This window comes from Chiloscyllium punctatum, chromosome 45 (genome assembly GCF_047496795.1).
Source record: "Chiloscyllium punctatum isolate Juve2018m chromosome 45, sChiPun1.3, whole genome shotgun sequence".
In the NCBI taxonomy this organism is placed as follows: domain Eukaryota; kingdom Metazoa; phylum Chordata; class Chondrichthyes; order Orectolobiformes; family Hemiscylliidae; genus Chiloscyllium; species Chiloscyllium punctatum.
This window is the reverse complement of record NC_092783.1, coordinates 44,647,573-44,761,548: the sequence shown is the minus strand read 5'-3', so window position 1 is coordinate 44,761,548 and position 113,976 is coordinate 44,647,573. Positions and strand designations below refer to the sequence as shown.

General features: G+C 40.7%; 1 protein-coding gene and 1 long non-coding RNA gene across 4 annotated transcripts; one reads left to right on the top strand and one right to left on the bottom strand.

Moving 5' to 3' along the window:
• Positions 1–18,373: 18,373 nt before the first annotated feature.
• LOC140467330 (uncharacterized) lies at positions 18,374–65,545 on the bottom strand. The gene is made up of 3 exons (XR_011955419.1): positions 65,424–65,545; positions 52,250–52,346; positions 18,374–19,687 (listed from the first exon to the last, which is right to left on the bottom strand). It is a non-coding gene; the product is annotated as an uncharacterized lncRNA (long non-coding RNA).
• LOC140467329 (complement component receptor 1-like protein) lies at positions 63,868–112,694 on the top strand. Of its 3 annotated transcripts, XM_072563607.1 has the most exons (9): positions 63,868–64,277; positions 77,792–77,983; positions 79,020–79,116; positions 87,437–87,510; positions 94,108–94,242; positions 102,322–102,468; positions 105,392–105,431; positions 107,910–107,973; positions 110,587–112,694. In XM_072563607.1, exons 1-8 carry the CDS (start codon positions 64,214–64,216, stop codon positions 107,956–107,958), a joined length of 798 nt encoding a protein of 265 aa, XP_072419708.1. In that variant the 5' UTR covers positions 63,868–64,213; the 3' UTR covers positions 107,959–107,973; positions 110,587–112,694. The 3 variants fall into 3 exon arrangements, with proteins under 3 accessions (XP_072419708.1, XP_072419709.1, XP_072419707.1); XM_072563606.1 differs by lacking the exon at positions 105,392–105,431 and having other exon boundaries at positions 63,870–64,277; XM_072563608.1 differs by lacking the exons at positions 105,392–105,431; positions 107,910–107,973 and having other exon boundaries at positions 63,869–64,277.
• Positions 112,695–113,976: the final 1,282 nt, after the last annotated feature.

Genomic DNA, 113,976 nt, shown 5'->3' with positions numbered 1-113,976 from the left:
AGGACTGGTGAGTGACAGAACAGTGTCAGGTTGTAGAGTCACACAGCATGGAAAAAGACCCCTTGATCCAACTCATCTATGCTGACTATGTATCCTAAACTGATCCAGTCCCATTTGCCTGCTTTTGGCCCTTTCCTGTTCATGCATCTGTCTAAATATCTGTTAAATGTTACAATTGTACCCACCTCTACCACTTCCTCTGGAAGCACGTTCGGTACACATACCATGTTCGGCGTGAAAAAGCTGCTTCTAAGGTCCCATTTAAATTTTTCCCTCTCACCTTAAGTCTATGCCCTCTAGATTTAGACTCCCCGACCATTGGAAAAAGCCTTTCTCTATGCCTCTTATGATTTTATAAATCTCTACAAGATCAGCTCTCAGTTTTCGATGCTCCAGGGGAAAAAAAAGAGTCCCAGCTCATCCAGCCTTCCCTCTTTAATCAAATCCTCTAGTCCCAGCAACATCGTTGTAATTTTTTTGTACCCTTTCTAATTTAACAACATCTTTCCTGTAGCAGAGCAACCAGAATTGTACACAGTTCTCTAAAAGTGGTCTTACCAATTGTGGGAAAAGTTCTGCCACCCTGCTAACACAATAGACCCACAAAAGCAAAATTGGCCAATGGTACTAATAAATACCCAGAATGCCTCAGCAGGGACCAAGCAGGCTGACAAGCCAAACCAGACAGCACACGCAGACAAGGGAATACACTTCAAGCTCCCACTAACAATGTCAGAGCAACACAGCTATCCCAAAGCCCCGAGGGCAGTTTCACAACCCAGCAATACCAAAGCCACACAAAGAGCAGGTCAGACAGAAAGGCATCAGCAAGAGCACTATTCCCAGGACAAGACAATGGAAGCACCTGAGCACTTCAGAGGAGACATTAACACCTACCTGTGAAGAGGAATGGAACCATCAATACTGTCAGGATGTTGCATTGTGTGAAGGAACAGGACGTTCATCCGATAACTGTTTTCCAATTAGCATCCTTGTAACTAGATTACTCCATTTCCAGATACTTTGTGCTTTCCCCATTCTTAATCAGCCTTATTGTACAGCATTATTATAAAAACTGGTCGAAACCTCAGCTCTGGGAGGAGAATTCTAGACTGCCTGTGCAGACTATCTGTACTGTTTCAGCTTAGTCAGTTTCTGTTCTGCGATATCGCTGTACTAATAAACTGTTTGTCATTTCACTTTGAACTGTGCTTTGTGATTTTCTCTAACTTATTGGCCTAATTTCTCCGACAGTTTGGCGTTAGTCAGCAGGCCCTTTTTTTTTGCTCTCTCAACATGGTAAGTGAACCCCATATTTTAAATTTAACCCAATTCGTACCTAGCAGTGAGTCCTGCCCAGTGGGTCAGACCAGAGAAAGGCTGGATGACTGTGGAGGGTGACCACAATTCTGATCTGCGGCAAATTGGCTTAAGCTGCCAAGGCTTGGTCGGTGGACGTAGTCTGGGAGGCAAGTAAGTTAATCACCAAATTTAATTATTTGTCAGCCGGCTGCTGCTGCAATTTGGAAATTGGGTGGTGGCTTGGCCTGTGGAAGTAGTCACTTGGCTCCTATATTGTTAGCTGAATTTTAAGCTGCCATGACTTGGCCTGTGGAGGTAGTCTGGTGAGAAAGTACGTTAATTGGCAGCCAGTAATTCAGTTTTGAGCAGCCGTAGACTGGCCCTGTGGAGGTTGTCAGTTGTGCTAAATTCATTTCCTAAATTTTTGCAAGAAACATTAATTTGGCCCACCTTGAGCCAGAACTTCTGTCACGAACCTGAGCGAGCCTGGAGAAATGGTCAGGCAGAGAAAGTGGGGCAAAAATACATGGAGAGACCGCTCATCAAATTCTCGCTGATAGATCCACAGATCGAACAAAATAGACTGGGGCCCCAGCTTTTGTTTCTTGTCCTGTGATGTCTAAGTGTTTGTTTTGGGTGTGTCTGCTTGTTCTGTGATTACTGAGTGCTTGCTTTGTTAACGCCAGGTGTCTCATCTGGCTGTATTTGTTCAGCACTTAAGAGTTTGTTTACTTTGCAGTCAGCGATTATACGCTTGAGCAACTTTTAATGCCTAATCTGTCAATCACCACGGCCTGTGTGTTCCGTTAGCTCTCTATCTCTGTTTTTTTCTTGAAACCTACATACAGCACTTACAAATCATCCCAAGCCGCCCAGGATGCCATGGGGGCAAGGACATCTACCCTCTGCCAGGAGATGCCAGCTGTGGGAGCTGGGCAAACCCAACCACGTGATGAGAATGGCCTGGAGCCGAAAATGAGCAAGAGTACCCTGAAAAGGTATGGTGGCATGGCGGCATGGTGGCACAGTGGTTAGCACTGCTGCCTCACAGTGTCAGAGACCTGGGTTCAATTCCCGCCTCAGGCAACTGTCTGTGTGGAGTTTGCACATTCTCCCCGTGTCTGCGTGGATTTCCTTCAGGTGCTCCGGTTTCCTCCCACAGTCCAAAAATGTGCAGTATGGTGAATTGGCCATAGTGTTAGGTGAAGGGGTAAATGTAGGGGAATGGGTCTGGATAGGTTGCTCTTTAGAGGGTTGGTGTGGACTTGTTAGGCCGAAGGGCCTGTTTCCACACTGTAAGTGATATATATATATCCTGAAGAAGGGCTTATGCCCGAAACATCGATTCTCCTGTTCCTTGGATGCTGCCTGACCTGCTACGCTTTTCCAGCAACACATTTTCAGCTCTGATCTCCAGCATCTGCAGTCCTCACTTTCTCCCTATATATATATATATATATGCCCATGTATACAAACTTATAACTTAACCTGACAAGCAACGTCCCAGGGGGACACCTTGACCCTGACCACACTCACTAACCTGGATAGGAATGGACTGTTCACCACACCAAGGCAGACGGGGGCATTCCCCTGAATTGGACAACCAGACTGCCTTAGGAACACAGCCAGGTCAGAACAGGGACCTATGGGATTCCTTAAAGGACCATGTTGGAACAGTGGCAAAGCATGACACTTGGCTAAACACTGCTGGTTACCCCCAAGCAGGGATGGTCAGGCCCGCCCTCCCCACCCCCACCACTCCCCCTTGCCAAGCTGCCTATAGTATGATTGATCCTTTCCCCATTCCCCGAAACAAACTAGGGCTGCTGCATGAGGGAGCTTTTGCAAGGAGTCATGATATAATCACGAGAAAAAGATTCTGTCTCCCCTAGGTGGGAAGGCCCGTAGCTGATCTTGATGATGACCCGGACAGCTGTGAAACTGGAAGGCCGGCCCGAATGGATATATGCCACCCGTTGCAAGAGTGCTCCACAACCTATGAACAGGGATCACACAGAGGAAGCCACCACTCTGACCACTGAGGATGGATACAGCTGCTCACTGCAGCCATCACCATCAGCAGCCTCAGCCTGATCTGTCTGACCATCACACTGTGGCTTGCTAGTAAACAAGGACAAGGGGCAGCACATTTCATAAACTACTGTGATTTGTGGGCCAATGCCTTGTACAACCGCAACATGACATCTCAACTCTTTTACTCAATACTCTGGCTAATGAAGGCAAGGCACTTTCAATTCTATTTGTTTGTTTTTCTGGAACCATATCATAAACTGTACTGAAACCTTTGTATTTATTTCAAACATCTTCCTAGGTAAACAGGTGAACCTTTAGCCTAGGATGTGGCTTGTTGAACAATGTGGTATTGTGAGACGAGACCTCATAATATTGGTCAGGAATATTGGATTGAGCATTGAAATCAAAGAACAGATGAGTACATTCATTTTACCATCTATTTAACAGAGAGGTCTCATTCAAAATGGGCAGTTGATGATTAGAACTAATTAGAAACTGTGCTGCCATGATTTTTATTCAGTTCCCTGGGGAAATAAGCAGGAATAATTGTAATTGTTTTCAGGGTAAACAGAAATGAATTGACAAATGGCCTTATGGTAAATTGAGAGAGACTGTTTCCTAGAGAATGTATAGAGACAGGATAAGATGGGGGGACCATTTCATGGCCCTGTAAGATAAAATGAGGGACACCATTTTAGATTAGATTCCCTACAGTGTGGAAACAGGCCCTTTGGCCCAACCAGTCCATGCTGACCCTCCGAAGAGTAACCCACCCAGACCCATTTCCCTCTGACTAATGCTCCTAACACTATGGGCAATTTGCCATTGCTAATTCACCTGACCTGCACATATTTGGATTGTGGGATTGTGGGAGGAAACCCACACAGACATGGGCAGAAGGTGCACACCCCACACAGACAGCTGCCCAAGGCTGGAATCGAACCTGGGACCCTGGTGCTGTGAGGTAACCACTGTGCCACCATGTTACCTATTTTCTACAGATACATCTGGTTGAATTAAATGGAAAGACCAATTCCTGGACAGAAAACCATTACAGTATTGACAGAACATCAATCATGGCAGATATAATTTTATGCTGTGGATCAGAAAGCTCACTTAATGATTTCTTGGCAGATTAAAATAGAAAGGTGCCAGGTAACATAACTAAGGAAAACTGGGATCCATCATGGACTTGGACTCCTGACAACTATGCATAATATAAATGGATGGAAGGGAAAGAAATCGTTATTTGTGCAAATGTTACCTAAACAGTCAGGGAAGTTAAAGGTTGAAAAGGAATTTAGAAAAAACATTACAATAGAAGGGTTAGGAGATAGATTGTTTAAAGAAGCAAGTTCATTCTTTCCAACTAGGATTAGAATGCAATACCATAATGCAATAGCAGAGTACTCTTATTGAGTACAGGAGCTTAGACCGGGGTTCTCAGAAGGCAAAAAGAAAAAATGACAGTCTGATCGCAAAAAACAATATTCTATGTGTAAAAACTCAAAAAAGGCAATCATCTGTAGCTAATAAAGGAACTCAAGGGTACACTGCATGAGTAAAACTAAGATTAAAAATGGCTAGAGGCAGTAATATATCTGAAGACTGAGATTTCTTTTGGAATACAACAAAGGAGGACCAAGAAAGCTGACATGGAAAGAGAGAATACATTATTAATGCAACCAAGCAAAATGGAGTGCAAATACTACCACAGATAGATAAAAAGGAAATGTTTGACTGAGATGAATGCGGGTCCATTGAAAACCGAGTCAGGAGAATTTACAAAGTGCAATAGTGAAATGCAGGAGAAGCTGAATGATTACTTTTGTCTTTTTCCATTGAAGAAGATACAAGAAATCCCCTGGAATTTAGATCTGATTGGCAATGGATAATGAAGAGGTAATGGAATTTAGGATTAGTAAGATGCTGTTTGGAGCAATTAATGGGGCTGAAAGTTAATAAATCCCCAGGACTTGATCGTCTATGGCACAGTGTTGACAGAAGTGATTTTCAATGCATTAGTAATAATCTCCAAAATTCCATAGATTCCTGTGCATTGGCAGCTTTCAAATGAAAAGGAGCAAAGGGTAAAACTGGGAAGTACAGACTCATCACCCTTAGATCAGTAGTAGGAAATGTTACTAGAATCTATCATTAAGGGCATGATGAAAGATATTTGGATAAAAATGATCTGACTGGGATAGTCAGCAGGATTTGAGAATTGAAAATCATGTTTGTCGCAGTGTTGGTGTTTTTTGAGTATGTTTTTAACAAAATTGTTAAAAGGGAGCCAACTGATGTAGACTAGATTTTCAGAAGGTTTTTGATTACATCCCCAACACGAGATTAGTCACAATGCTTTTCTGGTACAAGGTTACTTTGCCCTTGTTTTTTTTCAGAGAGGAGTAGTTGGTCAGGCTCCATTATGCCTGAAGTTTGAATGGTTCATTGGGGCCTTGTTGCTTACCCTAACAGATAGTGCTTCAGGCCAAAAGCTTGAAAGGTCTTTTGAAAAGCTGGTATAGTCAAAATTTGGAGATGCTGGTGTTGGACTGAGGTGTACAAAGTTAAAAATCACACAACACCAGATTATAATCCAACAGGTTAATTGGAAGCACAATAGCTTTCGGAGTGCCGCTCCTTCATCAGGAGCACCACTCCTACATCCACTATCACCCGATGAAGGAGTGGCACTCCAAAAGCTAGTGTACTTCCAATTAAACCTGTTGGACTATAACCTGGTGTTGTGTGATTTTTAACTTGGTATAGTCAAGGGGGCGTGGCTAGCTCTCAAACTGTGCAGTGCAATTCAGTTTGGGATTAAGTTTAGTGAGAGATACAGGGGAAACCATAATTCTTCTCTCTGTCCTTCTGCCCTTATGATTTCAAACTGTAAGTTGCCTGTGTCATGGTTTACTGTGTGTGCTAAGGGATGTGTGTATTGAGAATGTTGCAAGTATTTTTGGAACACTGTCATTAAGTTGGATTTGGAAAGTATAAGTTTCTGCTTTCTGTTCTTTGTGTTTCATTCCGTAACTTTGTAAATAAATTTTTTTTGTTTAAAACTTGGCAGTCGACCAAGCTAATTTACTCTGGGAATATCCACTATACACTTAGTTAAACAAAAAAACAAAGTTATAGTCTGGGCTACCTGCTTAAAAATGCTTTGAGGAGTCTGGCCTCAACCATATAACAGATTCATTAATAAAATTAACATTTTTGCCACCTGAGATAAAGTACTAGCATGGATGATGATTTGACTAATAGGCAGAAAACAGAATAAATGAGCCTTCTCATGTTGGCTAAGTATGATTGTTGGGTAATGTGAAGATTATTAATGGGGCCTCAGTTGTACCTGATATTTATCAATGAGGTGGACATTGGAACCCAATGTAATATTTCCTTCTTGCTGGCCTTACAAAGCTAAGTGGGAATGTATGTTGTGAGACAGATGTAAGATGTTTCAATGAGAACAGGCATAGTGATTGGACATGACATGACAAATTGGCTATCATGTGGAATAATGTGGGGTTATTCACTTTGGAAGGAAGAATGGATATCCAAAGTTTTTCTAGAATTGTGAAAGGTTGGAAATTTTAAATACGCAAAGGGATTTGAGTGTCAATAAGTCACAAGACTGGCACATCAGTGCAACAAGTTATTAGGAACATTAATGGAATGTTAGCCTTTATCACAAGATGACTTGAGTACAGGAGTAGTGACATCTTGCTTCAGTTGCAAAGGACCTTATCTGTTTCAACTCTTGTAATATATCAACTTCATGAAGCCAATGGCTGGAGGTAGCATTACAAAATGTCCAACACGGTGGTCAGGAGAAAGAGTCTACTATGCTTAAAGGGGCTTACGTGTAAGCATAAGAAAAAACAGGTTTCAGCCTAAGATTAGGATACAGGTTGTGCCATCAGAGGTACGAAGTTAAAACTCACGAGTTCAAAGTTCAGGAATGTCCCAAATAATCCCTAGACACCTGTTGGGTACAGTATCCAGGTGCATGGTCTTCCTGTCTGAGAGGATTGGGGCAGGACCAACAAGAGGGATTAAAGTAGGGACAGGAGCATTAATGTCAATAGGTTAAAAATTAAAGTGCACGATAGTCTCAGGGATGGTTATGTTACTTTTCAGTTACAAAAGGTTTCCATTGTTATGAAGACCAATGAGACAAGGATGAGCTGAAGATTGAGTCACCACAGAAACCAGCAGATCCAAGGCTGAGAGTGAGATTCCGTACTAAGTTAAGAATTATAAACTGTGTTAAAATCATTTTATTTTGTCTCAAGTCATCCCAGACAACCAAGGAAAATGTGCCCCAGAATATTTTTGAATAAATCTTTGCTTGCTGAAGTCAAAGTGGTGGTTTAGACCACTATGCAGCAGTATCTCAGTGGCCATTCCTTCTTCTCTGTAACAGCATGTGGCTGAGAAGAAAGCAGATCTTCCAGCTGCAGTTGGACCATATTGCTGTGCTGAGCCTTTGCATTAATACTTCAGGGAAGGACACTTCCCTGCATTGCATATTTCACTCCCATGTTGTTGGGAACACTGGCAGCAGGGAAGTACAGCTGGAAGTAGGTGAAGTGATGCTCAAGTGAAGTCTCTTGCAACTAGCTACAATTATTTATCCCACAATTCGTAGAATTAGAGAATTATACAGTAAAGAGGTCCTTCAGCTAATTGTGTCTGCACTGATAAAAACTGATCGAAGTCTACTCTTGCCCACTTTCCAGCACTGGGCCAATAGCTTTGAATCTTATGATGTTTGAAATGCTCATCCAAGTACTTTTTAAAAGTTATGAGCTTCGTACTTCAACCGTCCTCGGAGGTAGTGTATTCCAGATTTCTGTCACGACCTGAGTGAAAAACTCTTTGTCAAATCCCTTCTAAACCTCCTGCCTTTCATCTTAAAATTATGCCCCCTTCTTGTTGACCCTTCAACAAAGGGGAAAAGATGATTTAATTTGTTTTGATTTGATTTAATTTATAGTCATGTGTACCTAAATACAGTGAAAAGTGTTGTTTGTGAATAGTACAGGCAGATCATAGGAAGCAAAGACATACAGATCTAAGGTTGAAAAAAACTTAGACAGAGTAAGGCATACAGGTTATACTGTACTGGACATATGTGAGGCAAGACAAACATTAACAAGATCAGCATTATTCGAAGTTAGAGAGTCCCTTCATCAGTCAAATAATGGCAGGGAAGAAACTGTTTCTGAATCTGCTGCTGCTGTGTGTTCAGGCTTCTGTATCTACTGCCTGATGGAAGAGGTTGTAGGTGAGCATTACCGGGGTGTGATGTGTCTTTGATAATGGCAGCCTTTCTCCAGCAACAAGGTGTGTAAATGGAGTCCATGGATGGGAGGTTGGCTTCAGTGATGGACTGGGCTGTGCGCACAACTTTCTGTAGTTTCCTCTGGTCCTGAGCAGAGAAGGTGCTGTAACAGGCTGTTACACACCCGGATGTAATGCTTTCTATGATGCATTTGTGAAAGTGAGTGAGTATCCTTATGGACATGTAAAATTTCCTGTCTTAAATGTTTCCCTTATATATTTTCATAGAAAGTGCTTCATGAAGTAAGGCAATAATGTTACTCTGTCATTCTCAAGTTTCTTGGGTGTTGTACAACTAACTGCAACAGAGCAATGTGTTAGTCTTTGCCTGAAAACTGCTTGCAGTGAGGAATGCCATTGTTACTTCAGGAGAAAATATTATTTCTCTGTTTATTATTTTCTGACTTGATGTAATTTGTTTTTCGAAAATTTACTTTTTCAGCAAATCAGCAGAATTTGCCCTGATTTCAACTGCAAACATCATGCTGTCCTCATGCTGTCAGAATCCCCCCATACTCGGGATCATCCTAGTGAACCTTCTCTAAACTGCTGCCAATAAAATAATGTCTTTCCTGAAATAACGTGATTAAAACTGCTTGTGATGTGTCTCACCTGGACCTTATACAAAGTCTTCCCTACTGTTATACTCCAATCTTTGATATAAGGATCAGCCTTCTGTTAGCCTTTCAGCTTACCTGCTCCACGTGCATGTCAGCTTTCTACCATCATTTCTACTACATCACTTCCTCCCCCTTCCCAACTCCAAGCTGTTATGGCTTGTCACACTCACCTGTCATGGACAACTACTCACAAAGCCCCTTGGTGTTGTTAACTTTTGCAGCTTGTATCTATTTAAATAATATTCTACTATGCTTGCATTCTTCCTCCCAAAATGAACAACTTCATATTATCCCACAATATACTGCATTTCCGATCTTTATGCACAAACACTTAACCTTCAAACTCTGTGTGCCCCCATCTCTAAGATGAAGGACTAGGCTATTTAGATGTATCACCAAAGATGAACTTTTAAAGAATTAGATATATTTCATTATCATAGCGAGGAACTTATTGACTTAAAATGAAAGAAGAACTTTGCTCACTCAGCATAACTAAGGATCAAGTCAAAAAATAATGGTTCAACACAAAAACAGACCATTGATCATATTTGATTTTTAGTAGTTCTTTTAGGATGGAATTTAGTCAATTCCTCATGCTTTCTCTTTCTCCTGCTGCATGCACCCAGCCTCACAAGGAGATTTATTTTAGTTTCTTTCATGGTATATCAGCATCGTAGTCTAGGCCAGCGTTTATTACCCATCTCTAATTTTCCACAAGGCGATTAAGAGATTCCCACATTGTTATGGTCTGGAGTGACATGTAGGCCATGATAAGGATGGCAGATTTTCCCTACGGAAAGAACATGATGAACCTTTGGAGTTTTTTACAACAACAACAGTGGTTTCTGTTCTAGATGTTTATTGAATTCAAATGTCACCATCCACGTGTGGGATGGAAAACCATTTGCTCTGAACACTAGCCTGAAGCTCTGGATTCCTCATCTAATGTTATTTCTGCTGTACCACTTTCTCCCCTTCCCACATACTAGCTGTGATGGTGTGTGACACTCACCTATCTTGCATTATCTTCACACAATTCTGTAACTAATCCACAATATCCATTCTTTTCCTTTATTGAATGTGTTTCCATCAGGCTTTTAAGCAGTTGTTAGTCAATATTATTTTCCTGCTGGTTGACTAATAAGCAAAATGCAGTTTTCAGTATTTTTGGAAGGTGTATAGAATCAGTGTATAGAATCATCTTGCTTCTCACCTATCCACTCCACCCTCCCTACACACCTATCACAATTACCTCCAATATGCGTCCACCTATCAGCTTCCTGCCTACTTTCCCCCAGCCCCATCCCTATCATCATAACTCTCAGCCTCCTACCCCCTTCATGTTCCAGATGAAGAGCTATGTCTGAAACATAAACCCTCCTGCTCCTTGAATGCTGCCTAACCTGCCGTGCTTTTCCAGCACCACACCTTTTGGCTCTGACTCTCCAGTATCTGCAGTCCTCACTTTCTCATGATCCCATTCTTGTCAATCCGATCACAGCAAGGCTAGCATTAGCCATGGTTTCTAATCAAACATTTGCAGCATTACCTCTTGTCTTGTCTCAATATCTACCCCTAGCTCCCCCCTTCATTTCATCTGTGTGCTGCTCTTCAGTGACATCATTGGAAAATACCTAATTTCTATGTACGATGGTGACATCTGGGCTCAACCTCATCACCACCCCTCATGACTGCTCCCCATATTGTCAGACTGTCTGTTCAAAATCTAGTGCAGGAAGTTCTTACAAATATGAGCAGGAAGTTCTTACAAACAGAATTAATTGTCTTCAAACGCCCTCTGCAAACTCTGTTCCTTTGTGACTTCCTCCTCCATGTAACTGCCTGAGGCTGAACCACAAAGCTGCTCATAATTTTGGTGTCGACTGCCCCACCTCTATTCATGTGTTGCTAAAATCTTCATCCAGCACCTTTATGACCTATAAACTTGGCTATATGTATTCCTGGCTAATAAAGAGAAAAAAAATGAATTATGGTAATTCTGAAAACCCGGAGTGGAACTCAAACGCCGGAGCACTGGAAGACCAGGAGCAGAATAACTGGCAGACTGGAAAGCTGGAGTGGGACGTGTTGGCCGGCACACAGACTCATAAACTTTAATCTGTTATCTGTGAAGAACTAAGGTTGACTTTTACATGAGATATATGGAAACTTCCAGGTTATTTGGCCAAAATTAGGGGTTCAATTTTTACATGAGATCAACTATTACTCGAGTATATATGGTATACTCCTGACCTCTTGAGCATCTGCAATTTTAGTGGGGCGGCACGGTGGCTCAGTGGTTAGCACTGTTGCCTCACAGCGCCAGGGTGCAAGGTTCAATTCCAGCCTTGGGTGACTGTCTGTGTGGAGTTTGTACATTCTCCCTGTGTCTGTGTGGGTTTCCTCCGGGTGTTCTGGTTTCCTCCCACAGTCCAAAGATGTGCAGGTCAGGTGAGTTGGCCATGGTAAATTGCCCATAGTGTTAGGTACATTAATCAGAGGGAAATGGGTCTGGGTGGGTTACTCTTCAGAAGGTCAATATGGACTTGTTAGGCCAAAGGGCCTGTTTCCATACTGTAGAGAATCTAATCTTTATTTGCTGCTCAATTTGTGGTTTCACCTGCCTAAGTCTATAGTTCCCTCCTTAAATCTCTCATTTCCACTTGTCTTTCATCCTTTTAAATGCCCCTCTAAACTAGTTCCTTTTTCCAAGTTTTTGATCATATCCCCTACTCTCACTGGATGTATTTTGGGATCTACTTTGATCCAGTTTCGAATGTTTTGACATTATATTAGTGGTATTACATTAACAAATGTTATTTTTGTTAAACATATCTCCACCCATGCAAAAGTGAAACTTAAAATGCTAAGTGTTGCTGTGGTTTTATGACTTACAATCAAATGTTATTTATGCAACAAATGAGCAAGTTAGAAAGTGACAAAGGATCAGTTCCATGTTTAACTTCTTCTTCAAGGCACATTGAGGACTCAAGGGTTAAACATTCCATTGCCAAAAAGACTCACTGCAGTGTCAATTGGAAGTCTGTCCTCTTACAATTTAGACAGAACATCTCAGTCGGGGGGAGGCTGACTGTATCCCAGAAGAGGAGCCTAGTGGAGCTACACATGTGGATTCTCCTGTGGCCTCAGACAGAGGTATTTGTCCTTCCCAGACAAGACTGATAGCCTTGGCCACATCCGCGTTAAACTGCCTCCTGCTCCCATTGTCTTACTTCCCATACTTACTTAGCATAGGTATTTGAATCCTCCTTTTAGAGCAGGCAAAACCTATCTGTCTTAATCTCTTCCCATCAACAAATAATCATGAAGATTATGATAATCAGCTCCTGTAATCCATTCACACATTATTATAGGACATCGACATTCATCGGACTTTGTAAATTCATAATTACCTATTATAAACTAAGTAATCACAATCGTCTATGTGACCAAAAAGCCTTTTGTTTAATCCCTATAAAAAATGCTGTCTTTATGAGTAGGGCAGAGATTCCTGGAGAAGTGTCCCCACAAGTCCACACACGACCACTTCTGGGGACGTTGAGAATTTCTCGCCAGCTGTCCAATAATAAAGCATCTGCTGTTGTACTGAAACTTGTGTCGTCCTGATTTGTGGAACAAAGCAGACATCAACAAAACAATACAGAGAAAAGAACAATCAGAAAATGTTCAAAGGTGTGACGGCATCTGTGAAAATAGAGGAGAAAGTGAGGACTGCAGATGCTGGAGTTCAGAGCTTACCTGCTGTGCTTTTCCAGCAACATATTTTCAGTTCTGTGAAAATAGATGCAACTAACATTTAAGATTTGTTGCCTTACTATATTTCTGATCTTTTCTAACCATTTGTTAATGCAGTTATTGTTTCATCATCTTACATGTATCCAAGTTTGACCTCCCAGTCATACTTTTGACATACTTTTGACATACTTTTAAAATTAGATGCATGGGTGTACTTTCCAGTGAACAACTTGAAGATGAGGTCATTCATTGTAAAATTAACTTCCATTGAAAAGTTAGTTGTGCATTACTTCATACCTCGAAAACATCAAACTTTAAGATAAATCAAACTATTTTAATCTGATAATAGTTTTGTTGAACTTTGCACACTGTTCAGGTTTTGATCTGATTAGCCTTTTACAGCATTTTGTTGTGAAGATGATCCATTCATTTAAGCATCTGCTCTCATGTCTGAAATATTTTGTCTGTATGTTGAAGGCATTTCTTACTCCCGTATCCTGCATGAGTTACTTATCACAATTTAGAACGAAATTCCGTTTCAATTCCATTACTAAAGGAATAATTCAGAGCCATCAAAAGTATCACATTCAAAAATAGCGCATTGCCTGTACTATGCCTTGCACACCAGTTATTATAGAGCAAAAAAACAGTGTAAAGTTAAGGGCAAATTATCAGAAATGAATGCAATGGTAAAGTGTGCAATTGAATTCAATAAATTTGGTGATTCATACCCTTTAATTAGTGTATAACCATGTTCTTCAAAAATAATAACTGGCTTGCTAATGTCATTCAGGAAAGGGAATCTGCCATTCTACTTGGGCTAGCTTATTCATGAATCCCAAACAATATACTTCATTCTTAATGCATTCTGAAGTAAACTGTTAGACCATCGCCATAATTTGGTAGTGTTCTTTTACTTGCGTGTAGATGATAAATATTGTATTATTACTGTCATCCATATACTAATAACAAATACATTTTAAAAGCACTCGAGGTCAAACTTTGCTCAGTTAAGAAGGAATTAATTTGTCCTGTTGTAATCAATCGCGACTTTTATATTAGGGAATGTAATCAGTTTCAAAATGGCTGACCTGAAATTGGAAAGTTATGGAATATTAATCATAACAATGTTGGTACTTAATTTTATCTTTATCTAAAATGCCAAAAAATGCTAATAATTCTAATCTAAATAATTCTAAAAACATAGTTGATGTAACTCCAGAGTTTTTGATTTAACTCATTAATGCTTTAGTCCCAAAGAGAAAAAGAACACAAGATTTTTGTGATTAAAGATGCAGATCCAACTTTAATTTTTATATTTTGAGTCTGTTCAAAATGATATACATAGTGAACAGCAGAGATCATGTTTGTTTTGTTTTCCTTTTGTATAAATGGTTCAGTTTAGTTTTCAATTGCTATTGCCACTGATGAAATCAAATTAACCATGCATATCATCTGTGTATATATGTGATCATCTGAGTTCTGGAGAAGGGTCACTGAACACTAAACATTGACTCTGACTCTGGTTTCTCTCCAAAGATGCTGCCAGACCTGCTGAATTTTTCTAGCAATTTATGATGTTGCTTCTGATTTCCAGCATCCGCAATTTTTTGGTTATTTGATCTATGCATCTATTTTTGCTTATAGAAATTGAAGTATCTTGGAACATATTACATGTGGAAGCAAATAAAAACAAAATAATGTAGATGCTGGAAATCTAAAATAAAAATAGGAAAGCGGCAGAACATAGTAGACGCAACGGCATCTGTAGTGAAAGAAACAGAGTTAATGTTTCAAGTCCAAAGTCTCTAATTTGAATCTGCATGATCAGCTGAGTTCTGAAGAAGGGTCACTCGACCCGAAGCATTAACTCTGATTTCTCTCTGCAGATGCTGCCAGACCTGCTGAGCTATTCCGGTAATTTCTATTCTTGTCTCTGCTGAATTTCTCCGGCATTTTCTGTTTTTATTTTCTGTAATAAGCGCAAGTTGTTATGATGTATTTAGTTTTTTTTAAAAATAAAGATTTTGGGACTGAAATCTTTGTACAAAATGCAGTAATTTAGATTTGGTTCGAGCTGAAGACAAAGAAAGGTGATGTTGAATATTATCCAATGTGTACTCTGTGAATACTATCCCACAGTATGCAAAGTCAGACCACAGTTAGAGTACTGTCAGCAATTTTGGGCCCCATACCTCAGGAAGGATGTGCTGGCCCTGGAGTGGGTCCAGAGGAGGTTCATGAGAATGATCCCAAGAATTAAATTCTTAAAATATGTGGAGAATTTGAGGACTCAGGGACTCTACTCATTGTAGTTTAGAAGGTGGGAGGGGTGGGATCTGATTGAAACTTACAGAGTGCTGAATGGCCTGAACAGAATGGATGTTGGGAAGATGTTTCTATTGGCAGGAGAGATGATGACCCGAGGGCACAGCCTTCGAGTAAAGGGAAGACCTTTTTAGAACAGAAAGAGAAACTTCTTCAGCCAGAGAGTGGCGAAGCTGCAGAGGCCAGGTCATTGAGTATATTTAAAACAAAGATAGATAAATTCTTGAATGCCATGGGGGTTATGCTTATGGGAAGAAAATGGGAAAATGGGGTTGAAAAACCTATGATTGAATGACAGAGCAGACTCAATGTGCCGAATTTCTGCTCTTATGGTCTTATGGTCTAGTACTGAATTATGATAAGCTTCCAATATAATTCTGAAATAATCATAATCTTTTAGAAATATGATATACATATGATCTTAAGAACAATATGAATACAGTTTTGACTATATTTACTATTCTGGATATCAAATAATTATCATTCTCACTGCTCTCATGTAGCATTATTTAATAACTGTAGTCTGCAGTTCTGAAACCCTTGGCCAACTATTGCATGCTAGAAGGTGTATATAGGAAAGGTAATTTTGTTTTATGGCATTCTATGAAAGAATTATCACAAGGTACACAGCGTATAGGGAACCTACATTACCTCAGTTGTTTACAAACTTTCAAGATTAAGCTCACAAATTGAAGAACACTCACTTTTAGTGTACTGAATTTAATGTTTCCTAAAGCTTTTTGGCAGATCACTTAGAAAAAGGTATTGTGGATTTTAATGTCAGAAAAAAGATTGGTTGTATTAAACAGTGTGATTAGGAGGGGTTTAGTGATTATGTAGGAGAAAGTGAGGACTGCAGATGCTGGAGATCAGAGCTGAAAATGTGTTGCTGGAAAAGCGCAGCAGGTCAGGCAGCATCCAAGGAGCAGGAGAATCGATGTTTCGGGCAAGAGCCCTTCTTCAGGATTTAGTGATTATGGTCTGTTTTAGACATGAGATTGGCAATAAGTTTAGGAGATACATGATAAACTGATCACTGACTTTAGGACTTCTGGGATTTATCACTGACATCATATTTAAAACCTGGTTTACACTCAGTGAAATGTTGTCAGACCAGAATAGACCTTCACAGTAGATGTTCCTCCAGTGGGTGGGGGGAAAACAAAAAAGAAAAGCTTCTGAACGTCCACAGGTAGAACAGGTGATATTTCATTGGAAATAGAATCTCACAATCATAAATTGCCTCTATAGAATCACTTATTTGATCAACTGTTAAAGTAGACGCAACTGCAAGAAATGGCTTGCTGCACCGAATTCTACACCACTCTGTCATGCTGAATGTGATGTTTTGCTTACTCAACGCTTTCATCTTCTTTCTAAAAAGACTGCTGTTGCTTTCCCAGCTCTTCAGGATTGACCATATATCCCCTTTACTTTTGCCAGTTGGGCAGAGCACATTGTAGAAAGATACTTTGGCACACTGGAATATACTGTTAAACCACCTCCCCCTCTCCAACCCCGCCCCCCACCCAGTAAACCACCCCCCAACCCCACCCCACCGGCTGTTCTATGCACTGGCACCTCATCTCTACTTGTCTGCTCCATGACGGGTTTGGTGAAAGAATGAGCTACATTTTATCTTCCCTTACCAAAAGTGCCCCACTAAATATTCACATTCCCTTGTCCTCAGTCAGTTGTTATAACCATGGTTGTAAAGGTTAGAAACAAAAACAGAAATTGCTGGAAAAGCTCAGCAGATCTGGTGATATCTATGGAGAAATCAGTTAATGTTTTGAGTCGAGACATTCTTCCTCAGAACTAGTTTGGGACTTGTAGAGGTTAGGACTTGCCTCCAAGCAGCCATCATTGTAAAGTGTCTGGCTATTGGAATGAAGCAGCAACCTGAGAGTTATCAATGATGTAGGTGTCATGGCGTCTTCAGGCAGCTGAGGACAGACCTTTAAGCTGTGGTAGCAATGACCATGGATGACTAGTATGTTTACTGAATGGATGTATTTCTGTTGATGAATCTGCTCTGTTATGGTGACCTTAATGCAATGTACATAGTTTATAACACATGCATCTAGTGGAGTCCAATTATGATGGTCAAGACTTTTGCTATACACTTTCCCAATGAGTAAGATTAATTTCTGTTTCAAGATTTGTTGCTTAAGGGCATGCTTGTTGTTCTCTTAGCATGTCATTGTATCAGTCTATGCCAGTTCTAATACTTATTTTTCATATGTGGGCTCATTTGTAATTACATAAGGTTCCTAAGTTAAGCCAAGATTTCATTTCAATTTTGTTTGGTCAAAGGTAGAAATTCACCAATATTTCAATTTGATACATGTCAGTTCAATTCGTAGAATTATTGTTTTAAGTTTTTTATGTAACATTTTTGCTGAGTGCCATTTTGAGCCAAGATTTCTAGTGCCATAGTGCCCACTCTAATAATGTTCATCCCTTACAATCCAGGAAATAAAGTAGGATTAGCTGTAATCCGACATTAAAGGACTTATTTTGATCTGCTACATCACTGGGATGTGTAGGGCCATGATTTCTAACTAACAATTATTGAATTAGACCCAGAGTTAACAATGACTGTTGCATTTAAACATCCCAGAGGTTTAACAGATCCAAGTATCAAATCCAAGTCTGGATGGTGACAAAGGTTGTAGTTTGGAAAATCAAAGGCAATGGGTGAATTTAATAACTTTACTGTAACATGGTTTTTTTTAAAAAAAGATCTATTTTCCATATCACATCGAAAAGAGATTTCAATTGCTGTTACGAGGCAGTGAAATTGTTTCAATGTTTTGTCAAGAACAGATACAACAGTGCCATCATGTGGTTAATGCCTGTAATTGGGCAGTGGCATGGCAGAAATGCGAAAGTAAATGCAAAACCACAACTAGATATGAAGTTTTCTGAACACCAAAAGTATTTATTCAAAATACTTAATTTTGTCAGATAGTCTCTTTACAAGTTAATGAAGACACTCAATCTTGTGAACAGAAATAAAATGCTTTAAGGATATTCTGAAGAGCTAATTGAAAAGGGGGAGAATTGACATTATAACAAACTGTATATGTGTGGCATTATTCTTTCCAACTAACTGCAACACATGTCCTCTGCCCAAAAGTGCGGTTTCAAGATTGGCCTGCTGAGTCATTTGAGCACACACAAATCATAAAGCCTAGCAGATATCATCATCATTTCAGAAAGTGAGAATGACACTTCAATGTTTTATTTTTAACTGTGATAGACTTGTGACTTTGCTGTCTGGACAGTTATCTGATACAGCCAGCCATCTGCTTGTTCAGGAACTCCATTGATTCCAAATAAATGAAAATTGGGCAAGTTCTTATTTGTATATAATCCATTTCACCAAATTTCCAAACAAGCAGTGAGGATGCAACTCTGTCCTGATCCCCACCTCAATTTATTTTTTTTTAAGGTGAAGAAAAATTTAGTCCATTTTTTGCATTTTTTAAAAATGGTTTTTATGTTCCAATCTCCAAGCAGCCATCCAAAGACTAAAGGGTTTTTGAGAAGTTACTTTCAAGCTAATACCTCTTTTCAACTCTTTTGTTCTATTATAGCCATCCACCTGGATAGACATTCTGCATGTGTGTTAGGCTTGTTTTCATCAAAACTCTACCAACAGCCTTGGATCATTACTAAATTGCCTTTGTTTTTGTCAGGCTTTGTTCTAGCAGCTTGGCATAAGCCTAAATGCAGATCACAAATTTGTCTTCCACCGTATTGCAGCCACTGTCAGTGAATTAAAGCCAAAGGGAGTAACAATTTTCAAAAGATCAACTTTTCTGAAATGAAATTGAAGCATTAGAAACATATACAAAATTTTATTTATGGAAAAGCAAAACACTCTTGATGTGCATTCCTCACTTTTGTTAAATCCATACTAACTATTCCACGTTGACCATACAGAAAAATGCAAATATTTCAAATAACAAATTCTGATATTATAATTAATTAGAACAGTTTAAATTCACAAACTTATAATTTGAGTTGTTTAATATGATTATGGTTTTGATATACAACATGGGATTAGTAACTGAAACAGGTATGATATTGGTTAATGTTTCAGAAAGTTTACAGATTATTTTCATCCACATACTGCTCCATCTTTTTAAGAAGGTTTTCCTTCAACTTAAGAATTTCACGTTCACTTTCAAGCAGCTGGTATTTTGCCTTGATCATATTTTCTTCCTTGATGACGACTTGACAGACCACTGCAATCATTTCTTTTAAAATGTTGATTGGAGGAAATTCTGCGTAAAGAATTAAAACCTATTACTTGCAGTTGCAGTTCAAGTACACAAACATGGATTTTGCCACTAACAAACTTTCCAAGTGAATATTATGCCTTTGCATTTTCAGTATTTATTGCAGTCTGAAAATTTAAAATCATGAATTACTTGACGATTTAATAATAAAGAAAGTCTACTTGTAACAATCTCTTACTTCATATTGAACTAACTCTACACATGGCTACAACACTTATTTACAGTTGCCACTCCTATGCTGCTGGCTCATACCAGGAGTGCTCAAGCTGAAAATAGCCACTGTTGTGATTTTTCTATTTATTTATTTTAAAGGTGGAGGTGAAGAATTTAACTTCTAGTTTTGCTGGGAGTAAGTCTCCAGCATTACCAAGACATTATAGGGAGATGACGGCCTACTGGTACAGGCATTATCACTGGATTGTTAGCCCAGAGACCTATGCAAAGTTTTGGGGACATGGATTCAAGTCTTGCCATAACAGATGGTGGATTTTGAATTTAATCAAAATCTTGAATTAAGACTCTAATGATGACCATGAATGCCATCTTTACCTCCACTGGCCTAAATGTGACTCCACACCCACAGTAATGTGGTTGGTTTAACTGCCCTCTGGGCAATAAATGCTGGCCTAGCCAGAGACGCCCACATCCTGTGCATGAATTTAAAAAATTGAATTATTTTCTAAACAGAACTAGATCAATCCAGCTCCATAATTTCCCCCAGAAATGATTACAATACACAATGAAGCCTTGTAGAGGCATGTATAATTCCTAATTACTGTCTCACCTTTGGTTCTTTGGCCAATCACCTGTAATGTGTTCTATCAACCTTCAATCATTCAATCTCTAGAATTGAAATACCTTTAGCAAATCTATTTCAGCCTTTTCTGCTCTGGATCCCAAATTATTTAGATTAGATTCCCTATAGTATGGAAACAGGCCCATCGGCCCAACAAATCCACACCAGCCCTCCAAAGAGTAACCCATCCAGACCCATTCCCCTACCCTGCATTTGCCCCTCACACTATAAGCAATTTAGCATGGCCAATTCACCTGAACTGCCCATTTTTAGATTGTGGGAAGAAACTGGAGCACCCAGAGGAAACCCACACAGACACAGGGAGAATGTGCAAACTCCACATAGACAGTCACCCGAGGCTGGAATCCAACCCGGCCTGGTGCTGTGAGGCAGCAATGCTAACCACAGAGGCACCATGCTGCCTTTAGTCCAAGTAAATGCAATCTTTCATTCTAAAACTATTCTAACAAATATCTTCTGCACTTCTCAGCAGCTTTCTTGTCCCTAAAGGGTGATCACCAAAAATAAAATGGACACAAATCTCCAGAGAGAGTTGAATTAGTGTTTAGCATTTTTTCCCTCATCTTTGCATTGTACTATTTATAACATCCATAATCCCAAATACATTATTGATTGCTGTCATTATTAATGGGCATTACAATCTTCAAAGATTTGTGCCCAAACACAGATTGGTGTCATTTAACATGTATTGCTTCTATATTTTTTCTGCCAAAATACATAACTTCACACATCCACCATATAACCATATGGTCCATGGAACTCTTTATGTCCTCTTCGTATCTATCACTATCATCCTCACTGTTTCCAACAATTCCAAGTTGCATGCGATCAGCAAGTTTAACAATTGTTCCAAATGCCATTAATGTATATCAAAACAACATTGTGTGCTGAACTTTGGGGAACTCACTGTAACCATACCCCTGCATTTTGTATAAAAAAACAGCCATTTACAATAGCATGCTGGTTTCCACCCTTCATGCTACTGCTGTCCCTTTTTATCTCATAAGCTTAATAACAAAATTGTAACCAATGATAAAAAAACGCTATCAACTGACTGCACTAATCTACCTCATTGAAGTTTTCAAGCAAATGTTTGAAACACAATTTTCCATTAGCAGTAAGTAATCAGTATAGAATCTAATGGTTGCAGTTGAGGACTTGTACTCAAATTGGAACTTTCTCAACTGCTTTGATATCAAGAGTGAACAGGTTGAATGTAGAATTAATTCATAGTGGAGTAGAGCAGCTTTATTTGTCATTTCTAACATATACAGCTGGCACAATAAAAACAAGACAGTGTTCCTCCAGGACCAAGGTGTTATATGAACACAGACTACACGAGAGTACAGTCATACACAAGGCAGCATAAAGTGCAAAAGATGCAAGGCAGCACAGTGAATCCTGACAAGGCAATAGGCATAGTGGTAGACAATTTACAATGTAACAATGAATGATCATTAATAAAATATTATTTTAGCGATAATTCAAAAAGTTGTCTGAAAATTGCAAATGGAATAGAGTGTGATCATATGGTGTTAAGAAGCCTGATGGCTTGAGGGAAGAAATTATTGCACAGTCTGGCCGTAAGATACCGAATGCTCCAGTATCTTCTGCCAAATGGCAGAAGGGAGAAGAATTTGAATGAAGGATGTGTGGGGTCATGTACAATGCTGTTAGCTTTGCAGATGCAGCATGTGGTGTAAATGCCTGTAATAGAGGGCAGAGAGACCCCGATGATCTTTTCAGCTGTCCTCACTTTCCGTTGTAGGGTCTTATTATCCAAGACGGTGCAATTCCCGAACCAGGCAGTGATGCAGCTGCTCAGGGTACTCTCTGTAGAATGTGGTGAGGATGGGGTGGGGGCTGGGGGAGGGGGGAAAGGGGGGGTGGGGGTGGAGAAATGGGCTTTCCTCAACCTGCGCAGAAAGTAGCTGCTTGGTTTTCTTTCCTATGGAGCTGGTGTTGAGGCACCAGAGAACGTTGCAGCAAAAACAAAATTGTTTTAATGGGATATTTTATATGGGATAGATCAAGTCAGAGAGGTGGAGCATTTTTTTGAGTGCATTCAAGATAGTTTGCTGGAGCAATAGTTGTCTGACAATCAACAAGGAGGCACAGGCTAGACTTGAACAAATGTTCCCTTGTTGCAGTATTATTAATTTCAATGGTACAGTTATGAAAATTTTGCTGAGGCAAACTTTTACACAATTAGTTAGAGACCAAAGACAGCAAACTAGGGACTAACTGCAGATGAACAGTGTGAGGTGTTCACACATTTACTATAGTGCAGGGCCAGTATATACCCAAAAAGCGAAAACTTTACTTACCAAATGAAACTTTAAAAGTTGATTTAAAAAAGATGAGAGGTTGCATAAAACTAAGAGAACATGAAATTAAATGCAAATCATAATGGAAACCAAGTTGACTGGGAGAGGCATAAAGAGAAAGAAAAAAGACAAAGTCAAAATATTTGCCAAAAGAATTAAAGACACCATTGAAGGCTATCAAGCTTAAAGAAAAAGAAATCTAAAATTAAAGTTAACAAGGAAACAACATTTAAATCTAATGGCATTAAGAAATGAGCCTAGCCCTTAATTTTATTTCCATCTAAAAAAAATATTAATTGGTTTGGAGGTGGAAGACATGGAGGGAAGCAACAATAATTTGCAGTCAGAACACTCCATGCATTTTCTTCTTATGTCTTTCCACCCCAGCTCCACTTTCAAATGAAAGGTCAATCTTTAATGCAGTTGCCATATCCGAGAATATAGCAACACTAAACAGCTGATTGCGACAATATAGCTACAATTACGTACTCGCAATGTTCACGTTCCAAGAACAAATTTAAAAATTGGATCTGGTCTACCTAATAGTGTCCTAACTGTTTACCTTTGCAACTCTTACAGAAACCTATTAGTGCCAACATAGGCTAGGAACAATTTATTACATAGTTTTGCAAACTTATCTGGATTGAAATTTGGATGAGCCCTGGATTGGTTTTATTCTGGGAGAACCCAAACTGAGCAGGCTATGGGTGAGAAAGGGCCAAATTCAATCCACAAACAGGATTGGAAATAATATGTCTTACAATCAGGATGATTATAATGACACTAAAAAAACCACAACAGTCAAAGTACATGGAGATTGGCAATGGCAAGGTTAGTAGCACTCCTAATTGAAAAAGTTTTGTCCTCTCAATTCTGCTGTTTTCTGGGTTTTCTTGGCAAGAATGCTTTCCCAGTGCAGAGCATCACAGAATAAATTCTTTAAAGAATCTTTAGCCTGCAGATATCAGTGTGAACAAGGTTCTCACTAGAACTATTATTACACATTTCGATTAATTTTCTCAAATAAGAGCTGGACAAACATCTGGTTTAAAATATGTCCAGAAGGAGAAAATTAAATTGAAAGCTCAAAAATAGGTGCAGAATTAATTCATTTGACCCATTATTGCACTGAGCTTGCTCAATTAATGATCTCTCAGAGTGTCAGATTTAGACCAAGGAGATGCTATCCACAGAAAACAAAAGACCAAAGACATCTTAGAAATGTGAGGGCAGGTATCAAAAAACAGTACAGGACAAGAAGAGGACAGTTGGCCCACCAATACTGTGCTGACATGATGCCTTTTTAAACTATCTCTTTATTACCTGCCTATAAACATATCTGTCAAGATGCCTCTTAAACATTATTACTGCACCTAACTCCAACACTATTCTGGCACTTATCACCCTCTCAGTGCTCCAGGAGATATTCACACATTTATTCCTGATGAAAGCCCTTCATTAGGTATCCACACTGATTTTCCTGCTCCTCAATTGCTGCCTGACTTGCTGTGATTTTCTAGCACCACTCTAATCTTGACTCTAATCTCCAGCATCTGCAGTACCCACCTTCGCCCTGTATAGTGCAGGGCCAGTGTATACCCAAAAAGCGAGAGCTTTACTTACCAAATAAAAACATTAAAAGTTGATTTAAAAAAGATGAGAGGTCACATAAGACTAAGAGAACATGAAAATAAATGCAAATCATTATGTGGATATTGTAATGAAACTTGCATCTCACATCTCCTTAAAACTTTCCTCCTTTTATAATAAACCTATGTCCCCTAGTTAATGGCATTTCTACGCTGGGAATAAAAAAATAGTCTGACTATCTATTCCATCCATGTCTCTCATAATTTTGTCAGGTTGCCCTCTTTCTTCGAAGCTCAAATGAAAACAAACCAAGTTTACCCAATCTCCCCTCAGTTTCCAAATCAGGGAACATCCTGGTAAACTGTTTCTGTACCCTCTCCAAAGCTTCCACATCCTTCTGGTAGAATGGTGACCAGAATGGTACACATTATTCCAAATGTGGCCTAACTGAAGTTCTATACAGCTTCAACTTGACTTACCAATTTTTATACTCTTAAGCTCAAACAATGAAAGCAAGCAATCTATATGCCTTCTTGACCACCCTATCCACTTATCTTGCCACTTTCAGGTAAGTACAGAGCTATATGCCTAGATCCATCAGTATGTTGACACAACTAAAGAGTTCTGCCATTTACTATAAAATTCTCTCCTGCATTAGATCTTCTGAAATGTATCACCTTGCATTTACCCGGATTAAACTCCACCTATGATTTCTCTGCCCAAGTCTCCACCCTGCTGTATCTAATCTGAAGTTTTGTCTTCAGTGGTCAGAGAAGTTAAATAAAAGAAAGACAAATCTGTGGACGATTGGAAGAAATTTGATTGGTCGATGGTCATTTCTTATTCTAAACTTCACTTTCTAAATAGAGAAATTTGAAGCGAAATACTGAACAAGAATTATCTTCTCACTCTGAAAATTTTCTGACAGCCATCAAAATACTGTAGACATTCTGAATAGTTCAGTCAACACTTCATCTCTTGAAATGCTTTATGATTAAAAGTGAAGAAAATCCAGTCGGTCATTTTACAAAATCTAGAACCCTAAACTTATTTTTACATGTTGGGACCTCACCGCTCCAACCAGTGGCTGTGCACAACCTACTATCATTACCAATTAGTTTGTACCTAGAAAAGTAAATCAAACTATTGTAGAAAATCAAGAGAAATCACTACTGTGAGAAAAATAAGTTAAAATGTTACAATGAAATTACTATGGCATACTGATCAGGAAATTAAACCACTAATTAATTTCAATAAGCAAACTGCTATATAATTCAAATATTACTGACCCAGTGGCATGCAGGGATGCAAACTCTGGTGTTTTCTTGCTAGCTTCCAGAGCTCTCAGCATCTGACTGAATAACCCAAACATCAGGAAGGGAAAACTCTCCAACAACTACCTCTGCCCTTGTTGCCAAGGCCCTTGCCCACAACCTTTCATCCTTGCAATCTTCATCCTGCATGCCCCCTTCATGGTGTCTCTCACCTATGAGTTGTTCCTTCCCGGATCAGAGGACTCAGGTGAATCAAGTACAGAAGGGCTATGGGTGTTTGTTTGGCCAGAAGCTCTTACAGGTGGGACATCTGACCCCAGGCTCCTTGCTCCTGTGGTTCATCATCTGACCCTTAAATACTTCAGTGGGACAATATGATGAAGGCATTTTTGAAAGGGGTGATGTGAGGTAACGTCAGCTTTCTACACTCTGATTTGATCAATATTTTGTCCACTGATTCTATTTTCTGGCAAGATCTGGTGCTGTTTCTATTGCTTGGACTTTAGAAGATGTCCATAGTGATGCTAATATGATGCAAGTAGAGTTAAAGGAAGCTGAGTCACTACACAGCAAATATAAGTGGTAGATTTGAAAGAACCTGAAGAGGGAGACAACATCTGTCAATGCCGTTGCAGCAGCATGAATAATAAATCTGAAATTTACTGGGAAACTGTTTCATGTAACCTTTGAAACACCCCACCACATTTCCAATGAAGCAAAACTTTACACAGACACCTTCCTCACTCACAACACAACATATATTATCCTGTCTGCAAAAAAACATTCTTCTTACTATCTGAGCACTTGTTAAAAACAAATTTGGAATCAGAACATAAGACCATAAGACATAGGAGTGGAAGTAAGGCCATTCGGCCCATCGAGTCCACTCCGCCATTCAATCATGGCTGATGCGCATTTCAGCTCCACTTGCCAGCGTTCTCCCCGTAGCCCTTAATTCCTCTAGACAACAAGAACCTATCAATCTCGGCCTTGAAGACATTTAGCGTCCCGGCTTCCACTGCACTCCGTGGCAATGAATTCCACAGGCCCACCACTCTCTGGCTGAAGAAATGTCTCCGCATTTCCGTTCTGAAATGACCCCCTCTAATTCTAAGGCTGTGTCCACGGGTCCTAGTCTCCTCGCCTAACAGAAACAATTTTCTAGCATCCACCTTTTCAAAGCCATGTATTATTTTGTACATCTCTATTAGATCTCCCCTTAATCTTCTAAACTCCAACGAATACAATCCCAGTATCCTCAGCCGTTCCTCATATGCTAGACCTGTCATTCCAGGGATCATCCGTGTGAATCTCCGCTGGACACGTTCCAGTGCCAGTATGTCCTTCCTGAGGTGTGGGGACCAAAACTGGACACAGTACTCCAAATGGGGCCTAACCAGAGCTTTATAAAGTCTTAGTAGTACATCTCTGCTTTTATATTCCAACCCTCTTGAGATAAGAGACAACATTGCATTCGCTTTCTTAATCACAGACTCAACCTGCATGTTTACCTTTAGAGAATCCTCGACTAGCACTCCCAGATCCCTTTGTGCTTTGGCTTTATTAAGTTTCTCACCATTTAGAAAGTAGTCCATTCCTATATTCTTTTTGCCAAAGTGCAAGACCTCGCACTTGCTCACGTTAAATTCCATCAGCCATTTCCTGGACCACTCTCCCAACCTGTCTAGATCCTTCTGTAGCCTCCCCACTTCCTCAGTACTACCTGCCTGTCTACCTAACTTTGTATAAGGAGTCACTGTGACAATCCCCAAAAGCACAATCGCTTCAAAAATATAATCCTTCAGCAAAACAATTCAGCAATTTGCAAAACAGAATACTTACCCTTCATTGCAATGATATATAACTTTACTTCCCAAATTATAATTTGCTTCATAATATCCATTCAAAATCTCTTCTGGATCACCACAGTTTACTGCTATACAGAAAAAAAGTTAGAAAACCACAAAATCACAAAATGATATTTTAATATAATTAATGGGGGTTATAACAACAAAGGTAACTAAACTGTTGCACTGTTCCAGAGTGCCTAGTTAGTCCTCATTATTGAATGTAATTTCAAATATTTTGGCAAAACATAGACCCAATTCACTCCATTGATTAAAAACCTCACAATAGTGGTCTGAACATTCTGTATTCAGTCCAAACTTAAGAAACCACAACAGATTTTACATGAGTGTAGGAACATCTTCAGCAGCCATTAGAAACTCAGCGGTGTGTAATGGAAGACCCTTCTCTGCAAAGCACCTATTTGTTATGTCACAGGATAGTGATGTTCAGTTATGACAACCCCAGCTGTATCAGTTACTGAAAGCTTCTCCCTTTGTGTTCCATTAATCTCAGTTCATATAGGATCCTTTGCCTTATTCAATTCAGTATTGTTTTGATGTTGAAAGCAGCTGTTGTCACATTTGAATGAAGACTTGTTGCACCAATCTTTCATGGTTAGGCTATAAGATCATTAGATATAGAAGCAGAATTAGGCTATTTGGCCCACTGAGTCTGCTCTGCCATTCAGTCATGGCTGATGTGTTTCTCAATGCCACTCTCCTGCTTTCTCCCTATAACTTTTGATGCCCTTACTAACCAACCTATCTATCTATCTCTGCCACAGCCTTCCGTGGCAATTAGTTGTCAAATTCCTCCTCATCTCAGTTCTAAAGGGTCATCACTTCAGTCTGAGGCTGTAGCTTTGGGTCCTAGTCTCTCCTACCTGTGAAAACATCTTCTCCACATCCACTCTATCCAGTCGTCTCAGTATTCTGCAAGTTTCAATGAGATCCTCCACTCACCCTTCTGAACTCCTATTAAGTACAGACCCAAAATTCTCAACTTCTCCTCAAATGACCAAGGCCTTCAACTTTATGATGATTCTTGCAAACCTCCGCTAGAGGTCAGCACATTCATTTTTAGTCATGGGGCCCAAAACTGCTCACAATATTCCAAATGCAGTCTGACCAGAGCCTTTTAGAGCCTCAGTAGTACATCCCTGATCTTGTATTCTAACCTTGTCAAATTGAATGCTAACATGGCATTTGCTTTCCTAACTACCAACTGAACTTGCATATTGACTATAAGAAAATCTTGAACTAGAACACCTATGTCCCTTTGTTCTTCAGATTTCTAAAACCTTTCCCCATTTAGAAAATAGTCAATGCTTCTATTCTTCTGAGCAAAGTGCATATCCTCACTTTCCCACAATTATTTCATCTGCTAATTCTTTGCCCATTCTCCTCATCTGTCCAAGCCCTTCTGCAGCCTCCCCACCTCCTCAAAACTACCTGTTCTTCCATCTACCTTTGTGTCATCTGCAAACTAACAAGAATGACTTCAATTTTTTCATCCAGATTGTTAATGTATAACATGAATAATTGTAGTCCCAATAATGATCCTACAGAACTTCACTTGTCATGACTGCCATCTGAATAAGACTCCTTTATCCTCACTCTCTGCCTTCTGGCAGTCAGCCAATCCTCTATCCATACCAGTACACTGCCTCTAACATTATAGGCTCTCATCTTATTTAGGAGCTTCCTGAGTGGCACCATGTTGAAGGCCTTCTGGAATTCCAAACAGATCATATTTAGTGGCTCTGGACTGAGGAACAAAGGAATATTGGTGTCCAAGTTCATAGATCCCTGAAGGTGTCAGCACAGGTAGATAGGGTAGTGAAGAAGGCATACAAGATGCTTCCCTTTATTAGTCAGGGTGTAGTCAAAGACAGCCTTATTACAACTTTATACAACATTGGTTAGACCACAGATTTGGGACCTTGGGTCTGTACTCAAATGGGTGAGTGGAGGATCTCATTGAAACTTACAGAATACTGAGAGGTCTGGATAGAGTGGACTTGGAGAAGATGTTTTCACACAGTGTGCATTTCTGGTCACCACAGTATTGGAAGCACTTGATTACACTGGAAAGTGTGGAGAGGAGATTCACCAGGATGTTGCCCAGGATTGAAAGGTCTCAGTTCTGAGGAGAGACAGAATAGGCTGGGTTTGTCTTCCTTTTAGCAGGGGAGACTGAGGGGGCATTTAATTGAAGTATACAAAATTATGAGAGGAATAGTCAGTGTCCGTCACAATAATCTCTTCCCCATGATGGGTGTGTCTAAGATCAGAGAACATAAGTTTAAGATGAAGGGAAGGTGGTTGAGAAGAGATCTGAGAAAAAAAAATCACCAAGGGTGGCAGAAATAGGGTACATGCTGCCTGAGAGGGTAGTGGAGGGAGATCTTGCAACATTTAAGAAGCATCCAGATAAGTACTTAAAATGCCAGGCCATAGCACGCTATGGGCCAAGTGTAGATAAATGGGATTAGTATGGTATGGTATTTATAGGTCAGCGTAGACATGATGGACCAATGGGCCCATTGCTAATGTTTTTTGTATTGTTCCAGTTTTAGTCTAAGGGCGTATTTCTATGCTGTACGATTGTATTGTTTGCAACAAAGACAACTAGTTGCATTTGCATCCCGGATGTTAATAGCAATTACATGAAGTTATGTAGAGATTGAGAAAAAGAGTGTGCTTAGCTAATATCTTAGCTTGTGAGCATTTAAATTAATATCTGTTTGGGAGAGACAAAGTGAGAGTAGAATCTTACTGAAGCCATTTCCAAGCACCTTTCTCAAAGCACTATCATTTACTCCAATGTATCTGTAAAGTATGCTGTTCCTTTTGCAAAAATACCATTTGAAAGTGACATACAAACAAAGGAAGCAGGCATGTTGTCCACAGCAGCATTGTATATGAGGACAATTTAGGATGCTGAGGTACGTGTGAAATTTTCCAGGTTCAACAAGAAGCAACAGCTCATCCTGGAAGTCATCATGCCAGCTGAGGTATTTAATTGAAAGACAAGCATCATGCTCACATAACTACATCATACACAACTCTCCAAAAGCTGCAGGAAGTTTTGATGCAAGGATAACCTGAAATAATCAAGGATACCTTGGTTCCTGAAGTACAATACTTGGCACAAAGAAACGAAGCAATAGCCAGGCTTGGCATTTTATACAAAGAAATACAATAATTAACCCAAGACAAAGAGAAAAGAGATGCTGAAGCAATTCCATGCAAGTCAGCAGGATTTCAGTCTATACGGAGGAAATCATGAAACATGCTCTACTGGCCAAAAACGAGCAAGCAGATTAATGACCATATTAGTCACTGCTGTGATTGCAGTAGCAAATACCAAGTTCAGCATGACTCATGAGCTCCCAGCGAGACTATGGATGAAATGGAATAAACCCTTCCATTCTCATATTCTTCATTCTGACTACCTAGTCACTGTCAACTACTGTTCTAACTATACGTCATCAATGACTCATAAGACATTTGGAAATGGAATGCCTGGAAATGCACTTCAATCAATATAACATTCCTGACACCATGGTGAGCCACGATGCACCTCAATTCACAAATGAAGAATTCAGCCGCTTCATAAATGATTTGGCAATTCAACATCATTTTGTCATCTCCATAGTATGCCCAGTCAAATGAAAGGGTTATATAATCCTAGCAAGAAAAAGCACAAGTAGAGAAATACACATTCTCAAGCAAAATGATATGCCACAACCAAATTGCTCTTCCACTAGCTAAAAATATAACTAAAGCCAAACGTAGGAACAAGAGTGAGGTATAACATCAAAGGAAAACAACAGAAAGCCAAATTTCACTGTCATTGCCACAGCTGAGCTTTGAAGGGCCAGTCAGAAGGTAAGCATTCAACAATTTTGCCAAAATTCAGCTCACACTGCACTTTGGGACCTGGGTAGAGCCATTATTACCTTGAACGCATGTAGTAGACATGAAAAGCTAATCATATTATCACAACTGCAGATGTCTCTGCACAACTAGAGAAGCTGCTCCTTCACTATAGACAGCTGATGAGGAAAATAGGACCAATTACACAAGACTACGGAACAGTTGTCATTCCTAGAGGTCCACCATTCCACATTTACAGCAATGTGTCAGCAACAGCCAACACAGCAACAGCACTCAGATCAGGAAGAATATTTCCCAGAGATGGAACGTCACCCCAGGAATCATCATATAACATATGACAATGATAAAATGCACATGTACATTAATTGGTTATGAATGCAGTACATATGGATAGAGCAAAAAAAAACTAGCATTCACAGTTTTATGAACAAGAATTCTCAGTATTGTATCACCAAATATATTAGGTGATTTGTAATTGCATAGATAGTGAATGCAATGATTTTGGCTTTTGCTAAAGGGGGGATTTTGGAGAAATGTATCCGGACATTTTTTTCTAAGATTTCATTCAATAGATGTGGACATTGCTGGCTAGGCCAGCATTCATTGCCTGTCCATAATTGCCTTGGAGAAGGCAGTGGTGAGCTTCCTTCTTGAACTGTAGCTGTCCATGCTGTGTCATTAGGAGACAGTGAGGTCTGCAGATGCTGGAGATCAGTGTGTTGCTGGAAAAGCACAGCAGGTCAGGTAGCATCCAAGGATCATGAAAATCGAGGTTTCAGGCCAAAGCCCTTCATCAGGAACAAGAATGTGTCATTACCCCTGCTATGCCTTTATGAAGAGAGTTCCAGGATTTTGACAGAACAGTAATAAAACTGGAGCAATATAGTTCCAAGCCTTGAGGTGTGTGGCTGAGAGGAGGACGAGCAAGTGGTGATGTGCTCATGCATCTGCTGCCCTTGTCCTTCTAGATGGCAGAGATCAAGAGTTTGGAAGATGCTGTAGGAAGAGCCTTGGTTAGTTACTGCACTGCATATCGTAATAGTGAAGACTACTGCCACACTGCATCAATGGTGAGGGAAACAAATGTTGAATGTGGTGGATTAGGTGATAAATTGCCCTGGGAAATGTCAAGTTTCTTGAGCGTTGCAGTCACAGCACTCATCCAGGCAAGTGAACAACATTCCAACACACTTCTAACTTGCAGCTTGTGTTTGGTATACAATCACTGGAGAGACAAGAGGTCATGAAAGTACATTACCTAAAACAATTTATACTCTCCCTTGCTCTTCCCTATCCCTTTTTTTCTTTCCTGACAACCTCCTTATCAATGACATAGAATCCATCACATTTCTACCCTCCTTCCATTCTGAAGGCATCATGTCTGACTGAAAATAATACCATTCTTTCCAGCTCTACAAATTGTACCAGACTTACTGAGTATTTACATCGCTACTTGTTTTTAGTTCAAGTCTGGATGGGATGCATCCAAAGCTATTGAAGTAAGCAAGAGTGGAAAATGCAGAAAGGTTAACCATAATCCTTTACTCTTCTCTAGACTCAGGATCATGCCAGAGGACTAATGTAATTGTTGAAAAGAAGAATCCAGCAACTAAAGATCACCCAGCTTGATTTTGGTGGTGGAGAAACTTCTAGAAACAAATTACAACATATAGGATGAATAGTCAAACAGAAAAATATGGGTTAATTTAAAAGAACAAGCATGGATTTGTTGAGGGAGAATAGAGTTTTTTGAACAGATAACAAAGAGGGCTGATGAAGGGAATGCTGTTGATGCAATGTACATGGACTTCCGAAGGCAATGATACAGCGCCACATAGCAGACATATAAAGAAGCTATAGTTCATGGAAGAAAAAGGATGCGAGCAATGTGGAGACAAAATTGGCTGGGTTACTGAAATCAGAGTTAAAGAACTCTGGTTAATGGTATGTTTTGGGCTGTTGGGAGATTTGTAATGAGCTCCCCAGGGGTCAGGTTTGGGAATCTGATTTTTTTCTGATATACATATGCATTGTCTTAGAGGGCAAGGGATAATTTTCAAATTGTGCAGTTGATATAAACATAGGAGAAATATGAACTGTGAGAAAGACATTGTAGAATTTCAAAAATATACTGACAAGTTGGTGGAGTATATGGGTGATGAGTCCATATAGGGAAGCATGAGGTGGTACAATGAATGGAAAGAAAGTGTAAAATAAAGCATATTGCTCTACAGCCAATGCAGGAACAGTGAGACCTTGGTGTAAATTTGTGTAAGTCATTAAAGGCAGCAGGACAGATGCAAAAGTATTTGATAAAGCATACAATATTCTAGATTTCATTAATGGGCACAGAGAACATGAGCCAGGAGGATATGCTGAACTTAATATGGGATGTGAGTTAGACCTCTCCTGGAGAACTGTGTCTAGTTCTGGATGCCACACTTTAGGAGGATGCAAACACATTGGAGAGAGCGCAGACGATAATTAAGAGAAAGGTTTCACAACTGAGAAACTTTAGTTATGAGGAAACTTTGGAGAATCTCGGATCATCTTCTGTGGAGAGAAGGCGGCTAAGTGGAGAATTGATAGGAGTTTTCAAAATCATGAAGAAAAATTGGAAGAAACTGTTACTGCTCGAAACAGGATGGAGAAGCAGTTGACACAGTTTTAAGATGTTTTGGAAAAGGAACAAATGCAAGATGAAGAAAAACATTTCATACAGTGTGAAGCTTGGGTGTGGACATTCATTGCCCAGAAGGGTGGAGGAGACAGAGTCAACTGAGGCAATCAAGAGAGTATTAAATACTTACTTAAGTAGAACCAATGTATAGGGTTAGGGGGAAAAAGAATCAGAAAACTGACACAAACACAAAATACTCCGTGCACCACAGACATGATAGACTAAACAGTCTCCTTCTGCACTTTAACAATTCTGTTATTCTGTGAAGTCCAAATAAGTGTGTGCTGGACTAATTCAGGGTCTACACATGTGAATCTGAGTTAAGCTGTATGCTGAAGTGCTCCTGGATAACAGGTAACAATAATCATGCAATGCCTAGTGAAATGATGTCATGTACAGTTACAGCCAGGCAAAAATATATCACCGGCCTACAATATTGATCAGTAGTGGTGAAACTGCACTGGCAGGTCATCTTCAATCAAGAATTAAATCAAACAGACTCTATTCCAACTATACAAAAAGCTTTAACCCCCATAACCAACACCCCACTGCCCTGCACACCACCACTATCCCTGAGCGAGAGCTAATTTTGAGAATCTGAGAGATATCTTATTGAATAAATGCTGTTGTAGATTTGCTTCATTGCTGATCTAAAACAAGCCCAAAACAGCAATAAAGTGCTGCTTATTAGCAGCTAATAAGCGCTGCCTCTCCATGAAATCCCCAATGGCCATTCGAACAAGGTTCAAGTTCTCCGACATTTCCAGCAACCTGCAAAAGGACTGCATAGATGAGAGACAGATCTAAGTTAAGTGGATGGAATGCTGACATTGTAAGCACATTAATCCTTAATTGCAAATGCATATAGTGGTAAAAGGCATCTGCCGAATTCCACATGTGTACTGATTATGGGGATATGTTACACCATGATAATTATAAAGTCAAAACAGTCTGTGCATGTATCAAATGAAAGGCCATCTATTACACAGGCTCATAAGAATCAAAGGAATGTCTCTTTAACTTCCAGCATTCTTTGAAGCTCAGAATTACATGGAACATGTTCAAGTTTTTGAGTGATCACTATCTTCTCAGGTCATATGGAAATGGATCTCTTTCTTATTTGCTAACTTGGTCTGTTCTGTATTATTATGAAAGTGCCAAAGTTTAAATTTGGGAGAATATTAAAATGTCACTTGCTTGAGTTGGAACATTTTCCTCTTAATGCCATAGCCTGCCAGTGCCACATCCAGCCAAATGATTCTTGGTGCAGAGCACTTGCATAATCCATTGATAACATCCGATATGTCTGCAGTTGTTCGATAGATGGCTTGCTTTGGATGATCATGCTGCTGTAAACCATTTAGCTGTTTCACAGATGCTTCATAGAATCCCTACAGTATGGAAACAGACCATTTAACCGACCTGAGGGTACTATGTTATGTTGAGGGAAGTTAGACCTAACAGAATTGCTTGGATGACAGGTTACTGAGCAGTATATAGGTGAAAAATATATACACTTGCACAAATGTTATATTCACTCATTGGGCATTTTAGTGGCAATTCTGTCAACTATCAAGCTGTGATCAGTAGACTTTCTTCTTGGAGATAGTCATTGCTTGCTTCATATCCACATAAGCACAATATGATGTACGCTTAACTTATTGATGATGTTGAGAATCCATTCTGTACCTTGTTAAACCCCTCTGCTTAACCAGCTGTCTATGCATTTAGAGCTCTTTTAAAAATCCCAGGACCAAGTTGTTGGCCATCCATACAAATAGCATCTTCTTTGACTCAGCTCATTCTCTATGAGCAAATGAACAGAAACAGACCATCCAGAACACTGTTCCATCATTCTGTAATGTTATAGATCCTCTGTACTCCAGCTTCCAAAATCAATAGTTTTCTAGGAACAGAGCATTCTAAAATCCATGCAAACTATCATTAACTCTTTCTGTGACATTTAGAACTAATGAGGTTTGACTAACTTGCAGATCTCAAATTAGCTACATTTATTAATCTATCGTTGTTTTCCCTATCATGTCTTTTACCATATTTGTTCTGAGTGGCTGGTACAACACAGACCAACATGATGGTTCCTGACAGATCTGACAGTGACATGGTGGCTCAGTGGTTAGTATTCTGGCTTACATTGCCAGGGACCTGGGTTTGATTCCACCCTCAGGTGAGTGCCTGAGTGGAGTTTGCACATTCTCCCAGTGTCTGCACGGGCTTCCTCTGGTGGCTCTGATTTCCTCTCACAATCCAAAGATGTGCTGGTTTGGTGAATTTGCCATGCTAAGTTGTCCATAGAGGTCAGATGTATAGATTAGGCGCATTAGTCAGGGGTAAATATAGAGTAATGCATGGGTCTGGGCGAGTTACTCTACAGAGGATTGGTGTGGACTTGTTGGGCCAAATTGCCTGTTTCCACACTGAAGAGACTCTATGATCTCCTCATAGGATTAGCCACAAGCAGTCTTATAGTACTTGTGGAATTATTTCTACAATGTTTTCCTGATGTTCCAATAAGTAGAAGCAATATACCATGTGAGGCCCAAGAAAGATTTGTATAACATCGCACCTTTACATCCTCAGGACAGCCTCAGGGCTGTGATTTACTTTTATTGTTACTGTTATCAGCCACACAGTCATTACGGTATTCAAACAAATCTCTAGGTTTATTCAAGCAGCAATAGAACAGGTGACTCATTAATGAGCCCCGTCAGTAAAGGGACAACTGTCATTCAGAATTCCAGACATTTCATCAGAAAAGGACTTCAGATCTTTTACATCTCAACTAAGAGGCGGATAGGACCTCAACATAATGTTAAAACCAAAACATGGCACACCCACAAATACAGTCCAGTCGCAGTGCTACACTGAACTGTCAGTTTACATGAGCAAAGTTAAATGCTTGCTCAATATTATCTAACTGATGTCAGTGAGAGAGGAATGTGCATGTTCCAGTAAGTTAGGCAGCCCTCAAATGACCTGGGCAAGGGCAACCATAACATCACTCAAAACTTTATGCACACATATACAGATATCAGACGCAGCCCAATTAAATTGCTTTTAAAGTTTACTTTCTGGGTTTACACTTGATGAGCTGGCAAGTTACTAGAGCACTGCATCTGAGTCAACAGCAGGAAGAAGCAAAGAAAAGCTGCAAACTTCTGAATCCTTATGATTATTTAAGTCATAGCTTTAATATAAAAACATTGCAGAGGGCATTAATAATTTTAACAATAAGAGAACATACGCTTCCAAAACCTTTAGAAATATTCAATTGCTGAATAAGATCAGTTCATTTTTGAATATATAACAATCGGAAAATTTGAATGAATTTCACTAAATAAAATCTTGTCCAGCCAATTACTGAAGGGTCTGTTTCCGTGCTGTACATGTCTATGCCTCTATGACTCAGTTAGCTGCAGGAGTAAATTGAATGGAAACTATTTGTACACGACCCCATCAGCTGTGGGATAGTGGAACAACTCAATTCAGACTGTTAAACAAATTTGAGTTCATTAATGTGTCATTAAAAAAAAAGTGAACTGGTACACAAGGACTTTCAATGGAATGTGCAATATGCCCTGAGAAAATAATATTACAAAAGCTGCTCCAATGCCTCCTCATTGTCATTTAGCTGGAACTGCAGTTGCCTAGTTCCATTCTTATTTCTAATGCTCAAAGCCAGAGTGGCGTTTATAATCATCATTCTTGCAACTCATGCACTGCTGCCCAGGTCAAGAAATCATTCTTGACTCCCTAATTCTCATCAGGATACCATCCCTGAATGAAATCATCCAAACAACAGTGCCAGTTTTCACAGGCATAGTCCAACTCTACCATTACATGTCAGATTTTTGACTGATATTTATTCCTGAGAGTTCACACAACTGGAAAAAAGTAAGATTCAAGCATTGCAGCTAGGGAGACATTGCTGTACTCAAAATAAAGATTCAAATCAAGGTATTTGATAGAAGAATACTATATACAGAGGAAAACAACTTACATTTCCAAACAAAAACACTTATTCTTCACTGAATAATATTGCAAAATAGATTTTATTGGCTTAAATCAGTAATAATTGAGGAACAAAGTAGCAGATGCCATATCCCAACCCTGCACTCATCTCTGGAACATCTGGACAACAAGGACATCTGCGTTAGGCTTGTGCTCATTGACTATAGCTCAGCCTTTAACACCATTATCCCCTTCTCACTGATATCAAAACTTTGTGATCTTGGTCTTGGCTCCAACCTCTGCAACTGAATCCTCAGTTTTCTGACCCACAGACTGTAATCAGTGAAGGTTGGTAACTGCATCACCTCGGTAAAAACAATGACTGCAAATGCTGGAAACCAGAGTCTAGATTAGAGTGGTGCTGGAAAAGCACAGAAGTTGAGGCAGCATCCAAGGAGCAGTAAAATCGACATTTCGGCAAAAGCCCTTCATCAGGAATAGAGGCAGGGTGCCTGTATTCCTGATGAGGGGCTTTTGCTCGAAACGTCGATTTTACTGCTCCTCGGATGCTGCCTCAACTGCATCTCCTCCACAACAATGTGCAAGACTGCAGCCCCCCCAAGGATGCATCCTCAGCCCCTTACTGCACTCCCTGTACACCCACGGCTGTGTTGCCAAATTCCAAATAAATGCTATCTATACATTCGCTGATGACACCACAGTTGGACAGGTATCTAACAACAATGAGTCAAAATACAGAAGGGAGATAGAGGGCTTGGTGACATGCTGCAGTAAGAACAACCTCTCCTTCAACATCAGCAAAAATAAAGAACTGATAATTGACTTCAGAAAGAAAGGAGGGGTAAACACATCTCCCCACCCAAACATCTACCTCAATGGAATGGAAGTTGTCAGGGGAGACGGCGGCAAGTTGCGAGGAGTGGCAGTAACAGACAACGTGTCCTGAACCTCCCATGTAGATGCGATGGTCACAAGGCACACCAATGCCTCTTCTTCCACAGGCGTCTCAGGAAATCTGGGATGTCCATAAGGACCCTCACCAACTTCTAAAGATGCACCACTGAAAGCATACTGTCCGGGTACATAATGGTCTGCTATGGCAATCACTGCGCCGGATCATATGAAACTACAGAAGAAGGTGTTTGCACAGCCCAGATCATCACCTTCCATCCATGGACTCCATTTTCATGACTCAATGCCAGAGAGTGACTGTCAACATCATGCTGAGCCATTCGCATCCCAATAATGATCTCCAACAACCTCTTCCATCAGGCAGAAGATACAGAAGCCTGAACAGACTCAGCAGATTCAGAAACAGCTTCTTCCCAGCTGTTATTAGACTGATGGATGGATTCTCTAGCCTCAAATAATGCTGACCTTGCTCTCGCCTAGTGCACACACTATGCAACATAACCTGTATGCCTTTGTGTAAGTCTTTCTTATCTCTACATCCTTGCTTAACTATGATCTGCTCAAAAACAAAGTTTTTTCGCTGTACCTCAATACATGTAACAATAAATAAATAAAATCAATAGTTAAAGTTAATATCAACTTGAGATACAAATAAAAATGTTTGCCTAGCCCCAGCCAAACATCAAAATTCCTTTGGCAATTTAACAGGTACAAAAATTTTGTGAAATGTACCACCTCCTTATATTCCTGAGCCTGGAACTTGGAACAGAACAGCTAATTTGGCCTCTGTCTACATTAGAATTTCAGAGGTGTTAACCCATTTTCTTGTGAGGCTGTAAGCAATGGGGCTATGAGTTGCTCTCAAATCTTTGTCAATTTGGTAACAAATTGAGGGACTAAAGTTAGATAATTTAATTAAACTATGTTCCAACTTGGTGGTGCATGCCCATAATTTCTGCCTTGATGCTGAACAAACAGTATTCAGATTAAAGAAGGTCTTCAAATGATTCCACACTTTGGAATTGTTGCTACAATACTCCTAACTAACTGTTATAACAATAGTTAAAAATCACTTTGTTGAACAATAAGAATAAACTAGTTGTTACATTACAAAAGTAAAGTGTAAATATTAAGAGTCATTGTCAATAATAGCACTGAAGTTGGGTATTTGGCACATTGAATCCACGGTGACACTCTGCTGAGCAACCCAGTCAGTTCTACTTCTCCTCTGGATCCTTGGACAAAGTCAGAAGTCACACAAAACCAGGTTACAGTCCAATAGGTTTATTTGAAATCACAAGCTTTCGGAGCACAGCCCGTTCATTAGGTGAAACGAGAGAAGCACACAGACACAGAATTTATAGGCAGAGAGATGAAAGTCAGAGAGCTCCAAAGATTATACAAATGGTGTGAATGGCGTGTCAAATAATAAGTCGCTTCAAGTGATCAAAAGTGTCAGATGGAGTGAGTAAAGTGTCAACGGCTGAATAACATGTGAAGAGATGACCTTCTATCCAATTAAATGAGGCAGAGAGATAATTCCAAAATATTATCAGAACACAGAAACTGGATACGACTAATACAATACTCTTCATCAGCCAGTACTTCACCAAAGTGGAGAGACTATGCCATGTTATTCACATCCTTCAACATGTCATCAAAGACATTGAGCATCTCACCAAGATCATCCCTATGTCTCCACTTCTTACCTTCAAACAATCACCAAAACTTAAACAGACCATCCTTCACAGAAAACCACTCAGCCTTCAGGACAGCATCAACCACAATACCATACAACCTCGCCATTGTAACCTATACAAAACATACCAGATTATTGACATGGATATAAGTTTCACACATTAGAGTGTGGTGCTGGAAAAGCACAGCTGGTCAGGCAGCATCCGAGGACCAGAAGAGTAGACATTTCGAGCATAAGTACTTCATCAGAAATGTGGGGGATAAATGGGAGGGCATGGAGCAGGGGTGTTGGGGAATGTATCTGGGAATGCGACAGGTAGATTAAGGTGGGGGGTGATGGTGATAGGTCAGAGTGGTGGGTGGAGTGGACAGGTGGGAAGGAAGATGGACAGATAGGACAGTTCAAGAGGATAGTGCCGAGTTGGAGATTTGGATCTGGGATAAGGGGGGAGAGGGAACAGGAGGGAACTGGTGAAGATTGACATTGATCCCCCTGCTCTTGTAGCAGCAGATACTGAAAACAGAATGAGAAAGAAACAACAGTTGATAGTGCTTCCATAGAATGGGTTTAAAACATATAAAAAGGAAAGGGCAATTTAAGTACACAATTAATTCTGTTTAATACACTAACTTGCCATAGAACCTGCTGTTCCTATACATTGGATGAAAATAAAATGATAAAGCAGTGTTGCTATAATGCAATGTTTCTGAATTAATGTAGTGTTCATAAAGCAAAAGTACACATTCTGGAGTATGCCATTCAGTTGACTTAATGTTTTCATGCTCAAGTAATCTACTGTTACTTCACAAAATTGGTTCTCTGAGATAAGCATTAGTGGATTCACAGATGATAGAATCCACATCTAATGGGATGCAAGAATAAAACCTTTCAATGGTCGTTCTGAAACAATTATTATTATTAAGCCTGATCAAGTACTTGATACATAAACCTGCTTGTGTTTCCAGTTGATGACCTTTCAGTTATACCTGAGTGAATACATTGTACTGTGTTAAAGAGGTTTCAAACAACAATGTGGTGGCACAAAAATTGGAATCCTCACCCCTTTGTGATTGCCGAATCTGGGAGTCAGCACACAGTGCAACCTGTGGCACAGCCCTGAGCATAAGACTGTAATTTTAGCAATTTTCCACTAACTTGTGTGTACTCAAAATCTCAGAGGGTCACTGATAGCAAATACTGAAACAGTTCACTGTCAAACCACCTTCCATTCCCAAAAAGCTGACCCATGATTTCACTGTTCAATTCAGTTTTCATTCCGACAGTAACAAACTATTTCCAGTTGAAGAGACAGTTACTCACGTAATCTACAAATAGGTGGCGATGGCACAAAGATGTTATTCTCACTGCATTTAATGACACTCGCACCAATCATTTCAAAACCTTCATTGCAACGGAAGACTATCTCCTGCTGATACTTGTACTTGCGTCCAAATCCTCTTTCAACGTAGGCATGTGCAGGTGTGACAGGACGGGGACTTTCAACAACTGGGAAAAGGACAACTTTTATTTAAAGTGTATTGTGTTGTCCATTTTTCAAAAGATCAACAAAACTGCACTCATTCTAAAATCTATAAGAATAGGGTGGTATGCTGGCTCAGTGGTCAGCACTGCTGTCTCACAGCGCCAGGGACCCAGGTTCAATTCCAGCCTTGGGCGACTCTCTGTGTGGAATTTGCACATTCTCCCCATGTCTGTGTCTGTGTGGGTGTCCTCTCAGTGCTCTGGTTTCCTCCCACAGTCCAAAGATGTGCAGGTCAGGTGAATTAGCCATTCTTCTTTTTTCTTTTTCTTTTTCTTTTTTTCTTCTTCTTTTTTTCATGCAGGTGTGACACACAGTGAAGGACACAAGGTGCAAGAATCTTTATTCAAATTTCCACCACCAGGAAGATAGGAAAACACCTGAGTGGCCAGTGACAAGCACTGCCCTTAATATGCCTGTTCATTTTTTAAAATTTATTTAATTTTTTTTAAGATTTAACCCCCACACTACCGCCTAAGTGCGGTAGTGCTTATTTTCCCCAGCACCCATGGTGTGTGTGTGTGCAGCGTGAGACACAGTGAAGGACACAGAGTGCACGAATCTTTATTCAATTTCCACCACCAGGAAGATATGAAAAACACCCAAGTGGCCAGTGACAAGCACTGCCCTTCAAACCAAAGGGCAATGCTGTGTGATCAAAACAGTGAAGGGGAGGGTAGGGACTAAATCAAAATAGAGTTGGACGGGGAAATAATACACTCCACTCCCTGCGGCGCCCACCTCTCCCTGAACGACTCCAGGGTGTTGGTGGACACCGCGTGCTTCTTCTCCAAGGACACCCGGGCGAATTAGCCATTCTAAATTGCCCATAGTGTTTAGTGCAATAGTCAGAGGGAAATAGGGCTGAGTGGGTTACTCTTCAGAGGGTCAGTGTGGACTTGTTGGGCCGAAGGGCCTGGTTCCACACTACAGGGAAGCAAAAATCAAAAACTATGCAGGAAGTATACCAACAAATGTCTAATTTCAATAAAACACAAAGAAGTAGGGCTAAATCTTAGGTTTACTGGCCGAGTATGCATTGTCAGGTTATTTTGGGAGGGATTCTTGCCACAGGATTTCAAGCCATATCTTACCAAATGCACCTTAACCACTTATCTCACTCATATGACGTTCCTCATTTCCAACTCTAGCCCCATTTTATAATGAAAAGATTTAGGACAATAATTAGGTCATTCAGCCCATTGAGTCTGTTCTGCCATTTGATCATGGCTGGTGTGTTTCTCAACTCCATTCTCCTGCTTTCTCCCCATAACCCTTGATCCCTTTACTAATCAAGTATCTATCTATCTATCTATCTATCTAAAGTACTTCCTGGGTACCCAAAACTGCTCACAGTATTCCAAATATGGTTTGATAGATTGCACCCCACTCAGAAAAACTCACCACCCAAAGACCAGCAATCCCTCCTGCCTGTGCAACTTTGAAATGTTTACGTGTAACCGACAAGTGTTGGTATTCCCTGGTTGTCCCTTACCAGTAGTGTAATGGGGTAGCAGCCTCAAAGCAACACTGCTCACAGCACAGGCAATAGCAGGACATGGCTTACACTCCTTTGTACATGACGCCATTCTCTCACCCTTGCCACTGCTTAACCATAATGCCACACAGTTTATCTTCTGTTGCTACGTCCAATCTAAATGGGACCACCACTCTGCTACCAATGCCCAGTGCAGAACTGCGTCTGATCAATGCCCAGTACATGAACATAACAAAGAGGGAAGTAATTGGATAATTCCAAAAGGAGCATTTATTACAGCCACCAACAGGGAACACAAAAAAGCCAAAACAGGTTGCAGTTCACCCCCACAACACAAAACAAATACTGGCATCAAGACCAATGATGAGTTGATAGTCCACAACGGCTTTCTAGACCCAACTCTTGTCTACTGGAGCCAGATTTCAATCAGGTCTTGTTGAACCTGTAGAGACCAATAACGCTGTCTCTGTTATGGACAAGGTCTTCATTTCCAACATTCTCATCCTCTTCAAAAGACTGCTTCCATTCCCAAAGTTGTCAGCATCCAGTGCAACAACACTCAGTGCCTGCTTCAATTGTGGCAACCTATTTTTAAAGCAAATTTAACAAAGGCAAGCAACAAATACAACAGAGCAAAACTTTTAATGTGTTAATTTTAGTTTGCATGTAACTCCTCTCTCATTTCCTATCAATAATGCAAAGACAGTGGACTACAAACAATAATAAAACACTCAAACATAAATATCAACTTTCTCAACTCCAGCTGTAACATTCAGTTAAAGTAGATTCTGATCTTGTACTTCAGTACCTTTGTACAAAGGTGGACTCTTGTCCCATCTTCCAGGCAGGTGAGGATTGCGGTGCCAATCAATGAGTAGCCATCATTACATGAATATTCTGCTACCATCCCATATGTCCATGAGTCGCTCAACAGTATTGGAGCTTTTCTATTACTGATAGGTGCAAGACCACCACATGTGACAGCTAGGGAAACATAATTTGATGGACAATCAATTTTAATTTTCTAGTTGCTTACTGTGGAAATCAGTTACTGAACAGATTCAGTGTGTAATGGTACTGTCACTTTAACAAGGTTATTTTGACCTTGGGTTTTTTTGAAAAGAGAGGCCCTAATGGCAAAGGTGCCAAGGTGTCGAGAAAGAGCTTGGTTTAACAAATGGCAGGGGAGTTGTCAATTCTCCCAGTTCAAGTTTCTTTTATATTGGTTTCTCTGTGGCAGTCACAAGATGATGGAGTCCAAGAAAGGTTGCAGCTTTAGTAGATGATTCCTGTCCTGATTTTCTCCCTGAAACTCCTTTGGATGTTGTTCCCTCTTGCCTGTAAAAATCTGTGTTTCAATTTAACTTTTTTGTCAAGGGGTGTGATTGTGGGATGTTACTGAATTAGTTCCTTAGTTAATGTGCTGTATCCGATTGGTTAGATTTTCCAATAGTTAAGTGATTCTAAATTCCATTTTCTTTTGTCTGTGTTTCAATTGTAGTCTATAAATAAATTCTATTTTACTTAAAGCCAAGCGGTTTGACCAGCTGCATCACACCTGGAATATCCACTTCATATCTGCATTTAAAATGAGAAAAAGTTTGGGTCCAGGCTAACTTCTTCATGTTTTTGGGAGGGTCGGGCCTGGTTCATAACAACACAAAGGTCCCAATGTTATTTTAATTGAATAAGTGGGTGGGGAGAACGAGCTGCTAATATCAAAGTTGTGCATTAATTCTTCACAGATTATCTAAAGCTTTCTTAGAAGACTCTTCCCACATGATGAGTTAAGGTGCTTTGCTTGGCTAGCTTTAAACTTGCAAAAGTGCCAAGCCCTCCTTTGCTTCTCAGCTTTTCAAGTAGTAGGTGCTTTGATTTCATTTGACTTTCCATTGTTCTCCATCCTGCTCAAAATAAATTGCAGTGTGCAGTGCTATTCCTGATCAGAGGAAGTGTTAAAGCCCTTCACAGCCAATGAGGAAGTTTGTATATTCATTGCTGTAATACAGGAGCTGCAGCAAAGGTCAATTTACATACAGATTATCCATTTTAATAATGCTCTGTGAGGGCTAAATATCAAACAAATAACTCAATGGTTCTTCAAAGCAGGCCTTCGGGATACATAAAAAAAATCTGACATGTCAGCAAGGGCTCAGTGTAATAGCTGATCTAAAATATGGCATCGAAGACAATGTGATGTTCCATCAGAACAATGTCAAAGTGTCAGCCTCAGATTTTGTGTTATTTCTTGCCTACTGCTTCCTCACCCTGATGGCCACCTTTGTGTGTGGCTGCATCAAGCTGTGCGTGGATCCCCGGTACGCAAACACCAAGTGTCACTACGTACTGAGGTTCTACCTGTCCCCGGTGTTGCGAAGGATGGGCCTGGCCTCGCTGCCGCGGAACGCTCCGAGTAGTTGGACCGTTCCGTATCACCTGTCCTTCGTGGAGAAATTTATGAGGAAAAACACCTTTGACCACAAGTCCATCAGGAAGTGGTCAGCACGTAGCGTCCTTGAGACCCTTCGGGAAAAGGAGAGGGCGGATCCTGTCGAGCGGTTCCCTGAGCAGACTGTCAAAGCCATTTGGCAGAATGCCTCATCGCCAGAACTTTCCAACAAGCACCAAGACGTGGCTTGGCTGGTGGTGAGAAGGGCTCTGCCTGTGAGATCCTTTATGCACGCCCGGACTCTCTGCCGCACCGCACGCTGCCCTCGAAGTGGCTGCGGGGGGGACGAGACTGTCACACACCTCCTTCTGGAATGTGCCTATGCAGAGGAAGTCTGGAGAGGAATGCAGTGGTGCTTGTCGAGGTTCGTCCCGAGCAGCGCCGTGACGCGGGACTCCGTGCTCTACGGCCTGTTCCCCGGGACTCACACCGAGACGAACATTAACTGCGCCTGGAGGATCATCAACTCGGTGAAGGACGCTCTCTGGGCGGTCCGAAACCTGTTGATCTTCCAGCTGAAGGAGTTGACCCCGACCGAGTGTTGCAGACTGGCACATTCCAAGGTCCAAGACTACGTGTTGAGGGACGCGCTGAAGCTTGGGGCAGCTGCCGCCAAGGCGCGGTGGGGAAAGACCACTGTGTAAGATCGGCCTGCCGAAAGAAGAACAGGGGGCCCATACAGACGTTTTTTTGGGCTCTGCTGATGCCTCAGCCAAATATATGTATATATACAAGATTGAAAAAATGCACAGGATTGTAAAGGACAAGAATAAAGTCGAATCTGTGTTTGTAAATATGGACATATGTATGGCATGATCCAATGTACAGACCATCAAATCATTTATGAATAAAGTATATTTTTGAAATAAAAAAAAAAAAAAATTTCTTGCCTACTGCTTTCCCACTCCAAGCACCTGTGCCTTACTGGACCTCCCCTCCTCCACATTCCACCCACCACACTGCCTGTGACGTTAAACCCTTCTTGCAACATTGACCTTCCTCAACCTGTGGCCAAAACAAAAGCAACTACAGCATGTTGGGATGTTCTCAGCTAAGTATGTCCCAATACCACTATAAATGTACTACCTAATAAGCTACACTGAAAAATGGAGACCATGCGTTCAAAAAAATTGAGGGACACAAACTTAAACCACATGAGGTGACCTAAAGAAAGTTCATGAATGCACTTAATAGACTCCAATGATGGCATGGCATCAAAATAAGCCAAATGTAAAACACAGAGCTGACACTTACTTTCACATGTTGGGACCTGGCCATCCCAACCATCTGCTGTGCACAAGTGGTAGTCTCTACCAATAAGCCAATAACTGAAAGATTGAAAACTGAAATCACTCACCGTGCATCATGTGAATGCAAGTGGTACAGCAAAGTGCTTTGTGATATCATCCTCATTTGGAATATATAGGTGTTCCTTCTCTATTAGCATGTCAGGATTCGTGACCTCCCTTCTTAATAACAGTGTGGATGTGTCTACACCGCACAGACTGCAATGTTCATGAAGTGGCCAATTGTCACCACCTTCTTTAGGGAAGGTAGCAATGGGTGATTATATGAGCAGTGCCAGTGAAACCCACCTTCTAGAAGTGAATTTAAGAAAACACTGCTTAGTAAAGTAATTTAGCCTGAAGGATTTCATTGCTTAGATGTAGACAAATCAGAAATGATTCATTTCAGGCAATGAACACAAAATGAGCTGATTGAATCACCAATTTTATTCGAACAATGAATCATGAGCCAGCAATAAAGATAAAATGAACCATTCAGATTTTAAACTAAGTTTCTTCAAACTGTTTTTCCATGCTATTTTTTCTTCACTGAGGTCTGTATGAATGCTGAACAGAAACAATGAAATGCTATTTGACTTTTTGAAAAGTCCACAAATGTATGCTTGAAATTGATAATTACATGTAAAAAATACTGGAAAGAGAAATCTTTCATTGTGTGAGGATGTTGAGAAACTTGAAAGAGTTCAGAAAAAAAATTACAAGGATGTTGCCAGGGTTGGAGGATTTCAGCTTCAGGAAGAGGCTGGGGCTGTTTTCTCTGGAGCGTCAGTGGCTGAGGAGAGACTTTATAGAGGTTTATAAAGTCATGAGGGGTGTGGATAGGGTAAATAGACAAGGTCTTTTCCCTGGGGTGGGGGACTCCAAAACTAGAGGGTATAGGTTTAGGGTGAGAGGGAAAAAATTTAAAATGGACCTACAAGCCAACTTTTTCAAGCAGAGGGAGGTTGGTGTATGGGATTACCTGCCAGAGAAAGTGGTGGAAGCTGGTATAATTACAACATTTAAAAAGGTGTCTGGATGAGTATATGAATAGGAAGGGTTCAGAGGGATATGGGCCAAGTGCTGGCAAATGGGACTAGATTAATTTAGGATGTCTGGTCGATATGGGTGAGTTGGATCAAAGAGTCTGTTTCAGTGCTGTATGACTCTCTGGCTCTTCCTAACTTATTCAGTGCACAGGATTCAGGAAATCAGGAAACAACGTATTAGCAGAAATTCTGGTTACATCGATAAATGAATTTCTATTTTGCATGGGAAAGGTCTGACTTTATAAAGCTCTGGTTAGGCCCCATTTGGAGTACTGTGTCCAGTTTTGGTCCCCACACCTCAGGAAGGACATACTGGCACTGGAACATGTCCAGCGGAGATTCACACGGATGATCCCTGGAATGGTAGGTCTAACATATGAGGAACGGCTGAGGATCTTGGGATTGTATTCATTGGAGTTTAGAAGATTAAGGGGAGACTTAATAGAGACGTACAAGATAATACATGGCTTGGAAAGGGTGGATGCTAGGAAATTGTTTCCGTTAGGTGAGGAGACTAGGACCCGTGGACACAGCCTTAGAATTAGAGGGGGTAAATTCAGAACAGAAATGCGGAGACATTTCTTCAGCCAGAGAGTGGTGAGCCTGTGGAATTCATTGCCGCAGAGTGCAGTGGACGTCGGGACGCTAAATGTCTTCAAGGCAGAGATTGATAGATTCTTGTTGTCTCGGGGAATTAAGGGCTATGGGGAGAATGCGGGTAAGTGGAGTTGAAGTGCCCAGCAGCCATGATTGAATGGCGGAGTGGACTCGATGGGCCGAATGGCCTTACTTCCACTCCTATGTCTTATGGTCTTATGGTCTTAACAGTAGTTCTCATATTACAACAAAATTCCTACAGAATCAGCAGACATAGTCAGAGATCACATGACACAGCAGGTTTTTTTTAAGCTTCCTCTTAAACCCTTGCAACCCACCCTCACCCCTCCATTCCCTTTGGAAAAGGCATAAACCGTTCCTAGTAACCAGGGATTGAGATAAAACAATAATAGTGCCCTAAAAGAAAGATATTTTCAAGAAAGGTTGCACACAGGCCACAAGACACATTCGTTAAAATTGAAAGCGTGGAGTCTTTTGCCACTTTGTTTCCTCTTTCACCCATTGGGCAGAATTTAAAAATTGGCAGCCAACATTAAATAGGTTGAAAGATGATGTTTGTTTTATCTCACCCAGCCAACAGCCAAGTCATTGACACAGATAAACTTCTTGACCTTTCAAGAAAGCACATTAATAGTGTTTGGTATGCAAGTGGGCAGTCTTCCTCTGGCAAGAGACAATGGGAAACAAATTCCTGACACTTCAATTAACTCAGGAAGATAAAGGGAGGAATGAACTTAACAGACAAGGGCTTGCCACCCCCATCTGCAGGAATCCACTCCCGTCTTTCTTAAGAATTTGTAAATCCACTCCCCCCAATCACAAGCTGATTCAGTTCATTTATTTTATACTTCATATTTAAACTGTACATTATTAATAAACTATTTTAAAATCACGAAGGAGCTCAACTTCTTTTTGGGGGTTAATGTGTGACTGCCAAATCTAAACCTTACATTTTGTTAGCTTTAAATCCTAGATTTATTTAATGGACTGAATTTAAAACCACCCAGTTGCCATGGTGGAATTGTAACTCATCTCCAGAGCATTAATCCAGGTTGCTAGACAGTAGGACAGTATTATTACCTCTAGGTTATTACTCCTACAGATACTGATATAATTTGTACATGGTGCTGGCATAGTATAAATGCAGCAATTTGAATAATTGATTATGAATCTTGTGATTAACTAGAAATTAAATGTTGTCTCTTCATTGAACATATTCTGAATCTCTTAAAATGACAATTTGCAAGTTCACAGTTGGAACTAACCAGAATTCAGCACTTAGTAGGCAACCAATGTATTGAGCTGAAAATGTGTTGCTGGAAAAGTGCAGCAGGTCAGGCAGCATCCAAGGAGCAGGAGAATCGACGTTTCGGGCATCAGCCCTTCTTCAGGAATGAGGAAAGTGTGTCCAGCAGGCTAAGATAAAAGGTAGGGAGGAGGGACTTGGGGGAGGGGCGTTGGAAATGCGATAGGTGGAAGGAGGTAAAGGTGAGGGTGATAGGCTGGTGTGGGGGTGGGGGCGGAGAAGTCAGGAAGAAGATTGCAGGTTAGGAAGGCGGTGCTGAGTTCGAGGGATTTGACTGAGACAAGGTGGGGGGAGGAGAAATGAGGAAACTGGAGAAATCGGAGTTCATCCCTTGTGGTTGGAGGGTTCCTAGGCGGAAGATGAGGCACACTTCCTCCAACCGTCGTGTTGCTATGGTCCGGCGATGGAGGAGTCCAAAGACCTGCATGTCCTTGGTGGAGTGGGAGGGGTGTTGAAGTGTTGAGCCACGGGGTGGTTGGTTGGTTGGTTGGTCCGGGTGTCCCAGAGGTGTTCTCTGAAACTTTCCGCAAGTAGGCGGCCTGTCTCCCCGATATAGAGGAGGCCACATCGGGTGCAGCGGATGCAATAAATGATGTGTGTGGAGGTGCAGGTGAATTTGTGGCGGATATGGAAGGATTCCATTGGGGCCTTGGAGGGAAGTAAGGGGGGAGGTATGGGCGCAAATTTTGCATTTCTTGCGGTTGCAGGGGAAGGTGCCGGGAGTGGAGGTTGGGTTGGTGGGGGGGTGTGGACCTGACGAGGGAGTCACGGAGTGAGTGGTCTTTTTGGAACGCTGATAGGGGAGGGAAAGGAAATATATCCCTGGTGGTGGGGTCCGTTTGGAGTGGCAGAAATGACGGCGGATGATATGCTGTATATGGAGGTTGGTGGGATGGTAGGTGAGGACCAGTGGGGTTCTGTCCTGGTGGTGATTGGAGGGGCGGGGCTCAAAGGCGGAGGAGCGGGAAGTGGAGGAGATGCGGTGGAGGGCATCGTCGATCACATCTGGGGGGAAATTGTGGTCTTTGAAGAAGGAGACCATTTGGGTTGTACGGTATTGGAACTGGTCCTCGTGTGAGCAGATGCAGTGGAGACGAAGGAATTGGGAATATGGGATGGCATTTTTACAGGGGGTAGGGTGGGAGGAGGTGTAGTCTAGGTAGCTGTGGGAGTCGCGGCCGGAGCAGTCAGGTTTATGGATTTTGGGCAGGAGGTAGAAACGGGCGGTGCGGGGTTGTGGGACTATGATGTTGGAGGCGGTGGATGGGAGATCCCCTGAGGTGATGAGGTTATGGATGGTCTGGGAGATGATGGTTTGGTGATGGGAGGTGGGGTAATGGTCAAGGGGGCAGTAGGAGGAATGTATTGAGTTCAGAAAGCTGCTCGGAGTTTGATACTGAATTTGAAACTCATCCAAACAAGCTATTGTAGCCTTGAAAGCGAAAAAAATCACCTTGGAATATGGTGGCTTTTGGACTAGACTGCAGAGATATCTTGATGTCAGGCACAGGACAGAAAATATAATCTTTCAAATGTGTTAACTGACATTCATTCATGAACCCTTGGATCCACTACTCACATCTTAAATTTTAAAAACAAATGATTTAAAGAGCTAGTTTTTACCTTCTTAGACTGGTGTTAAGTTGCACTGTAGTAACATGAATATTCTGTAACCCCACCTTCAGGACGAAATTAAAGGTACACACACCATTAATAAAAATCAAATAAGCTCCTTTCAGCTATTTGTGGACTGAATACTCACCCTTGGTCACAATAAAATGTAGTTTTACTCCCCAGAGTAGTAGCATCTGCCATATAATACCCATTCAGAATCTCTCCTGGACTACCACAGTCTCTTGCTACACAGGGAAAGAAGATAGGAAAAACATAGATATCACGAATAAGCCTTTTCTGTGCAAATTTAATTTCTGTTGATGCACAATTTTCCACAAACTCATGCTGCCCTAATGATCAAATTTATTTTCAATGCTTGGCCAAGCAAATGAACAAGATAAAAATTCTAAAATACTTAGCTCCAGCCAAATCATCCAATGGTCTCCTTAATCATTACTTGTGTTCTCTTATTTTCCTCCCTTTCCTGAACATCCTGTGCAGAAATGTTTAATGCCCCATTCTGCCCTTCTGTGAGCCCTGCCTTTATGCCTTTACTATTAACACAGCATCATAACTTCCATGTTTTTCTTTTCCTCATCGTCCTTTGACACTGTATTACTTCATTCATGGTGCAATCCAAAACCGGGGAGATGGGTGGATCGAGTTAGAGACAGAGCTCTGAGCAGTGCAATAGTTTGGGGGGTGGTCTACTTGAGATGTGTGCTGTATGGGGTCAGTTTAACAGTTACTCAGGAGTTAGATTATTCTGTTCTTGAAAAACTATTTTATTTGATCTTATCAATACCCTCTGAAATCTCTGGTTTTTATGGAAACTTTCAGAGGGTTCCAAGATTAGAAATTGCCAAGCAGGAAATTCAATTTCCTGTGCAAATTCTATTAGTCTGCTATGACAGGGATTCCCATTAACAATTCCTATCTGCAGTGAAATAACAACTCTCTGGCCATTGGAAAATCTGAACAATTGATTTAAAAATTCACATTCTAGTTTTGCCGTGTGAACTCTAATATCTCTTCTCAAGACTCACAGTGACGCCAATTATTTGTGTGAAATGCTTTCCAAAGAAAGCTGGTCCTGTGTTTGTTGGTTCAACCCTCTGCCATTCTGCCCCTTCTGGGCACCGTGCTGTTTGTTCATGGAGGTCTCCAAGAAAAGGTCTTTCGGCCAATCGAGGCTGCGCCTTTGAGAAACGGTCACCCAAATGTTGCAAAGACATTTCCCAGCATTCAGCCCATTGCCTTGGCATTCTGTACACACACTTGAATACTTCTTAAATGTTATGAGTGTTTCTGCCCTAATACCCTGACAGGCAGTATGTTTTGCCACTTTACCTGATTTTCCAATTTTAAAATGCTCGTTAAAAATGAGCCCTTTGATCCTCTGTCCTAGAATATCCTGCGGTGGCTTAGTGTCATGTTTTGCTTTAGAGATACTCAGCGCCTCAGGAATGTTTAATTACAGACGCTACACAGGCCTGAAACAGCAACGAGGAGCCGGGGCTCTGTTTACCCGTTACCCAGTCCACCCCGATCACAATGAGACAGAGGATCAATCTCTCCAACATTTCACAATCCTCTCTTAATAGTCGGGGAGATTCCGAAATCTGGAAAACAAACTCCAAGAGGTTCCCTCCTGAAAACGATTTCAGTCCTGTTGTTCTGTCTTTTCCGAAAACTCCAACTGCTGTTTATGATAAACCCAGCTCAATTTCTAAATCTGGAGGCCAATTCTTCTTGTTCAAGTAGAAAACACTCGGGCATATCCAACGCTTGTAAGGACCTAAATGTAAACATAATGGTATGAAAATATTCTGTAAATGCACTTGTAATTAGTGTTTAGATTTAAACTTATTGCATCCTGCTCAGTTGGAACCAATCTGAGAGAAGGCCAGGCAGTGGGCTCACTGGGTTGCTTTTCTCAAGCAACATTTTCAACACAGAATCAGATTTCAAAATCACTCACACGACCCGGCCTCAACCGGGAAAATATTTCATGGAGTTTCTTTAAATTACCAGCTCTGTATAACACGATGTGTTCAGGTACCAAGCAGGCAAAAGAATGTGCAATATAGATACACTGGAATTGAAGTCACACCCAGAGAAAGTGGCAAAGCGAACACAGACGACAATACACTTAAGCTGAAGGGCAAAGGGATCTTGTGTCCTGGTGTGTGAATCTCAAAATGTTAATATGCAGGTACATCATGTAATTTGGAAAGTTAATAGAATGATGTCATTTAACATGATGGGAATAGAATACAAAATCCCACACAGTATTGCTTACATTATTTAAGAAAGATGTGAATGTGTTGGAAGTATTTCAGAGAAGGTTTACTAGGCCAATACCTGGAATATGGGAGTGGGTTGTTTTATGAGGAATTTTGAACAGGATTGGCTTGTATCCTTTGGAATTACGAGATTAAAGAAGTGACTTAATTATGACATAAAAACTCTGGAGAGTTCTTGACAAGGTAGATGTGGAGAAGATTTTTCCTCTTATGAAGAATCCAGAATTAGCAGTCACTGTTACTTCCTGATGAAGGGCTTTTGCCCGAAACATCAATTCTCCTGCTCCTCAGATGCTGCCTGACCTGCTGTGGTTTTCCAGCACCCGACTCTCCACTGTTAGAACATAGGTAAATCATAGACAATAGGTAAATTTATTTTTCTCTCAGCAGTCTTTGCTTCCATCACCTCTTCAGGAAGATAATTCCAAAGACTGCTGAGAGAAAAACTAAATTTACTTATTCTCTATGATTCACCTATGTTCAAATAGTGGAGAGTGGGTGCTGGAACAGCACAGCAAGTCAAGCAGCATCAAAGGAGCAGAAGGTTTGATGTTTCAGGCATAAGCCCTTCATCAGGAATGATGCCCAAAGTGTTGATTCTCCTGCTCCTCAGATGCTGCCTGACTAGCACCACACTCTCAACTCTGATCTCCAGCATCTGCAGTCCTCACTTTCTCAGAGTTTGACTCAAGTGCCTCTTTCTGTGCTAGACACCTATTTGAACTTAATTGTTAGAGTAGAAGGCACAGTTTCAAGATGTATGGATGATATGAAACTTGAAAGTATTGTGAGCCATGAGGAGGATAGTGTAGAACTTCATAAGGATGTATGAAAGTTGGCAAAATGGATCAGCAAGCAGCAGTTGAAATTTAAAAGGGAGAGATGTGCATTGATTCAGTTTGGGAGGAACAGTGCAGAGATAAAATAACTGGCACACTTCTAAAGGGGTGCAGAGCTGGTGAACGTTTTTGGTTCTGGATACAAGTAGTCTATGGTGACAGGAAATTTAAGTGTTCAATAATGCAAAATGTGTGAATATACAAATTAGAAGCAAAAATAGGAAATTCACCCCCTCAAACATACTCCACCATTCAATAAAATTACAACTGATCTAATTATGATCTCAAATCCATATTCACAACTATCTTTGACTTTTCAAACCCCCTACCTTAACAACAATCCATCGGCCTCTGTCTGCCTCTGCCATAAAAATATTCAAAGACCCTGGAATTATCTACCAATTATAAAGTTTTATAAAGCTGCAACATTACTTGACAATTTTTATACTGAAGGTAAAGATGCTGTATGCCTTCTTTGCCACATTATTCACTTATATTGCCACTTCCATCTCTTTATCAGTGCTCTTAAGGGTCTTGCCATTTATTGTGTACTTTCCACCTCCCTAAACCTTTTCAGTTTAACAACTTGAAAATTTCTATCCAAACTCTCCTGTCTTGGAAGCTTCACAAACTAAAACACTTTTGCTATAATGACTGGTTTGATTATCCTGCCAGGGTGGAACTAAAATTCACTTTGATCAATATAAATATTACTGCATTGAAAGAGGCAATTCAGCCCATCATGTCGATGATGGCTGTATAAATCAACTGTTTTCATCCCACATTTTGGCACCTGATCTGTCGTATTGCAGATTGCAGTGCTTCAAGTGCAGATTTGCGTTTCTTTTAAATGAGTTGAGGTTTCTGCGTCAATCTGGGTAGTTAATTCTAGATAACTACCACGCTTTGTGTGAAATAGTTTTTCCCCATAATATTATGCTACTCTTTCCACCTGTGACTGGAAACAAGTGATCAACAAGCCAGAGGAAGACAGCAGGATTGAAGTCTGGTTATATACATTTAGCCAAAGTTAATTTAATAGCAGCCAGAAAAAGAAATGTACTGTAATTGCCAGAACTCTGATCTGGAAACAAGGCTTCAAATTCACAGTGGGGTGGAGACCAATTTACAGCTGTGCATTTCCAATATTTTCCATCTTTAGTGACATAATGTATTGGATACATGCACCACATTGAGAGGCTTAGGGTGGTGCACAGACGAATGCAGCTGAGTCATAACCTTACATTGTTCTATTCAAAACATCTGGATTGACAGTCAGACAGAAAAAGAGAGGTATGTCTTTTTTTAAAATATTAAAGTGTGAAAAAAATAATACAAAGAAAAATCAAGCAGGACTATCGGCAAAAGTTGTTTCCATTGGCTTGATGCGCAAGTGCAATTGTAGGGTTGGTCGATACATTTCCCCTTATCACTGTATACATGAGCCAAAATATATTGTAATGTCTGGTCAGTGTATAATCATTTTATATGTGTAGAATCATTGAGTTGTACAATATGGAAACAGACCTTCGGTCCAACTCATCTGTGTCGACCAGATATCCTAGCCAGGCAGCATCAGGAGTTGGAGAAGCCAGTGTTGCCTGGCTTGCTGTGTTCCTACAGCCTGTTCCTTATGTACTTTAGATTCCAGCATCTGCAGTTTTTCTGTCTCTGAGCAAACATCCTGATCCCGTTTGCCAGCATTTAACTCACATCCCTCTAAACCCTTCATATTCACATACCATCCAGGTGCCTTCTAAATGTTTTAGACAATAGACAATAGGTGCAAGAGTAGGCCATTCTGCCCTTCGAGCCTGCACCACCATTCAATATGATCATGGCTGATCATCCTTAATCAGTATCCTGTTCCTGCCTTATCTCCATAACCCTTGATTCCACAATCCTTGAGAGCTCTATCCAACTCTTTCTTAAATGAATCCAGAGACTGGGCCTCCACTGCGCTCTGGGGCAGAGCATTTCACACAGCCACAACTCTCTGGGTGAAGAAGTTTCTCCTCATCTCTGTCCTAAATGGTTTACCCCGTATTTTTAAGCTGTGTCCTCTGGTTCGGCACTCACCCATCAGCGGAAACATGTTTCCTGCCTCCAAAGTGTCCAATCCTTTAATAATCTTATATGTCTCAATCAGATCCCCTCTCAGTCTTCTAAACTCAAGGGTATACAAGCCCAGTCGCTTCAGTCTTTCAGTGTAAGGTAATCCCGCCATTGCAGGAATTGACCTCGTGAACCTACGCTGCACTCCCTCAATAGCCAGAATGTCTTTCCTCAAATTTGGAGACCAGAACTGCACACAATACTCCAGGTGTGGTCTCACCAGGGCCCTGTACAGCTGCAGAAGAACCTCTTTGCTTCTATACTCAATCCCTTTTGCTATGAAGGCCAGCATGTTATTAGCCTTCTTCACTAACTGCTGTACCTGCATGCTTACCTTCATTGACTGGTGTACAAGAACACCCAGACTTCTCTGTACTGCCCCTTTACCTAAATTGATTCCATTTAGATAGTAATCTGCCTTCCTGTTCTTTCCACCAAAGTGGATAACCAGACATTTATCCACATTAAACTGCATCTGCCATGCATCTGACTACTCACCTAACTTGTCCAGGTCACCCTGTAATCTCCTAACATCCTCATCACATTTCACCCTGCCACCCAGCTTAGTATCATCAGCACATTTGCTAATGTTATTGCTAATACCATCTTCTATATCATTAACATATATTGTAAAAAGCTGCAGTCCCAGTACTGATCCCTGCGGTACCCCATTGGTCATGGATGCCACTCTTTGTTTCCTATCAGCCAACCAACTTTCAATCCAAGTTAGTACTTTTCCCCCAATACCATGCGCCCTAATTTTGCTCACTAACCTCCTATGTGGGACTTTATCAAAAGCTTTCTGAAAGTCCAGGTACACCACATCTACTGGATCTCCCTCATCCATCTTCAGAGTTATATCCTCAAAAAATTCCAGAAGATTAGTCAAGCATGATTTCCCCTTCATAACTCCATGCTGACTCTGACCTATCCTGTTACTACTATCCAGATGTGTCGTAATTTCATCCTTTATAATAGACTCCTGCATCTTTCCCACCACTGAGGTCAGACTAACTGGTCTATAATTTCCTGTTTTCTCTCTCCCACCTTTCTTAAAAAGTGGTACAACATTAGCCACCCTCCAATCCGCAGGAACTGATCCCGAATCTATCGAACTCTGGAAAATAATGACCAACGCATCCACGATTTCTCAAGCCACCTCCTTCTGTACCCTGGGATGTAGACGATCAGACCCCGGGGACTTATTAACCTTCAGACCTAACAGTCTCTCCAACACCAATTCTTGGCAAATATAAATTCCCTTAAGTTCAGGTCCTTCAGCCACTGTTACCTCAGGGAGATTGCTTGTGTCTTCCCCAGTGAACAGAGATCTGAAGTACCAATTCAATTCTTCTGCCATTTCTTTGTTCCCCGTAATATATTCCCGTGTTTCTGTCTTCAAGGGCCCAATTTTAGTCTTAACCATTTTTTTGCCTTTCACATACCTAAAAAAACTTTTACTAACCTCCTTTATATTCTTGGCCAGTTTACCTCCGTACCTCATTTTTTCTCTGCGTATTTCCTTCTTCGTAATCCTCTGTTGTTCTTTAAAAGCTTCCCAGTCCTCCTTTTATCTTTGCTGTTATACTTTTTCTCTTTTAACTTTGTATGTTTCTTAACTTCCCTCATCAGCCACGGCCACCCATGCCTCCCCCTAGAATCTTTCTTCCTTTTTGGAATGAACTGATCCTGCAACTTCTGCATTATACACAGAAATATCTGCCATTGTTCCTCCACTGTCATCCCTGCTAAGGTATTGCACCATTGAACTTTGGCCAGCTCCTCCCTCATAGCTCCATAGTTCCCTTTATTCAACAGAAATATTGTCACTTCCGATTGTACCCTCTCCCTCTCAAATTGCAGATTGAAGCTTATTGTATTACGGTCACTGCTTCCCAATGGCTCCTTCACTTCGAGGTTCCTCACCAATTCTGGTTCATTGCACAATACCAGATCCAGAATTGCCTTTGCCCTGGTTGGCTCCAGCACCAGCTGTTCTAAGAATCCATCTCTGAAGCACTCCACAAAGTCTCTTTCTTGAGGTCCAATACCATCCTGATTCTCCCAGTCTACCTGCATGTTGAAATCCCCCATAACAACTGTAGTAACATCTTTGTGACAGGCCAATTTCAGCTCCTGATTTAACTTACATCCGACATTCAGACTACTGTTTGGTAGCCTGTAGATAACTCCCAAGAGGGTCTTTTTACCCTTAGTATTTCTCAGCTCTATCTACACTGACTCTATATTCCCTGATTCTAGGTCCCCCCGTGCAAGGGACTGAATATCATCCCTTACCAACATGGCTACCCACCCCCTCTGCCCGTCAGTCTGTCCTTACGATAGCACGTGTAGCCTTGAATATTCATTTCCCAGGCCCTGTCCACTTGAAGCTACGTCTCAGTTATCCCCACAATATCGTAGCTGCCAATTTCCAAAAGAGCCTCAAGCTCATCCATCTTATTTCTAATGCTTCGTGCATTCATGTATAGTATTTTTAATTTGTTACTGCCCTCACCCTTCCCATCAACTCCTATTTCATTCAACCTTACAGCATGATCCCTGTCTGAGTTTTCTGCCTCATTGATACAGTTGTCTTTCTTGACTTCCCTTGTTCTAACTTTCCCTCCAATTTCCTTCTTAAACATCCAGTTTGTCCCCACCCTCCCACCCACCACCCCCCCCCACCCCCCCCACTACTTAGTTTAAACGTAGCTGTGTTGCAGTCGCAAACCTGCCTGCCAGAATGCTGGTCCCTAACCTATTAAGGTGCAAACCATCTCTCTTGTAGAATTTATGCTTACCACAAAACATACCCCAGTGATCCAAGAATTTAAATCCTTGCTTCCTGCACCAGTTCCCCAGCCACACGTTCAAGTCCATTATCTCCCTGTTTCTGGCCACACCAGCCCGAGGAACTGGAAGCAAACTGGAGATAACCACCTTGGACATCTTGCCTTTCAGCCTTCTTCCTAGTTCTCTGAAGTCCCGCTGTAGTATGTTCCTCCTCTTCTTCCTGACATCATTTGTGCCGACATGTACCACCACCTCTGGCCTTCACCTTTGCCCTTGAGGATTTCCTGCACTCTGTCTGTGATGTCTTTAACCCTGGCACCAAGGAAGGCAACACACCATCCTTAAGCCCCATCTGCTGCCACAAAAACCCTGGTCAGTTCATCTCACTATGGAGTCCCCTATTACCACAGCTCTGTGCGATGCCCGACTCTTAAGCTCTGTCTCCATGCCAACTTTTCATTGACAGACCTGGCCGTCTTGCGGACTGGCAGTGTCATCTGTCTCTACTGTTTCCAAAAGATTCAACTTGTTCCTGACAGGTACTTCCCCTGGGGTCTCTTGCACCTGTCTCCTCTCTGCCTTCCTCATCGTCTGCTCTCTTCTGGTACAGTCGGTGTAGTAACCTCACTGAAGGTCTTGCCCAGAAAGATCTCGTTCTCTCGGATGAGCCTAAGGTCCTCGAGTTCTTTCATCAGGGCTGCGATATGCTCTGTCAGTAGCTGAACGTGCACACACTTTCCACACTTAGACGAGCCAGACACACCAGAGTCGTTGACCTCCCACATCAAGCACGTAGCACACTGAACCAGCTTGGCAGTCATGTCTTCACCCTCTTCAACTGTGGCGTATACACTTCACTCAACCCCCTTGTCAAAGACTCCTGAGCTAAAGCCTCACTCTTCAATCCAAAGGAACTTCCTTGGACTCTCTTTTTGGGGCAAGTCTGTGGACTTTTAATTTAGGTTAGAGGAGGAGGGAGGGAGGGAGGACCTACTTTGTAGGACCTGGGGTCTAGAACACACCCACTCAAATAACAATCACTTACCTTTGTAATTATATCTGCCTCCACCACTTCCCTCTGGCAGCTCATTACATACATGTACCACCCTCTACATGAAAATGTTGCCCCTTATGTCCCTTTTAAATTTTGCCCTTTCATCGAAAACTTATACCTGCTAGTTTTGGACTCCTCTATCCTGAGAAAAATACCTGGGCAATTCACCCTATCCATGCCCCACATGATTTTATAAACATCTGTAAGGTCACCCTTCAGCCTCCAATGGTCCAGGGAGAATAATCCCAACCTATTCAGCCTCTCCTTATAGCTCAAACCCTCCAACCCTGGCAACATCCTTGTAAATCTTTTCGGAATCCTTTCAAGTTTAACAAATCTTTCTGATATCATAGAGACCAAAATTGAATGCAGTATTCCAAAAATTTCCTAACCAATGTCCTGTACAACTGCAATATGACATCACAACTCTTGTAGTCAATGCACTGGCCAGTAAAGGCAAGTGTATCAAATGCCTTCTTCACTATCTTGTGTGCCTGTGACTCCACCTTTAAGGAACTATGAATGTGCACTCCAAGATGGGTCTGTTCAGCAACACTCCCCAGGACTCTACAATTAAGTGTATAAGTCCTGCCTGATTTGCCTTACCAAAATGCAACACTTCATATCTATCTAAACTAAACTCCATCTGCCACTCTTCAGCCCATTGTCCCACCTGATCAAGATTCCATTGTACTCTGAATAACCTTCTTCACTGTCCACTGCACCAATTTTGGTGCCATCTGCAAACTTATTAACCAGTCCTCCTATATTCATATCCAAATCATTTTTATAAATGACAAAAAGCAGTGGGCCCAGCACCGATCCTTGCAGCACACTGTTGGTTGCAAACTAAATAGTCAATCACAGAACATGCAGATCTGTAGATATTATGAACTAATATTACAGAAATGCCAGTACTGTAAAGCATTATTCTTGATTTTTCTAGGTAGTGTATGCTTATCTATCTTACACATCTGAGTAGTGTGCAGTAAGTAATATTATAAATCTATATAGGTTATGTGGAACAATGACAGATCTGTAGGTAGTGTATAGACGTTTTACAAAACTGTACATAATATATTTGTTAGGGCGAGGTGAGCAGGAACGAACTTGCTCTCTTTCAATCTCCCCAGTTGGTCACAACAAAGATTTAAATTTTGCTTTCGCACAAGCTTTCTCCAATTAAAATGCTGTTAATTACATTTTAAGATCAAAGTAAGGAGCCAATCACATGGTTTTTATTAAGTTAAAAGGCGAAGATTTATTAACTGCTTACCTCGAGGAAAATAGTAAAGATGCAAATACAAGCACATAGTTTTCAGGCAGTATCGCACACCCAGGTATAAAGTTAGAAAGGGAGACCTCCTTCGACAAAAGGAAGCTAAAGGAATAGGTATTTGAGAGTTCTTTGGGTGTCCTTAAGATGTAAGGCTTCAGCCTGACAGTCTGGTTCATTACATTCTTAAACAATGTTGCAGTCTTATTTAATTCTTTGTTGCCTGATATTCCTTTCCAGTCAGTGCTGTTGCCAGGTTTTCTTCTTGAGAGATCAAGAAAAAGAGAACACTTTCGAGTCTATTTCAGTTCCAAAGTCAAAGATCCAACTCTTCTGCTTCTGCCACAAAGTTTCTTGAAATAGCAACTTGTTTATACATTCTGCCTGTAGCTAATGTTTTATCTTCCACATGTGAAGATTCTCATGATGGTGCAAATCAGATTGGAGATGAGGACCTTTCCCCACTTCCCAGAAAGGGCTTTTTAACCTTCTTTCATTACTATTAGGGAAAACGTTATTTTCAGCTCACGCTTTCTTTTGTTTCATGAAATTTAAAATGCCACCCTCCTCCCCCATAAACAATAAATTTGATAGCTGGTAAAATTATGACCTCACCTGGATTATCACTGAAACACTCAGTCACAAAAACCGCAACAATTCAGGGAATTTCCTGCCACATTTTCTGATGAACCTGGAGTCAGTGCTGTGTCTTCAGAATCTGCTGCTAGTAACAATAAACCACTGGAAGATTATGGGTTTCTCCTTTTTTCCGGCGGTAATACTAATGTCAGGAGAGTCCCGGCATGTAAAGTCTAAGTTTCACGAAACCTGGCCAACCCGTATGGTAAGGTGATGATTATAGACATTTCAGCCAATGTTTTGGTTTCCTTTTTTTAAAAAAAAAAATCACCGTCCTGAAAGTTCCAAGCATTAAATCAAACAATGGGATTCAAAATCAATGGTCCATGTTTTATACCATCGTGACTGTCGTTGAATTACAGATGTGTAGATAGTGCCTAGTTATACTGCAGATGTGTGGTTATATTACAGAGCAGTAGGCATTGTTATGTTACAGAACTGTAGATCCTGTTCAGTAGTGTCACACATCTATGGTTGTGGATAATAATATTATAGAATTGCAGGCACTGTATACTGTAGTAATATGATAAATCTGTAGGTAGTGCATAAGGAATATTAAAGGGCTGTTTGTCTTGCTCTATGATATTGGATTCCATATAACCCTGATTTTGGCCAGGGTGAAATGTTAAAATTAAACTGACACCCTTGGCTTCAACAGATGACTCAAGTGCAAATTATTTCCCAAGTGTGTCATTTCTTTATTTATCTCTGCTTCCAGGAACCAATGAGCGCTGGTGTGCACAATGAACATGCAATCATTTTAACTTTTGGCAGCGAGTATAGGTCGGGAACCAGCTGAGTTTTCAGGGAGGGGGAAAGCGATGGTACGCTAACTACAAGCAGCTTGCCGGCAGCTGACAACTGTGCTGGAAAACTAGACCCAGATACAAGGAAATCCCACGCGCACACACACAAAACCAAATTTCGTCCGAGGAATTACCGCATGAAATGAAGCTTCGGATGCGGAGACAAGTCTGACAATAGTATTACCGTCAGAAAGAAGTGGAGAAACACATGTCGTTCCAGTGGTTTATTGTTCCAGACTGATTCTGAAGAAACGCACTGATTGCAGGTTATCAGACCGAAAATGTGGCAGGAAGTTCCCCTAATTGTTGCAGTTTTTGTGACTGTGTGCTCCACTAACAATCCAGGTAAGGTCAGAATTTCACCAGCTGTCAATTTTGAGATTTTTTTTCCTCTCGGAAAATTAAAACGATGGCTTTTGCTTTGCAAATGAACATACCTCCAGGATAGGTGGGATTTGAAACCACATTAGATCCTCTCCTATTACGTCCTATCACCAACCTGACTTGCTCCAACTGTTACTATCGCTAGGAATGCCATCCCCAAGCGTTTAAATGGTTAAAGCGCCCATCCCTGAACGCGTTCTCACATTATCAAGTTCCTGCAAATCTCATTATTACCTCCTGAACGTAAAATGGCTGGAGGCCAACTAGGTGACTAAGATTAAGTGATTGTACTCTTTTCCCCTCTTGGTTTGAGGGAAACAGATTATAATTGTAAATAGTAGGCTGTGTGTAATGTCTAAGAATTCAGAAGGATGTTGCAAAACTTGAAAGGGTTCAGAAAAGATTTACAAGGATTGGAAGATTTGAGGTGTAGGGAGAGGTTGAAGAGGCTGGGGCTGTTTTCCCTGGAGTGTCGGACTCTGAGGGGTGACCTTCATAAACCCATGAGGGGCATGGATAGGGTAAATAGACACAGTCTTTTCTGAGGGGTGGGGGAGTCCAGAACTAGAGGGCATAGGTTTAGGGTGAGAGGGGAAAGATATAAAAGAGACCTAAGGTGCAACTTTTTCATGTAGAGGGTGGTACGTGTGTGGAATGGGCTGCCAGAGGAAGTGATGGAGGCTTATACAGTTGCAACATTTAAAAGGCATCTTGATGGGTATATGAATAGGAAGAATTAGAGGGAAATGGTCCGTGCACTGGCAGGTGGGTCTAGATTGGGTTGGGATATCTGGTCAGCATGGACAGGTTGGACCGAAGGGTCTGTTTCCATGCTGTACATCTCTGACTCTATAATTAAGCCAGACAGGTAGGTAGACATTCTTAACTTATACAGCATAAGAATTAATTTGATTATGCTAATACCCACCCAGGTAGAATATGTTAGAATTTGTAAAATATACACGTTTTACTTTCCACCAACATACACCGTCAGGCTCTAGCATACAGCTTTCAGAATATAGGAAGTTAAACATGTTTAAATTCAAAAATGATGATTTTGAAGAAAAGTCTGAAAGAACTCTATATCTGCAGGTGCTGTTTCTTTACCTGAAGCAAGTGGTTTGAAGTTGTAGCTTGTACATCCCTTTCCTCCTGTAAAGTACTTGCAGCTCCAGGGGCTTCATATGTTTTTCTTAGTAAAACAGACTTCACTGCTTAGATGGGCTATTGTGAAGCCAGGAAGAATATGAGAGGGCTGCAACTTGCAATAACTGCGTCTGCTCAAGACGCAACTCACGTTTTCACACGTGACAGCTCTCCAGGTTTGTTGTACGTTCTAAAAGCCAGACTATCAACTCATGTCTGTCACGGGTTGTTTATTAACTCCTCTGGCCATTGCAGTGGCTAAGTTTTTAATCATGATGTGGACTGTGGTGAACAAAGTTAAAATCACACTTCATCAGGTTATACTCCACCAGGAGCAGTGCTCCGAAAGCTAGTGCTTCCGAATGATTACCTATTAGACTATAACTTGGTGTTGTGTGATTATTCTGTTCAGAATTTAACATTTCAAAATATTTTAACAAGGTATTTAGGATGCAGGAAGTTATATTTATTTATTTTTTGTTGAGCTTCTTTTGGAAGTGTATTTCATTTAGTAACAGCACGGTGGCTCACTGGTTAGCACTGCTATCTCATAGCATCAGGGTCCCAGATTCAATTCCAGACTTGGGCAACTGTCTGTGTGGAGTTTGTATGTTCTACCCATGTCTGTGTGGGTTTCCTCCGAGTACCTGGTTTCCTTACACAGTCCAAAGATGTGTAGGTCAGGTGAATTGGCCAGGCCAAATTGGCCATCGTGTTAGGTGCATTAGTCAGAGGGAAATAGCTCTGGGTGGGTTAATCTTCGGAGGGTCGGTGTGGACTAGTTGGGCTGAAGGGCCTGTTTCCACACTGTAGGGAATCTAATCTAAACTTTGTTTACCACAGTCCAAATCAGGTTTATTTGGAAGCACTGGCTTTCGGAGTGCCGCTACCTGATGAGGGAGCAGTGCTCCAAAAGCTAGTGCTTCCACATAAACCTGTTGCACTATAACCTGGTGTTGTGTGATTTTTTTTCTAACTAAGTTTTTAATATTCTTGATATTGACTGCTCACTGATACAGGTCATTCTGCTGTAATGTGTGTTTCGTTAATACGAATTTGCTATAGCACAATCGACTAATTGGGAACGCTGCTTCTCTAGTACAAGCTATAGTGCATGAATTGGTTATAACGTGATTCTGGCCCCATTAGTTTAAATGGTGCTTCTTTTAGGTGATTTTCTTACAACGGGATTGCATGGGGATGGAACTAGCTCGAAATAGCGGAACTGACTGTACATCCTTTATCTTGTTGAGTGAGGGAAGACTTGTTTACATCCCCAGAGGTGCCTTTGACTGCATTCGCACCTCTTTTCTGTACTTTTCCATGACATGGAATACAGCCTCAAAATTAGTTTCAGCCATCTTAAATTTCAGCTCTTTGCTTTGGTTAAAACTACCTCTTACATGTCCAACTGCAGACTAAATTACAACTAATGTTTCATAGCACATCATAATAACATGGGAGGCAGTACCATAGTAGTTTTGTCATTAGTATCTAGAAACCCAGGCTAATACTCTGGGGGACTTAGGGACACTCTTCCAGCACAGTAGTAATGTACCTAACCCAGACTGGGAGTCCTAAACTCAATCCCACTTGCTCCAGTGGTGTGATAACATCTCTGAATAGGTTAATTAGAAAAAAATAGGTTAATTTCTTTTTTAAAAATTGATTTGAAACCCACTCAGCAGACGGTGAAATTTGAATTCAATTTATAAATCCGGAATTAAAAGCTAGACTAATGGTGACCATGAAAAAGTTCATCCAGTTCACTAATGTCCTTCAGGGAAGGAAAATATGGCATTCTCATCTGGTCTGGACTATATGTGACTCCAAATCCACATCACTGTGGGTAGCTGTGTGAATGCCTTCCAAAATTGGCCTAACAAGTCAAATCATGGCGTAATTTGGTAAAACGAATGAAACTTGGCCAAACAGCTTGTATTGATCAAAGCATTGGAAATGATAACTGTACACAGAGCCTCAAAGACCCTACCATACCTTACAATCTCCTTGGCTCAGCCATCACCCATAGATATGTCCTATCCCACCAATGGCATAAACCCACAAAAGGTCATGGATATACAGTGGACAGTGATTCCCAATAAGGTCCTCAACATTGACTCTGGCCCCCATGAAATCACATACAAGAAGATCAAACATGGACAAGAAAACCTCCTGCTAATTGCTACCTCCCCTCTCCCACTGCAAATGAATCAACTCACTTCCATGTTGAACACGACTTGAAGAATGCATTGAATGTGGCAGACCCACAAAATGTATTCAGGATAAAGGACGTCCATGTCCATTACCAAACGTGGCTCAATAGCACGCCTACTATCCGAGCTGACTAAAGGTGATATGCTGAGCCTGTGACAAATAGTGAGGGAACCAATATAATGGCTTCCTACTCACCAGTCGGTTTGCTATAGATATAAGTGTCCAGGACAGCATTAGTTGGAGTCTTGTGGAGATAAAATCCTGTCTTCACATTGAAGATACCCTTCATTGTGGTGTGAGATGCTATCATTGTGCTGAATGGGATAAATGATAAAATCACAGAATTGTTATGGTGCAGAAGAAAGCTTGCAGCCAACATGCCTACACCAGTTTTATCACTGAGTGCCAATGTCCTGCCTTCTCCCCATATCCCTGCACACCATTTATTTTCAAATAATCATCCAATGTGCTCTTGAATGCCTCAATTGTATCTGCATCCACCGCATTTTAAATTATTATTAATTACTAACTATTATGAATGATTAATTCTATACAGATCTAACAACTCAAGATTTGGCAACCATTTGGAAGTTATCAACTGCAGTAGTTTGGTATTCTGCCATAATGTGTGGCTCATGGCCTGGCATATCCCCAATCTATTATTACCATCAAACTAGGCATTACCCTGGGTTCAATGAAGATTTCAGGAAGAAGGTATTCTAGTAGCAGTACCAAGCACACCTAAAGGTGAGGTGTCAAGTGGTGAAGCTAAATTAGGGGACTACTTGCATGCCAAGTAGGAGTAGGCAGGATATGATAGATAGAGCTAACCAATCCCAAAACCAGTGGATCATATCTAAGCTATGCAGCCCTGCTTTTACAAGTGCCTTCAGTCATTTCATGATATCATGTAGAGTCAATCAAATCAATGAAGCCTCATATCTGTGATGTTGGAGACCTCAGCAAGAGGCTGAGATTAATCATCGACTCAGCACTAAAGATGGATGCAAATATTTTAGTTTTGTCTTTTGTATTGTCTCCCCATCATTGAGGATGAGATGTCCAATCATGAATGGTGGCAATCAATTAAACAAACTAAGAGGAGATGGAGTGTCCACAAATAGTCCATCCCCCAGTGATGAAGGAGCTAAAAACATTTAACTAAGTGTCTTGGAATAACGATTCATTTGGTGAAAGGGATTGGTGAATGATTGGAAATTGTTACATGTGCAACTGAAATACCAAATTTACCCAATTTTTCTATTAAAAAAAAATTCACAGGATTAGTGCATTGCTGGATAGGCCAGCATTTATTGCCCAGAGGGCAGGTAGGAGTCAATCACATTGCTGTGGGTCTGGAGTCACATGTAGGCTAGACCAGGTAAGAATGATAACTTCCTTCTCTAAAGACCATTAGTGAGCCAGATGGGTTTTCCTGACAATCAACAATGGATTCATGGGCACCTTTAGGTTCGTAATTCCAGACATTTGTTGAATTCAAATTCTGCCACCTGCTGTGGCAGAATGTGAACACACCTCCCCAGATTACTACCTGGGTCTCTAGGTTTACAGTACTATGATAACAACAATAGACCATTGCCTCCCTTGCTAGCTAGTTGATCTGAACACCAGTTATGCACAACTCTGTCTGTAAATATGTAAGACATTCAAGGCTGAATTGGGTTTTCAAATAATTTCAGGTTTAAAATGTATAGAGAGTAATCTTTATTGCTGTGGATAGCAACATTGTTGCTCTAATTAACATTGAAAAAATAAGTTTAAAATTGATTGTTCTTGTAACAACATGTATACATTGATAGGATCTAGAGTCAAGAGTGTGGTGGTGGAAAAGCACAGCAGGTCAGGCAGCATCTGAGAAGCAGGAGAATCAACGTTTCGGGCATAAGCCCTTCATCAGGAATGATTCTCTTGCTCTTAAGTTCTTTTTTTTCTGAGCTCCTTACACACTTGATGCAACTTCAAGTATCAACTTCTATGAATAACAAGCAAATTTATTCAACACAGAACAGTACTAGCTTTGTGGAGGAACCTTTTGCACACACCTTGCAGGGCTTATGGGGTCACGGCTATAGGTCTCTCTGAACAAAGGAACCAGTCCTTCATTTATACAAAATCTTTGTATCACAATTAGTAATGCCCATAAGACAACTCCCATTCATCCCCCTCACAGTCACATCCCATTCAAGACAAACCCCAGCCATTCCGTCACAGTCACATGCAGTAACCACCTCACCTCCAGAAACAATGTAATGCAAATCATCCTTTAATGGACAGATCTGGTGTGAACTGTATTTTCTTGAAACTATAAGGTGCAGTCGGAATTTTAGTTGCACTGTTCTTATTGATTATGAAGAGGTGATGATGATGATGCAAATGGCTCTGAATGGCAAGGGAAATGGCCATGTAAATTTACTTAGATACCTGCAGAACAGAGGCATCCCACCCTGCCCTGAGGCATTCAAGTTCTTGCAGGTCAGCAGACCACATTAACTTTTTGGTATCACATTCCTTCCTTTAGTCATTCCATGATAACCACCAAGATGGGGATTAGAAAGTCACTACCAATTTATTCATAATAAGAATCTTACAGCCTGTACTTAAGCAAGTTATTGACACAAAACATACAATGATTATAACAACAAGAATTACTAGCCCATGCAGTAAATAGGAACCCAGGATCCTCATGCATGGAGAAAAGGTATTCACCAGGAAAGTTCTTAAATCCACAATCCTTCGTGACCATGCCACTCCCTCCAAATCGATTGGAAATGAGCCAATTATCCAAAATCTCCTTCAGTAAAGTCCAAACTGAAAACAAACCTCAGTGTGTCCTTGCACACCACTCCACGGAGAAATCTGAATTCTTGGATAAGGGCAGTTAAATACTTAACAAAACTGACGAGACTTCCATCCTTCCGGTGATGTTTCAGATGGAGGACACCAGCGCACCTGAATGTGAACTACAGCGGCTGCAGCTGCAGTAGCAGGCTCGATGTACATAGCATTCTTTTGCTGCTTCTGCTCCTGCTCTGCTGTCAAATTTAACAAAACCAACTGGCTGTTGTGATGTTAGCTTGATCAGTGAACCTTCATCTCCCTTAAATGATCAAAAGGCAGGGTAAAGCTCATGTGGTTTGATGTCCATTGGAAGGCCACTGACAAAAAGCGTACAGACCTCCTCTTCACTGTTGTTGGCTTCTTCACCTTTCATGCTCATGACTGGGGAGCTGATTGAATCCATTGGATCAAGTTGTGGAGGGGCAGGTGGTGGTCCGAAGGCGTGCTTTACCTGTGAATGGAGAAACTCTAGAGACAATGTTAGCTGCTGCAAGTATTTTTGCATTTTCTCTCTCATTCCTTCCTTGCCAAAGTGGGTGTCAGTATGAAAACAGTCGCATATTTAACTACACTAAATTGTGTCTGCCTATTTCAACATTCTCAGTCATCTTGAAGTCTGTTACTATGTTCACTATTGATGACATCATCAAATTTTATACAATCTGTAAACAGCTGCCAGGGAGCAAATGGAGCCAATGGCTAAAGGATGGAATTTATGGTGGAGACTAAAGATGATGCGAAATTTTGAGAAATTGTTTTGAAAATTACACAAAATGCTTCATAGGTTGAGAATCATTTGTTTTGTTAACACATTCTACTATCTTTCATTATTATTAGATTAATATTGCAGGTAGATCATTTGAAGTAATAACATTTGACCCAGCCTTAACAAAGTCAATTTCATTTGCAATAGAAATACATCTTTTTGATATAATATGCTAGTTAGTGTGAAGAGGTTTAAAGCTGTCTCTTATTTATGAATGCTGACATAATTATTGGGTTCTTCAAGGAGACCAAACCATCATGATTCCACTTCCAATGTGGTCTAGATTTCATTCCTATTTCCACTGGAATTTGCTCATCACTGTTATGTAATTGCACTGCAGACTATACGCATTCTTTGGAAGCAGAAAAAGGTTGATGATCAACACAATATTAAAACTTACTAAAACTGTTCAATTATACGATGGATATTGTGACATTCATAAAAATCTAAACCTGTAACATGTTGTACCATACAACACATTTGAAGTTTTGATTTTGCAGGGAAGTTATTATTAATTGAATTTTATTGTATGGAGGCGTAGTGGTGGCATTGACTGGCGTGCTGAAACTATAGTTGAATGCCTTTAATGGGCTTTGCACATAAATCATTCAAGTCAAAACATGGGTGATTTATTGGTGCCTGTAGCAGATTGGAAAAATGTACCACTGTGATTTGTTGATGGGGAAATTTAAACCATTTGGTGGCTCAGTGGTTAGCATTGCTGCCTCGCAGTGCCAGGGACCCGGGTTCAATTCCTGCCTCCGGCAACTATCTGTGTGGAGTTTGCACATTCTCCCCGTGTCTGTGTAGGTTTCCTCCCACAGTCCAAAGATGTGCAGGTTAGGTGAATTGGCCATTCTAAATTGCCCCTATTGTTAGGTGGATTAGTCACGGATAAGTGTAGGGGAATGGGTTGCTCTTTGGAGGGTCGCTGTGGACTTGTTGGGCCGAAGGGCCTGTTTCTACACTGTAAGTAATCTAATTCAGTTGTGTGTAGCACTTCTGGATAGAAGAAGAAAAAAGAAACTGATTGGATCAACTGGGCCAAATATTTCGGAGTCCCGGTTGCTCTGTGGGAGTTGGATTCCTTGCTATCGGAGTTATGGAAAGTACCACCCATCTTCCCAATTTGGCTCTACCTCAGCCTGGCTGGGAAGTCCTGGCCAGCGAATTGACAGAAACTGGAGGTCAAAGTCTCAGCTCACCTAGGGTACTGAACAGGACTGCTCCAAGTGCGATTTTACAGGAGCCGAGTGCTGCTCATAAAACAGCTGGTGGCTTCCAAGCTGTGGTAGTGATTGGTTCCTTTAACCCCGCCCCCTGGTTTTCTCACAAAAAATCAGAAGATGCTGGCTCACTTCCTCTGCAACAAGAAGATGACTGGGTCATTGCAGAGGCGCTGAGTCTACCCAGTGAAGAAGGTGGTTTATCGCCTAGAAATAGTGGTGCTTGGACCCAACATCGTGCACCAGCTGGAGGATGCTCAGGTGTGAGTTGGATTCCTGTCTGGATGTACCCCTGCTTGGACAGAATTTCACATTGGCTCCAGGATCCTGAATCTCTCTCAGGAGCCTATGCCCCACAACCTGAGCCACCTCTTGAGAATGCCCTATGAATGTTTCCACCTGCCACAAAGGTACTTTTGGTAACAGTTTCCACTGCAGCAACACCATCCACTTTAGTTCCTTCATTTGCTGCCCGTACACACTTTGATTTGCTTATTTACCACTGGGCAGCAGGGGATCCCCAGTGGAGGGATCTGTGGAGGGATTCCTGCCATTTTCCATCAGGGACATGGGGCGCAGGGGGTTTTCACATAGCAGTCCCAAATAACTGTAGATTGTAACAGTTCACAGATTCCCAGTCCTACTGTTTATTTTGCAGAGCAGTGCTGTGGAGTCCATGGATTGTGTATATATTGGTTGTGGGCGATTGCACCTCCTTTTTAATTATGTAAAAATCCTTTTGTTGCTTTTTGGTTGCACTTCACCCTGTAATCCTGATCTTTGTGTATCAGGTGCAGAGGGGTGTGGGCAAATCGGAATACCTCTTCGTGGGTCTGCATCTCAGCTTAGCCAGGCTGGCTATAAAAGGTCCAGGCAGTGGGCAATGGAGAGGGTCATATCTGATGAGTGTCTGCCCCTTTTCCACAGTTACGTTCATGTCTAGGTATCCTTGGAGAGGAGGCACATGGTATCCACTAATACTCTGATACCTTCAGAGAGAGGTGGGCACCACAATGGGTATAATGCTTTATATTTCTTTCCAATTCCATTTTGGTTTAGTCCACTCCCTTTCTCTCTCAACTTTGATGGTCTGCAATGTCTTAACAGGCTTTGCATGTAAATTATTCAGGTGATTATTCAGGAAATACAGGTGATTTATTGTGGTGGTTAATAGTTGAAAGAAAACCACATCTGGTTTGTTGAAGGGAAATATAAACATTTAGTTTTCTCTAAACGCCCTTCCAGATATGAAAAAAGTAAGAAATTGTGGTGGTTGAAGTAGAAAGGCCATGTTACTAATATGCATCTCTGAAAATAAAAGCTTATAAAATGTGAACAGAATAGGCTTCATTTCTACCTTCCTCTGCCTGTGTTTCTGTTATAGAGTCATTGAGTCATAGAGATGTACAGCACGGAAACAGACCCTTCGGTCCAACCCGTCCATGCCAACCAGATATCCCAACCCAATCTAGTCCCACCTGCCAGCACCTGCCCATATCCCTCCAAACCCTTCCTATTCATATACCCATGCAAATGCCTCTTAAATGTTGCAATTGTACAAGCCTCCACCACTTCCTCTGGCAGTTCATTCCATACACGTACCACCCTCTGCGTGAAAGAGTTGCCCCTTAGGTCTGTTTTATATCTTTCCCCTCTGACCCTAAACCTATGACCTCTAGTTCTGGACTCCCCGACCCCATGGAAAAGACTTTGTCTATTTATCCTATCCATGCCCTTCATAATTTTGTAAACCTCTATAAGGTCACCCCTCAGCCTCCGCGCTCCAGGGAAAACAGCCCCAGCCTGTTTAGCCTCTCCCTATAGCTCGGATCCTCCAACCCTGGCAACATCCTTGTAAATCTTTTCTGAACCCTTTCAAGTTTCACAACATCCTTCCAATAGGAAGGAGACCAGAATTGCACGCAATATTCCAACAGTGGCCTAATCAATGTCTTGTACAGCCGCAACATGACCTCCCAACTCCTGTACTCAATACTCTGACCAATAAAGGAAAGCATACCAAACACCTTCTTCACTATCCTATCTAACTGTGCCTCCACTTTCAAGGAGCTATGCACCTGCACTCCAAGGTCTCTTTGTTCAGCAACACTCCCTAGGACCTTAGGTGTATAAGTCCTGCTAAGATTTGCTTTTCCAAAATGCAGCACCTCACATTTATCTGAATTAAACTCCATCTGCCACTTCTCAGCCCATTGGCCCATCTGGTTCAGATCCTGTTGTAATCTGAGGTAACTCTCTTCGCTGTCCACTACACCTCCAATTTTGGTGTCATCTGCAAACTTACTAACTGTACCTCTTATGCTTGCATCCAAATCATTTATGTAAATGACAAAAAGTAGAGGACCCAGCACCGATCCTCGTGGCACTCCACTGGTCACAGGCTTCCAGTCTGAAAAACAACCCTCCACCACCTTCTGTCTTCTACCTTTGATCAAGTTCTGTATCCAAATGGCTAGGTCTCCCTGTATTCCATGAGATCTAACCTTGTTAATCAGTCTCCCATGAGCAACCTTGTCGAATGCCTTACTGAAGTCCATATAGATCACATCTACTGCTCTGCCCTCATCAATCCTCTTTGTTACTTCTTCGAAAAACTCAATCAAGTTTGTGAGACATGATTTCCCACGCCCAAAGCCATGTTAACTATCCCAAATCAGTCCTTGCCTTTCCAAATGTACATCCTGTCCCTCAGGATTCCCTCCAACAACTTGCCCACCACCATATCAGGCTCATTGGTCTATAGTTCCCTGGCTTGTCCTTACTTCCTTTCTTAAACAATGGCACCACGTTAGCCAACATCCAGTCTTCCAGAACTTCAAATGTGACTATCGATGATACAAATATCTCAGCAAAAGGCCCAGCAATCACTTCTCTAGCTTCCCACAGAGTTCTCGGGTACACCTGATCAGGTCCTAGGGATTTATCCACCTTTACCCGTTTCAAGACATCCAGCATTTCCTCCTCTGTAATATGGACATTTTGCAAGATGTCGCCATCTATTTCCCTACAATCTATATCTTCCATATCCTTTTCCACAGTAAATACTGATGCAAAATATTCATTTAGTATCTCCCCCATTTTCTGCGGCTCCACACAAAGGCCGCTTGCTGATCTTTGAGCAGCCCTATTCTCTCCTAGTTACCCTTTTGTCCATAATGTAATTGTAAAAACCCTTTGGATTCTCCTTAATTCTATTTGCCAAAGCTATCTCATGTCCCCTTTTTGCCCTCCTGATTTCCCTCTTAAGTATACTCCTACTTCCTTTATACTCTTCTAAGGATTCACTCAATCTATCCTGTATATACCTTAGATATGCTTCCTTCTTTTTCTTAACCGAACCCTCAATTTGTTTAGTCATCCAGCATTCCCTATACCGACCAGACTTTCCTTTCACCCTGACAGGAATATACTTTCTTTGGATTCTTGTTATCTCATTTCTGAAGGCTTCCCATTTTCCAGCCGTCCCTTTACCTGCAAACATCTGCCTCTAATCAGCTTTCAAATGTTCTTGCCTAATACTGTCAAAAGTGGCCTTTCTCCAATTTAGAACTTCAACTTTTAGATCTGGTCCATCCTTTTCCATTATTATTTCAAAACTAATAGAATTATGATCACTGGCCCCAAAGTGCTCCCCCACTGACACCTCAGTCACCTGCCCTGCCTTATTTCCTAAGAGTAGGTCAAGTTTTGCACCTTCTCTAGCAGGTACATCCACATACTGAATCAAAAAATTGTCTTGTACGCGTTTGACAAATTCCTCTCCATCTAAACCCTTAACACTATGGCAGACCCAGTCTATGTTTGGAAAGTTAAAATGCCCTACCATAACCACCCAATTATTCTTACAGATAGCTGAGATCTCCTTACACGTTTGCTTCTCAATTTCCCTCTGACTATTAGGGGGTCAATAACACAATCCCAATAAGATGATCAATGATCAATGATTAATAAAGCTTGGAGCTGAATAAGTTTCTGATGTTGCTGAAATGTTATTCATTATTGCAGTTAAATGTATTTTGCTTCCACAACTGGGCTGAAGGTAATTTCATTGGTATTACTTTGGGTGAAGGTCAGAGGAAGTGCAAGATAGAGATTTTGGATATTTCCCCTTTGTAATTCCTGTTTATTTCAAATGCAGGTCTTCTTAGTTAGTGGCAAAAGAGAGACATTGGCCATCATTGTTCTTAAATCATGTTTTTACACTTACAATTATGATTAATCTTGGAAAGTTTCTGCATCTATCCAGATCCCTTCCGGTAATGTCATTTCTGCGAAAATTGCATTGGATTATCAGGAATTGGGAGTAAAACAAAAATACTGAGATTGAAAGTCTAATACAATGGTTGAAGTTTATGCTCTGCCTGTATGAATTTGATGATGGGGGAGCTGCAATTACTCAGATGATTAGGAACTTTGCCACCTTTCCACCCCTATCCCGATTATGTCAATGACAGGAAAGCATGTGGGAAAACTTTCCACCCTAATACCAATTAGGGCTCAAATAAGGGTATCCTACTGCCATTGCTGGTTTCTCCCAATAGAGGCATCATCAAATCAGAAACATGATGTGCAAATCTGTGTGGGTTGTATGCAGTTTCTCAGAGGGTATCTGAGTTTTTATACTGAGTTGTTGTCTCTTATCCTCAGCAACAGCAAAATTTATAGAACCCTTGATTTTGTGGGAAATTGTTGTTATTTCTCTGATCTTACATTTGAGGAGTTCAGAAGAATATATGGAGAGAGAAAGAGCAAGCCCTCCAAACGATGCTGTTTGAAATTCATATTCTTTCTCTGCTCTGTCTAAAACCTGTTTTCTTGAAATACAGTTTACTTGTGGATCCCCATGTTTGGTGTCTTTTTTCAAGCAGAATAATCTGCAGGCAAATTTCATCATAATATCTGAACCTTTTAGAAAAATGTCAATCAAAAACAGAAGACAAGGGTTTCTTCAGACTTGATGGAGTTTCAGTACGATTTGAGAAAATGTTAATTTCTGCCCAACCTGTCTTTCTTTGTTTCTTTGCTTTCAAGAGCTTCATGCAACTTCATTCGGTGATCATTGCTCTGGTATTCAGTCAATGCTTTCTTCTTTCTGTTTAAAAACAATTTTGGTCCCTTTCAGTCGATGAAAGTCTCATATATTAAAATCAAGTGACGAAAGTTGAAAATTTATAAGCCATACTTTTGTACTATCATGTTAATTCATAACATAAATAGTAAAACAATTGTGATCTTTGCAGGTCAATGCCACAAACCTCCACTTGTTAAATTTGCCATCCCATTGGACCAGTATCTCATTCAGCAAGGTTTCTCCGTGAGTCAAGTTGTTTACTATAGATGTTTGCCAGGTTATAAGTGGAATGACAGCACCCCAGATTTTGTCATTTGTCAAGCCAATTTAACTTGGTCAGAGCCATTGATGAGTTGCATGCGTAAGTATACATGTCAATATAACTTTTCACTGCTTTTCTTTTAAGTTTTCTTATGAAATATATAAACAAAAGACTTACATTTATATAAACAGTTTTTAGTGACCAGGCATCTCAAAGCACTTTATGGGCAATGATGTATTTTTGAAGTAAGGTTATTTTTGTGAATTTTGGAAAAATGATCCTAGATTTTGAAGCAAGTATTACATGTCTGAACATATAAAGCAGCTCAAAGGCTAGTTCCTTTGCATTTTAATGCAATCATAACCTGTGGTGCATATATCCTTTGTTAATTCAAGACCACTTATACATCTTCCCAGATTTAAGTATTAGTCCTGCGGTCAGCTGTGGCTCTGAGTTCTCATTTCCCAATCAGAAGATTCGACATTCAAGCTGCAATCAGAGACCTGAGTGCATGGTATTAACCTGATATTTCTGTGTGGTTCAGTGGAGGTGCTGCACTATTGGAGGTGTTGTCATTTAAATGAGACCTTAACCCCAAGCCGCATTAGCCCTATCAGTTAATTGTAAAAAGTGCTATGGCAAAGTGTTCCCTGGTGTCTTGACCAACACTTTTCCATTAACCAACATCACAAAGGAAAACAAATGATCTGTTATTTATTGCAAGGTTATTTTTTGTAATTGTACTGGTTTATTTCTCCACATCAGAATAATAAATATGCTTCATCATATTTAACTTATTTTGAAACATCCAGAAACATCCTGTAGTCATATAAACTGCTATATAAATACAAGGTTCTTCTTCTTAAGGATAGCATGAATTAACTGAGTCATGTGTAAAATCATCAAAAATTGTTATTTAGCAAATACATGTAAAATATGGTCAATTTTTGTTGTGATATTTAATTATTGAGTCCATTCTTTAGTGATTTCTATTTATATTATAAATTAATGTTTCAACATATGTAAAGAAATTTAGTTACATAGGTCTGAGAGATGAGAGATACTTGATATTATTGGGGTCAGTGTAAACATTGAAGTGATGTTTAAAATGTCTCTTTGTCTATGTTTTACACAGCTAAACTTTGTGGTCCTCCAAATGATTTACAAAATGGTTACTACACTATTAGTGGTCAAACATTTGGGAGCTCAGCAACTTACCACTGCAATAAAGGGTAAGCATTAACTCACAGTATCACAAATTCACAGAACTGATCAGGGATGGCTACATTGTAATTACTGAGACTGTATGTGGTGGCCTGCTCAGGTTAGTGGATGTATATATGGGTCACATGTTCACGACAGAATATAATACTATGTATGGATCATGGGAATAAAGTTGGGGTGTAGCAGAAACTGGATGACCCTACAGACAGGCAGCAGGCCTTAACAGTGAAGTAGCTTCTTTCTGTACCATAAGGACTCTATGACTGATGTTTTGTTGCATTGACAGGGTCTCATCTACTACTGGCTTTGACCATTCTGTGGGGGAACCTCCAATGGTATTTAGTGGTAATTGAGCACTAATTGAGCACTCTGATGAGCGTCTTGCATAATTGAAGTCTCTGGTAGCATAGACTGTGCCTTTGAGAGTGTCAACAAATCAGAGCCCAACTGCTCCTCATGTTGAAACTTAGGTGGGAGCTGTGTCTGCTGGACGGCATACCATCATTCGCATCAAAGGAAGATCCAAAGCCAGAGATGAGTGAGGCCAGAATGAGGCTCAGCAAAATTTGGCAAATACACATAAAATTCATTCAATTTGTCATGATATTTAATTATTGAGTTCCACTTAGAGGTAGCAGTTTATATTTATATTATGGAATAACATGTCAAATTCTGTAAGGATATTTTAATTGTGTGAGTTGAGTACTGGTGAGAAATGGGCAGGAGGAGGGTCATCTGATGGGGATCATGGGCTGGAAGGAAGGATAACAGTAGGGACATGAGTGGCCTTGACCTATCCCATGCCGGCACCCTTGATTGGGCAGTGAGTGCCAGACAACAAGGGACCACCTCCTGCAGGAAGCTGTCATCAAACCCAACAAGGTCATGTTGAGTAGCTTTTGGGAGAGATGTGGAATCACTGCAGTACCCCTGTGTATCCTGAGTTACCACTGAATTGCAATGGGTTCTTAGCTGTCAATTGGCCTGTTTATTGGACATAATTGATCCCATCTCCAGTGACTGTGAAGCCCGCATCATTGATTCTGGAATCCAGCTTAATTACGGAAGTTTTGCCTCCATCAGGAAGCTGACATGGGTCCTCTCCCTCAATTAGTTGGGCCTGTTTCTCTTAACTGTTTCCCAGTGTACCTGGCTGCATTTAATTCTGCCCCATGACTCCAGAAGAAGATAATGAACTCACTGGCTAACATCTCCTCCTACTGCCTCCTTGGCCACGACCTCTGCTCCCTTCACCAAACTGTCATCTTTGAGACCATCCACAGTCGCATATCTCAGGTGATCTTCCACCCTTAGCCTCCAACCTCATAGTCCCCCAACCCCACACAGCCCAGTTCTATCTCTTTCCAAAAATTCCCAAATGACCTGATTGTCTCCGCCTTCTCCTGCCCCACTGAACTTAACTTTGCTTATCTCAATTGTGTCCTGGCCTCCTTGGTCCAAATATTCCCTACATACATCCTCCATGACTTCTGACTCCCCGGCCTCAACATCTCATCCTCACCATGCACATCCAGTCACTCTATACCAGCATCCCCCGTAAGGAAGGCCAAAAAGCTCTCTGTTTCTTCCTCTCCTACTGACCCACTCAGTTCCTCTCCACCGACACCATTGTTTGATTGGCAGAACTGGTCCTTACCTTCAACAACTTCTTCTTTCAATCCTCCCGCTTCCTACAAAAGAGAGGGGTGGCGATGGGTACTTGCATGGGTCCCAGCTATGCCTGCCATTTCATAGGTTACACCCTCTTGTCCAGCTACACTGGCACCTCACCTTTTCCTCTGCTACATCAATCACTATATCGGTGCTGCCTTGTGCTCCCAGATGCAACTTGAACAGTTCATTCATCACACTAACACCTTCCACTCAGACTTCAAATTGATCTGGTCCATTTCTTAAATCTCCCTCCCCATCATGCACCACTTCTCCGTCTCAATCTCCGGTGACTGACTAAACACCCAAACGCACTGACTCTGACAGCTACCTTGGCTACACCTCCTCCCACCATACCCCCAGCCCCCGCTTTCCCACACCCCCCGGAAGACAGTGAATGTCACGCCGCTGTTTGAAAATGGTGTAGGCAAACTATAGATTAGTTAGCTTAATATCTGTAGTTGGGAATATGCTGGAGGCTATCATTAAAGAAGAAATAGTGAGACATTTGGATGGAAAGGTTTCCATCAGACAGATGTAGCATGGATTCAGGAAGGGAAGCTCATGTTTGACAAACTTACTGGAGTTCTTTGTGGATGTAGTAAGCATGGCAGATGGAGGGGAACGGGTGGGCTTTGGAAACTTGGATTTCCAGAAAGTGTCGGTAAGGTGCCACATAAAAGACTCATCCGTAAGATAAGAATGTATGGAGTTGTGGGGAATGTACTAGTCTGGATAGAGAACTGGATAACCAATAGAAAGCAGAAGGTCGGGATAAATGGATGTTTCCCCGTTTGGAGATCAGTGGTGAGTGTGGTGATGTGGTGGGCATGGACAGGTTGGACCGAAGGGTCTGCTTCCATGCTATACATCTCTATGATTCTGGGGTTGGTGTTGGGTCTGGTGTTGATGTATATAAATGATTTGGAAGAGGAGACTGGGTGTAATGTATCCAAGTTTGCTGATGACATTAAATCGAGTGGAAAGACAAAATGTGTAGAGGATGTGGAGGGTCTGCAGAAAGATTTAGATATGTTAAGTAATTGGGCATGTGTCTGATAGATGGAGTACAATGTTGGTAAATGTGAGGTTATCCACTTCGGAAGTAAAAATAGGAGGTCAGGGTATTTTTTATTGGTGAAAGATTGCGGCATGCTGTTGTGCAGAGGGACTTAGGAGTGCTCATATGTGAATTGCTAAAAGTTGATTTGCAGGCGCAATAGGTAAGCAGGAAGGCAAATGGGATATTGGCTTTCATTGCTAGAGGGATTAAATGTAAGAGCAGGGAGGTTCTGCTGCAATTCTATAAGATGTTGGGTGAGGCCACACCTGGAATACTATGTGCATTTCTGGTGTCCTTACTTGAGGAAGGATATACTGACTTTGCAGGCTCAGCAGGTGGATTTCAGCGATGCGGGGCTTACCTTATGAGGCGAGGTTGGGCTCCCTGTGACTGTACTTTCAAGAATTTAGAAGATTGAGTAGGGATCTTATAGAAACATATAAAACTATGAAAGGGACAGATAAGATAAAGGTGGGCAAGTTGTTTCTGCAGGTGCGTGAAACCAAGTGAGGGGACATAGTCTCAAGATTAGGAAGAAGGATTCTGGGTAATCCAAGATGGAGGATGGTAAAAATTTCTGACTGTAACAGCTGTTCCTTTTTTGAGCTATTTTAGGGGTTGGAGGTGATTTCCTTGAATTCCTGAAGCAGCAATTACTGTTTCATATGCTGTTGCATTGTTTTGGAACTTTGGAAAAAGAAAGTCAAAACAACAGCAGTTTTAGGAAGGGAGAGGTACAGACAAAGGAAGCACGTGGTGAGGTCAGAGCAGGAGAGAGAGAGAGAGAAAATTGGAAGAGGACTAATATACTGGCAAGGAGATTTGCTAGAGCTGCTCAGGAGGATTTAAATCAGTAAGGTGGAGTAGTGGGTGGGGGGGGAACCCAGGGAGATAGTGAGGAAAGAGATCAATCTGAGACTGGTACAGTTGAGAACAGAAGCGAGTCAAACAGTTAGGACAGCCAGAGACAAGGTAAGACTAATAAATTAAACTGCATATATTTCAATGCAAGGGGCCTAACAGGGAAGGCAGATGAACTCAGGGCATGGTTAGGAACATGGGATTGGGATATCATAGCAATTACTGAAACATGGCTCAGGGATGGACAGGACTGGCAGCTTAATGTTCCAGGATACAAATGCTACAGGAAAGATAGAAAGGGAGGCAAGAGAGGAGGGGGAGTGGCATTTTTGATAAGGGATAGCATTACAGCCGTACTGACGGAGGATATTCCTGGAAATACATCCAGGGAAGTTACTTGGGTGGAATTGAGAAATAAGAAAGGGATCATAACCTTATTGGGATTGGATTATAGACCCCTAATAGTCAGAGGGAAATTAAGAAACAAATTTGTAAGGAGATCTCAGCTATCTGTAAGAATAAGAGGGTGGTTATGGTAGGGCATTTTAACTTTCCAAACATAGTCTGGGTCTGCCATAGTGTTAAGGGTTTAGATGGAGAGGAATTTGTCAAACGCGTACAAGACAATTTTCTGATTCAGTATGTGGATGTACCTGCTAGAGAAGGTGCAAAACTTGACCTACTCTTGGGAAATAAGACAGGGCAGGTGACTGAGGTGTCAGTGGGGGAGCACTTTGGGCCCAGTGATCATAATCCTATTAGATTTAAAATAGTGATGGAAAAGGATAGACTGGATATAAAAGTTGAAGTTCTAAATTGGAGAAAGGCCAATTTTGATGGTATTAGGCAAGAATTTTCAAAAGCTGATTGAGGCCAAATGTTTGCAGGTAAAGAGACGGCTGGAAAATGGGAAGCCTTCAGAAATGAGATAACGAGAATCCAGAGAGAGTATATTCCTGTTAGGATGAAAGGAAAGGCTGGTTGGTATAGGGAATGCTGGATGACTAAAGAAATTGAGGGTTTGGTTAAGAAAAAGAAGGCAGCATATGTCAGATATATACAGGATAGATCGAGTAAATCCTTAGAAGAGTATAAAGAAAGTAGGAGTATACTTAAGAGGGAAATCAGGAAGGCAAAAAGGGTCATGAGACAGCTTTGGCAAATAGAAGGGTTTTTACAAATACATTAAGGACAAAAGGGTAACTAGGGAGAGAATAGGACCCCTCAAAGATCAGCAAGGCGGCCTTTGTGTGGAGCCACAGAAAATGGGGGAGACACAATATGAGTATTTTGCATCAGTATTTACTGTGGAAAAGGATATGGAAGATATAGAATGTAGGGAAATAAATGGTGACATCTGGAAAAATGTCCATATTACAGAGGAGGAAGTGCTGGATGTCTTGAAATGGGTAAAGGTGGATAAATCCCCAGGACCTGAGCAGAAATACCCTAGAACTCTGTGGGAAACTAGGGAAGTGATTGCTGGGCCTCTTGCTGAGATATCTGTATCATCGATAGTCACATTTGAAGTGCTGGAAGACGGTAGGTTGGCTAATGTGATGCCACTGTTTAAGAAGGGTGGTAAGGACAAGGTAAGGAACTATAGACTGGTGAGCCTGACCTCAGTGGTGGGCAAGTTGTTGGAGGGAATCCTGGGGGACAGGATGTACATGTATTTGGAAAGGCAAGGACTGATTAGGGATAGTCAACATGGCTTTGTGTCTGGGAAATCATGTCTCACAAACTTGATTGAGTTTTTTGAAGAAGTAACAAAGAGGACTGATGAGGCAGAACAGTAGATGTGATCTATATGGACTTCAGTAAGGCGTTCGACAAGGTTCCCCATGGGAGACTGATTAGCAAGGTTAGATCTCATGGAATGCAGGGAGAAATAGCCATTTGGATACAGAACTTGATCAAAGGTAGAAGACAGAGGGTGGTAGTGGAGGGTTGTTTTTCAGACTGGAGGCGTGTGACCAATGGAGTGCCACAAGGATCGGTACTGGGTCCACTACTTTTCATCATTTATATAAATGATTTGGATGTGAGTTTTAGAAGTATAGTTAGTAAGTTTGCAGATGACACCAAAAATGGAGGTGTAGTGGACAGCGAAGAGGGTTACCTCATATTACAATGGGATCTTGATCAGGTGGGCCAATGGGCTGAGAAGTGGCAGTTGGAGTTTAATTCACAAAAATGTGATGTGCTGCATTTTGGGAAAGCAAATCTTAGTAGGACTTGTACACTTAATGGTAAGGTCCTCGGGAGTATTGCTGAACAAAGAGACCTTGGAGAGCCGGTTCATAGCTCCTTGAAAGTGGAGTCGCAGGTAGATAGGATAGTGAAGAAGGCATTTGGTATGCTTTCCTTTATTGGTCAGAGTATTGAGTACAGGAGTTGGGAGGTCATGTTGCGGCTGTACAGGATATTGGTTAGGCCACTGTTGGAATATTGCTTGCAATTCTGGTCTCCTTCCAATTGGAAAGAGGTTACAGCGGGATATAGATAAGCTGCAGAGCTGGGCAGAAAGGTGGCAAATGGAGTTCAATGTGGATAAGTGTGAGGTGATTCACTTTGGTATGAGTAACAAAAAGATGGGGTACCGGGCTAATGGTCGGATACTTGGTAGTGTGGATGAGCAGAGGGATCTTGGTGTCCATGTACAATGATCTCTGAAAGTTGCCACCCAGGTAAATAGTGTGGTGAAGAAGGCATATGGCGTACTGGCTTTTATTGGTAGAGGAATTGAGTTCCGGAGTCCTGAGATCATGTTGCAGTTGTATAAGACTCTGGTGCGGCCGCATCTGGAGTATTGTGTGCAGTTTTGGTCGCCATACTATAGGAAGGATGTGGAGGCACTGGAACGGGTGCAGAGGAGGTTTATCAGGATGTTGCCTGGCATGGTAGGAAGATCGTATGAGGAAAAGCTGAGGCACTTGGGGCTGTTTTCATTGGAGAAAAGAAGGTGAAGGGGGTGACTTGATAGAGGTGTACAAGATGATTAGGGGTTTAGATAGGGTTGACCATGAGAACCTTTTTCCACGTATGGAGTCAGCTATTACGAGGAGGCATAGCTTTAAATTAAGGGGTGATAGGTATAGGACAGATGTTAGGGGTAGATTCTTTACTCAGCGAGTCGTGAGTTCATGGAATGCCCTGCCAGTAGCAGTGGTGGACTCTCCCTCTTTATGGGCATTTAAACGGGCATTGGTTAGGCATATGGAGGATAGTGGGCTAGTGTAGGTTAGGTGGTCTTGGATCGGCGCAACATCGAGGGCCAAAGGGCCTGTACTGCGCTGTATTTTTCTATGTTCTATATGTTGTGAAACTTGAAAGGGTTCAGAAAAGATTTATGAGGATGTTACCAGGGTTGGAGGATTTGAGCTATAGAGAGAGGCTGAACAGGCTGGGGCTGTTTTCCCTGGAGCGTCGGAGGCTGAGGGGTGACCTTATAAAGGTTTAGAAAATTATGAGGGGCATGGATAGAATGAATAGTCAAAGTCTTTTCCCTGGGATGGTGGAGTCCAGAACTAGAGGGCATAGCTTTAGGGTAAGAGGGGAAAGATATAAAAGAGACCTAAGGGGCAACTTCTTCATGCAGAGGGTGGTACTTGTATGGAATGAGCTGCCAGAGGATGTGGTGGAGGCTGGTACAATTGCAACATTTGAAAGGCATCTGGATAGATATATGAATAGGAAGGGTTTGGAGGACTATGGGCCGGGTGCTGGCAGGTGGGACTAGATTGTGTTGTGATATTTAGTCGGTTTGGACGGGTTAGACCGAAAGGTCTGTTCGCATGCTGTACATCTCTATGATTCTATGAGTAGATTTAGGACAGAGATGGGGATGAGCTGCTTTTCCTAGTGAGTAGTGAATCTATGGAATTCTCTGTCCAAGAAAGCATTAGAGGCAGCTTCATTAAACATATTCAAGACACAGTTGGATAGATTTTTGCATGGTAGGGGAATTAAGGGTTAAGGGGATAATGCAGATAGGAGGAGCTGGGACAATGGATAGATCAGCCATAACCTTAAAGAATGGCAGTGCAGGCTCGACGGGCCAAATGGCCTACTCCTGCTTCTATTACTATGAATACTATGAAACGATGACCAGTTCCCTGTGGAGAATTGTCAAGTGGTGCATTTTGGTGTAGACAACATGGAGAGACAGTATAAAACAAAGGGTGCTAATCTGAAGGTTGTGCAGGAGCAGATACCTGAATATATGTAAGTCATTACAAATTGCAGGACAGATAGAAAGAGCAGTTTATAGATAGTACAGCTTTCCTGGCTTCATAAATAGGAACATAAAGTACAAGAATAGAGAGTTTATGATGAACCAATATAAGATACTGGTTAGACCTCAGTTGTAGTATTGTGTGCGGTTCCAGAGATCACACTACAGGAAGAATGTTAATAGATTGGAGAGAGTGCAGAAGAAATTCCATAGAAACGGTTCCAGGCACAAGACACTTCAGTTATGTGGATTCTAATGTTGTTGCTACATCCAAAGACACCTCTGTTAACAATCAATTTGCTGTTTAATGTAAACCTTGTGGCAAATGCTTAGCATTGAAACCATAGAAACCGAAGTCAAAAACTGAAGCAAAAACTGAACTTTGTCTCCCTAACTAGGTTGCTGTATGTATTAAACCAGAGCTGAAGAAGGACCCTACATCAATTTCTTCTATTTGTTCAGGGAAATTTCATTTATCTTTCTCTTCCTGTTCCAGCTATCAATTGCTTGGCAAATGTCAGATCCTGTGCACCAGTCTTGGATGGAGCAAGAGTTTTCAATTCTGTGACCGTAAGTAAATAGCCTTGTTTTTTGGTAAGGATTCACATCAGAATACAGTCAGGATATCCAGCTGAGAGGAATTAATCTGCGTTTATACTTCCATTTATATCCTCTTTTCCTGTTCTAGTCTTGTTTAAGATCAGCATACCTATCATAATTCACCAGGCACCTGACAATGTGCATGTAACTCCATGGAGTGATTGAAAAATGAAGACAGGAAATGTCTGCTTTTACTGACTTAGTTGACCCATACCAGGGGTAGTAGTATAATTAGACTGAGCACTGCTCACTTAGGGAGGGAGGATGAAATTAGGCAGGATTGCAGATCTTGAAATAACATCCAGCAATTTCTGAGCAAAGATGTAGTTTTGAGCTTGCTTTAATTGCTTGGTCTTCCATGAAAAGGGAACAATTGCCAAATATTAAAACAATGTGTCCAGGGGCACATCAATCTCCATTAACAAATTCACATCCTCAATTCACTGGCTGGAGCAGTGTGTTTCAATTGAGTTATCTAATTGATAGATTGCCAATATTGTCAAGTTTGTTAAAGACCCGTGTCTGACTTAAGTGTCAGTGCAATGTTCCCACTCACTGCTGAGATGATGTCATTGTCATACAAGCAGCAAATTCAAACAAGAATGAAACATTGACACTTCATGAAGTAAAGGGACATCTGTAAAGGGACAGTGTTATCAATCAGTGTTTTGTTTCACTATTTGAGGCAATCAAAGTAATCGCCTGACATTCAAAGTTTGGACATTAATCATTGCAAAAAGATTCACCTCTAGGATGTTATGCACAGAACACTTCTGATAGACAAGGAGGGAAGATGTGTTCTTCATGAAGTTTTTCATGAGGGCCAGGTGTTATGGCTACTGTCCAACAGCTTTGAGAGTTCTGGGGAAGTCTAGCTAGACTCATCCTTCACAACACCTGAGGGAGGTAGTACCTCAGCACAGAGTGACATTTGGTGTTTGTGTACCAAGCATCTACATACAGTTATGATGAAGCCTCCCAGGATGGTGGCTATCAAGATGAGAGTGATGTTGTGAACGGTTTCTCCCCTTCAATCTAAAAATTTGCATATCATGTCCCTATAAACACAGTTGATTTTCAACTTCCAGGTTAAGTGAAGATGGTTGTCTCTAATGCAGGAGAATGGGCCACATACGGCAACATTGGGAAATCCTTGCAATTGAGAAGTTGTGAGCAAGTGTTCCCACATGCCCAGTTTTGAGTTACAGTGGCTATTTATACTTTGAGTTTTTTATGCACATCCTGAACCATATTCCCAGCACATCTCAGTTGGCAACAGGTACTAATGCAAGAGCAGAGAAAAACAAACTGATTACATTCCCTCAAATGTGTTCTATAGTGTTCTTCCATTCCACTTGAACATCACAATGAATAAAATCACATTCCTAAAACAGCAAGAAAGCACAACCCAATGAGGTTAATTGTAACTTTTGGTGATAACGTAAAGGGGCTGTGAACTGTCTTAAGATACACCTTTTCCAAATTTGCATTCCATTGAGTTCACTGGCATTGTCGTTTTTTTTCTAAGGAAATACCTGTGTAGGTAATTTTCAGACATTTCATACTGAAATGTCATCGTCTCAAATTTCTTCTGTTTCCTAGATATATTCAGCAAAACCCCTCCACCGAATATTCAGAATAAGAACATAGGAAATGGAGTAGACCCTTCAGTCCCTCAAGCCTGTTCCATCATTTAATGAGATCTTTAACTAGCCTAACTCTGCATATCTGCCTTTGATCTATATCCCTTAACACTTTTGCTTAATAAAAAAATTATCTCCCTCAGATTTAAAACAAACAACTGATTTAACATCAACTGCTATTTGTGGAAGAGAGTTTAAAACTTCTCCCACTTTGTGTGTAGAATTGCTTCCTGATATCTCTCCTGAGCAATCTAGCCCTCATTTTCAGACTGTGCTCGGACTGTTTACATTACCCCACTGAACCATCGCTCACATGAGTTTCTTGGATTTATGAGAATAACCACCAATCCAGGTTTGGGTTCAAGCATTTAGCTTGTAGTAATCTGATATGGGCCTAATCACAATTTTTGGAGCTTGAAGGCTGGTGAGTCTTGCACTGTATTTATCTGATGTGCTGTCAGTCTTGACATGAACCTTTATACTGCCTACATACTCTGAAGAACTGAGCAGATGGAATTAGCTTTTGTCAAAGGCAGATCCCATTTCTTTACACTAACGGGAGAAGCTGTGGTAAAATCACAGCAGAGCTAAAAGCAAACTCACTCTCACCCTAGTTGCTGCTGTTGGATTTGTGCTTGCTTTTTTGGCAACTTTTACACTTCAGTGTAAAAGTGAACTCTGCAGCAAATGTGGCTGTATGTTCCTATTGGACCAATAGAGAGCCCATACTGATGGAAGTTTCAGCTTAAATGTAATCCACGAAATTCCTGTGTATGACATGGCAGTGTGCCCACATTATTATGAAATCTAACATCCTGTTGCTTATCATGAATAACATCTGATTAAATCTGTTAGGAACATATTAAAATCTGTAGTGTGGTTTATACAGCTGAGACACTCTGGTAGTCAGTCTCAAAATGTTACAGATACAAGACAATTCCAATGTGTTGGGTGGTTCTTACCTCCACCTTGAAACCGACAAAGACATTCCAAACAGCTAAAGTCCCAGGGAAGGAATTAAACATAAGATTGACCTAAATTTGAATAACAAACAGGTAAAATGCTTCATGTGATGGAACATTCTCGTCTTTGGAAAACAGAACATCATCCAACTAATTTTAACCATTGACGCAGTGTGTGGGGAGCAGACTTCACCCTTTCGATTGTGTAAAGAGTATCTACTCATCTAGACTTGAAACATCAGCTTGCTGTCTGTCCATAGGTGCTGCCTCATCTGCTATGATTTGCAGCATATTTTGTTTTCAGATAGGAAGGATTTCACCGTGTCTTGAAACTCTGCTCTTTCATTCTGCCACTGGGAGGCCATTCTTTCAGGCACAATGCCTAATGCCTCGGAGAGTCTTGGAGGCGGCATATACATTTCTATCCTGTCTCTGACGATCTGACTTATTAGGTCTTTACAGAATTTCAAAAGACTACCAACCACCAGGATCAGATGATTCTACCACTCCATCAACAATTCCTTCCAGCTGTTGGATTCTGACCTGGGGCAGTGTGGTGTGAATAAATTTGCACATCAGTTGGCTGTGTCAAATTCCACACCTATCTCGTTCCATTCTTGGCTACACAAGTTTAGCATTTCAGCCCATGATGGATATCCAATGTGGTATATTGTGTTGACAAGTGGAGAAATCTCTCAACAGCTTTAAACTGAATGCTATGAATTATATGTGGTGTTTATAGCACTGAAAAATGTCCTCACTCTTTTTCCAGTAAGTGGAATTAATTCTTGTTTTAAGAAATATTGTACACAGATGTCTCAGGGAGTGTTCATTTTCCCTAAACTTGGCAATTTCCTCACTATATGTGGTCTATAATAGTTATTTTCCATTCTTAAAATACAGCTAGGATACCATGGCTATACTTATATATATTCCATATGCTAAAGCCCTTTCATGTCTTGTAAAAATTAACAAGTTGCCAATGCTTGCTGATCTCAGTAGAATATTAAACTGTTGAAGCAATGGAAATGTCACTAGTCAAGTCCCTAGGTGTACCAGTAGTGGTAAGGATAGTTTGATTTTTCCCAGTCTGTCCTGTATTTCTTTCCACATTTACCTTTGTGCTTCGTGATGGAATGACTCACGGTTATTTTAACTTTTAACGTGCTCAATGACTGGTCAACAGGGTAACCTGAAAGCATAATCTTCATTTTTGTTTTATGTTCAAAGTGGATAGCCCTTATTAATACGACATTGTAAGTTGTTCAATACACTGTATTTTGTTATGACTCAGATTCAAGATTCCTGGAATAGCATTCATTTAAATTATGTAAGAAAGATCAGCTGCATTCCTTTACTAAAGTAGAGACTGATTTTCCAAAATTCTCTGTTCCCAACTGACTAATTTGTAAAAAGTTTGTAAAATGTTGTGATTACAATCTCTCATTGAATGAAAAACTTAATCAGAGCAATTGGGGTGTCTTTATGTTCCAGCTATTCCTGATGATGAGTTAAAGCTTCCCATTCCTTCTACTGTCGCAACTATAGTCAGCACAGTATACGAAACAACAGTTCGGACTCACTCCATTACTGCAGATGGTACAGACACAAACCTTTCGTTTACATCCATATCTAGCTGTATTCATTGCATCATTTAAATTTTATGAGCAGCATATGCCTGTTCTGTTTTCCCAATCTCCTTGTATTTACTTACCTATATTGGGAACATTTCCCTTTTTTAGTTCTTAGAACCATAAGATCTATAATTAGGCCATTCCATCCCTCAGTCCTGATTTGATATTGAACTAGAACATGATTGAACAAAGAACAATGAACAAAGAAAATTACAGCACACTAACAGGCTCTTCGGCCCTCCCTGCCTGTGCTGATCCAGATTCTCTGTCTAAATCTGCCACCTATTTTCGAAGAATCTATAACCCTTTGCTCCCTGCCCATTCATGTATCTGTCTAGATACATCTCAAATGATACTATCATTCCCGCCCCTACCACCTCCGTTGGCAATGCATTCCAGGCACCCACCACCCTCTACATGAAGAACTTTCCCCGTATATCTCCCCTAAATTTTTCCCCTCTCATTTTGAACTCGTGACCTCTAGTAATTGAATCCTCCACTCCGGGAAAAAGTTTCTTGCTATTCACCCTGTCTATACCTCTTGTGATTTTATAGGCCTCAATCAGGTCACCCCTCAACCTCCTTCTTTCCAATGAAAATAATCCTAATCTACTCAACCATTTCTCATAGCTAGCACCCTCCATACCAGGCAACATCCTGGTGAACTTCCACTGCACCCTCTTCAAAGCATCCACATCCTTTTGGTAACATGGTGACCAGAACTGTGCGCAGTATTCCAAATGTGGCCAAACCAAAGTCTTATACAACTGTAACATGACCTGCCAACTCTTGTACTCAGTACCCCATCTGATGAAACCATGCCGTATGCTTCTTGACCACTCTACTGACCTGCATTGCGACATTCACGGAATAATGGTCCTGAACACCCCGAACTCTCTGTACGTCAATGTTCCCCAGGACTTCTCCATTTACTGTATACTTCACCCTTGAATTGGATATTCTTAAATGCACCACCTGCATTTGCCCAGATTGAACGCCATCTGCCATTGTTCTAAATCTTAACTCCAACAGTTCATTCTCATTCCATAACCCTGAGCACCTTTATCTAAAAAGCTATCAATCTTAGTTTAGGAATTTTCAATTTTTGGCCTAGTCTCACCAACTTTTTGGGGGAGAGAATTCTAGATTTTCTGTTTCCTTTCTGTGAAGAAATGTTTTCTGATATTATCTCTACATAGCCTGACCGAAAAAAAATTGAATCAATGACTTAAGACATGTGTTCCACCTTAGTTTAATCTGTTAGCTATTCTTTTACATCAGATACAGTAAGTGGAAGTTCTGCAGCCCTCGCCCTACTACATACGTTGCAATGTTTCGAGCATCATGAATTATTAATTGTTTCATAAATATGCTTAATAATTTCAATCCAGAATATGTTTGGATGTAGTGTTTGACAATGTAACACAAATTCCAAACCCTAAAAATAATGAACATATTAGGATCAAATTACTGCAGCTCTGATAAAGATTCGTCTAGACTTGACCTGATGTAATCTCCAGCATCTATGGTGAACAGATCAGGATGTTTGTTACAGGATATTATGACCTTTACACAAATACACTTGATGAAAAGATTTTTGAAGGTCCAAGTGAACTGAGACACAAAAATGAAAAGATCTGAAATATGAAAGCTTAAAATCTAAGGTAAAATTGTGTAGAAAGGACATAGATGTCAAGCAGGAACAGGAATAATGATCAAATGAATATCTGCATAAGGACCTCAAGACCATAAATAGATTAAATAGTCTGTAACACTCATATGTTCTTATTATTTTATCAACCTTAAGATCAATACAATTATTACACATTCTGCAAGTCAGCCAAATACAAAACTGACTTTTTTCACAATATTTTAATTTCCAAATAATGGACAGCAACTTATTCTTGTTCACACAAATAACCGGGTCCTAAAGGGAACTACAATACTGAATATTCAAAGAAAGGAAGGAAATTTGTTTCTTATTTGTTTTCTGTGGAGTTCAAATGAACTGGAATGATTCCACAAAGACACTGTGGCTAGGATTACTCCCCTTTGCTTAGTATCACCATGACAGCCTCCCACCCTTCGCCTTAGCCCCACAGAACCCACACACTGTATGCTGCTTTGAAGCAGATGAGTTCTAGATCCAGTTTTGTTTGGGCTTTGCAACAACAGCTTCACATTGTGGCACTCATGAAAAATGAAGAAACTGGCATGGATTAAAATTCTTTCTCTAAAAGTTTGATCTCAATTTGTAGAATATTATGATTTTTGTTACTTATTAAATGAAAAACCTGATGAGAGCAATTGTGTGTCTTTGTGCTTCAGCTCTTCCTGATAATGAAGACCAGATTTCCATTCCTTCTGCCGTCACAAGTAGAATCAACACAATAAATGAAAAAACAGCTCAGACTCGTTCTCTTACTACAGAGACAAATCGTTCATTTACATCATTACCTAGCTGTGAGTATTTATTGCATAATTTGAATTTTATGGGCAGCATATGTCTGTACTATTTTCTGGTTCTGGGAAATGTATTGCTTACCTACATTGGCTTCCAGTCCACCAACCATTCAAATTTCCTTTGTTCAAATCCCTGTACAGTTCAGACAACTTTGTTTTGTTAACCTCATTCAATCTTGGAACCCTCTGAGAATTCCTATTCTGGCATTTCATACATCCCTGATTTCTTGCATTTGTTGCTATCCCATCTGATGGTAATACTAACCAACCCTGAACCCAGACTGAAATCTGGCTTCATAGACAATAATTTTTATTTTTACAATTTGGCTACTGAATTTATTCATATGAGGCTGCTGATAAACTTTTAACAGAAGAACATCTAAGTTAAAACATAAAATAATGGTGGATTCAAGATGGCGGCGACCCAGTAGGTGTGCCCTGCTGAGCTCTGCACCTGAACCCAGATAAAGTGGGGCACTCACCCTCCCTTTATTACTGAATGTGATAGTAATAATTATTTTTTGACTCCTAGAATTGTCCAGTGTCAGTTTAAAATTATTAGGAAAATGACCAAATGGAAGGGAACACAAGGATCATAACAAGCAGGGAACCCCCCCACCCCCTCACCACCCTCGCATCAATGGACACGCCCTTGGCCACAGCATTGGCCTCCGCGATCACCCCAGGGGACTTACCTGTGGAGCAGTGTCTAATCTCGTAGTTTGTGAAACTCTGAGAGAAGTTTGATTTATTGATGGAGGAGACCTAGGCCAGGCTTGACCCGATCTCAGCCATGCTGCAGAAGCATGACCAGGAGATCCAGCGTCTCAGGCAATGTGTTGGGGAGGTGGAGCAATGGGCCATGACTTCCGAAACTGCAGCGGAATCCTCGGCAGGTCGGGTCCAGGCCTTGGAACGGCAGATCGATAATCAAGATCGTCAGAAGGACATCCGTCTGGTGGAGTTTCCTGAATGGAAATATGAAGGCCAGCTCATCAGCTTCTTGGAGCAATGGCTCCCGCAGTTTCTGTGGCTTGAAGTCGAGGTCGGCCGGGTACGGGTCAAGCAGGCCCACCGGATCAGACCAGCACCCCCACCTGGTCCTAGTGCAACTCCAGCACTATAGAGACAAACAAATGATGCTGGAAGCCTCCAGAGAACTGGGGAAGGATTCACAGGCTCTGATATACAAAGGATCACAAATTATGCTCTTCCAAGACTGTTCTTCAGTCGTGATTTGTAAGAGGAAAGACTTCGATGAGGTAAAAAGACAAGTGACTTGAATATCCAGTATTCTGTAAGCTATCTGGCAATATTATGTTTCAATCACGGAGAGTACATGTTCAATTTTGACTCATCAGAAAAGGCAATGGATATTTTGGATGCTTTAAAATAGATGGAGTGGCTTGAATGATATGGACAATTATGTTTAGTTTGCTTTTTCCCTGTAATCTGCCTGATGCTTACCTGGTTGTCGTTGGTGTGGGGGGGGGGGGGGGGGGGGGGGGTGCGTCTTATTTTTGACGCATGTCATGGTCATAATTTTTCTTTTCTTTTTCTCTCTCTTCTCCCTTCTCTCTCCCTTCCCATCATCCTTTGTTCCCCTTTTTTGGCTTATCATTTCCTTTTGTTCTTTTTTGGTATGGGATGGGGGGGCAGGGGTTGGAGGAAGTGGGAAGTGGATATATATTTTTGTTCTACCAGGAGTGCCGAGGATTACAGTATGGAGGGGATGGGCTGAGTGCCCACTTTTCACTTTCTTGTTATAAGATGTGTTTTTTTATCTTACATTGTGTTGTCTGGGGCGGGGGCATGGCTTCAACTAGAAGGAGTCCCCTTCTAGAAGGGGGAAAATCTCCTTTCATTTGTGTTATATGTTGGTATGTTGTAGAAGTAGCTGTTAGAAGTTTTGATTTGGTAGTTTTGGAAGTTATATTTTTAAATTTATATGAACTGTTTATCGTTTTCACTTGGTGCCATTATGAGTGGGATTCTTCCTCCCAGGGTGGGGGTTACGGATTGTCTCAGATGATTATGGCTAGCCATTCATTTAAATGGTGCACCTGGAATGTTAAGGGGAGTCATTCAACAATTAACAGAAAAAAGATATTGTCAAGCCTTAGAAAAGAGAGGGTCAATGTCGCCTTGCTGCAAGAAACACATTTAACTGATAAGGAGCATTTGAGGTTGTAACAGGGAGGGTTCGGCTGGGTGTTTTTCTCATCCTTTCATTCAAAAAGTAGAGGATTTGCTATTCTCATCTGGAAGAATCTCCCATTTCAAATGTTAGGTCAAATTAAGAATGAATATGGGTGATTTATAATTCTTAAAGCTTTAATACATGTAGAGGAATATGGGATACTGAATGTATACTTCCCCCCGGCACACTTCCTTAAATTTTTAAAATACGCTCTCCAGGTTGATGGCCCTTGGGTGCGTCACACAACTACAGGAGACTTTAATCTGAAGTGGACAGGCCTAGGGGTCTCGCAGATATGTCCCTGCGATCCAGGCAGTTTGTGGACCTGAACAGGAAGCTGGGGTTGGTGAACGTGTGGAGATAGCTTCACCCCGAAGATAGGGGATTTCACCTTTTTTTTTCTAATCCACATAAGTGCTATACCAGAACTGACATGTTTTTGTCCCAATGACCTTTTTGAATTTGGTGCTATCTTGCAGAGTAGGGAACATAGCCGTTTCCGATCATGTGGCAGTGTATATGGAGGTCAAGGCCAGTGGTAGTGGGATGGGCTCCCTGCACTGGCAGGTGGACCCTTTCCTCCTAAAGAGAACAAGTTTCTAGAGTATTTTCCATGGGAATTTAAAATCTTTTGGGACATTAATTTGGGTCCGGCCAACAATGTGTCAGTGCTCTGGAAGACTGGCAAGGGTTTGATTATTTCTTACTCTGCGACCCCGGAAACAGCAGCGGGGAGATCAGCAACATTTGCTCAAAAGTCACCTGAAGGCAGCTGAGCGAGCATACTTTGACAGACCGTCTGTAACCAAATTGCAGCAGATTACAACCCTTAGGGCTACTTTGAATGCTGCACTCACCCAATCAGCAAAGAGTGAAATCTTTTTTGTGAAGCATAGGTTATTTGAATATGGTGATAAACCATGTAGATATCTAACATACTTGGCCGGAAAGAAGAATACCCCCCAATCTATCACATCCATCAGAGAGAGTGCTGGTACTCTCACTTGCAATGCCAAAGGATTAATGCGCATTTAGGAAGTTTTACTCTTAAGCTGTACCGGTCATAGAGCCATAGAGACATACAGCATGGAACAGACCAATCGGTCCAACCCGTCCATGCCGACCAGATATCCCAACCAAATCTCGTCCCACCTGCCAGCACCCGGCCCAAATCCCTCCAAACCCTTTCTATTCATATACCCATCCAAATGCCTCTTAAATGTTGCAGTCGTAGCAGCCTCCACCACTTCCTCTGGCAGCTCATTCCATACACGTACCACCCTCTGCGTGAAATTTTATATCTTTCCCCTCTCACCCTAAACCTATGCCCTCTAGTTCTGGACTCCCCGACCCCAGGGAAAAGATTTGTCTATTTATCCTATCCTAGCCCGTCATAATTTTGTAAACGTCTATAAGGTCACCCCTCAGCCTCCGACGGTCCAGGAAAAAAACCCCAGCTTGTTCAGCCTCTCCCTATAGCTCAAAAAATCCAACCCTAGCAACATCCTTGTAAATCTTTTCTGAACTCTTTTAAGTTTCAATAGGAAGGAGACCAGAATTGCACGCAATATTCCAACATTGGCCTAACCAGTGTCCTGTACAGCCGCAACATGACCTCCCAAATCCTGTACTCGTACTCTGACCAATAAAGGAAAGCATACCAAATGCCTTCTTCACTATCCTATCTACCTGTTACTCCACTTTCAAGGAGCTATGAACCTGCACTCCAAGGTCTCTTTGTTCAGCAACACTCCCTAGGACCTTACCATTAATTCGTGCTAAGATTTGCTTTCCCAAAATGCAGCACATCACATTTATCTGAATTAAACTCCATCTGCCACTTCTCAGCCCATTGGCCCATCTAGTCCAGATCCTGTTGTAATCTGAGGTAACCCTCTTCGCTGTCCACTAAAACTTCAATTTTGGTGTCATCTTCAAATTTACTAACTGTACCTCTTATGCTCACATCCAAATCACTTATGTAAATGACAAAAAGGAGAGGACCCAGCACCGATCCTTGTGGCACTCCACTGGTCACAGGCCTCCAGTCTGAAAAACAACTCTCCACCACCACCCTCTGTCTTCAACCTTTGAGCCAGTTCTGTATCCAAATGGCTCGTTCTCCCTGTATTCCATGAGATCTAACCTTGCTAATCAGTCTCCCATGAGCAACCTTGTCAAATGCCTTACTGAAGTCCAAATAGATCGCACCTATTGCTCTGCCCTCATCAATCCTAGTTGTTACTTCTTCGAAAAACTCAATCAAGTTTGTGAGACATGATTTCCCATGCACGAAGCCATGTTGACTATCGCTGATCAGTCCTTGCCTTTCCAAATACATGTACATCCTGTCCCTCAGGATTCCCTCCAACAACTTACCCACCGAGGTCAGGCTCACCGGTCTCACCGGTCTATAGTTCCCTGGCTTGTCCTTACCGTTCTTCTTAAACAGTTAATTTTATGAAGTTGGAAGCCATGCCTGTGGGGAGGCCTTACTAATATATCCGATTTTGGGGATGGAACCCGTTTCCCTTTCATGTGGTCACAGGGAGGTTTCCTGTATTTAGACATTTTTATCACCCTGGTCTTTGATCAATTAATTAGAGCTAACTTTGTGCAGTTGTTAGAGAAGATAAGGCAGAACCTTTGGCGCTGGGAGGATCTTCCGACATCCTGGTTGGGTGGAATAACTCTAATTAAAATGAATGTTCTTCCTCACTTATAATATCCCATGGGAATGTTCCCTTTGAGCCTACCAAGGTAAGCACTACAGAGGTTTTACAGTTGACTCAGATCTTTTATCTGGTGTCATAGGCGGCCTCTTATTAAGCTGGATAAATTGCAGCTCCTGCAGGAGAAGGGAGGTTTGGATTTCCCGGACATTAAGAAATACCAATTGAGTTCCTCACTATCCTATATGGCTGACTGGGCCTGCCAGAACTCGTGATCAATCTGGTTGGACATTGAGGCCTCCCAGGCAAAATGCTCTCTCATCAATTTGTTGTTTAATGACAAGATGAGAACTGTTATGGACCATTGCAGAAACTTGCTTGTCCTTAACACAGTTAAAGCATGGAGAATGATGTGGCATGGTGAGGGCAACTGACAAAAAACTTCCCCTTTCACTCCCAGAGTAGGAATGTTGCGATTCCAGCCGGGGTCGATGGATTCTGGACTCTGGCTTTAAGTTCTGGGAGCCTAGAGGAGTATCCTGTTTGGGAGATTTATTTGACGGGGAGGTCATGATGTCTTTTGAACAGCTGAGTCAGAAATTTGAGCTACTTAGGAGAGACCTCTTTCGTTATTTTCAAGTTAAGGATTTTATACAAAATAAAAGACTACATTGATGGTTAGTCCCTATAAATAGGAAATGGAAAGGAGAGTGCCCTGGTCTACGGCTGCTCTCTCAGTCAGCATCCTCTATCACTTGTTAGGAAGTAAGGTTTCGAAGGAGATTGAGATCTGGACTCAAGAATTGGGGGTGGAAATCTCATTAGAAGTGTGACAGGATATTTCAGAGAACATAAGGAAGATTTTGATTTGTAACAGGACCCAGGCTCTGCAACTGAAGGTACTCTACGGGGCTCATTTGGCACCAGAACAGCTTGCGAAATTCAAGACAGGATTGTCCCCAATGTGCCCCAAATGTAAAATGGATGTTGGCACTCTTACTCATTGCTTATGGTCTGTTCAAAACGGCATGTTTTTTTTAAAAGAAAGTCAGACCTTTCCAGAACTGAGAAAATGAAATCAACCTATCTCTGCTTTCAAACTCAAATAATCAAAAATAACAATAATATACTCTGGTTCTTCATAACATCAATATGCAAAGTAATATTCAATTCTCGTCCTTGTTTATGAGTTGGATTTGACAATCATTGGGCCTGAGGAGGGAAATATCTTTCTTTCTCTGAAATAGTTTTAGTTCTTTTTGAAAGCTATTATCATGACTGTGCAATTATAATATCACCTATCGTATCAAAAAGGCAAATTTAACTTCTTTAAAAATTGACACAATTCACAAGATCATTCCCAAAAGTCACATGACTGGTCTAGTTCATTCAACAATGAGAGTTGTTTTTATATCAATTATAATTCATTGTTAACCCACAGACAACACTATGAATTCAATGCTCTTCTGGCAACTTCTTCTGGACACTGCAAACACCCACTTGGAATTGCAGCATCATTAGCTTTGCTTCATTAGACAATGGAAGTTAACATAACAGCCATCTCAAGGGTGATCAGTATAAGATACTGCAAGGCACCATTTTATAACAGAAATCTCCTGGAAGATCTCCTATGAATTCAGAAAACATTTGGAAATCACATATTAAGAATCCAAGCAATCTGCAAGTGCCATAGCCACAGAATTAGTGACGAACAAGAAACTTCCTCTCTCTCTCAAATCTCTGTCTGTTTTACCAACTGAGACCACCTGTAAAACCAGCCTCCAGCTATACAAATGCTGCATTGGTTGAATTCTGTTTAAAAGTGGGCGGCATGGTGGCACAGTGGTTAGCACTGCTGCCTCACAGCGCCAGAGACCTGAGTTCAATTCCCGCCTCAGGCGACTGACTGTGTGGAGTTTGCACATTCTCCCTGTGTCTGCGTGGGTTTCCTCCGGGTGCTCCGGTTTCCTCCCACAGTCCAAAGATGTGCAGGTCAGGTGAATTGGCCATGCTAAATTGCCCGTAGTGTTAGGTAAGGGGTCGATGTATGGGTGGGTTGCGCTTCGGCGGGGCGGTGTGGACTTGTTGGGCCGAAGGGCCTGTTTCCACACTGTAAATAATCTAATCTAAGCTTACAATACCCTTCATTTTTGGGAAGAAATGGTGATTTCATGGCAATGTCAGGACCTGCGTTCAAATCTAGCCATGGCAGCTGGTGAAATTTAAATTCAACTCATAAAGTCCAGAAATGAAATAAAGCACCTCAGATGATGACCATGAGACTATCATTGACTGCTTTAAAAAAAAACTAATCATTTATGTCCTTGAGTGAAAGAAAGCTTTCATCCTTATCTGGTTTGTCCAGATCCACAACAATGTAGTTCACTCTTAACAGCCTTCTGAAATGGCCTAGCAAACCACTCAGTTCAAGAGCAATTAGCAATGGGCAACAAATGTTGAGTGACACATACATGCCATGAGAATGTTAAGAAAATAAAACAAGGAAGTTATCTTTTATCTGTATCTACTTATAGTCTTTGCATATGTATTTTATTTGACAACCTTATCCTGTTTTTACTTAGTAACATTTAGTAATAGTCATGTAATATATTGACCTTTGAGCTTCCTTTAAAACTAAAGATGTTCTGCTGATCATATTTGAATTGGAACTCTTAAAACAAACTAAAAGGAAGCTAAATGCATGATGTTAACTGATGACCATGCTGAAATGCCTGATGGTCGTGACAATATTATTTGATAATTTTATTGGAATTATCCTAGTCATCATCTTCACTTGTTCATTATTGCTTAAAAGCCGGTCTGTTTAAACAAATCAGTATTATGTTATCTACTGACTATTTATTATTTAGTTAATTTACTAACTAGTTCAGATTTATAGACCTGTTTTTGATTTGCTCCTTTGTAGAGAAGAACTCACCATTCTTATCTGGCCTGTCCTACTGGCCACCCCAGGCCTTTGCTGCAAGGGTGATGGTTAGCCTTGTCTCAGATGTAAGATAACATGGAGGAATGTGCAATAAATACAGTGCCTCAAAAGCAAATAGAAGAGTAAGATACAAAACCATTTCCAGTTATTGTGAAGCTGAGTGTAACAATGAGTCAACATCTTTTGGAGGATTGAGGAGGGCAGACAAAGCGAAAGAATAAATTATTTTTCATAACCTTTTTTGGACTGTTCCATTTCAGATACTACTACATATGAACAAAATCAAAGCAATCATTCTATGAACACAAGTGTGAACGCAATAATAATTGAAACAACGTCTCCAAGCAAACCACAAATTCCTTCAGACAACTTTGAAAAGAGACTAATACTTCCAGCAACTCTTACCTGTGAGTTTCTACTTCATGCAGAATGAACTGGAGCAAAGAAAATATGATAAATTTATGAGTTTGTTTCAGTAATTATCTCTTTAAGTACAAATTACTTATATTCTACTTCTTTTGGTGCTCTACTGTCAGATTGTCCATTGCTGGCACCACATTTTAGGAAGTGTATTTTAGTCTTGCAGAGATAATTTATTAGAATGGTGACAAGAATGCAAACTTCAGTCACGTAGAGTGATTAGATTCGATTGCCTACATTATGGAAACAGGCCCTTCAGCCCAACAAGTCCAAACTGACCCTCTGAAAAGTGACCCATCCAGACCCATTCCCCATGTTTACCCCTGACTAATGTACCTCAAACTCAGCAATTTAGCATGGCCAATTCACCTGGCATGCACATCTTTGGACTGTGTGAGGAAATCGGAGCACCCAGAGGAAACACACACACAGACACAGGAAGAATGTGCAAACTCCACAAAGACAGTTGCCCGAGGCTGGAATTGAACCTTGGGGCCCTGATGCAGTGAGGCAGCCACCATGCTGCCCCTACATTGATTGGAGAAGCTGGGCTTGTTTTCCTTAGCACAAAGAAAGTTAAATGAAGGCTTAATAGAGGCATTCAAAACTATGAAGGGTTTCAATACAGTAAGTAAGGAGAAACAACTTCCACTGGCTGAATGGTCAAATGCAAAGGGGAAAGATTTAAAGCAAACTGACAAAAATAAGGTTTTTTTTGCACATTTCTTGGAAGTGTAATGGAAATATTGAATAGTAACTTCTAATAGTTAATTGAATAAACACTTGAAGACAAGAACAACTACATGATTCTGGTGAATGTACAGAGGAGTGTGACTAATTGAATAGCTGCTATTGTTGGCGCAAACAATGATGGATCAAATTACCTCTGCCCATCCTGTGAAAAAAAGGTATTATTCTAACACTGGTTGCACCTTTTAAAGACAAATGATGATGATAAAGTTCACACTGAGGCATGATCTGTGGTAGGGACTAATCATATTGTAAGAGCAAGACAGAGAGAAGTTTCATCTTCCACTACACACTACTTAGAAATGGTTGAATTGAATATATTTAAAGAAGTAATTTCTCTTCACTTTTCTACAATGATTTTTCTTTCTATCTCTGCCAAGATGTTGTCTGCATGTTGGAGCTGATTACCCACAGATACTTTTTCAAATAGCCTAAGATGCATGCTTGAACCTTGATAAGTGGCACGAAGAAGATGGTTGATTATGTTAGAAATTACTGTGATCCTGTTCATGTTCTCACCTTGTTGTCAGGTGGGAAAGAACTGCCATCTATAAAAGGGAAGCATAAAAGGGGAGAAATTGTAGTCTAGCGGTAATGTTACTTGCCTTGTAATCCAGAAGCAAAAACTGATAGTCTCGCGGCATGAATTCAAGACTCACCAAAGCAGCTGATGGAAATTTGAATTAAATTAACATAAATATAGAATAAAAAGTTAGTCTTTGCAATGGTGGCTCTGAAATATTGAAAGACCAATCTGGTTAACTGTCGTCCTTAAGAGAAGGAAAGATAGGATAAGATAGGTCCAGGCCTATCTTAGTTATTGTTAGCTAATTTGTTAGCTATGAGCTATCCTTTGAAATCGACTGCTAAGCCACTCAGTTTTGCACTTCTCAAGAAGGCAGCTTGACCAGTATATTCTCAAAGACAGTTTCGAATGGGGAAATAAATGCTGGCTTCATCAGTTACATTCCCATTCTACAAATGAGTAAAAACAGAATTTATAAGACAGTGCAAATATGCATACAGCTTAAATGTTTTGGAGTAAGTATGTCCAATTTGTGCAAATTGGAAGCCATTAAATAATTATTTCTACTGCATTGTACAGAAACTTTTGAACATTAGTTATTATGATTGTGATGCTGGAAAAGCACAGCAGGTCAGGCAGCATCCGAGGAGCAGAAGAATTAACATTTTGAGCATAAGCCCTTCATCAGGATTGATTCCTGATTAAGAGTTTATGTCTAAAATATCGATTCTCCTGCTCCTCAGATGCTGCCTGACCTGCTGTGCTTTTCCAGCACACACTCTCCACTCAGATCTCTAGCATCTGCAGTTCTCACTTTCTCCTTATTATGCATTGATGAGCAAGTTTGTTAAGAAATATTCATGATAAACTTGATTGATAAAGTAATTGCCATGTATTCTAATTCTACAATGGAAATTAGATTTGTCAGAAAAAAATTGTTTGAATTTTATAAAACTTGGTTAAATTAAAAGTCCATGTGACATTTCTTCAAATGACCAGCCAACTCCTGATAATTTTAAACAGGTTAATAACCTAACATTAAGCATCAATCTTATAGAAAAAGCAGTGCAATGATTATAACTTTCAATCTTCTGTGCTACAAGTTAATTATATTCAGTAATAATTGATAAGAATATATCTTTGTCTTACTTTATGTAATTTCCAGGTATAATGTAGAATAGAATAGAATCCCTACAGTGTGGAGACAGGCCCTTTGGCCCAACAAGTCCACACCAACCCTCTGAAGAGTTAGCCACCCAGACCCATTCCCCTACTTTAACTCTACATTTATCTCTGACTAATGCACCTAACCAACACATCCATGAACACAATGGGCAACTTAGCATGGCCAACTCACCTAACTTGCACATGCTTGGATTGTGGGAGGAAATCAGAGCACCTGGAGGAAATCCACATAGACACAGGGAGAATGTACAAACTCCACACAGACAGTCACCCATGGCTGGAATCGAAACTGGGTCCCTGGCACGGTGCTAACCACTGAGCTACCATGCTGCAATGTATTTGTGAACAATGCAATTTTGCCAATATTTAAATTGTAATCAATTTATTTGGGCTGTAAGGACAGGAACTAGTTTGTAAAGATAATTGCTGAAGTCTTTGCTTTGTCTCAGGTATTTGTAGTTGTCAACTGGACATTCTGGATTTCTTTAGGTGAGCATATTAATGAAATCAATCATATTCTTGTGTTTAATAACTCGGAATTGCACTGTCATATTGGATTGGAAAGTAGTGTGAGTTCAATTTATTGGATTATCTCATCTTTCTTGGTGCTACTTCAGATTGAGCCGATTTATGGAATGATACTGAAGTCAGACTTTTGCTTGGCATACGATGCATCATCAAAATCATTTCATTGCATCTTTGCAGCATTGTCCACATTGACCTGTTCTTCCATAATTGCTGAAAGTTTAGCTCACGTTTTCAACTCCGCAAAACTCTTACTGCTCGACTACACTCTTAATTGTCCAACTCTGCAAGATGTAACTCTTCCAAAACATTACTGCCAACAATCCTATCACCATGGAGTTACACAGTCCTGTCCACCTACCTTTCCCAGGGGTAGCAGCTTCCCAAGCTTCAGTGATTTAGGCTTTAAAATTCTCAACCTTATCTTGTGTTATATGCCAATGCTGCTATACGTACATTGAATCGGAAGCATCTCTGGTTTGTAGGCATTATGCCATCTTTTTTTTTGTCAGTGTGCAGTCCTCAAAAGTCCTTGTGCAATAGTGATTTCAGAAATCAGAATTCAATTAGTTATTTGTTGATTGACATGCATGGAACCTCACAGCAGAAACACTAGCTGTAGAATTCTACACACATACTGTACCCAAGGCTTTTTGTTCTTTACATCTTAATCAGGCTCTTCATCTTTCATCTTAATTAGGCTTATTAACTGGAACACTCCTTTATTTATATCAGTCCACAGCATGTTATCAATACAGTTCTCTAGTGTAGTTTCGAAGAACATTCTCTTCATATGTCCATTCCAGTCTGGATTCAGAGCCATGTGGTCAATGGTTTCATGATGCTGTGCAGCATGGATATAGACCCTTTGGTTAAACTCGTGCATGCCAATTAGATATCCCAAATTAATCTAGTCTCATTTGCCACCACTTGGCCCATATCTCTTTAAACACTTCTTATTCAGGTACACATCCAGATGCCTTTCAAATGTTGCAATTGTACTAGCTTCCACCCCTTCCTCTGGCAGCTCATTCCATATGCACACCACCCTGTGTGTGAAAAAGCTGCCCATTAGGAGCCTTTTAAATCTTATCCCTCTCACCTTCAATGTAGGCCCTCTAGTTTTGGACTGTGTTACCCTGGGAAAAATACCTTGTCTATTTACCCTATCCATGCCCCTCATGATTTTATAAACCTCTATAATGTCATCCCTCAGCCTCCGATGCTCCAGGGAAAATAGACTCCGCGTATTCAGCCTCTCTCTATTGCTCAAACCCTCCAATCCTAGAAACATCTTTGTAAATCTTTTCTGAAACCTTTCAAGTTTTGCAACAATATTCCTATAGTAAGGAGACCAGAATTCAATGCAGTATTCCAAAAGTGGCCAAACCAATGTCCTGTCGAGCCTTGAGATGACCTCCCAACTCCTATGCTCAGTGCACTGACTAATAAAGACAAGCATACCAAATGCCACCTTCATTATCCTGCCTACTTGTGATGTACTTTCAAGGAACTATGAACCTGCACTCCAAGGTCTCTTTGTTCAGCAACACTCTCCAGGACCTTACCATTAAGTGTATAAGTCCTGCTCTGATTTGCCTTTCCAAAATGCAGCACCACATATTTATCAAAAGTAAACTCCATCTGCCACTCCTTGGCCCACCAGCCCGTCTGATTAAGATCCCATTGTACTCTAAGGTAACCTTCTTGGCTGTCCATGACACCACCATATCATCTGCAAACTTACTAATAGTACCTCCTATGTTCACATCCAGATAGTTTATATAAATGACAAAAACCAGTGGACTCGGCACTGATCCTTGTGGCACAGAGCTAATCATGGGCCTCCAGTCTGAAAAGCAACCCTCCATCACACCACTCTGTCATGACTTATGTGAATCTCACTATGGCATAATTTCACTGTTGACATTACGTTAAGCTTTGCACCTCAATTTCTCCATAAGCTTATCTTCTCTCTATTTTTTGCCCTATCTGTGGTGGCTGCTTTCTCTGTCCTTTCAAACTCTCTCCAATTCCCTAGATTGCTAGCCTGCCCAAAACCTCCATTTATATATACCTTTTATTCTCAGCTGTGGTGTTCAGCTTACCCTTTCACTTATTACTCAGTGTTCACTGTCTGTGTTCTCACTAATGTGAACAATTCTAAGATGCATTCCTGTTTTTCAAGACTGTTAAATAAAAATTTTGCTTTAAAAAGTATTTTACTTTTTAAGAGACTTTCAGGGACTGGAAATATATCTTCTTTTCATTATGAAACTAAGATTAAAATACTGATTTTAACCTAACTCACTTACTAGGCATGGGCATATTCTGATCGCACACTTGTTGTTACAATTCACTGATTTCAATAGGATGTAGAGACAGGTTCAATATAGCCTGTATGTTTGTGCAGAATACACCAAGTCTCTTTTCCTTTGTTAGGTTCAGGACTGGGTATCAGTTTTGGTGCAATAATCTGGTTTATTGGTGAAAAAAGAAAGTCTGGGTGAGTATTGAACTTATTTATTCTAACCTTGTATTGGTTTTGCAATTCCGATGTAAGCTCACATATCTCCATCAATTGGGGTGGAATAGCCAGCAACAGAAATTGACAAATAATTGAATATCCCAGAACTGCTGAAAGTATTATTGTACCGACTAGTTATCCTTGGGTCTTGGTCAATATTTATCCCCCAGTCAAATATTCTTGAAAAAAAGATTATCAGGACATCATTGTTATGGGAGTTTGTTGTCTGCAAATTAAATGCCATGTTTCCTACCACAGAAAAGTGACTATTCTTCAAAACGACTTTAATGGCAAGAAAATGCTTTGGATAGCATGAAATTATGATTGGTACAATAAATGCCTATGCTTTGATCCCAATTGAAACCCGACAATAGATCCTTTTTTGTTCTGGTTTTAATGAGATCTCACAGAATAGTCTCTGACTGAAACGCAAACAGGCAATTTTGCAGTTTTTGTTTGAACAAAAAAAGTTTATTCACCAAAACAACAAGATAGAACAGGAAAATCTTGATATCTACTAATATCTCAAATTCAAAGAGTTTTAAACATATAGTAAAAATATAATCTCATTAATTCCAAAGTGCTCCTTTACAAATTCCAACATCAAACGTTTAGTCTCAACTATCGATTTAAATCTTTGCCCCATATTCCTGACCTTATTACTTGCTCAACTCTTTCCTTTTACATACTAAATTGAGAAAAAACAATATGATGCTTTTTTTTCAGTGATGTACATTTTTTACGCATTATATTAATTTGCATTGCAAGACCAGTCAGTCTTACATCAGTGGTAGGCAATATATTAGAGATGATTCGGAGGCACAGGGTTTATGATTACTTGAAAAAACATAGTTTGATTAGAGATAGTCAGCATGGCTTTGTGAGGAGCAGGTAATGCCTCACAAACCTTATTGAATTCTTTGAGAATATGACAAAACACATTGCTGAAGGTACAGCAGTGGATGTGGTGTATATGGATTTAGCAAGGCATTTAAAAAGGTTCCCCATGGTAAGTACATTCAGAAAGTAAAGAGGCATGGGATACAGGGAAATCTCGCTGTCTGGATACAGAATTTGCTGGCCTATAGAAGACAGAGGGTGGTGGTAGATGGGAAGTATTCAGCCTGGAGCTCGGTGACCAGTGATCTTCTGCAGGGATCGGTCTGGGACCTCTGCTCTTTGTGATTTTCATAAATGATTTTTCATAAAAGAAGTGTAAAGGTGGGTTTGCCAATGACACGAAGGATGGTGGAGTTGTGGGTAGTGCGGAAGGCTGTTGGGGATTGCAACAGAATATTGACATGATTCAGAACTGGGCTACTGAGTGGCAGATGGAGCTCAACCTGGAAAAGTATGAAGTCATTCACTTTGGAAGGTCAAATTTGAATGTAGAATACGGGGTTAATGGCAGAATTCTTGACAATGTAGAGGAACAAAGGGTTCTTGGGGTTCATGTCTGTAGATCCCTCAAAGTTGCCACCCAAGTTGATAGGGTTATTAAGAAGGCTTATAGTGTCTTGGCTCTCATTAGCAGCGGGATTGAGTTTAAGAGCTGCAAGGTTATACTGCATCTCTATAGACCACACCTGGTTAGACCACACTTGGAATATTCTGTTCAATTCTGGTCAACTTATTTTAGGAAATATGTGTAAATTTAGAGAGGGTACAAAGGAGATTTACCAGGATGCTGCCTGGACTGAAGGGCATGATTTATTAAGAAAGGTTGAGGGAGCTAGGGCTTTTCTCATTGGAGCGAAGAAGGATGAGAGGTAACTTGGTAGAGGTGTACAAGAGTTTGACAGGTATAGATAGAGTGAATAGCTAGAGACTTTTTCCCATGGCAAAAATGACTATCACAAGGGGGCATAACTTTAAACTGAGTGGAGGAAGATTGAGGGGAGATGTCAGAAGTAGGTTCTTTACACAGAGAGTGGTGGGTGCATGGAATGCACTGCCAGCGATGGTCGTACAGTCAGATACATTAGGGACATTTAGGATAGGCACATGGAAGATAGTGCAATGAAAGGTATGTCTGTTAGTCTGATTTTAGAACAGCCTAAAGGACTGGCACAACTTTGAGGGCTGAAAGGCCTGTACTGTGCTGTACTATTCTATGTTCTGTGAAAGTTGACAGCAGAGGCAAGAAATGTTCCACAGTTTAGGTAATCAGACATACAGAGAAGCCATCTTTATATAGTTCTTGTCCAGCTCTTTGACAGACACTATCAACTGAAAGTTAAATAATTTGGAAGTTTCATTGGCTCAGTTTTTTTGAGAGTTAACATACGTGTGTACAGTGTAATCTTTACTGGTTCGATAATGATCTTGATGCCATACCACTGGTATTTTGTACATATGCACTTGCTAAAGTGTCTTTGCTTGCCTGTGTAAGTGGTCTACAGCTAATCTATACAGGAGTGTTAGCTGCACACTTGGATACAATACTGTGTGGCATCAATATTGCACTGGTTCTTTTTATAATATTTTTGCTGTGCCTTTTATTGTATTAAATCTTTGTAGATTTTTAAAAACATTTACTAGTTAATCATATATTGCCTTTCTGTGGTTTAACATTTCTTCCTTTCTACCTAGGTCCTATAGAACAAGGAGCCAATTCCTAGAACCTGACAAGGATATGGAATTAAACTAATGAATGTTGTGGACCAGTCCAGAATCCCTCAAAATATATTAAGAAGATAGCCTAGACCCAAATATTTTCTTACTTTAAAGGCAAGTGCCAGAAATTGTATTCTAGATGCAATTCAGTTGGTCAAACTACCAATGGAAAGAACATTTTATTCATACACTATAGTTAAAATACAGCAAAAATAAGATGAATTTGGAATAACTTAACTCTATTGGAAAAAGTTATAGAATAATCGATTATTTTAGTACTAAAAAGTAACACATCTAATAAAGTAACATCTCATAAACACACCTTTGGCAAAAGTAAAGTCAATAAAACAGATGGTCTCACATGCAATTCTAGCAGCCCAAGAGGAAAGGCATCAAGAGGAAACTCAAAGTGTAGCAGGGAGAGATGTACTGCAGCTTCTAAACACTGCAGAGAGCCCAGCAACAACTCCTGCCACTGAAACAAATATAGAAATTAAAATTTTGGTTCTTTTGAGAGCTTCACCCCACCATTCAGGCTTGTTCTATTGTTGCAACTTAAAAAAAAAACCCAAGGCCTCACAAACTGTTTACTCTAGTGGCACTGTGTAGATTGCTCAGCACCTCTGCCTTAAAACCTCTCTTGGAAAAACACCAGAACCTAACCAGAACATATGACTCGTAAAGTCAGAGAATCATCATATTAGAAATTGGAACTGTAGTCATTTTACATTAATTTTGGCTATGAAATTGTGGAGTGGGTACAGTCCAGTTCTTTTGGTTCAATGGATCAAGTTTGTAGAGTGCTCCAAGATAACAGAAAGGAATCAGAATGCTGTGTGATATTACTGCTACTTCTAGAACTTTGGACCATGTATAAAAAACATAAAATGTTTACAATTTCTTGCTTGAATATGATTTTTTTAATGGGAATGATTATAAGAAACTTGCACTGTTAACTCTGATGAACTATGATGAAATCACTTGCCCACTTTTGCAATTTAGCAAAATTGTGTTGTATTGACACCAAGAATGGGCCTGCCTATAGATAAAGGGACTGAGATGTCTTCCCCCAAAGTTTGTGATATAAGGCACAGCCTTATTTTGCCTGGAGTGTTTTTTATTGTGACAAACTGTTTGAGCATTTACAAAAACCAGGGAAGGATCACTGGCAATCTGGATTTGTAAGTGATTCTCTCTTTAAAGAAAAATGTATCAAAGTATGGAACAAGTTCAGGACTTTGAAGATATTAAAACTTATATAAAAAATGTGTAAACCTTGAAAATACTTGAGCAAAGAATTTTGGTAAAAATGTTCTGCATTGCTTTACAATGCACATTAGGGACAATTATAATCAAATTATCTGTCATACTGATGGTTATCATCATACAAATCTGGATGCTGCCTGCCCTGCTGGTTTTTTTCCAGCATTTTCACATCATTAAAGCTTTTGTGCATGGAGAGAGAAAACAGTGATCCAAACACCCTGGACTCCTCTTAGATTAGCACATCAAATATAACACCAGTCTTAATGCCAGTAGGTGACAGACAGGATCCAGAAAATGAAGAAAAACACCATAGAGAGACACGTTATTTTAACATGCAGGTACTTCAATGAGTGAATGAAATTTTCTTTACACTTGTTTTATGTAAATATGGAACAAAGATGGCAATGTGCAATGTTTCTATAATTTGGAAATATGAGTTTGTTTCACTGATCATTTACATTGTCATGATTGTTAAGATGTGTAATCAGAAGTACTAGTCCCTGTGAATGAATTATACATCCGTAAAAATAATATTTTTGGCGTAGAATGCACAACTATTGTCTGGTTTCCCAGTTTTAATAAAAAGAGGGAGAGTTTGGAAGAATAGTCTTATCGGTTTCAATGCTAACTCGGTTTTTCTCTCCACAGATACATCTGCTGAGTTTCTATAGAACTTCTTATTTTTATAATAAATAGCTTATTAATTTAAGAACAATAGAGTAATATGTCAATTATATCTTTAAATGTATATGTAGCCAGTTGATTCTTTCTAATGTTATGGTTACACTTCAATGTAAAAATAAACTTTTAAATCGTAATCGTTTTGCTGTTGTAAAAAAGTACTTTTAATTATTAGAACCGATGATGCATCCACTGTTGTCTTTTAATTGACCCAGACCAGAAATATTGCAGCCAACTTAACACTTCCTGTTTTCTTTGTTGAGATCATGGAAAAGGAAACAATCAATTTGTAGTTCTAGTGTGAGGGAAACCAGCAAATTTATCCTTAGTTGGCCTATCAAACAGTGGACAATAAATAAATTAAATTGGACAAAGACAGTAGCATGAAACAGGCCTATCTTCAGTTGATTTTTCACTGCACAGTTTAGATTTCTATTGATCTGGAATATATTGCCAAAGTTTTTAAAATTTACAACCAAGTGTAAGCCACTGTGAGACTAGAAAATGAGTCTCTCAAATGAGGCTGAACCATCATTCTGTGGACTTTAATAGAAAGAAGATTGGATATGCATAAAAAGTCTGCTACTGGCTCAGGACCAGTTTGTTTCTCAGAGCTGGTGTTGATCAATTCATCTTCATAACTATCCATAGTGTAGACCAAACAAATAGAACTAGTGAGTTCCATTCCAGAAAGGAGGTTAGGAAACCAGCTATCTTTTTCAATCTGTGTGGAACCATAAATTCCATAATTAATGAAACCAGTTTGACAATTTGCCAAGATAGGATTAAAACACAACAGAGCATTAATATAACCCTATTCGTACATCCTTGTTTCATCATTTCTTAACTCCAACTATTTGGAAATCCCAGTCCATTCTGTGTACTCAGAGGCTATTTTGGAAATATTCTAATGGCCAGCAGAGTGGAATGTTTGCTATTTCATGAGAAAAAAGCTGCTGGCTGTAGGATAGAGGCTGGAACATTCCGCTCCTGTGATGTAGTGGGTCATGTGATGTGAAGGGTAGTTAGACACATTGGCATGGGGATGATGCCCACCTGCTTTATTCTACCTCAGACATACTGTTCTTGGTGAGAAGACCCAAGATCAGCCCTCCCAACCAGACCCATAAATGGGTCATTGAATGAGTTCATCCCATTACTACCCAGTTAACTGTATTCTCAAAAGATGAAGAAAGTGGAATAATCTAATTAAATAAACCAGCCTGCCTGTCAGGTTGTAAGTGTCTCTCTCTGCCCCAATCTGGGGATAATTAGGGACACATGGAGGTTTGGTTGGTGTTTGTCCTCTGAAAGCAACATCCCAGATCTTGCGTTCAACTTTCCTCGCCTCATGATCTCCCAATCCCTAATTCCCGAAAGGACACTTCTCTTGCTTGCAGTTACCATACTTCTGGGCAG

What these genes read in the sequence shown, in the direction of transcription:
- LOC140467329 (XM_072563606.1), top strand. Translation starts at nt 64,214, where the DNA reads ATGTGGCAGGAAGTTCCCCTAATTGTTGCAGTTTTTGTGACTGTGTGC. An exon ending in GAGTTTTCAATTCTGTGACC is followed by an intron (nt 87,511 to 94,107) that starts GTAAGTAAATAG and finishes TTTGTGCTTCAG; the next exon opens with CTCTTCCTGATAATGAAGAC. An exon ending in ATTTACATCATTACCTAGCT is followed by an intron (nt 94,243 to 102,321) that starts GTGAGTATTTAT and finishes GTTCCATTTCAG; the next exon opens with ATACTACTACATATGAACAA.